The sequence below is a fragment of the Diadema antillarum genome, unplaced genomic scaffold, assembly GCF_040938485.1.
Source record: "Diadema antillarum isolate AM-2024a unplaced genomic scaffold, OU_Dant_1.0 seq00000271_RagTag, whole genome shotgun sequence".
In the NCBI taxonomy this organism is placed as follows: domain Eukaryota; kingdom Metazoa; phylum Echinodermata; class Echinoidea; order Diadematoida; family Diadematidae; genus Diadema; species Diadema antillarum.
Window position 1 is genome coordinate 675,253 of NW_027271306.1, and position 119,748 is coordinate 795,000.

General features: G+C 37.7%; 2 protein-coding genes across 2 annotated transcripts in view; one reads left to right on the forward strand and one right to left on the reverse strand.

The window, feature by feature from the left end:
• The first annotated feature begins 2,778 nt into the window (after positions 1-2,778).
• On the forward strand, positions 2,779-63,343 carry LOC139729943 (zinc transporter ZIP12-like). The gene is made up of 13 exons (XM_071640864.1): positions 2,779-3,075; positions 23,054-23,389; positions 34,358-34,565; positions 37,485-37,792; positions 41,715-41,892; positions 45,147-45,316; positions 46,464-46,694; positions 51,841-51,954; positions 52,682-52,781; positions 53,441-53,593; positions 55,248-55,435; positions 56,926-57,039; positions 63,197-63,343. The coding sequence occupies exons 1-13, from the start codon at positions 2,779-2,781 to the stop codon at positions 63,341-63,343; spliced, it is 2,544 nt and encodes an 847-aa protein (XP_071496965.1).
• A 27,901-nt stretch (positions 63,344-91,244) lies between these two features.
• LOC139729944 (uncharacterized) overlaps positions 91,245-119,748 on the reverse strand; it is a 55,209-nt gene continuing 26,705 nt past the window's right edge. The window contains exons 11-12 of the mRNA XM_071640865.1: positions 114,432-114,638; positions 91,245-91,384 (exon numbers count right to left, since the gene is read on the reverse strand). Coding sequence (XP_071496966.1) covers positions 91,245-91,384; positions 114,432-114,638 — 347 coding nt within the window. The remainder of the gene's footprint in view (positions 91,385-114,431; positions 114,639-119,748) is intronic.

Below are 119,748 nucleotides of genomic sequence, written 5' to 3' on the forward strand. Positions count from 1 at the left end.
CGCTGGCCGGTGGGTGGGGTAGTCGCATCAATGGACATACCCCATTCGTGAAAACCTACCCGGAGAAAGTTTTCTCTGTGTGTCTGTTAAAACGGTTCCTCTCACTCCCTCTTGCCTTTTTATTGCTCGAGACGAGAAATGTGTTCTCCGGACGTTGTCCCGACCTTGTCGCGGTAAGGTCTGTCATTAACAGGGCTTTGGTGTTACGCACCCGATATAAATGTGAGTGACTTACTCGGGAGAAGACATGGAAGAGGAGAGAAGAAAATGTGTTGCTTTCGTTGAGAAAAAAGATAGGATGGACAGAAGAATTGACGGTTATGATTAGAAAATATCAGAAAAGAAACAATGCGATAATGGAGGGATAAGAAAGGGGATCTGACTAGAGATGAAAAGCGAGAACTTCAGGATAAAGTGACGAGCCGTGTTAACCTCTCATAATCGTGGCAGATGAAAGGTGCGCAGAGTTAACAGCTCTCTTAGACTGCGAATGGACCTTTCGATAGGAACACACCAGTTAGCCTTTAAGACACCAAGACACACGTAGTCGGATTAAGAAGACGAATCAAGTCTATATTACGTGTCTTTTTTGTGTTTGGGGAGTACATACCAGAGAGATGGCTACTCTTTGACGTACAACGTACGCAGAAATATGAACAGTCGTTATATAGTTCCATTGAACACGTCGTCTGGCTGGCAGCAATATGCTCATGTGAAACAATGTATTTGCCTTCTAGGGCATTTTTATTGTAATGCGCAGGATAAACTGAGCTTTTTTCAGGGACATATAGTGTGCGTGGCGTAGCAGGTGCCTTATTTGACTCATCCTCAGTGCTTTATCGACATAGCTAAAAACGGCATATCTGTCAAAACAGACTCCTCAAATTCTGAAAAATAATAGACCAATCCATTGTTTGAAGGATTTGGAGCTGAAGTCGTATACTCTTTCCTTTCCTGTAATATTCCCATTTTGATATTGAAGCACCCAAAACGACACGCACACAAACATGAACAAAACATAGGCATCGACCATCCAAATGAAAATAGTAGCATATAAAACCACCCGGATAATTACCCTCCAGGACAATTTTCCCCATGGGCAATTACCGCCCGGACCACTACCTTTCTAGGACAATTAACTTCCAGGGCAAAACTATCCTCCGGACAACTACCCTCCTAGGGCAATCACAAACTGGAAAATTCCCCTCTAGGACAACTGCCTCCCCCCCCCCCCCCCGTAACTACCACCCATCAGATAACTTTCACCGAGGGGTAGTTGTCCTAGGGGGTAATTACCTTCGAGGGTAATTGCCCTACCAGGATATTTATCTGCGAGGTAGTTGCCCCAGGGGGAATAACCCTATAATTCGGGTGGTAGTTATCCGGAGGGTAGTTGTCCAGGCGGTAACTGCCCGGATACTAGTACTGTCCACGACACATCCATCTAATGTCCAAACACAAGACTGAAGGCAATCGAAGATTGCTTGTTTCTCCGTCTGTCAGTAATATGCCTATTTCTGACTGCTACTGAAAATCACAGACCTGTGTAGCTGGATATCAGGGAGCACATTTGCGAAAGAATGGCAAATAGCCTGTTCATTTGATATGACGCTTCCAAAATTAACTTCACGGATGAAGTATGTCTTGGAAATGAAACTGAACTTGGATCACAAAAGTGTCAGGCCGCAGGCGGATCACCAAAGTGTCTAGGCGGACTTGACCCTGCTTTAAGATTTCCACAAATACTTAGAAAGTATGCCACTCTCCCGCTCATATTGTCATATCAATAGGAAAAACAACAACAATCGAACTCGACGTGAATACGCAAAACATTCAGTGTTTAATAGTCACTAGATCCTATACGGTTTTTCGACGCTGTCCAGGGTTTCATAATCATTATGTTGATTGTGCAGCTCCAAGGGTTGATTGCACAATTGGAGAACCATGAATAGTATGCACTAATCAGACACAATCGAGCTCTGCTGTGGCTAGGAGTGATCAGGCTAAGTATCTAAAAATAGGTCCATCTTGATCCAGGTAATTACTGTGCAATGAGGGAACAGCACCGACTTTGCGTGTCATCGGGAGAACGCTTTCGGCGCAAGAGTACCCGCGCGGCTGTGGAAGAGCATGCCGCATTCAAATACAGCTAGCCCAGTGCGCTCGCGCCTGTAACTAGACGTCATCTTAGAGAAGAGAGGAGGAGCACATCCGTCCCTTGGGTTATGCAAATATGAATTAATCATCATGATGCTAAGCTTCCGGAAAGCCTCTCCGGCTAACCCCTTGCCCCTCCGACTGCCCTGGCCCTGCCGTTCCTGATTACCTGCTGCCGGTAGCGTAATTACACTTCCTAAGCAGGGGGCACACCACAGCGGAGCTTACTGTCAGTGCGCCTTGCTTGCAAATGACGCGCGATGATTGGCTAAACCTTGCCGCCAAGAAAACTTCAACCAAGGTCTTGTATACTTACAACAGTTATAGGTGATTGCGCGTAAAGTGGTTGATTCTTAATTGTTGCGGGAAGAGAGTGTCTTTTAACTTCGAGAATTCACTCGAAAAGTTTGATTCACCAGTATTTAAAAGTGATATGTTTGAGTTTAATTATCTCGAAGTCCTGCCGTCATAAGTTTCGTTCGCCGAGCGACAGAGAGCAAGTTTAACTGCTCGGACTAAGAGAGCGAGCTTTCTTCCCCAAATGGAATTCGGCAGCGGCAAAGCATCTCTTGATTAATCTCGTAGGTTTGGATATTATCGAGGACTAATCAGTCATACGTCATGGGGCGAGGAATGCAGTTGATATGCTTCGTGTCCCCCATGGTCAGGGTCCGAGTTTTCTCATGTCTGCGAACTTTGAGTTACTTCGTCTTCGTCTGGTCTGCCCTCTTCCAATCTGCGGCTGGGCAGATTCACGGCCGCAACGGACCGTTCGAAAGGGTGGCCAGACTGCTGCAGCAGAAGCAGGAGACCAAGCTCGGGGCCCGGTTGGACCTCGCTCAAACGCAGCTCCTGATAGACACACTCTTGCAGCGGGTTGACTGTTACCGCTCCAACAAGCCGGAGGTCTGTGACTGGGTAAGATTTTGTTGTTGTTGTTGTTGTTGTTGTGTTAAAAGCTATTTTCTTTCGAGAGGATAGAGTATCTACTTTTTTATAGGGCTTAATAAAAAGACTCTGACCACTGAATTTACGGAAGTTCATGCATTTACATTCTGTCATACAGTCTTACATCACTTACTGTAATATCGTTTTGGCTTGTGAAAAGACTGAACTCAAATCATTGCTTCTCCTTCAAAAAAAAAATAAAAGAATAAAAAAGCTGTCCATATTTGCACGTACTCGGACTACATGTCAGTGTGCAAACCCATTGTTCTCTTTCGATTGCACACGCTCTATAGATGAAGAGCACTGCCAAAGAAGAACAAAAGCACTTTCAATGGGTTATGCAATTAGCCACTTGCGTTGCTATGTCAGTGGATAAATCATTTGTTGTTTTTTTTTTGGCATACTTGAGGTTTTTACAAGCAGAGAAAAGAGTGAGTTGCACATGAAGAGCAATAACTAATGGCTACGGCCTAATGAACCTCAGGAACATTCTAGTCCTACAATATTTGTTTATTTTTTTTTTTCAATTCAAACATCTTTACACAGGCCAACTCGATCCGATGTGTACCTTTGTATCGAGTCCCCAAGCTACCAGTGAGAGTAAAATATCTATTATGGTTTGATATAGATCTAATATAATATTCAGCTGAATTATTCCCAAGGAAACAAATAGGTAACAATTACATTTTTTTTCATTCATGCTATTACAGAATTGAACTTTCAAAAGGTTAGAAGGTTCAGCAGGTGGGACAAAAGTGGGAAATTTACCATTTCTCCAATAAATAATTTATTCATATAGCAAAACAAAAAGCTACAAGTATGTAATTAGTTTTCTAAGGTTTGCCTCCGCTACCCCTATATATTGGTGGAAACTTAAAGATTAAAACCAGTTCATCGAGGGATATGAGACCAGTTTTAATGGTAGTATTGTACATCTTTGTTAATACATCTCAAATGCAGGCAGCAAATGGCTCTAATTTAGAATCAATTGAAATTAAGGATATCAAGTTAGCTATATCATCAAGTTATTTAGTTGTTTACATTATTATTTTCATTAAATTCAAGTGGACACACAAGGACACGGGCCACAAGTTTATAGGCCTACATGATACATAGACAATATAGGTATACATTTAAACGTGTATATATATATATATATATATATATATATATATATATATAAAGACGCATATGAAGGGTTGTTAACAGCAGTGTAGATATATATAAACAAATATTTGAAGCAAACTCTGTTGCGTCTGCATTACTTCTCTGCAACTCAGAACATGAAGTGCAGATCCCATGACGCCAAATCTGAGGCGGGAACTCATTTTCTCCATGTTCTCATGCTGCTTAACATGACCACAAATGTAACGTTTAAGAACACAAATTACCGCCACCTTACGGATACAAATAACAGGAGACAAACACTACTTGCATAAACAAATGAAATCTTTATCTATGTATGATAATCATAAACGGAAGAATAGACGATGAAGAGATAGTAGAGCTACGGCGTCTATACTAAAGTTTAAAGAGGATAGCTATTCCTCCTATCTATCACATTTACAGGGTTTTAGGAATGAGAGATGCAGTACATTCAGTTATGTGGCTAGAGAGATCCATGTAATAAGTCCTGTTACCAGTCACCGCCTTGCCATAAGAAAACTTTAGCTGGAAAATGCCTTTGGAATTTGTTCATTTCTTCAGAACTCGACGCTTCCGTATTCTAACGTCACCCTCACAGTCACAAGGTAAAGGAACCTGAGATACAAAGACAGTTATTCGTTTGTACGAAGCATACTTACAGTGTATTTCTAATTTTCATTCATCTCCTATAATCTTCAAAGCGGAACTGCAACTTTTGGGCCCGTTTTCTAGACAAATTCGTCTTTCTGTTGGCAAAGTCGACTCCTTATATTTCTTGTGGCAGGTTTCGAATAGAGCGAACCAAAACATTTATCACTTGGATGAGTCAGAAAATGAATATTTGTTTGACTTTCGTTACGATGGAACGCATTTGTAAATTAGAGGTTCTGTGAAAGTGATTTTTGTGTACTGGTGAACACATTCGGTGATGTGATGCTTATTTAATTTCATTACTATTTGTGTATATATAACGGGTCATAGTCACTACACTCCCTCCTCACCGAATCCCTCTGTCCCCACGTCGAATTAACTTCCAGCTTGCAACAAGTGAATCATCGGCTATGCGGGTCCAGAGGAGCACATTTTCGTCCATATTAGAGAGTATTTATAGTAGCATCTCCGTATCCGCCATGTGAACTTTTAAACTCCAAGATATTAACGATGGATCGTCAGCGGGACAGCAGCTTAAAGGGATGATATAGTATTGGTTGAGGTGAGGATTCAGCTTTTAAATTTTTGCAAGATACTTAGAAATCATTTTATTAAAGATTAAAAAGCATACACTTCTAAGAGAAATTCAAAGTTTATTTCATGAAAATCTGTTTTAAAATGGCTGAAGTATCCAAAACACAAAGTAAAGCAGAGCGCTTATGATAACAGGTGGGTCCCACCTCTTATTAGGATCGCATTGTTTTGGATATCTCAGCCATTTCAAAACCAATTCATCAAAAGAACTTTTAATTCCTCTTAAAAAAATTATGTTCTTTCATATTCCATAAGAAATTTCTCATCTAAAAAAAAAATCATCATCAAAAAACTTTGGAAACCGCAATATCCATTTCAAACGAAACTGCACTATCCCTTTAAATGCTCACAATTGTCTATACAAGTATAGGTGTGTATGTGTGCTAGGGTATTACGAGTATGGAGGGGGGTAGGTGTGTTTATGTGTATGTGTGTGTGTGTTTATGTTGTGCGTCTATATAACTGTATGATTACTGAGTGTACTAACCAGGCTGTTTTCTATGACAATCATAAACGGACTGTGCAGCTGACTATACAGTTGGACCGTGAAGACCATATCGCTCTGTAGGATTCATGAGTGTGAAGTAACAATACATGACAAAGACAAAAGAGAATTTCTGTACAGATCTGCTAATCGACCGCTATTGCCAAAGAATGAACAAAAACCACGTGAGTTGAGGCGAATTATTGTAGTTGAATGCTGATGAGAAATCAAAATGTCATACCGTATAAGATTGCATTGTTCCGTACTGGGGGGAGAAGTTAGACGTTTAGGCCTACCAATCAGACTACAAATCACACTAGACACTTTTATGAAAGTTCAACCACGTCTACTGCACATCCATCATAATATTCATCTATAGACAAGACACACTCTACAGAATATTGTACATAAAACAACTGCTTCAAATGCCTCGTCATATATATTCAATTTCAATTCAATTTCAATTTATTTCATATTTCTCGATGAAAAATTACATCAAATATAACAAAATTAAATGAAATACTTGACATACATAGAATATTGCAAATATGTAAAACATAATAGTGGTCGATCTGTTCAGTTTGGAATCTGTGAATGAATGCTAAAGAAATATGAAGGAACCTACTTAAAAAGCGAGCTTGTTGAGCGTAGGTCCCGGTTAAAAACGAGTTTAAGATTGAGAAGGGGAGCACGGGTACAACAATGACCGGAACATAAGAGAAAAACAAAAAAAAAAATAAAAAAGTACAAATATACAGTTATATAACAAAATTCTTCTCTAGTGCAGGTTAGGGATCGGAAAAGCCACATGCTGTATATAGGCGGATGAACCATTGTCGTTCTGGCAATACAATATGACTTCATATAGTTATAATAACAATGATACCGTTCAGACAGTATTAGAAATGTGTACATTGCGTGTATTAAGAAGGGAACACATGCACCTGCAAATCCATTAAAAAAGACATCGAACAACCAGTTGCAGTGCAGTGAGAATGTGAAATACCAGCTGTTTTCTCGTCCCAGCTATCTTTAAAGAAGGAAAAATATACATAAACACAGTGATAGAATTTAAGGGCGCAAACAGCTGGGCTCTTAAAGTCTGCATGGTTTTACATGACAACAACCCTGGAGTACAGTATAACGGGATAGTCCTGGACAGCACAAAACAGAATTTCGATGAGCTGATGTAGCGTAATTATTCAATAAATACTGTCTTAATTTGCATTTGAAGGATGATAGTGATAAACAACCTTTGAGTTCAGGGGGGAGGTCATTCCAGTATTTCGGTCCCGCATACATAATTGTTTTCATCGCGAAAATTGTGCGAGTACGTGGAAGGTGATAAGCGTCCCGTTGGCGGGTGGGATAATTGTGAACTGAGTAGTTTCTTTTGAACATGTGAAGAAAAACATCAGGAAGATCATTCGTTGAGTACTTATACATGAAAATACCTAGATTGTAATCAAACAAATCAATCAATTTCAGAATTTTATTCTTGTGAAAAAATTCATTTGTATGAGATAAATATCCGGCGTTATTGATAATTCTGATGATATAGGTCAAGCCAACCGAAATACGGCATGCAGATATAGGAGACTGATCCTGACCAAACTGCTACAGGATGGACAATCAACCTCTATGACCGCTGACCTGCCCTAGCTATCAACAAGTGGTCACCACAGGATACTTGTCTGTCCCTTGTTAGTGGTCAGCAAGTCTTATATGATTGTATTAGTACCACCGCGTCGAGGTGACAGGGGCTGTGTGAATCTAATTGAGACGTCGGAAAGGATCAAGAAAGCCAGGATGTGAATATCGCTTGAATATCACTCTTCGGACCTGGGTTGTACAATGTATAGATCAAGTTGATTGATGTCAAAGGTGAACTGCATCTGTTAATAATCAGAAGTCACTTCAGGCCAACAGAAACGGAAACAGAGTCTACAATCTAACGGCGCATCACACTGTCAATACCGTGTGTGTCATTGATTGTAAAATAACTTTACCTTTCATTATCATCAGCATTTCAGCTTACGTCTGGGGTGGGGGAGGGAATATAAATTATAATGCAATAACCGCAGTGCTCGCTAAAATATTGTATAGGTATCAATTTACGTGGATGTTAAGGTGAGCAATCAGATGCATCAGTCAAGTCAGAGGTTTCCTCACAAATAAAGCTCCACTCACTCTGGTTCATGCATTTGTCACCAGCCGGATAGACTTCTGCAACAGCTTGTTGTATGGCCTTTCTTCTACCGACATCCACCGCATTCAGATGCTGCAGAACATCGCAGCCAGGCTTTTCACACGAACTCCTCGTCAACAAAGTATAACCCATACCCTCAAAGAATTACACTGGCTACCTGCTGACAAACGCATAATGTTCAAACTCATATTGCTGACCTACAAGGCACAACATAGTTCTTCCCCAACATATCTGGCAGATTTGCTCAAGCAGTACCACCCTCCTCGCAACATTCGCTCAAGCACCCAAGCGCTTCTTCACACACCCAGAACCAACACGTCATATTACAGGGGCAGATCTTTTGCAGTTGCTGGACCTAATCTTTGGAACAATCTCCCACAAAACATTCGACGTGCACTCAATTTTGCAAATTTCAAATCCAGTCTTAAAACTCACCTTTTCCGTCTCCCTTGATTAAGATAAACATTCATTACCCCTTTTGTTAATTATTGTATTTATTATGCTGATTGTTACATTTGTTAGTCATTTGTTTGTATGTTGTATCTGAATTGTACAGCGCATAGAGAAGCATGTGCTTATTATGCGCTTTATAAATGTATTATTATTATTATTATTATTATTATTATTATTATTATTATTATTAGTATTATTATTATCATTAGAGGTCCACTGAAGGTTAGAGTTTAGAACAGTTAGTTACTTTTAATCATGCAGGGACAGGTTCAACACAACATTTTTCCTGAGAGGTATAACGCAGCGAAACACTTTCATTATCTGTTAAAATTGTGTGGAGTTCCAGAGGGACGACTAAGAATACCGTCGAGGCGCGTATCTCTGTGTCGATATGTCACCTACGACGGACGTGCAGACGCAAATATCTCGGGAAGTAGGCCTGGACTTGGACTGAAATTATACGGCACCGGTGAAACAGAAAAAAAGGCAAAAACAAAAACAACAACAAAACAAAATAAAACAAAAACCGCGGAAAAAATGAGACGAAAAAGATAAGATAAAGCGCGAATGAAACTCGATCTTGGCTTTTTCCTAACATGTGATGATATACTATTATCAACTCTTTGCCATTTTGTGTGGTAGTTTGTACATGTTTTCATGTATCAAGGTATGTTTCAGCTCTTTCACACCCACTTCAAAGGAAAAGAGAAGCAGAGAGAATGGGAAAAGGGTATGATTATGAAATTTGATGAGCTGATGTGCTTTAGACAACTAAAGGTTGTTCCTGACGTGTCCCCTCAGTGTTAATTATCAGACATTCAAATATTGATGCTTTTTATTACAAAAGCAGAGTCATATGTATTATAATCTCGACCTCGACATGGTCAATGACGTACTTGAATTCGTCTCTCAGAGGGCGACAGGCTGTTTTCCAGCGATAAAAAAATAGAATCCTTGATCTGCCTAAAACATTGTAGAAAGCGAGTTGAGCCCCAAGTGATATTTACTTGAAATCTCCAGTCATAGCCTTTTCTCTAGGATCTTTTGGAATGGTATGGACAACCTTCTGCACAGTAGTTTGATCCACAGAAAGAGGGTGCAAAAATAAAGGATCACTTCTGGATCAAGTCGACACCCTGACTTTCTTGATGTGAAACATCATCTCCCGCGAGGAGGGGTTAAAAAGGAGTTGATACCTTCTAAAAATACTCCTCTCTTCGATCTCTTGCGATAGGGTAAAAGATCGGTGTGGCCCCTTGTGTCAGCTCTGGACGCGCCTGTGCCAGATCCTCACTACCCCAGCATCTGACGTTTATTTTCCTCCTCAGGATTTCCTTTAGAAAAAAACGAAGGAAAAAAAGAAACCGAAAAGGGTCCAGGTCATCAACCAGTCTATAATCATCTATCATTATATCAAATAAGAATATGAAGGAATTCATATATCATTCCTTATAGAGCTACTGCCTTTCTCAAATAACTTTTCTGATACGGAGACCATACTCGTCGAAATGTCTTTTTTATATTCTTTATTTCAATTGAATATTTTTTCGTAGTGTGTAATCTCTTGTCAAAGTGGTAGTATTTTTTTCTGTATTTTCCTATGTTCTATGTATACTTCTTTTATTCTTCGTAATCATTTTTATCAGATGTAGAAATGAGATGAAATGAAATGAAATTTTGTTTAACAATACAAAGACCACATTAAAAAAAATCACGCAAAAAGGCAAACAATAGTAGCAGATGCTGCTGATTGCATAAATTCGTACATGCGAAGAAAGAGTCATACCTTCAACCATGTGTACATAAACTCTTACAATAGATAATTCACCTTCACTAAGCTGGGTTGAGTGAATGCAGTGATTTAAGAATACATTAATGATTTTTGAGGATGTTGGACAATTCATTCAAAAGTTATGAGAGTTTAAAGCTTCTGTGCTATATTCATTGGTAGATGAGAATTAAGACTACAACATTTCGTCATGTCACGCATGGACAAGGATATGAAGAAAATATAAAGAGAATTCCACATATTTTGAAAAATGAATAATCATTTTCTTTCAGAGAACAGGAGGAAGTCAATTACCCTTTACCCTCTTCCTGTCACGTTCATTTCCAGTTCATAGGTACGTGCGTGACATTTGTGTACATTTGACTAATTGGCACAGAAAGGATTAATGTGTACTTTTCATATAAAATGAAACTTCACTGATGTGTTCTTCTATTGCTGCATTCACTCAATCCATCATATTTGGGTTTCACCCGCCTTTTAATGATTTAATAATTGTATATTTTATGTTTCATTACCAAAATATTTCATTTGACGGTATAGTTGTAAATTGATAATATCTCCCACAAATTACGGAATTCCCAATACGTCCAATGCCTTTCCATTATCAATGTTTTGTTTGTGTTGAGGTGAGGTGACAATGGTACAATGTCTTCCTGGTCCTAGCAATTCTATCCTTACAATCAAAATTATAATGATTATCTAAATAACCATCATCGATTGAATGGTAACGATGTTACAAAATTTCTCACAAGATAAAAAAAGTTGCGCTCTGTCACGTGAGATGCAATATCTCTTCTTTCAGCGAATGAAAATTCAAGAGTCTATCGTATAGATAATAGTGGTTGAATGCTGATGCGATCGCCATCAATCGGTTGGGCAAAGTCTGTTTAGGTGTTGCATAATCTTTACAATCAGTATTATCATAAGAATCATTGTTTTCAGAAACATTAGGTGTTGCATAATTTTTACAGTCAGTATCATCATAAGAATCATTGTTATCATAAACATGATCCCCATTATTTTGTGCTGTCATAAGGTGTTTTACTGAAAGTTAAAATAATCTTCCTTAAGGTATTATGGTGTCATTACATGAGCACTGGAAGGATGTTGTATTTGACTATGAATAATTTCACTTTAGGTTCATGATCTTCAGCAGCTTACACCCCTCCCTGCCATCCTACATGTACACTGTAAAAAATTTGTTTAGTTTCTAAACACCTAACTAAACACTTTTCTGTGACAGTTTAAAAACACTGCGACGCGTTTATATATTAAACATGTTTAGGAACTAAACACATGCTGTGTTTATTTTCAGCACACCCTAGGTGTTTATCACACACACATGTTTATGCTTTAAACGGTTGTGATGTTTAAAAACTAAACACCTGCTCTGTTTATAGCCTAAACACCAAACGTTTACACCATAATCACTCACAGTGTTTAAATACTAAACACCACACAGTCACATAATCACCCACAGTGTTTAAGATCTAAACACTGAACCAAAAAATAAACATGACGCACTGTTTACGATGTAAACACTGCGACATGTTTATTCGCTGTGACAGATTAAAAACACTGCGACATGTTTATTTGCCATTGAAGTGTTTATTCTCAGAACACATGTCTGATTTTTAGATCGATCACAACATTGCATACACTAAACATGTGACATGTTTACATATTAAACATCGCAATTCCTCAGTGTTTATATGATACATGTTTACACCTTATACATGCTGAGTGTTTATATGAGACATGTTTACACATCATACATGGTAATTTCCACGTGTTTATATGTGACATGTTAACACATACATTCATACATGGTAATTTCTACGTGTTTAAATGATCATGCATGTTAATTCCCATGTATTTATTAATGTAAAGTGGATTGTTTCCACCTTTTTTTTTTTTGATGGAATGAGATAAACGCATAACATTATATAGAATTTACCCAGTATGTACCAAATCATCAGCACACTTACATCGCATAATACCAGGGAAGACCTGGGTTAGCTTTCACAAACATTTTGGCTACAAGAGTCAAAGGCAATTCTCTGAATGCAAGTTATCAAAACATAAATCAAATCTTGGGCAATATCTGATGAATAATAAGTTAAAATCCTTTAAAGGGGAAATCGAGTCCAATAAATAAGATAGTCTGATAAAAAAGAGTAAAATCTTACAAGTTAAACAGTAAAAATTTGAATGAAATCGGATGATAAAAAAGGAATTTATAAAATTTTGAAGTTTTGCTAATTTCTGCAAAGCAGTTAAAAGTGGAATATGCAAATGAGTGAGTTGACCATGCCATAACCTCACAATTTTCCATTGATCGTGTAAAAAAAAAAAATGATGAAATTCAATGTTTATGTTAATGAAATGTGAAACATTATGGTATTGCTGGTTGAATACCTTCAGAAAAGTGATCAGTTAGATATATTAGGACTTGAGCCTCGGGAATAATTGCGTTTGAATGAAAAATTTGACATTAAGTAAGTTGTGAGGGAACGACATGCCCATGTTGCCATTTGCATATTCATATCAACCATTCAAGAACTGTTTCCTCAAAAATTAGCGAAACTTCAAAATGTCATAACTTCCTTATTTTACATCCGATTTCGATCAAAATTTTACCAATGAACTCTTGATATTTTACTCTTTCTTATCAGACTAAATTGTATTTGGACTGCATTTCCCCTTTAAATATTGCCATATTTTGCTATACGACACAATACTGAGTTAAATGCAAGATACCTGGGAGTCACTGGCATGTACACGAAGACGTAAATGAAATTCTTTCCTATACACACAATAAAGTCTGTATATGCAGGAAATGGCACAAATGTGTTCTCATTTTGGAGAACAAAAAAATATTGCATTAAACAATTACTTTTCAGCCACATGTAATTCTTGGCCTACTTTCAAGAATTACCGTCTTTCTACTGTATTCAGAACTAATTCTTAGAATTGTAAAACAAACTAATAAACTTGTTGATTGTGACTTGCAACTCAACGCTTCGGAAGCTTGACATGTATGTAACACCTCCAGGAACATAACTACAGTCTGTGAAGAAATCCATGCCGACCTTGAAGATTGCATCAATTATTGGCAAAGTACTTTGGGGTGTACCTGAACCAGATTAGGCTCACGGCAAGTTATACCATGCACAACACTATGGTCGTATTGGTACTGGTCAGGGAGTGTAGATGATGCACTCCATCATAAAGAGACCAAAGAAAAAAAAAATGTTTTCTCTGTATTTAGCCTGTGGTGAACATCTGCACTCCCTGATCAGTACCAATAATGGAACTTAAATACATACATGAGTTCTTTTCATTGCGACGATCACTGAAAGTACATGTAGGCTAACAGTACTGTATGGATTTTTCACTTTTGCTATTTTGAGAGAAATATTAGAATGTTAGTGGATTTCAAGGGGTGAGTGAGAAAAAACTTCTACCTTGCTAGAACCTTGAAGAAAGAAGTCAAACTCAATGGGTATACATGCATAGTCTATTAGAGTCTAATCAGTCTCATCATACTCCACATAATCAAGGTATGGAGGGCTACTTTCAATCTCGACACAGCAGAATTTTTGGTAAAGACAAGAGGATATGAAAAAAAAAATAATGCATTGCAACTGGAGGCGGGAGGGTATGCAAGGCTGTCATGAGCACGCGATGTGATCAGCAAGACTCCTCCCTTGTCAATTTGTCAGTCAGTTGCAAGACCCCTCCCTGTTCTCCACACATGTTGTACTACATTTCTAATACCTCTCTCCATGTGACCGATTTCAAGAATATCCCAAAAAGAAAATATTAACTACCGAATACTGCATTTCCTATCAGGTCTACAAGAAGATTGCAAAGAATTCCAAACAAATGCAACTACTGGCCTCTTATTTGCGTCCAATATCTGCTGATTGTATTGGAAGCACCTGAGGGGAAAAAATGATATGGCTGATACTTTGATTTGATTTGTTTTGATTTCTATATTCCTTTTTGCACAAGAATATAACAGAAAGCCACTCGAACAAAGTTCTTGAGAAATATCTTAACAGGGAATTACAATTAGTACATTGGTTGATGAATAAAATGAAGTGAATAAAACTGTTTTTCTTAAGAGTGCGAAACGATTTCGAGCAAGTGTCTTTACATACTAGTATTAGATAAAATTACAATTTTACGTACCAGCTGTTAAAAAAAGACAATTACACATATCTATGAGCAATAAGAATGCAGGTGACCATTATCGTAAGCACAGAGGACAATAGAATTGCTTTGTTTTGGATATCTCTGCCATTTCAAAACCAATTTTCATCAAATAAGCATTGAATTCCTCTTCGAATTATATAGGCCCCCTACCTTCATTTTCTTTAGAGGTTCGTCATTATGTAATACACACACGCATACACACACACGGAGAACTGAAGCCCCATCGCATACAAAACCCTATCATCCCCATATGATTTACTTTATTCTAGTGTATACAGGTTTAGATGCACACTGTCAGTGAAGAAAAAAAAAATAGAAAGGTTGCTCTAACAGGTGGGATGCCTCCTAATTGGTCTGTAGTGCATCATGACGATGTGAGACATCACATGGCCAGCGGGAAAAAGATTATTAACATTCAAAATTATTATCCATGGTTCATTTCCTTCATATGGCATGTAGGCCTATAGATATACTGTATACAAGTGTATCAGTATATCTTGCGATGTCCTTGTAATCCTCAGATGTTTGCACTTTTAGACGGGTTGTATAGAAGTAAGCGCATGCATCTTTCATTCTAATCCAGACAGGTTTGGCGTGATCCCTGATCAATTCTTCCATGATGTACTGGTGCTAGTAAAAAGAAATGATTACACAAGGAAAACAAATCAGTTGGCTTTTCAATACAATGGACTTAACTGCTCCCATAGATTCTGAAAATGAATGGATAGCAAAAAAGTTGTCTGAATCCATAAGCAAGTTCAAATTAAAAGGAATATCAGAGTCCCTTCATCACATTAGCCCTTGGTGTCTTGCGTCAGTTTGTACTTACTTTGCTGAATTTTCTGGAAATAATTCAAGTCTTTTTTGTTGTTGTTGTTGCTTCTTTCTTATTCATCATCATTATCAAGCAGAGTTACGACCATTACTGTATCCTTTGTCTCTTGGGTGAAGATTTTCACATCTGCAATTTACACTTTCAACAATATTTGCAATACATCAATTTTCCATATTTATTTTACCTAATGGATTAGATTCGGGAGTCGGGAGTAGGTAATCCCCCCCCCCCCCAAAAAAAAAAAAAAAAACCAACCAAACAAACAAACAAACAAACAGAAGAACTTAAAGCATCTAAAATCTGCATTTTATAGAAACTCATTTACATGCCCTTTCATTGATTTAGCTCTGCAATTTTGAGTACTTACTTGATTTCCACTTTCCACATGGGTAGTATACAGTGATGTACTATCCCCAGTTGATGTAATACTCCGCTGACTGCACCATGCCTCGTTCTCTGCCAGCAGAGGTAATGATGTCTTGCAGAATTTATACAGTCGTCAGGACATCACGTCACCCACTTTGGTGCCATCGGCATCCCTTTCCAACTCAAGACATCCTAGTGGGCTTTACATTCAATTTTCACCACCTGTTGAGTTATGAAGAATTTACAGGGAATAAAACTGAATTTCACTCAAAATATAGATCTAGTCACTAACCCATCGTCATTCACATGAAAGATACTTCATAACCTCGTTAATACAGTGAGTTTACCCGCTAGGCCGAGTTTACCCATAACTACGGTACCGGTAATCTGTAGAGTGTAGGCCTATTGTATTAACGTTAACAACACTAACACGTTACAGTTACAGCGTTCCCCGTTCAAACGTTAGATTTAGAAACAGAAAACTAAAACAAACGAGCAAAATCTTCAGGGCGTAGCCTATTTCTACGCCTACTACAGTTTTACATTAAACGAGGGCAATTTTGCAATAAATCTTGTTATTCACCGACTTAGCAGACTTACCGCTTTCAAAGTTTCATGCAGGCCGACCAGGCTAGAACTTCTTTATCGCTTCGACGCCATCTTAGCTAGATCCGTTCGTTTAGCTTTACATGCAGTACAACAGTACAGTCAGTGCATGCAGTCGATCGAGTCGTAAGTACAATGGTGGACGATACCAAGCCTAGAACGAATGCGCACGTACTGTAGGCCTACGCACATCACGCTGCTAGGGCTAAGGCAGCACCAGCCAGCCAATCAGACAGATCCATCCGTACAGGTACCTACGCATAGCACGAGTGTGCGCTAGAAGCGCACGCACCACAGGGCACCACTGCGTGCGTTGTGGCCGCGGCCGTCATGTCACATGCGCTGCTGACTGGTAGAGTACTCTTATCACAGTGTTTATGTTAAACATGTGCGGTGTTTAGAACGTGTTTACGAGGCGTTCTAAATGTAAACGCGTCTGTTTACCCTGACAGTAGAAGTGTTTAGGCCTAACCAACAAACATTTGGGTAATGCCCTAAACCATTTATGAACGAAATCATTAAAGGTAGTTCTCCCATTTTTTTTCTAGCAGTTAAAATATAGGACTGTACATGCGAAACCAAAATACAAATTTATTACAGTTGTATTACATATTTTTAGGTTATCCTTTTTCCTTATTGGTTAGGCATTTCAATGAAAGGCCTAAAACATGAATTATTTCATAGTGACTCTTGATGTCGTAACACTTTCCACTTTCTCGTGATAAAAGGAAACTAGAAATTGCAATTTACACACCATTTCCAACACTTCTCCATATATACATGGACATATTGAGATTAACATAGCGTGACCAGAATAACACTCCAACTAAACACTCCAAGCTAAACACTCTAACTCTCAATACTTTACACGTGCTATACACACCGGGTGTTTTAATGTTAAACAAAGTGTTTAGATTTTTAACACTGTGTTTAGTTCATAAACATGTCGCATGTCGCATTTTTTACAGTGTATAATGTGTTTCGTAATTTTAGGATAATGTCACTTTTCGATGTAACTTCCTTGGAAGGAGAGCAGCAGAATATAGCTTAATTAACCCTGATGGATGAACAACTAGGCCCTGTCCTACACCATCATTCTGGAAAACTAAAAGAAGAGTAAGTAAGTAAATGTATGAGCTAAGTTCATTTTACACCTTTCTTTGTAACCATGATCAACAAACGCGGGTCGACTTTTCCCATTACATTGTATCATTACATCCTCAAACTTCCTCAAAACAAAGGAAACTAAAAGCGTTTTATCTACATTTGATTGTAAGTGTCAGCAGGATTAAGGAATCACCCGCAAGTTCCCTTAAAACTGTATATATGTTACCATATCGATAATTAGATGATAACTTTTTAGAATGATACGCAAGAGATGATTTTATCTTTGACTTCTTTGAGTTCGATGATTCCCTTATTTACAGTAAAACACTTGTAGATTAATTTTGTGTTCGAATATTTCATTATTGTTTTATGAGGCATGAAATCAATCTGAAAGCAAGGCGTTACTCCAAGTCGAAAGGTGACACACACACACAGACACACACACAGACACGCACAATCGTTAACAAACGTTTCCTTGTGAGGTGTTCATTGAAAGTTTAAGAAATATTGTGACTTTCAAAGTTTGAGAGCTTGCAGACATAGATGTTTACGAATTATACCATTAAACTACAACAACACCTAAAGAAACGCAATTTCTATTTTCGGCTTTCAAGGCAGTTTTCGGAATAGAAAACAGAACACTGACACGTCTTCTACCTAAATGGAGTAGTCCTGCTTCTCCACAAATGTTTCGACAGAGTTGATATGCAAGCAAACGCATGAAATGTGGTTCAGGAAATGATTTATTTGCAGGGAAAGCAGGAAAAAAGTATTGAAATGAGAATGTCAGACATAGGCAGAGAAAAGGAGACATGAGGAGCAAAAGACGCGTTTACAATTATCCACTTTGAATTGTAAAGCAAATACACAACTGACATCAAACACGGAGATTATTCCACTCATTACTCTAAAACAGACAACAACAAAAAAGCGAGTGAAAATGTTCACTCTTGAAGGAGTGAAAAACAGAAAAGAGTGAGCTTAGAGTGAAATTGGAGTAAATTTTGAATGAAAATATTTATTTTCACTAATATTGGACTGACCTCGGGATCACTCCAAGATTTTGCGTGATCCCTGAGGTCACTCCAAAATTAACGAAAAAAAAAACATATTTTCACTCCAAATTCACTACGATTTCACTCTAAATTCACTCTTTCCTGAAATTCACTCCTCCATGAGTGAACGTTTTCACTCTTTTTTTTGAAAGTAAGGTATTATGAAAGAAATATTTGCATTCAATCTTTTATATCATAAAGTACTTTACGACTGCTATACTGCTACTTCTACTACTACTGCAACTATTACTACTACTACTACTACTACTACTACTACTACTACTATAACCACTATTAGTATCACACATATGAATGACAGTATACAATGTCTGTTAACTTGTATGCAGGCTATAATTCTAAGTATGCAAGGCCCCATCTTAAACAAGGTAGGATATATATATATATATATATATATATATATATATCATATTACCTTTATTCACCTTGCTATACAGGGCGGTGTGGATAAAGTTGGGCGAACAAGAATGAGGATAAGGCCTGTTTTGGTAGCGATAATGCACTTCACAAAAAAAAAAAATATATATATATATATATCGACGTTTAAAACAAGTTAACGTATTCAAATTCGTGAAATTCTTCCGTCGAGATGTTTCCATTGCAGCTGATTGACAAATTGCCCTACATCGACGTAGTTATATGCAGGTTCGACTCCTGCTCGAGTATGTACGCCTATGATTTTTATCATGCCTACTGCTAAAACACTGATCAATTCAGTGCTTATTTACGTCGATGTAGGGCAATTTGTCAATCAGTTGCAAAGTTAACGTATATTCATGTTGATATGTTACATCATGGTTTTGAACTATTTATATTTGAGTTTAATTTTTGAGATAATTATGTACAACCTAACGACTTTTGACAGTGACATAAAATTACAATTTTTCGGAAACTTTTCGGGCGCCAAAATGGAGCTACTAGATATTATCAATTGGTTACTGGGGGTTTACAGCTCAACCGATGAATGCAACTAAAAGCAGTTTTTAAACAGGGCAGGTGAAAGTGAGACCTAACGTTCCACTATGGGGACTCTCATGATTCTTATTTGGGACCAGCTTCTCCTGGGCAGAGTACGTTCCTCGGAAGTCGTCAGCGTCTTGAGGGGATGAGTGTGCGATGAATAAGAGACGAAATTACTCCTGGAGTATTAAAGCCACATGTGCATGCATCTTACTCTGCTGGCAGTGAGTCTGGACGCATACTCTAGGATGAACCACATGACTCGATAGGGGCTTATCCTTCAGAATCCGAGCTATACATCGTGCGGACCGCTCAAACCACGAAATCCCAGTGTGTCACAGTTGATGCTAGACCCATGTTGGTCAAACTATGCAGAATGATGCTGTAGATAATGAGACTCCCGAGCATATGAAAAAAAGACACACGAAAGAAACAAAGAACATCACCCCATACATTTTCATCGACCTGTTCAGGTAGTAGTTAACTGCTATTACACGCAATTTGGGGATTTTTATCAGTATAACACTTCAGAATTTCATTTAGTTCAGAAACATAAGAAAGTTGTGGATTTTAAAGCTTATACGGCTTTGTGAAATTGATATTGGTCACACATATACATGCATGTATAGGGGATATGTGCTTATCGGATGAAGTGTATAGTCAACATTTCACAAATCTAACCTTGCTGTGTTCATGCAAATGTCGATGGAATTAATATTTGGGGGAAACGCTTAGCCCCGTTTGAGAATGTTCAATCGTCTTGCATTTGTATTTCAGCAGTAAAAACGGTTTGACGAATAGGACACAAATAAATTTGTATAATATGATCTAAAGAAGTCATGAACGGGCGAAGATAACATCTCATCTCATTTGTTTGTGTGGTTTTGACCAATGTTACTGTTAAAAAAAAACAAAGAACAAAGGAACTCTAAATACCCTTGATTTTCTTATACATTAGATTTTAAACAATATTCCACTGGTTTATGAGATGTTTTTTAGCATGAATAGAATGTAGTTTGAAGTTCCTTTTCAACTGCAAGTACTTCAGATCTGTCGAAAGCATATAATCCTCCTCGGTAGGTTTGAAGAGAATGCCCTGTTCAGATTCAGTGATTGACACTTCCTGTACTTTAAAGGCTACCGCAAACTAAATGAGTCAAGGACAGACACGGAAACCAGCCTGTGTCTTGCAGGAGGAAGGTGCGGTGGCATTAATTGCAACCAAAAAAGAAGTTAAAAAGGTATTGCACCTGTTCATTGTCTATTTCAGCATCGAATATTAAGATACCAAGAACTTGTCAAACTCAACATTAGATTAAAAAAAAAACAAGTTCCACCCATGTTATTATAATAACAAGCCCTTACTGTCATTATTCCCCATCTCCTCCCCCGCCCATCCCTTCCCTCGAAAAGGAAATGTCAGATAATATAACAGTATCTAAAACGTGCAGTCCTGAAATTGTCTTGTGGGCGCAACGTGCAAAGCATGATTATCACTAAAAGGCGAATAATAGAATCACGTCTCTCGTTCATATCAAAGGCCAAAATTTTCTCGCTTGAAAGATTACATCTTGTCAGTTTAGGATTTTCAACGACACAAAGCTAAATTGAGATTGCATGAAAATATGCACTGAACGGATAAACTTTTAAAAGTGTTGTGTGGAAAAGCAGTCACCAGCTGTTACTGATAGGACTATTGTACCCCCTCCTCCCCAAAATAACAACCATATTGATATCACTAATTCTATAAAGTTCTGCTGCTGCTACTACTACTAGTACAACTGCTATACTACTACTTTACTACTATACTATTACTTCTTCAGTTATTATTAACGCTGATAGATATATACTACTACCAACAACAATAAACAATTACCTGACAAGACTAGCTGTCATGTCTAGGACTGACACCCCCCCCCCCCCCCCCGCGCGTAAAGATCCGCCACTGTAGTTTCAAAGTATAGAATCGAACCTCCAGAAAAATTCGTTGCAATTCTCCAAGTACTTAAGTGGGGCTAAGTCTCCAGCAAAGTATCATCATTTGACAGAATCTGGTTTACCAATATAGTATACGGAGAAGGAGATCCGAAGTATATCAAGAATACCATGAATAGACTTATGTTCAGTACCTTTTTGCTTGACTACCCCCTATACTGGTCACACGGCTCCCTCTCCACAATATTTCATGAAAATTCGCGTTTGCACTCGGCAAACAAACAAAAAAAAAAGGAAGAAGAAGAAAAAGACAAAACGAAAGGTTGTTACCGTTAACCAGCCCCTTTCGCAGCCTCATGTCTTCGGGGATATCTCCTAGAGTGAGTCAGCGAAAAGGCGGATATTCAGAAGTAGACGCTGTTTTCTCGTCTCTCGGCAACAGCAGGTAGTCGGCTATAGATTTACGAGCCTTGGAAGAAATTGCACAAATTTTGTTCACTTTTCATTAAAGATAGTATCTCAGCTTTCGACGCCGCTGTAATATCCAGCAAAATTCTTCCATAAGATTCTTGACAAAGAAAAACAGTCCCTGCTGACAATCACGATTTGAAATCAGTTACTGTATATGGTAGTAGATGTTTATGTCAATCATCCAGGTTAACACTGCGTTACTCCTGTGAAGTTACAGTAGCACATGAGTTGTGCTTATTTTTTTTTATAAGGATCACAGTACTCATGTGTTTGAAAGCACCGTTCGCACATCATCCTAAGATGGCATGAAAATGGTGTTACTTTTAAAGCATTATTTTTAACATTTAAAAGTAACGTCATCCATCACGTGTTCTAAAAGTTACTTCCTTGTCGACCTGCATGAACCCCGCGTTGAAGAATGAGAACACGGTATGACTGCGCAGTTGTCGCACTACCTTCCTCTAAGATTTCTGTGTGTGGCGATCGATGAGTTACTGCTGTACTGATGTAAAGTTCCGACAACATTTTGCATTTTAGTAATGTTGAGACACTGTCTCTGTTATAAAGTCTCGACAGAATCTTTCTTTTTCTACAATCGATCATAACGAAGGATAGAAATACCAGTGAATACTGTCTTTCAAGAAGAGGAAAAAAGTTACACCTTATTATGTAATTTGTTTATGCTTTCTGATGTTGCGATTCCTATTTCGCCAGCCTTTCTGATTGAAAAAAAATGGAGTTACAAAGCGATTCAGTTTGCTTTATCAGTTATCTTCATCATCGAATTCAGACCTTATTAATAATCCATGTGTATGTACATGCATGTACATGCATGTACATTTTCTTGAAAATGCACATGTAACTTCAGTCGACGAAATTTTAGTAAACGGAATACTCTCATACGGGAGAAGACCTATAGGCATTGAATACACTATATTTGAGTGCATCGTTTGATTTAGAGAGAAGAGAACTTGGATACTCCCTATACCAATGATTATTTACCCTGTTTCTGACGTTTCTTATGGCTCTCTTGGTGGTTTCTCGACAGTGTCTTCCCGCAGAGACGCTCTTTAGAATAATTGGGATTGATGTCGCGGATGGCTCGCTGGACGATGCCGCATTCGGGAAGGCAAGCGTCGTGCTCATCTACTACCTCCACGCTCCGCAGGACGCCTGCACCATGGGCCCGTCAACGGCAGGCACCAACGACTCGTTCACGTACCGAGATTACCTGGTGGCGCTCAGCGGGCTCAACTCGTCGACGGAAGTACCGCCGCTCGGGGAACAGGTGACGTACGGCGAGGATACCATCTTCTCGGAGGAAAAGCTTGATCTACTCATTGAGAGCGTCAACAGATCGTACATTCCAACCTCCAGATTCCAGGTAATTAGACTATAGCTGCGGTTTCGAGAATAAAGAACAATAACAACTTATAAGTCCATTCATAAATGATGTCAGTTTGTAAACTTGAGGTCAAGTCTTCAAGGACATTATAAGCCTGAAGTGAATCTCTGAATCCGTTGCTATAAGCAATATCATAAGTAATACTTTTTTTTAAAAACTAGTTTCTACGTCCTGCTTCATCCCGAGTTGAGAAGAAGAAATAAATCCATGAGAAGTTGTATTATTTCTATAGGCTATACTGGTGATTATAATGGAAATTATGAAAGAAAAATATCCAAGGATGATTAGGACGATGACAGTGACACCAGAGACGACGTTACCACAGACATTGATAGATACATGTAGACATGTAGGTATGGCATAGATTAACAGTCTGTTGATGAAAATGCTCGGTTCAAATATTCCATTTTATAATTATTTTGTAACCATGATTGAGATGATATCCGTTTCTGGCCTTCTATGTCTTCTTATGACGGGGTCCTACAAAAGCTTATACTCCTTGAGAAAAACATCGGACTACACTTAAATAATTATGATACGGACAATCTGTTGTAATTTGATGTCCTCGGCACAATGTTCGATTTGGCTAGACAATCGGTAGGCCGCAACTCTATACGAGTAGGTGTAGCTCTTTATCGACATCGTCTTTGCCTCGTGAATAGTCATTTTCACCTTCGTTTGTATGCCCTCATCCGCACTGAAGAGGCCTCCAAATCCTCTATCATCCACATACTATTATAGAATACCACACCACCCGTTCTAATGTCAGGGCCCAAGTGTCAACGTGGCACATCTGTATTTCGAAAGTCAGTTGTAGTCCGTCGAAGTTAATTTTGTAGCTAATTGAGGGGCACTGTTTGCTTGTGATAGAGCAAAGTAGCGGGCCCGACACTTAGGCCTATTATATATCCACATTTCAGTAGCACTGAAGTCCTTTTCCTTCTTAAAGGACAAGTTCACCTTCATAGACATGTGGGTTGAGTGAATGCAGCAATATTAATAGAACACATCACTGAAAGTTTGAGGAAAATGGGACAATCCGTTCAAAAGTTATGAATTTTTGAAGTTTCTACACAATCTAGACTGGATGAAAAGACTACTATAGCTTGTGATGTCACGTGTGTACAACGATATAAAGAAAGAATAAAGCAAATTCAAAATATTTTCACTTTTCTGGCATAAATCGGAACACTTGACTTCTCTCTTTCAGAAGGCAGGGGGAATCATCTTACCCTTAGCATATGCCAGTAACAAGTCGAAGAAATGTACACTTTATTCAAAAAGTGAAGTTTGGGGAAATTCTCTTTTTATTTTCTTTATATAGTTGTACGCATATGACATCATTCACTGTAGAAGTCTTCTCATCCAGCAGTGACTGCCCAGATACTTTGAAAATTCATAACTTTTGAACGGATTGTCCGATTTCCCCCAAACTTTCACTGATGTGTTCTACTGATATTACTGCATTCGCTCAATCCACATGTACATGAAGGTGGACTTGTCCTTTAACGTCGTGTTTCTCACTTCCTTCAGAATGTCTTACATGGGGGGGGGGGGGGGGTGGATACGAATACGAACAAAACTGTTGCTACTAGGAGTGATGACTCGTGCAATAAACACAGACAGGTGTACTCCCGTGTCGCACTATGTATTAATGTACAACGATAACGCAGTACTTGAAAACGATACATGCATTTCCGCAACTATACCCAAACTACTTGTATCTTGGTCAATATCTATATAATTTTGGTACAATTATAAACTGGGTTTTAACCTACCATCGACCCATTCTTGAAAAAAAAACAACCCAAGAACTTTAGCTTCTTGCATTTTGTCACTTACTGCCTGATAAGGTAAAGGTAATAGTATTATAGCGGCGTAGTAAATTTGCAACGAAGTAGGGTATTTTCCAAAGAAATTGTCCTGCGTGCTAAACTATCATTAGGGCATCCATAAAGAAACTGTAGTACATGAATATTTTTTCGTCGATCCGACTCGTCGGACAATATAAAGCATGTGCTGTATGCTTAGACCAAGCTGGGCATATAAAAGCGCCCTTTTTCGAATGAGCAAATTTCCCTTTGATGATTTCTTTGCTTCTTTTGATATTACGCTTTGATGCACTTCTCTGTCATTTTCTTATTACCATTTTAATTATTATCTAAATGAATAGAAAGGAATTAGGACAGAAAGTATGAACTATATGAAAGCAAAATTTCGTAGCGTTTGTACAAGGATATCAGTCCAAATACTAGCACTGTTTTCCTTGTTGCATTTCTATCTCTGATATTTTACATTTGGTATGCTTATACCATGGTATTTAGGGTGGTTATAATTCAAGTGCGCATACGAGTTTTGATAGTGAATCATTCCACAGCGGTGCACTTCTCACGTAACCTGACATTCTTTCTGATTTTCCTGATTTTCCCCGTAGGAGACATGCGCATGCGCATTGCTTACCGGGAATGCCGGTACCAAGTGAATTACCGCGGTACATATTACCGTGTTATTTCACCAAGGTGAACGGTGCCAACAAATTACGGGGGTATTTATTAATACCTCGGAAATTAAGATTTCAACGCACCTGTTATTAACATTTTAATACCGAATCTAGCAGAAGTTGCAGTATATGTAATAGAATAACGCACGAGATGTAATGTGTGTAACAAGGATGATACAACTTCCTGAATGGAATTCGGAGGGTTACCCTACGGAGGTTATAACGTGACAGTGCTCTTTAATAAGCAGGGCGCTGAGAATGTCAGCCGTAACTCACAGGAAGCGTGATCCATCTCTCCTCGGCTTGTAATACTTGTTCTCCGACTTGGGGCGTGTGTCTGCAAAGCGGCCTTTCGTTGGGTGATAACCATCAGACGTTCAGCGTGAATATCGTAGACGTCCCACGGCCAACAAAGGGAGGTCCTTAACCAAGATTCGTGAAGGGGGAAAATCTCTCGTTTACTTATACAGAAAAAAAAGGCGCTCCTTGAGCCATTTCATTTTGTGTGCTTGTCTATGTTTAACCATCTGTTAGGTCTGTACAACAACTACGAGAACGTTAAAACTTTGTTCATAACTTTCACTAAATTAGCACATTGACTTTGGATTACATATTTATGTATTTAAAAAACGCAGAAATAAAATCAATCAATCAATCAATCAATCATTCAATCAATCAAAACCTATCAGACACGGTTAAACGTTGATGTTGTGTTGCGGTATTTTCATCAAACCAGATGGTTCCCCTTCCTGTATTTTCACCATTGTTTGCTCCGTTTTACAGTCTTCCCATAGTACAGGATTGCCTCACAATTAACTGAGTGTACAAACCTCAAAAAGGACAAAAATAAAAATGTAATGTGTGTCGATTATCAGAGAGTATGTCAAATGCGTCTAACGTATAGCGTTTTCAGGAGGTTAACAATGAAGATGTTCTTGTCACCTTCCATCACAATGTTGACTTTGCAGTGATAGAAAGGCTGAAAAGAAAAGAGAATGTTTGGGCTGACTCCAATAGATGGGGCCCTGGGTGTTTTCTACCTTTCACGAAGGCATAGAATTAAGTGTCATCAGTTTTCGAAAGACTTGTACATGTATAAACTTTTGTCTCAACCCGTAAGTTTATGAAAAAGTGCATGGAAACCCCATCGAAAAAAAGTCAGTAGTAGCTTTGATTCTTTTACGTAATAACTGATATTTTTAATGAGTATTAAATGTTCTGGAATCTAAAAAAGTCCTACCCTGTTTTGGAGGTTTGAAATACCCCCAGTCCCCTTTTGCACACTGAACTTGTGGTCAGTCGATGGGTTCGAAAAATCCTGAACCGCATGATGAACTAAGATGAATACGAAATGGAGTGCGGTCTGAATTCCCCTGTAAGTTATGTAATAGGGTCAACAAGACAAGTGCATAATCATATTATTGCCTTTGTACTATTAAATCAAAAGCTGAGGACGAACGTGGCAAATTAAAAATTGTCTTTTTCCTTATGCGCCAGGAGATTTTCAATCATTAGTGTTGTTAAATAGGCGCATGATAATAGTGTATATCTGTAATTTTGTAATGTGTAATGCGCTAAATCATAAAGTTATAACATGTATAATCCATGCACCGTGTTTCACATTCACGCCAGTGCACACACGAAAAAGAATCACAATGTGCCAAGTTCTGCACCTGCTAACAAGTTAACAATTGTCTAATTGTCGCAGTTGTAATGACCTCACATCCTTAGGCAGACATTGTCGACGAATCAAAGAACACTGCAACACTGAACTGAAAGCCGGAGCCATACAATGGCCCATGTCCTCCCTTTAAAGAACCTTGCAGTATCAGTCCCGTCTAGACGAAAGCAATGACAATGTGGCTGGGCTTACGCCAAGTACGTTGTCACGAATAGAATTGGAGAAAAGAGAATTCAGATACTGACACAATGTTTTGCGTCACACTGAGATATTATCGAAGCTCCAACAGTCAAACAATTCTCCAACAGCCAAGGAGTAATTGACTATAGTTGCTGCAAAATTGAAGGAAATTAGGAAAGAGGGCAAAGATTAAGCGGTTTAAAATGATCAGCTGTCACTAGGAGAGACAATTAAACCATATTTCATCCTAAATCTTTAATTCTCTCGTTCTCTTTGCTGCGGTCAGTGGTCAGTGATTGACAAGTAAATACGGAAGAACCAATGACGTCATGTGAGTAATTTGTAGCTGTAGGCTTCCGACAGCTTTCGTTCCATCGTAAAAGAGTCTCCCTTCATATTGACACATAATACGGTTTATAGTTATCAGTGAAAACGTCTGACTATTGCATTGAATTACATCAGGTACATGTTTTTATTTGACTTTTCTCATATAGGCCATACACATTATTAGACAATGGAGAAAAGTTGCATTAGAAAATTCATACTAGAAAAACTATCATTGTTTACTTTGACTTCACTTTAGTATATATAATAGCCACGTCATTATTTCGCTCAATTACCCAGTGGCTTTGGCTGAAAGATTAATTCTAGTGTAGTTGATAAGTGACTTTAAAGTATGTAAATTGCCAGCGAAAACAAATGACGAGTAAACAACAAAACATATTCCTTTTGACCTTGATTCTGCCGGAGAGGTATGCTGCACGATACGAACTTGCTTGCTAGATCGAACTTCATGTAAAAAAAAAAAAAAAAAAAAAATGATGAGATGACATCACCTCCCCCCCCCCCTTGTCGACATTATTGTGCCATTGTTATATACATAGGCATGTCAAAGTTGAATTTAGTTAACACTGAATAAAAAATACTTAGTCATAGAGAAGATACCGAACGAACATAGCATAGAGAAGATGCCGAACGAACATTGTTCTTCGGCACATTGGAAATTACTGTATGGGTACAAGATATTAACAAATAGGATTGTAAAAAATGTTAATGTCTAATAAGTCCTAGCAGGCTCCAAGCAAATATGTCTAAATCCAGCAACATTGACATCAGTACATATGGCAGTCAAATTAGAACGCACACACACACAAAAACTATTCAAGTCGATGATTTTAAGTCCATAGTTGTTTTTCTTGCAACTAAATGACAAATTGCTCTTCATCGACCTAATAGACACGGATTATTCTGTGTCTGAGTAATATCCAAGACAAAGATCATGGGCTTACATATTTTCGGGTAGGAGCCGACCCAAGTATGTATGCCCATGATTTTTATCATAGCTTTTCTTTTTTATTTGGTGACAATCTTAATCAAGCATATACCATTTGTATTTCTTTCTAATCTCTTAAAAGCAACTTCGGGAGGTTGTTTTTTTTTACTAGAATGTTTAAGAGTTTTTCAGCCATGACATTGTCGACATAAAATAGGAGCGTTACATTATCAGACGAAAGGCCGTATGTTATTAGCCAAGAATTTCAAGATATTGTTTGTATTAGACTAGTTCAGACGCCATGTACTGCGTGGTATATCATAAAATAAACAAAAAACCTTTCTTTCAGACATTTCTTCTCAATTTTCTAGGAGTATTATGCCTATATATCTACAGAGTTGCATTTTACTTTGTAAGTATCTCTGACAAAAATTTTAACTGGGTTTTTGTTTTATTTTGTTTTGTTTTGTTTCTGGCCATGTGTCATTTTGGACTTTTTTTTTCTAAAGGCAAGGGAATATCAATATCTTTTACATGAAGGAGTATTTTTAATTGTTTTCTTTCATTTGCTTCTGCATTGATTAGTCCATTTTCTTTGTCCAATTCATATAATTTTGACCGTCTGTTTGAGAGTACACTGTAATCTTCTTTAAAAGGTAAGATAAATGACGTATATTCGTCATCTTCTCATTGGAATAGCATTCAGTGACTTTTTTTTTCTGTAGGTGAATTTCCAGCGTAAGAAGAGGAGAGACTATGGGAACTCCCATAGCTTATAACGAATTGAAAAAAAAACCCCTCAACTTTTGTTGTTTTATTAATTTTCTTTGAAGAAGAAGGCTTGCAACGGTTGGCAAAAGGGTATCGGCATGTCTGGGGACCGCTGTCTTCCGTCTGCGATGGTTCTCGTGATTGGTCTATAAACAGGACCAAATGGGTATGAAAATAACTTTTTCGCACTCGTTGCTAAGTTTAGAAGTTGTGCTAGGTTTTGATTTTGTTTGGCAGCGTTTTGGATAAAAGGTCACATACACGGCCTCATGGGAAGAGATTTAAAAGCAACATTTGGACAGTTCATACCGTCCTAAATGCCGTGGAAAAATTATATTTCCATGTATTTGTTTACAAAATTTACGACGCAATTTTATTTCGACAGCATTTTGAGCATCTATGACAAGCAGATTTGTAAAATCTTTTTTTTTTCTATTTTCTTACAGCAAAAGGCACTACGTCTTCCATTAAAAAAGAAAATCAAAGGACTTCACTGCAATTTAAAAGCATGCTACATGAACACAAGAAAATAAACGTGAACGTAAGAATACGTTCATATCCTGCCTATCCTGCCTCAATTGCATTTTCCAATAAGCCATTTTCCTCCATCGTAAGTGCTTTTTACACGACAAAAATGTAACTTTCAAAATCAATATATTCATGATCCCCTATATCTGACGTTTAGTTTTTTGTTACGAGAAAATGTGTTCTACTTATATAGTCTTTTTTTTTATTTTTGACCGTGTGAGAAATGGTTGAAAACCCCAAGGAACATCAAGGCACCCATACATTCATGATGTTTCTGCAATGAAAGATGCAGTTGAAAAGAGAACATGGGAATAGCAAATAAATAAAGAAATGCAATTATCGATTGCGAAACTGTCCATAGACATCAAGCACTAATAGCTTGCACAATTAAAAAACTAATCTAGCTAGGAGGTATACGTGTGCGTTTTTGTGATCTAAATTCTTCCAATGAATTACTTCATTAGAGCCCAATTTTGTAATTAATCGTGAGTTAGAATTCACATACATGTAATATCATCTGATGACGTTTCGGAATTGCAAAGTAATTACGTGACTACGAAAACAGTGACATTTTACAGGTCATGTTGTGTGGGGCGAATCAGTCGGCACAGCACGTACGCATGAAATGATGGTGAACTCCTTGCCATCACCCGCTGCCATACTGTCCAGAGCATATCGGGCGAACCTGGTTCTTAAGCAAGGTACCTTTCCATCTACTTCCGGTACTCCGAGTCAGAAATAACTGGAAAGGAAAGCCTGTAACTCAAGAGGAAACATGGACCGGCCCCAAGGATTTAGGCTGCAAGTGATCCAACTCTAACGGGAGGGGGGGAAAGGGAAAAGGAGGGGGGATGTTTAACGGGCTGAGTTGAGTGAATGAAGTCAGGATAGCTAGAGGAACTGGTTGAGGCATATTAATAGGTTCTCTTCCTTAATTAGTGAATCCAAGTTTACTTTACAACATCATTACACTGTTCTTTTGTATTCTTTCTTACTGATTTGTATTTCACTTTATGATTTTTAGTTTCGTAATTCTGAGGGTTCGTTAGTATTCTTTTTTTTTCCAGTTTTGTATCATCGAACCTCGGAATAGCCAACTTTATCTAATTTTCAGAATTACGATCCTTCGGAATCAACGAACAGTAAAAAAAAAAGCCACAAATGATCGGATTAGCAAACATGTAGGCGTACGGAAGTTGTGTGATTTGGAATAACGAACCTGATTTCATTTTCGGATTAACGAACTTTAGGAATAATGAAGATCACCCTGTTCCATGACTCATGAGTCAATCATTCAAACAAAGGGTTGTTCATATGACGAGCTATTTCTTCTTGTTCGCTTTGTCTTCGTCCTAATCTAAGGGTAGGGTTCTCTCGTAAGTGTAGGGGAACAGTAAATGAATCTGCTACAATTGAAAATGATGTGATATGCCTTCAAGGTCATTTTAATGTTTAAATCAACACTTATCAACGTCATGCCAAAATCCCCCAAAAACATGGAGCCGTTTGATTGTCGATTAGAAGAAAGAATATTAAGAACCTTAACATCTTACTGAAATTGTAAAACTCTATCACAATTTGATAACGGTTAAATTGATTTGACGTGAGTTCTGCAGTTTCCTCAGTGAACAAAGTTAAGCAATGCGTAGAAGAGTCCTTCACTCCTAGTATTCTGCCTCGCACAAGGTAATGATAACACAACATTATATAATAATATATAATGTTATGTATATTATGATATGATATAATATAATATACAATATAATATAGAATAATATAATATGATATGATATTATATAATAAAATAAAATATATAATATAACATAAAATAATATAATATAATATCACATATATGACAAAATGAACATCACAGTAATGGAAAAGTGCAAGTAGTTAAAACAAAATAGATCGTTTTTATAGAATGTTTCGCAACGCAGAACGTGGTTTTAGCCTCATACTACAGATGGGACAAATACCAGTAGTAAGGACCGGCTCCCACTTCTTATTCTCACCAAATTTACGTTAGGTTTGCTTATCAACTTGCGCCATCTTCACTTACGAAGCAGTATACAGATCCTCAGCAGCTTAAATCCCCTGCTGGCCGAGTTTACTACGAGACAGCGCTTGGCTCTCTCCCGGGAGCATCCTAGCTGAGGTAGAACCTGCCAGACCTGATGTACACCTGCGCCTTGGCAATCCTCCAAGGCACAGCATATACAGGGTTAACTTCTTGCCCTCGTCACGTTTTCTGTTTGCACCCCAGTTAATTTAAGATGTTCGCGCCTGTCTGCACAGCGATCCTGGCAACATTTCCGCACACGTATCAGACCTTCTAGACTCGCAGTTGGAAAAAAAAGACACCTTTACACGCAAGAGATACCCTGAGTTTTTCAAATTTTGATTCACCGCATTCCATACGTAAGTTTAGTATCATTATCATATAGTGTATAGGCCTTAGTTCACTTCAACAATGTCAGGCACCCACACATTCTGAAACTACTCTATAGGTCTCGAAGCCAGCGGCCTCGTAGAATATCATACCTGAAGGCAAAATTTAAATTTGTTGCTTTATATTGAAAGATGGAACCATTTGAAAATAATGTCTTCTGCAGTGGTTGGAGACTAGACCGTTCTAGATTTTGGTCCAATCCAAGGCATGATCTACCTCACACTTAGAGCATCTAGAGGACTTGGGGTGAAACGCATTTTCATACCCAATCTAGGCCTTTAAGAGTACATAGACCTCCTAATCTTGATAGAAACCGAATGTAGTGTACATGTTTAATGATACTACTACTAACTCTGATAAGAATGATTATAACATTTGACAATTAGAACAATGATAACAATAACACCATGAGAACATCATGACATGTCATAACATACCAAGGGTACCCTCGTCTGGGTTTTCGCTGTTCTTCCAGAGGGCTCTGTCGTTATGGTTACCCCAGCCTTGCCAGGTAGGCCTCACCTTCGTCCAAGGATGAACTCACCGAACAGGATTCGAACCCACGCCCCGTTCTGTTCACAAATTAAAACTCTTATCCATTAATTTTTAAAGTCAGTTGAAGTGCCTCAGCAAATTAAAGGGATGGTACAGTATTGGTGGAGATGAGAATTGGGCTTTTAACTTTTTGCGAGATACCAAGAAAACACTTATGATATAGTACAGAGCACACCATTTTAAGAGGAATTCAAAGTTTGTTTGATGAAAATCGGGTTTGGAATGACTGAAACATTAAAAAAAAAGTAAAACAAAGCGATCGTAATAAAGTGTGGGTCCCACACTTTATGAGAATCGCTATTTTTTGGATATCTCATCCATTTCAAAACCAATTTTCATTAAATAAACGTTGAATTCCTCATAGAATTACATGCTCTTTCATATTTCGTAAGAGGTTTCTCATTATCTCACCAAAAAATGTTAGAAACCTGAAATTAGGTCTCAACCAAAAATATACGATCCCTTTAATCTTCTATTTGCTTAGTTTTCTTTCCCTCAGCTGCGGATCATGTAAATCCTTTTAATCCTGATTCCGCCAAATGAATTTAATTATATACAGCAGAGATATATCTCTATAGTTACACGACATGGCTCCACTTCAACGAAAGTCTGTGGCTATTCTTCCAGCACTGTCGTCATTACTACTACTACTACTACTACTACTACTACTACTACTACTACTACTAGGGTTATACCTACCAATACTACTACTACTCCTACTACCATTGCTATTGCTATACTACTATTACTATTACAGCTATCACTCTAATATTTCTTTTCTGATGCTGCTTGTACTCATATCACTTTACTGTGAAAGATATTATCGCTGTATTCTTATATAAATGACAGTGTATTGGTGTATCATTGTTGTGAATATGTTTGCATGTCTATAATCTGTTTTATTCGTTTATTCTTTTCTTAACATATATCAAGTGCTCGTCCTTCTAATCTTTGATGTTCAAAGTTTGAAAAAGGTTCATGTTGGATGTTTCGTCCCCACTCTCATGCAGTGTTTTGATGCTCATACGTTAATCGCAGCAGCCGATGTACGTAACGCAGACGACATCTCTCAGTCCGAACTCGAAACGCTGGGGGCGCATTTTATCAGTTCCGTCCTTCATGGCCATTGCATTGGCGAGGGTGTGCTGGTCCCACCCTCTTACTTTGCACAGTACATCTTCAGCGAGTTTGGAAGTGATCACATCATCAGCGAAGCAGGTAATTGCTGAGTGTTTCCAATATTGAAGTGTTTATGGCAGTGATGTCATGATAATAATAACAATGGTGATAATATTAAGATGAATTTATAAAGCGCAAAACCTATGTACATATTTCCGTGCTGCAAAAGGTTCTGATAGAGTGTGCTTGACAACAATGCACAGTTAAATGAATACATGTTTTGAGTCCTAATTTAAAACCTATTACAGTTCGGGATTTCCTGACTTCTAAAAATCTTTTCACAACTAAGAGCTGCGCAGGCAAATTCTGGGTCTCCTAATGTTGGTTTTTTTTTTTCCAATTATTATTTGGGATTTGTTAAAGAACAGTGTTTGTAGAGCGCAGATCATGAGTGTGTTTATGATATCTACGCACTACAGTAGTTCAGTAATGTAGCTGGAGTTTGGTCAATGAGTAACTTGTATATAATAAGGATAATCTTAAAGGACATTCGTTGGCGAATTAAAAGCCAGTGCAGCTGTCTTAGAAAAGGATTGATCCTCGAGAACCAAGGTTTATCGTAAATCAGTCGAGAACAGGCGTTTTGGATTCGCTGCAGTCGCCCAGCTTGAGAAGCAGGGACCCCATATTATATAACCATTACAATAGTCCACGTTACCTGTGGTACATTCATTAATTTTCATGCTACTAGTATTCTCATCAAAATATTTCCTGATACGTCTAAGGTTATAATATCAAGTGGTATAATGATTCGCACGCCTGTGGTGTGTGCTTCCATGTTTAGATGTGTGTCCAAAAAAAAAAAAAAAAACCCAAAACACTCCCAAGACTCCAAACGTTGGGAGACAATTATTTTATGACAGTGATTTCAACTGATATACCATCAAAATCATTTCGCACATTCTCGAGCAATATCATGTCAACGAATGAATTTTTGCTCCCTTTGTCATTTTTTTGTGTCTAACACAATAGCACAATGCACAATGTATACAGCTCATGAAAAAGTTGGGCATTATACTCTTTTGGAGTGTGTTACAGTGAGTCAATCATGTAAAATATCATTTCGGAACAGTAAAGACAAACACGCCCATACACACTGACATGCGCGACGCCCTCTTGTTGCTTCTCAGTCACATTTTGTTTTTTAATCTCCCTTCGTGAGGTGATATGTTTCAATACCAAAGCAAATTTGTGTTCATTATAAATGTTTCATTCGCTGCAGGAGCTGATGTGCATGTACACAACTACTAGATAACTCTTTAGATAACAATTTTTTTTATTTCTATTTTGTCTTGCCGCAAAAAAAAAAAATCGCTATCAACAAAAGGTGGTGTCTATCAAATCTTGTCGGCGCAGAAAATCACATTTCTTGTTTTTGCTTCAGATCAAGATCGATCAGAATGTGACAGAAAGTGCTGCAGTGGCAGTCGCAGGGGCACAAACTTTGCCTTGTATACTTTCCGCCATTCCAAAGCATGTTCTATAGTATTCCTTGCTGCATTTTCTCAATGTAATTGGAGAGGGACCGCGATTTGAAGGCAAAAATCAAGACGCCCGACTTTCCCCTCGTTGATCGATGGCTCAATCAGTTTAATGCTTATTAAATTAGCTTGTTCTTGATGGAGCTCTCCATGACGCATGAAATTCATTGCAAATCCACCCACCTAGCACGTATAGTTTGCGTTTTTTAAAAAGTGCAATGCATTAATCAAAGTCAGTCGTAGAGTAGGTACTTATCGTTCTTTGAATACGGTCAATGCAGTCAACAGCCCTAATATTATGTATTCTGTTTCTTTCTTCATCATCTTCTTTTTTTTCCCCTCCCCAATGAGGGGGAGGGGGGGGGGGGGGCGGGGAGGGGGCGGGAGAGGTGTCTGCCAGCACAGAAGTTCGGTAAATTTATTTTGAAATTGTTGCCATATATGAATTGCATCGCAACAGAATGTGAAAGAGTTGCTACCTGCGTCTTTGTATATGTCTCCAACCTCTCAATATGTGTTCGCATATAATTATACTCATCTTTCTCTCCTTCTCTCCCTATCAATGAAGTATCTATGAATCCACATCAATCTATTTATTTATTCATTTATCTATCTATCCTCTATCTACCCATCTATCTATAGTGTATCTATATTTGTGTTCAGTTTGCCGTAATATATATATATATGTATATATATATATATATATATATATGTATATGTCTGTGTTCGTGTATATATACATGTATGTATATATATATATATATATATATATATACACACATATATATATATATACATATATATATATATATATATATATATATATATATACATATATATATATATACACATATATATATACATATATATATATATATACATATATATATATATATATATATATATATATGTAAAGAGTTGAAATCTAACACTTGACATTCCCGTATAGTAGTTACATTTTCCCCAAGAGATGGCATTACATCATTATCTTTCGATGGAAAATATAAATCGCAAGGGACTCTCATGTGTAATATTACAACAATAGATCAGGCAATATTTGGTCTATACATCATTTCATTCTAGCCTAGGCCGCAGCCAGTCATATCGTGGTATAATACTACCTGACGTGAAGCACATTGCTCGCACTGTACTTTTTCTATTCACGCCGCATTAGTCATTGGTAACATTATATGATACAATATGACCAATCATCGACCTATATCTATGTAGGCCGTTCTAAAGTATTGTATGTAATTGTTTCTTTTTTCCGGTTGTATTTCTTCGTCATAATTCCCTTAAGAGCGAAGTGATCAAGAGTTGCACTTCGGTGTAACTTTGTTCTAAATACACTGCCAACCCCGCAAGGGCCACATTCAATGATCAATTGCGTCATTTCTATTGACGCTTCAGAGCGTATTCATGTTTGTTCTTTTTTAAATATCTTTTTCCCGTAAATATTGGTATTTGGATTGTGCAGGCTTCCAGCGCTTGCTGGGAAGCATCAACCTCGGTACGGTCCAGACGGAACAGACCAGTGACACCACGGTCATCGTCCACGACCACGGAACGCATGGCCACGATCACGAGACAGGGAAGGAACACGCAGCCACTCCTTCTTCACCCGGGCACGATGCGGGCAAAGACCATCATGGTCACGACCACCACGGCCACGACCACCACGGTCACGACCACCACGGACACGATCACAGCGGCCACGCCCATCGCCGAAAACGGGCACCGGCTGTTGAGGCTCATCATGGCCACGAGAACGAATCACTCCAACAGGTAGGGCCTAGTAATGGAGTGGTCCATTCGCATTATCATCATCTGAAATAATGTAATGATAGCAACCCTACATCAATAGAAATACATATTCCTCCATGTAAGTGTTACAGTAGGTCTTATCACCATCTGCGTGAAGAACACCTGAAATTCCCCGCCCTAGTATTATAGTGTTATTTGAACAACACTTCCGCTTGATAAGTTTGAATTTGTTCTTTTGTTTGGATAAAATTTCAATAAATATACCACCTATTTTCTAGTGATTCTGCAATTATTAAGATCAAAGTTGTTATTCCAGCTAGTTTTCAACACTTCTGCCTTTTTTTACACATAAGGTCTAGGTAAAAACCAAGGCCATTATTCGTGCAAACCAAAGTAAGCTACTGCAGAAACGCAGCAAAAAGATATGCATACTGATCTTCCAGTACAGTAGAAATCAGTGCCAAATGATTAACACAACAACTTTTATTCCTTGTCCGTAGGCTCTTCTTTTACTTACTTTCCCGTAAAAGATGGCCGTTGGGGAAAAGTTGTACAGACGGAGCAATATTTAAGCGTTAATTCCTACCCTCTCTACTTCCTATCAGCCTATTGATCGTCCATGTATCAACCTTTTGTCCCGTCAATTTGCTTCTCAAATCAAATCAAATCAAATCAATTCAAAAATAATGACATCAATGTGACAAATTTAAACAAAATATAACCAAATGACAAAGGAACAGCACAAACGTGCAGTTTATACCACATGCATAACAAAAATCTTTGTAACACATTTATAGTTACATATAATACAAATAAGGCAGTACATTTGATTCAATAAGAAAGCAGGAGACCTTCAGCATAAGCATAGCTTGACTGGGCTGATGGCCTCATTGGGAAATATAACTCAGGTTTGCCTCTCACAAAAAGTACAGGTTTTTGTTTTGTTTTTTGTTCTACATTACAATAGTATGCGTTAGAGGGAAAAAGAAAATGTGAGTGAGTGCTGTGCGAGTGCAATAGGTGAGTTGAATGTTTGTGAAAACAGAGATGTTTTTACGAAACAAAGTCCATGATAAGACCAATAGCATTTAGTCTATAGGGCTTTTTACACTTGTAAATTTTTGCTTAGTCCCGTACCAACGGTGGGGCTAAGGGGGGGGGGGGGGGGGCCTTAGCCCCACCGTTGGTACGGGACTATCCTTAGCCCACTTTCTGTTTACACTCGTTTTTACCAAAGTGGGCTAGCCCCACCGATAGTCCGGTACTATCTGGCCCTGCAAAATAGCAGAGTTAGCACCGCAATTGCGGTGCCAAGCAAGTGAGTGTAAACAGAACGAAAAAATAATCCTGGGCTAAGCGATGGAGACGAAGTCCGACCCTCACTGACCAATCAGAAACGAGGTAATCAAGTGCTGCCGGTGCGTGCGTGTACGTGTTCAGTACACAGCGTAATCATGAATATTCATGTGGTTTAGAAAGTCCGGGGCTAAGAAATACGAGTGTAAAAAGGTCAGTTTTCTCCTTAGCCCCGGACAAGAGACAGTACGGGACTAATTGGCGAGTGTAAAAAGCTGAAAAAATTGGCACGGGACTAACGATAGTCCTGGGTCAGAAAAAGTCCGAGGTTAAGAAACACAAGTGTAAAAAGGGCTTATAACTCTCTCAACATTTCCGCGTCAAAACTTCAGACATTAGATTTTAGACATCAGAATTTCAGGTACCAGTAATGACAGAATAAACTGTATAGAGACTGTTCCAACTCTGGTATAGATATTGTCTGACAAGCCTGTCCTGGTAGCCTCTTCGGTTTAAACACACTAATCTCTTTGAAAGCAGAGGACCATAATACTTGTGATTACCTCATCCATTTAGGTGGCACCTCCCCACCTCCCCAGCATAACTTTGGACCCATTCTATTGTCTATACACCGTCATGGTCTGGACAGACATACTATTCCAAACACTTTGAATGTACTCGCCGGGCAAGCTTCAAATCTATAATGGCATCCTGCATGGAAGTCTGCTTGAGTCCTATCCACTAAATCACAGTGCTCTCAAAATATCTTCGGCATCATCTCGATTTTTTGTAATTTGTAACCATTGCTTTGTAACAGTCACTTGGGGCATGGCGAAGGGTAACCTCTCCGAAGGGACAATACTGTCACCCACGAAACACACATGACGGTTCCAACAGACTATAATGATATCAACAACAAACCCTCCCTCGTCTTTGACACCTGTTTTACCCAATGAGGGCTTTTGATGCACCACATGATCTTTACAAACGTTAGCAATTTAACCCAAAACAACAATAACGACCTATTAGCTGTCAGCACCTGGGAGATGTCTCATGTTGGGAGAACATGAGTCAGTGTGTTGATGAGAGAGGTATTTAATCGAGACAATTCGGTAGTGAAATTCATTGTAGTAGTAGTTAATCAGTGACCACACTCTGAGTTGTATTAAGAGGGGGGGGGGTAGAAATGATAATTTTGAAGAAAGTAGGGAACGAGAGGCGGAAAGTGATGGTGGCTTCACCCCACATAATCCATGGTTAAGGCAGGTGGTTCTGCCTCGTCATGAAGACGAATGCAGGCGATATTGTCAACGAGGATTTCTGAAGTACATGGGTTTCATGTTTTCATCACATTTCTCTCTCCCCTGGGCAAGCCTTATCAGTAGCTATGATTCAAAGAATTACACACGAACTTGAAGTTCCCGACTCGAAACTGTTGTCAGCAGGGGTGTAGCGTTGTTGGGCACCGCCACTATTTCGTCATTGTCTGGTTCTTTGGTGGCACATAAAGAGCTGTTGGTGCCGCGGTTGCTCTCTTAAAGAAAGCAACCATGTTTGTAGATAGATTTAGTAGCCTGCTCAGATCAACTCAAAGAAACTCAAAGCTTAGCTCAAAATCGTTCTAAACTCGGCCTCCCCTCACATGTGGCTTGCTGCGATATTTCTCAGTTCCTCTTTCAGATGACTGAATGTTATACAGATGAGGCAATCATTGTTTAGACTGCAATTTTAGGCCATGCTTAATTAATGAACCGAAGCAGACTATTCTAACTTTGCTCTGAGAAGTGATAACATTATGACGCAGGCCGCATGGCAGGAAGTTCCTCTCTTTTGCTTAGTCAAAAGAATTTTAGATGACAGATAGGCAAGGAGAATAAAAGACAATGAATTACTCTTTTCTTTGACAGTTGTATCACTTTGTAAATACGAAAATACGAATACAATACACCTTCTCCCAGTAAGTGCGCATCACACTCCCCTTGACTATAAACGAGTGAATCGTATATTACGATCATAATGATATCTCTCACAAGAAACACCGAAATCTACGATCTGGCAAACATGTAAACAGTAAATTTTACGGATTCATTCGTATAGGACCTATGTACATGCTCTAACGTTCTATTAGTGTTAAAGGGATGGTATAGTATTGGTTGAGGTGAGAATTCAGCTTCAAACTCTTTGCAAGATACTCAAAGAAACTACTTTATGAAACGTTGAAAAGCATACAATTTTACGATGAATCAAAACTTTATTTGATGAAAATCGGTTTGAATTGGATGACATATCAAAAACAAAGTAGAACAAAGCGATCCTAATAAAAGGTTGGTACCACGGATTTCATTAGGATTGCTCTGTTTTGGATATCTCAGCCATTTCAAAACCAATTTTCATCATATAAACTTTGAATTCCTCTCAGAATTACATGCTCTTTCGTATTTCAAAAGAGTTTCTCATTATCAAAAAAAAAAATCATCATAAAAAAATGGAAACCTCAGGTCCCATCTCAACCGAAACTGTACCATCCTTTTAAGGCACAGCGAAAAAGAAAAACCCGTCTCTTCAAACATGAGTAAGCTCTCAGAGTACGTATTGAGTACGATGGATTTTTCCCCCTCCTTCTTTCGTCTGATGGATGCAATCCCAGTGTTACTCAGCAGAGCAGCTGATGGACATCTTTGGCGTCAACCACGCGCTGGGCATCTCGGAGTCCCAGTTTCAAGAACTCTGCCCAGCCATCTTGCAGCAGGTGATAACGGACGCGTGTAACCCGCACGCGCATGGAGACGAGATCGGGCCGACATCCCCCCTGACCAAACTCGAAGGTGGGTTGTATGTCAATGTTAGCTTCCTTAAAGGCATCATTTACCGTTTGCACATGAAACAAAAACCCAGTATTAGTGCTTTAAATTACTTCTAAAATGTGAGTTTGTGATAGAAACAACTACTCTAAAAATTGAATCGGTAAAAATCGATGTTAAGTATCGTTAAAAATACAAAATGTGAAAAATAGTTGAATAAAAAATAATGTTTCCAGACTAAACCGTATACAGTTACGGTTTAATGAAAAAATATTGATATCTCCTCATATTTTAGGCTTTATTGCAAAAGTTTTATATGGTAAGATGTTTTGTGATACAACAGACCTATACACATATGCATCAAATGTGATATCTTGAACATTTTTTTAATCACTGCTCCCAAAGGTAAACTGGACCTTTAAAGGGATTGCATGGTTTTGGTTGGGACCTAACTTCAGGTTTCTAACATTTGTTGGTGAGATAATGTGAAACATCTTATGAAATGTAAAAGAGCCTGTAATTTCAAGAGGAATTCAACCTTTAGTTGATAACAATTGGTTTTGAAATGGCTGAGATATCCAAAGCAGAGCGATGCTAATAAAAGGTGGGACACTCCTTTTATTAGTAACGCGTTGTTTTACTTTGTGTTTTGGATATCTCGCAGCCATTACCGATTTATATCAAATAAACTTTGAATTCCTTTGGAATTATTTCTTCTTTGACATTCATAAAAAAGATTTCTAAGTGTCTCCCAAAAAGTTAAAAGCTGAATCCTCCTCTGAACCATTACTATGCCATCCTTTTGAGCAATGGGAGGATGGTAAGGGATGCAATAATCCATCATTTATAGAGTAACGAGCAGGACAATGAAAGGGTCATTGAAAAAAAAAGAGAAGATAATATGTTTTTTTTTTTATTGTAAACGTGATATGTAACAGGTAACAGGCAACATTGCGGATTAAGAAAGACTCCTCAGGACTATCAGTTCGTTAGGATAATAAACATAAGTTTACTCCCTTGGCCAATGGCATATCCCCCTCCCATGACATTCAAAACATGCACTCTTGCAAAGTCGGCGCAGATCCGGGATATTTTGACACGAAGAATATTGCTTTCTCTTTCATCCATTTCACGAAAAAAAGTCAGTGATGCAACATCTCTCTATTTTTGCTACAGTACTGACGAAAAAATCTACTTTGGATCCAATTATGTGCCAAGAGACCTTTCAATGACTAAATAAAGAAAAAAGAAAACTAATTTCTTGAAAGTCGCTGATCAATCATATGAATAAGACCGGTGTAGTTTTAATGATATAATTATTGGTTTACTGACAGTTGATGACATCCAATGGTTGGATCTTCTGAGTTTGCTGAATCAAGTCAAAGTTTTCCTCTTTTATTTCGCTCAGCAGTAAGAACATTATACCTAGCGTCGGAAAGATAGGCAACACATAGAGCGAAGGAAACTGTGGCGAGCATTAATTAACAGGCAGATATGAAGCTACATAGAAAGAAAGATCAGTACACACGTGAAAAGAAAGGGAACGGTGAAATGAGTATGGAAACTATTAATATAGAAGGATCTAGGTTAAAAAAAAGATGGACTGCGAGATAGCAATAGACAGAGAAGATAGATATAGAGGAGGATGGATTGATAGATAAAGCATGTACGTGTTTGGGATCGCCTAGTTGGCGAGTTCATATCATGATAGTAGCCTATAGTTGGGAAGATTTATTTCTATTTTGTAGAAAATACCACATATATCTCTTTGTTAGAGTTCAATCTTTGGAAGTTTTAGCCAGTAATTCCGGTTAAAAAAAAAAAAAGGAAAGAGAAGCTATTCAAATGATTCATTTCCATTTGTCACAGTCCAGCTAAAACTGGTATTAACTGCGCTTTCGACGACAGGTTTTGCCTTCTATGATATGCCCTAAATAACAATCTCTTGACTATCATCAAATGGCCACTGCGCCGGCTGGCTGCCCAATTCTAATGCTTGTCAAAACTCCAGGATTATCAGATTATAAATCATTACATAATGTCACTATCGCACATTAGCTAAATATAAAAGCTATATGTACAATCTAGAGCATACTCGCGATTACTGTATACCTCCCTGTATGACGTCATTGACATTCATTTTTATTTTATGGGGGTGGGTGGGTTAAGGGATATGAGGACTTTTTTTGCGACATCATTATACATGTGTGTCATCCGCTTATACGTGGTCCTTATGAATTGTTAGCGATTTTTTTTTTTTCATTTACCTAAAACACATCAACACACAACTAGCATAACAACTTACGCTTATGGGCACACTAAGTCTGTGATATGACGCACGACTTTAGGGTGAGACAGAATTAAGTGAATCAAAATATGAGCACATGAAGCAGCTGTTTCAGGTCCTAGAAAACATGACCAGCATCATTGGCATCATTGTTCTTGTTTTGTTTTGTTTTTCTCATGGCCAACTTGGCTGATTTTCTTTTACTTCTTTTGATATCACTTATTGATTTGCCTATTTTTTGCATCATGTTATGCTTCGAGAAAATGTTGGCTAAGTCATTTTATTTGAAAAAAAAAAACCATCATTGGCCGGATAGAAAAAAAAAATAGTACATTGAAGTCGCAGCTCCAAGTTTAGTATACAGCATTAACCCTTCCTGTGCTAGTGAGTCAAATGTGTTACAAATTTCACACACAAACCTATGGACAGGAAAGTTAATGTGACATGCTAAGGGTTAGCGGATCCGCGTGATAAGTATACGGCGGTTCTGATGGGTCACTCACGGCACTCTGTTTCAAGGGGCATTCCACGTAATCTTACATCATGTAGTATATAAATCGGCAGCTCCATGTATAGATTTGTGGAATCTAGTGTGATCCTTGAGCAGAGAAACCAATATTCTGAAAAATCTTAAACAAATCACAATGGACGGTGTTGATGACATGGGAGTAGCCTCACATATTTCAGAAATGTGTAAATGTGTAAATGTGTAATTTCATTACAATACATGCTTGCTTTAACAAGTTCACCTGTGTAGATTCTATCCTTGCCTTCTTCTTTTGTTCTGCTTCCTTGAGCCCTCAACTCATACGTTCTTATGGTGAGGCTGCCATGTTATCATTCTTGTTCATTGCAATTTGTTATAAATTTTGAAAACATTCGTATTCCTCATCCCAATCACTATAAATTCTGAAAAACTGTGTACTCAGTATCACTAATTTATAGTTGTTTTAAAGTCTGAAAATCATCCGGAGGTCTCCTTTCATTGCAGTGTACGGATGGGGCACGCTGTCGGTGTTCATCGTTACCTTGACCTCGATCTTCGCCATCTTGCTCTTTCCTTTCATGGGGCCCCAGCTGAAGGAGTACGTTATGCAGACGTTCATCGCTCTCTCTGTCAGCACGATGTCGGGCGACGCGCTTCTGCACCTTGTTCCCGAAGTAAAGACTGATTTGTTCATTCTTCGTCTTATTTCTTCGTCCTTTGTTCGTTTTTTACTGCCCTCATCTCAACCTTTTTCATTTGTATTATATTATTATATCAGGTGCTGTCCGTTATTCCGAAGGTTCGTTATTCCGAAGGATCGTTATTCCGAAGGTTCGTTAATCCGAAACACACAAATTCCCTATGCCTAGAGGTTCATTAATCCCAAAAGGAACAAGGGTTCGTTAATCCGAACACTTGTGGCGTTATTCCGAAGGTTCGTTTTTCCGAAGGTTCGCTAATCCGAAAATGATATAGGGTTCGCTATTCCGAAGGCTCGTTGATCCGAAAATGAAATAGGGTTCGTTATTCCGAAGGTTCGTTAATCCTTCGGAATAACAAGCCTTATTTCATTTTCGGATTAACAATCTTCGGAATAACGAACCTTATTTCATTTTCGGATTAATGGACCTTCGGAATAACAAACCTTATTTCATTTTTGGATTAACGAAGCTATGGAATAACGAACCTTCGGAATAAAGATCCTTCGGAATAACGAACCTTCGAAATAAAGAACTGTAACCATTATATCAAAGGCCATGATTACATATATTGCCTTCATCTCGATTATTATCATTATTGGTATTCTCGTAATTATCATTACATCAATGATATAGAGAAACCTAGTACTGAGTGATGGATGGAATGATAATCTAATTGATGTGTAAATACAGACATGATGATATTATGGCAGCAACGTCCTCTCCCCTCTCTGTACACATTCTTTGTTATGTAGGGCCCTATGGGTACATGGGTGGTATGACGTGTTTGGTCGGTGCTTAACCATAATGATCTCAAACAGGAGACTGAAAGAGATAGGGTTGATTTTTTGTTTGTTTGTGTGGAAGCCGCCTTCCTCTATTCTCATTTTGGTCTTTTTGTGAGTTTCATAGATTAATGTTTTATTTTCTCCATGATTTTTTTTTTTTGATATGTCATTTACTTTCTCACAGAGAATATTGTCATACCTCTACGGCGCGCGTGTCATGACTGCGTGTGAAGTGTAGGCCTAATGAATTGCATTACGAACCAGACCACGAACTGGAGCAAGTACCTCAAAATGTTCCCAAATCCCACTGCGTTACATCATTTTTCCCTCTCCAGGCTTTGGGTCTTCACAACCACGCCGAAGAACTGGCGCACGCGCACGACCACGGCGGCCACGAGAGCGCTGAGGAGCTTGAGAACCAGAATATGGACACGCTGTACAAAATGTCGACGGTCGTCGGCGCCATTTATTTCCTTTTTCTCTTCGAGACGGCGATGAACGCCCTCTTCCGCCGGAAGGCGAGTACGGCGGGCGAAGAGAGAAAAAGGTGCTCTCGTTTGGTGGAGGTAAATTGACGTCGCTTTTTCTCTTTTATCGTTTGTTTGTTTTTTTAATCGGAGAAAGGCATTCTTTCCATTTACCAGTAACAAGAACAGTCTTTGACGAGAATCAAGCATTTATAATAGTCCTAACATCTGAAATGACCTCACTGGTGGCTTCACTGTTAGGCTTTTCTTCCAAAGTTTTAACAGCAAACGAAAGTTTTATTGTTAAAAGTTACTACAACAGAACCAACATCTGCTTATATTGATTGACAACAATTGTCTCCTTGGCGTCCAGGCAGATTTGAATTTAGGTTGACATGTCTATATCTTTCCTTTTTAACCCTTAACTGAAGAGGTGCTTGAATACTAATGCAAAGTAGACATGTTATTGTCATGTTTTATCTCTTATACCATGTTATGTGGTTTATTTGTTATGATAAAAATGCAAAAATGTAAAATATTCATGATTTGCGAATAGTTCATGTTTCAAGAATTTTATTCTCCTCTGAGAAGTAAAGGACCGCCTGACAGCTTGTGGTACTTACAAGCCGTTGTTTTAGTAACTTCTGATAGGACGATAAATGGAGGTCCAGAACGTAGAAGAACCATGACATATTTACGTAAGAGGTCGGCTATCTTTCACAAAAGCGCCTGAAACCAGGCAAAAGTGGTCAACATATCACGCACCGGAAACGGCTCATAGACATAGGAATTGACCTTTAGTGGTTAAAATCCAACAGACTAGCTCTAAAATGGCAACGCTTTCTCTGTTCCCCCGTGTGGCAGGATGCACCTGCTTGGGAACGCTTGTTTGCTATCAGAAGTCACCTGGGGGCGAGTCACGAGACATCGGTGTCGTTCTCAGATAGGAACGAAACAACGTTCACTCCGTTTTCACTCTGCTTCTCATAACTTTATCAAAGAGCATTTTTACTCTATGTTCAAGAGGAGATTGATTGATAAATTCAACCTGCACCAGAAAATGCAAGAATTTTCATCATAATCATTTTGATATACCATGTTGCGACACGGATTGTCGCCCCTACACGGATTGTCGCCTCCTGCTCGGGGCGACAATCCGTGACGGGCGCTGGCGGCACGGATTGTCGCCCCCGTCACGGATTGTCGCCTGGCGACAATCCGTGACGCTTGTGCAGTTCCCAGTTTTTGACCTCGAAGGCGACAATCCGTGTTGGCAAAAAATTTGTTGCGACACGGATTGTCGCCCCGGGCTCGGGGTGGTTCCTCCGGTGTTAAGCTTTGGTGGGATGGGTATGACTGGTAAGTTATGCGTAGGTGTGTGTGTGTGTGTGTGTGTGTGTGTGTGTGTGTGTGTGTGTGTGTGTGTGTATTGTGAGCTGCATGATATGTGATGTGTATGATTTGTTGTGTGTGTGTGTGTGTATGTGTGTGTGTTTGGAGTATAATAATACAATATATAGAAACTGTGCATGTGTGGTGGTTGTATAGTGGTAGTGGTTTGTTTGTCTGTGTGTATACGTGTGCCTGTATGCTTACGTGTGTATGGGGAATATAGTGGCGCTACTGTGGCAATACAAACGCCTTCAGAGTGTATGAGCACGTGTTTAAAGAATTCACACCAGCGTTGATCTAAAAATAGTATGGGTGTGTCAACCAATATCAGCGGTGAGGCGGGCTAGGCGAGAGAGAGACCGAGAGAAAATACATATGAGGGAGGTACCCTCCCCAAATGTTATTTGTCTTTGTTCATTTTTCACTGCAGTCGTTTTCTTCCATCAGTCTTATAAACTAGAACGTCCATACCAACCACTATTCTTTGTCCCAGAATAGGTTTGGCATGCTTTATGCATGAGCGAATAATTTCCACACGCCGTAAAAAATTTGTCAATCGTTAGTTGATTTTAGCACGAACGAACTGCCATTGCACACCGCTAATACATACGTAATACAAACAAACACGAACAAACACTCAAACAAATCCTCATAATGCAAATAAACCAACTCAACACTTTTTTCCTTGATATCTATTGATTTCATTCAAATCATTCATAAATCGACCCATTCTGGGTGTAACATGAACAAAAAAAGTTACAAATGGCGATTCGAAACACAAACAAATCCATTTGTCAATATATACCACAAATAATCTCACTTCAACATAGATAACTCGATTGTAGACCAATCCTACTAATAATTTCTTCACGAGAAAGTTTTGACATGTAGGGCCCTACCAAACCTATATTCCTTGAATATATTGGTTTGGATCATGTAACACCTTCTTACTTACAAGGGCATATACATAAAAAAACACAAATACATTACACAAATCTAGAATGAAATCAGTCATAAAAAAACCCCCGACCACCCCCTCCCCTCCCCAACCGAATCAAATCTAGGGCCTACATCTATCCTAAATGTTAAATCCTACAAACATCTGTCATACCATTAAGTTTATAACTATCCTTCTTCAAATCCAATCCCCAACCCAACAACCCCTGATTAAACAAAACCTAAATCATCCCACACCCACATTCACCAACCCAAATACATACATACACACACACACACACACACACACACACACACACACACGAAGGTTCGTTAATCCGAAGTTTCGTTTTTTTCCGAGGCTTCATTTATCCGAAACACACAATTCCCTATACCTAGAGGTTCGTTGATCCAAAAATGAAATTTGGAATAACGAATCTTCGGAATAATGAGCCTTTGGACGAATGAGCCTTCGGACGAATAAGCCTTCAGAATAACAAACTTTTGCAATAACGAAATGTAACCCCCTTCCCACATACCGACGCACACCGGAACCGATACCACATTCCTTCCTGATGAAACGATTTCTCAACGTTGATAAATAAGACATAATGGACCGTATGCAGAAAAGCAGCATCCGCCCGCACGCAAGCTCCACTCCGAATTCATATACAAATCTGCCAAACAAACTCATCAATTTCAAAGCTGCTGATAAAATCAATATCAACGTTTATGCCAGCAACAGCTTACTAGGCATCCCTCCCCATGCGCAGCTAAAAAACACATACGCAAAAAACTGACATAATAAACACATTCTTCCATCACACACACACACACACATGTTTGCATGGATGTAGCCATGTAAGTTATGTGTAAGTATTTCAATGATTATGTCCAGAACGATATTACCCAGCAAAATGTGCTTCGAGGGCGGGCGACAATCCGTGCCGCCAACGCCCGTCACGGATTGTCGCCCCGAGCAGGAGGCGACAATCCGTGTCGCAACATACCACCATTACGTTTCAAAAAATTCGCAGTGTCATGCGATTTCTCGAAACGCTAAAAAGGTAACTACTACTACATAGATTAATATGGATGAGATGATAATGCCATCACCTCAGAATTCTCCCATTGGTGTGGATAAAGAAATCAGAGTTCATTCTGAGGGCTAGTAGGGGTTCTTTTTTATCTTCCTTTTTTTCTTTGCTACCGTCACTTTTTTTCAGAATTCATCATTGGTCCTCGGAACAACACAAAAAAGTTGTGTGAGGCAGAATTCGTTTTTTATGCTTCTCAATTTAAAATCCCAAAAGGAAAAATGAGAGGGTTTGTGAGTAGATTTATATGTCCATTAAATCATACATTTGGTTGTGTCGTTGTGACTAAAATCACCAATTTGAGATAACATGTAAAACTTGAAAATCTTATTACTTTCATGTTTTCTTTTTTTTATTCAGATGAAACATATGTCATTCTATTTATGGGTACTCTGCCTATTGAAGGGATCGTGTAGTTTTGGTTGAGACCTAACTTCAGGTTTCTAACATTTTAGGTGAGATAATGAGAAACCTATTTTGAAATGTGAAAGAGCATGTCATTTTAAAAGAAATTCAACGTTTCTTCGAGGATTTTTTTTTTTTTGAAATGGCTGAGACATCCAAAACAGAGAAATCCTAATAAAAGGTTGGTCGATCACCCTTTTACTACAATCGCTCTGTTTTAATTTGTTTTGGATGTCTCAGCTATTCCAAAACCAATTTTCTTCAAAATAAACTTTGAATTTCTCTTAGAATGGTATGCACTGAACTATTAATATTTCATATGTGATTTCTTGGTATCTCACAAAAAGTAAGAAGCCCAATCCTCATCTCCACCAATACTACACCATCCCTTGAAAACACACTTGAGCTGGAGTGGTATAGAGCTTTAAAGTGGAATCGTTTTGCATATAAAGGCTGTAGTGACTCCCTTGCCCCCCCCCCCCCCCCCCCCCCCGGGACCCCCTCTCTGATACAATCTTGGGTGACGTAGTTTGTCTCCCTGTAGCAGACCAGACAACGAAATAACACAACACACAGCGAGATATACAACACCGGCTCAGCTGCCTGGCTCAGCTGTTCCCACCAGGGGTTCGAACCGGGGAGACAAACCTATATTAAACCAGACAATGCAAGAAGCAAACATACATCGCATTTAAAGCATTATTTACCATTTTCAGATTAAACAAAAACCTATCTTTAGTGCTTTGAAATAATTCTAAAATGTAAGCTATTGATAAAAAAAAATCCAATGTTAAAATGTAAAGCAGTAAAATCAATGTGAAAATGGTTGTGATAGAATTGTTTTTAGAATAAACCGTTTACAGTTATGGTTTATTGGGGAAAATAATGATATCTCCGTGTATTTTAGGCTTTATGGCGAAATTTTTAAATGGTAGAATGTTTTGTTATACAACATCAAATGTGATAACTCGAACATTTTTAAAATCACTACTCCCGGTGGTAAACAGCACCTTTACACGTTGCCGAACTGAAGTAAAGAGAAATCCACGTCATGTTGACCTTTACTAAAGTTGTAAGAATTAGTAATTTTTTTAGAATGTAAAATATTTGTGTGAAAGTCATTGTTATTGTTTGTATTCATTAGGTAATCAAAATGAGGTTTCTAATCAAAATAGATATGTAACCCCGTATCCGGGCAATTACCCCCAGAGGGCAATCCTCCCCCCCCCCCCCCCGGGGTAAATACTGGTTAGTGGTAAGGTTAGAGTAAAGATCAGGGTTATAGTAAGGTTTAGGAGTTTGAGTTAGGGTTAGGATTAGGTGATGGATTAGGATTATTGCCCAGGGGGTAATTGCCCTAGACTCGCCTGGAATCTCCGCCGATAAATATCTATGTGATCATTTGCCTTTTTCAGAACGACGACAAGACATCGATGTTCAACATGCAAGCCGACCAGGCGTGGTTGACGGAAACTGCTACAGTGGAAAACAATTTGCCCAACCTACCGGACCTCAGTTCGCTGACTCATGTAAGTGAAAAGAAGAAAGGCATCGAGGCTTCTTTTATCTTGTATGAACGTCTGAATGAAACTCAAGTTTAGGACTTTTAATGTTTCCACCACAAAATGGATTTTATTTGAAAGGCTTGAAATGCTGTTCCATTTTCCTCTCCATCGCTTTTTGGCTTTTGTTGCTTCCGAAGTAAACCTCTAACGTTTCTGAAGTTCAACAATTACATTTTGTATATGGATATCAGACCTCCAAACCTTTCTGACTGAAAAATAAAGATGATTTAGCTCAAAAGCAGGAAAGAAAAAGCAGTTTCCAGAGGAGCGTGTAGTCAAATTATCAAGTAAAATAGGAAAATCCTATTGAAACAATAGCTAGGAATGGTTAAAATTCAGATTCTTTCCTCCAAAATTCAGAATTGTTGGGAGGTCTGTATTATACTAGGGCACGAATCAACATTAAAAAGTTTATTGGTGCAATGTTTTGAGTATTGGATTAACGATATAAAATACTCCATGGAGCATTGCTGGATGGATTATTATAGACAGCAGGGATATAGTGCGTAAAAATATTGTTGTAGAATGTAAACACCGGGCAAGTTTTGAACCAATGATCTCCTCTTCAAGTGTACAAGGCACCCTGCCCATCTCACCACAGGAATTGCTCCCATGCAAGCGTCCTCTACATTAGTAGAAAAAAAGAAGAGGTTTGAATGATTATCTCCGTGATGAATTCTGCATTTTGCAGCCAAATGTGAATGGAAACAACGATACGGAGGACAGGGGTGTCGAGCAGCTGGTCACCATGGAATATGATGAGGGCAACTCGTCGTCTTGCTTAGTAAGAGGTAACCAATTGACAACGGTATTTCTTATTTCTCAGAGGTTACCCGTCATCCTTACCGCCTTAAATGCTGCTACCATTTTTGTTTTCACCTGCCACAATTTTTATCTTATTTTCTATCCAGTTCAACAATTTTATTGCGCTATGTCTATCATATTTCATTTAAGAGTTTTTTTTAAAGAAGATATTGATTTGGTTTCATTATGTTTCTGTTTGCTGCAATGTGATTATCAAATGAATATTTCCGCCCGCGAAGAACATCTGATGCCAAGCCACTCTTTACAGTGGTATACGTGTGTGTGTGTGTGTGTGTGTGTGTGTGTGTGCGTGCGTGCGTGCGTGTGTGTGTGTGTTTTCGGAGGTGTTCGAAATTGTTGTTTAAAACAAATCTTGTGATTGTGCCGTGTTGAGTTTACTGTCCGTTAGAAATAAAAAAAAGGTCATCTCAAACAAAGATGTTGTTGTTATATTTTTATGGGGGGGGGGGAGGGGGTCAAGGGGGTAGGGCGTGTTTCTCGGCGAAGATAAGAGACTCCGTAGATAATGTGTATACTCGTAATTCCAATTAATATGAAGTACTTTTAACGCCACCTTTTGCCGGTGTTATGGAGACGGAGACCTTGACACCAAAATTTCCTTTCATCCTTTTTTTTTTAAATCAAGGTTTAACACCAATATCCATCATGATTTTACTCGGGGATGCCCTCCACAATGTCTTGGATGGGGTTGTCATAGGAGCGGCTTTCACCTCGGACATCTTCTTTGGTGTGTCTACGAGCATCGCCGTACTGTGCCACGAAATCCCGCACGAACTAGGTGAGTGCAATCCATGTCTTGATCTTAAAGAGAGGATCCAATTGAAATCAGTTGAATGTTGTTTTTTCTAAGCAGTTTTGGAGTTTGAAAAATTTGAAAAGTTGTTTAATCAAGCCAGAGAATTGATAATCACATTATGCCTATCATATACAGTATATCATGATGCGATGGAATCACATTTTATGTATTTGGTTTTTTTTATCAGTATCTGTTTTATTTTTAATCTGTTTTAATTTTAATGAATGCATATAAACAGAGCTACCTCAGACTGATCAAATGCTCAAGTTTTGTCGATTAAGGAATAATGGCATGTTTTGTTTCTGGGGAAGGTTATGATTGCTAATCATTACATTAAATTTCAAACTTATATAAGATTTAATGACATGTAATTTATATATCAGTATCGGTATTACTGTTTTATTAAAACTTATGAGACTCTAGCAGTTCATTACTGTCTGTGTCATAAACGATTTGAAAGGAACGGTACTACTCGTTTCGTGCGGCGTGAATCTGCTAATCAAAGTCAACGCTGAACAGAAAGTAGAAAAAAGAAAAAAGACCAAAAAAAAAAATGACATGGCCGCCAAATGTATACCTGAGTTCGAAGCATGCGACGAATTTTCAGTAAAGATAGCGAGTTTATCTGTCTCATGCCGAAGTTATAGCATCATAAAAATTTGTTTGTAAAAAAAAACACAAAAAACACACACACACACACATCCACGTTCAACAATAACAATGACAATGGAAAGGGAGTGACTTCATCATTTAATTTTCAGACGAATTCATGTCATCATGGCACATCCAAATAATTATTTCGTTTTCATCTTTAAGTTTTGTCAATTCTGCTATACGATCAGTATTGTCCCAACAATTTTTTTTTTTTTTTTGGAGAGAGAACACTGCCAAAAATTATTTCGATTGGAGAAAGTGGCACGTTACACACTAAGGCTTCCGTACTATCGTATTACGATGGAAGGTTGGAGGCTGCACAACCCTTTTCTGTCAAAAAGACATTGTCATCCATTTGCTTTCTTGTTCTTGCATTTGTTCTGCCCATTGTAATTAGCATATTAAGAATTGAAGCTACAAGGAATTAGGAGGTTTAGTTGCTTCACGAGTGATGAAGATTCATCAGACAAAACAAAACATCTAATTTTTGACCTTCTCTGCGGACCAAGACAATGTCTTTTAGTTTTGTTTTTTCATTGAATAATTTCCTTTTCAACGAACTCTGAAACTGGCAAGAAATGTGATCAGGTCTTAATTAGGCGCCAGCATCATTAGCTTCACTTCCGCCGATAAAACGGACCGTGTGATTCCGCTTGATGCTGTACCACAGTACAGTGATTTCATCGTCACAAAATCTACAGCGAAAGTGACTACCCAATGCTCCTGATGCAAGAGGGAAACACACGAGGAATTATTTGTCGAAACAGCTTCTATGTAATGAAGCTCTACAGTGTTTTTTTTTTTTTTTTGTGTGTGTGTGTGTTGACATTACCCCGAATTCTGGACCTTAAAATCCACAATTGGAAAACGTCTCAACAAAATGTGCTTGACACACTGACAGCTGCAGTACTTTTATTACAATTTCTAGATGTGTGACTACCCAGGTTAAATGAAAATAACCATTTACTACTGTTTCTTGAAGGTGATTTCGGAGTACTCATCGGCAATGGCATGTGCTACGGAGCGGCCGTGTTCTGGAACTTTGCCAGCGGATGCTCGGCTTTCATTGGGCTCTACGTGGGTATCCTCATTGGGACGCAGGAGGGCGCACAGAAATGGTTGTTTGCCGTGACGGCGGGATTCTTCCTCTACGTATCAATGGTGGACTTGGTATGTTAGAGAAAGAGGAAGCAAAAACAATAAAGCAAATTATAATCAAATTTCATTGTTACTTGTCTTTCTCTTTTCTCTTAAATTCTACTGACCTCAATATTTTTCAAGTCTTTTGTTGTGCTGAAATACACTGCACAATTTCCATGTTGTGTTGAACAGTGCTGACTTTTATTTTGAAAATATTTGTGCTTTGTGCAGTACTGTGCGAACTGTTTGATATTATTAAAGCAATATTTAATTTTCTTTTACGACTAGATTGCACACGAGGATAATTCATTTTTTCCTCAAAGTTATAATGCCAATAACTGGCAGTATAGTACCTCACGATGGAAAGTGGGAACAAATTATTGCGAGATATTGTAACTGTATACAAGGCTGTTATCCGTTTGAGAAACATACCCTCCTATAGCATCAAGCAAACGTGTTAGAGCAGTAGAAAGAGACACAAAAAAAATGAAATAAACGTGGGTGATTACGAACATATCGAAGACTAAGTGCACAGGTAATTTCGACTCTAAATCTTCGTATCCATAAAAGTGGACTTAAAGGGGACCTCCGGATGATTTTCAGACTTTTACATTTGAACAACTTTAAATCAGTTAAACTGAGTACAGAGTTTCAGAATTTATAGTGATTGGGATGAGAAATGAGAATGTTTTCAAAATTTATAGCAAATTACAATGAACAAGGATGGTGACATGGCAGCCTCACCACAAGAATGCATGAGTTGGGGTTCAAGGAAGCAGAACAAAGGAAGAAAGCATGCATAGATTCTTCACAGGTGAACTTGTTGAGCGAGTGGTATTGTAATGGAATTGCACTGCTACATTTCTGAAATATATGAGGCTCTGGTGTCATCAACACTGTTCAGTGTAATTTGTTTAAGATTTTCAATTTATCGGTTTCTCTGCTCAAAGACCACAAGAAATTCCACGAATTTATACATGGAGCTGTTGATTTATGAACTACATGATGTGAAATTATGAAGATCGTCCGGAATGTCCCTTTAAGATAAACGGAGAGGCATTGACATGGCCTGGTGATTTGCATTATACGGCATGGCCTAATGATTTGTATTATTATAATGCATATGTAATTCAAATTGCTAAATAAAAAAGAAAGCCAATCAAAACCACAGAATGAAACAAATTGATAACAATCACTATGGAGATAGGGATCATGGTAATGCCTAGACGACAGAGGATCCATTTTTACAGAGGTAAACGAAACCCCTGTTTAATTTTGAGATTTCCAATGTCTTTAATTAGGGGATGCTGTCTTTAAATTGATTGGCTTCTTACAAGCAAACAAAAATATCCGTCCAAATAGAATTAGGATAATGGTTGGAAACATGTTCATGAACATTTTGTTCTGCTAGGGGACGATATTTTGCTTTCGGTTTTGTGTGTGAAGTGCGTTTAAATATGTGATTTTTATGAAACTTGATAAGGGCATTTCATATTTTCTCTTCCCGTCATGATAACCAGTTTGGTGGGATGCTGAAAAAGGATGTCGTAGGGCACCCCCATTCCCATGGGCCGTCGTCACCCGCAATGAAACGGTCGCCCGCCATGAGCAACAGGCACAGCTGGCTACAGGAGGTAAGGAGATATGCGCTAGTATTCACTCAGAATAAGGATGTATCACAGTAGATGGTTAAAGCTAAAGCATAGTTCTCGGAAGGGCTCAAAATTCATCTTCCATCACGTGGAATTTACTTCCAATACTTCGAAAGGTTCTACCAAGAAACTTTCCTGGCTGGCGCGATGTTTGCAATGATGATGAGTTGTTTTGGAGTGTTCTGAGATCAAAAGTGTAGAAAAATTTCGATCGTAGTACACGACTTTTATTCTAGAAGAGACCTTCCCCTTAATCCCGCGTTCCCCATTTTGTGGGAAGGTAGAACATAATGTGATGATCGATCGTGTCCTTGCAATCGTAAATTAAGTTGTATGTGATTCACTGTAGTGTGGGAAGATCGATGGATATCGTGTGGCACGACTTTTTCCCCATAACCTTGTATTGATTCCATATTTAAAACAAATTCATGATAAATATATTACATAAATTATATTCCCAAATCAACACAATTCTAGCATAGCACAAATACAACGAAATCAAACCAAGCTGTACTTTCAGCAAACAATACATTTAGAAAGAATGTAGAATGCACCTAGAAATATGCACTGCACACATAATCGTTGACTACTTGATTTGTTAATTACGATACTCGATTATTAAAAGTTATGGCGTAAGCTCTGAGATTGTGGACTTTCGTCTTTACACAACTTAAATTGTGTTGTTACAGCGTTATTTCACACATTTCTTAAGCATATGTGTACATTTTAGAAGAAAAAAATAGACAGTTCTGCTTGCATACGAGAGCTATAATTTGGCTTTAAATACTGTAGAAAGTAAAATGACTCATGGAATACAGTCGGAAAAACACATCTACTTGCGGTGTATACCGAGGAATATGAATGTCTATTTCCATGTACAGAGCATGTCAAAACGCGGAAAGAAGGGCTTTTACTATTTGAAAGTGATGACTAAAGAATTCCATTTTTCAGAAACTACTTCCTTCCAGAAGCTGTATGATCTCATTTAAGAAATATTCTGAGGAGTACAGTGTAACTGTCTGATTTATCTACATGTCTGTAGGAAGAAAAAAAAAAACCCAACACATTATAATGTCCCTGCTCACTAAATGCCTTGTCCTGCTTTTTTGTTTTTGATTGTTCTTGTTTTTATTAACTCAAATACAATTTCTAGGACATGCGAAAGCGTGGCATTATCGATAAACTTTAGACAGAAACACGTACGCAGCAGATGATTTTTGGGAATCACGATTAAGAGGAATCTGTCAAATAAATTTCGGTTACCCTCGAATATATCAGAGGGTCACTTGAAATGAATGATATCCTTGTGATTATAATTATCTTGTTTTATATCCCTTGTGTTCTTTGCAATAACGATTGATTCAGTGGAAACCTGTCGCATTTATTTATTGCTATCTTAATTTGTCGGCATGACTCTTTTCCTGATGCACTTAGCACTTTTACATCGCATCTGTAAAACGGCACTTAAGATTGTTAAACGATTCTTTTCCTGCCATTAATAAGAGGGTGTTATCAGTTTTAAAAGTCATTGCAACCGTGTTCTAGGAAATTAGCTGTAACTGCCATATCTTGTAACAAGATCGGTGAAGATTTGTTGTATATCGGAGAGGCGGGTGAATTTGCGGACACTCAACAAACCGTAAATGTCTCTCCCTCTCTCCCTCCCTCTCTCTCTCTCTCTCTCTCTCTCTCTTGCTCGTTGAGCTCGGTTACTTTGTAGTAGGTTTTAATGACCTACTTACGATCATTAGAAATCAAGAACAACTCTCTGTTAGTGTAAAATGGTGATTAGCATTAATTTGGTGTCCGCGGTAGCAACTATTTAATGCTTTCGGAAACCTGTTTGATACAATGCAGTACTTCCAATTCTATGCATTCTCCCAATTCTTACTCTTCATCGCTCAGTTCTGGTCAATTCTGAACGAATCTGTGTAGTTAAACCCGTTACCGTTACTGTTTCAAGAAAGGGGAGTATGGCAGTATGACGGAAATAAACATCATTCAAAGTGAAAACGATATCAGGGGAAAATCATTGAAATCCAACCAGCTCTCTGCTTTTTTGTTGTTTTTACTTACATTTTTAAAATACTGTAGCATTTTCTTTATTCCCAGCTACTTATAGTCAATATTTGCTTGTATTTTCTAGACATCTATAACCATATCTCTTATGCCTTGTTATGACATCCGAGTGCATCCTTACTGTATACTCATGCACGCACTAGCACCACATGCACTTTCAGTTTATACTGTAGAACATAAAGCAGCATGTATTCATACAGCCCTCTTTTACATCTCTGTATATCAAAAAAAGACTGGCCATAATGTTCAAGCTATGCTTGATATGGCGACTATCTGCACTTTGTAGCTGTCATACCGATATCTATTTCCTCTCATAACATTCATGCTCAACCTTAGTCTATTTATACATTTTTTTTCAAATTATTGTTTGCCATTTCTGCACTTTATTGCATTTTGTCTCCTCCTGCTGTTAACGGTTAATGAACGTAATGTCAATATTTGCTGTAAAACATCAAATTTTATTGATATTTTCCATAAAGAAGGAAGCAAAACCAAACCAACCGATCAATCTTGAAATCTCACTTGTAGTGTTCAGTGGAAGTCATGATTCTTTGTATCTTCTTATCTCATGGGACAATGGAAGCTTTTTTTTCTTACTTTCCTGACAACATATTTCGCAGCATATCTTAATGCTCTAGTACTTCTTTATGACCAAAAATAAAATGTCATGTGCATTATCACTCTAGAGATGAACCTCATTCTTATTATTCAAATGGAACGAATTGTAAACAGACGATCTCAAATATTATTTTCCAAAATTGATTAGGTTTATTTTCCAAATTTTCATAAATAGTGAATATCTTGAAATATGGTGTATAAAGGGTTTGACGAAGATTTTCACACCTAGCCTTAATAATAATAATCATGATAATGGTAATGAGCGTTGTTAAGTTGAGATATTTGGATTGGATTTGGATTGGATTTATTTATTCAATACTCCATGAAAACCATACAAAACAAACAGAGAAAATACACTACACTACACTACATATAAGTACAAATACATTACATTCAAATTCATGTCGTCAAATTTGAATAAAGTAACTGATATGACTTCAACGGATACAAAATATAAACGTCAACATAAGAAATCATGAAGCATTAGGAACTCGACAGGAAGGCGGTGTCTTATATGAAGCCAAGTCCTTTAACATGTACCAAACGAATATCATATAGATTCCAAAGTTACAAACAGCAGCACACACACAAAAAAAGAACCATAGACACACAAACACATTAAAGAAAAAGTATATATATATATATATAGTCTTATCAAAATATTTTCTATGATACATTAATTTTATTCCAAAGATTGTCTGTCACTCAAGTATTGCTTAAGATGGGTTAAGATGGGACACATTACATATATCATTAATGTACAGAATAAATAATAAAGGGCCTAATATAGACCCCTGTGGCACACCACACTTGATTGTCTTTTGATTAGAGGTATAACCCTTAATTGATACATATTGTTTATGATTATCCAAATAACTTTGAAACCATTTGTATACAACACCTCTCATACCATAACAGTGAAGTTTATCTAAAAGAATATGATGATCAAGGGAATCAAAAGCCTTACTAAGATCTAAAAATCAATTGTTATTTGGGTTTTTTTCTAGTGCATTCAATATTTTGTAAAGAAAGTCAACTAATGCATAAGATACACAATACTTATGCCCAAACCCAAATTGATTGTCAGTTATAATATTACACTTTTCTAAAAAACAAACAAACTATTACTCGATTAAAGACACATCTTTCAAGAACTTTTGAAAATAAAGGAAGAATAGATATAGGGCGATAATTTGATATGTCCTCCTTAGAATCATTTTTATGTATGGGTTTAACTTTTGCAATTTTTAAATTATTAGGAACTTCGCCAGTTGACATAGATAAATTACAAATTTCACCTAAAGGAATACAAAGAATATGAATAACTTTTTTAATAGGCAGAACACCAATTTCATCACGCCCAGGACTTTTACCATTTTGAATATTACTAACAATCCGGATTATTTCATCAGGAGAACACGGCTCAAAGAAAATACTACTTGCATTTCTTTTGACATTACTCATATAATTACCAACTTGTTTACAAGATGAGGCAAGTTTGGGCCCAATATCAATAAAGAACTGATTAAAAGCAGAACATATATCATCTTGCCCAGTAACAGTTTTACTATTGCACTTTAATACATTAGGGAGGGCATTTGACTTCTTTCTTGTACCAAGCATACCATTAACTATATTCCACACTTTTTTTCATACTACCTGTAGCTGATTCAAATTTGTTTCAAAAATACAAAATCTTAACCTTCTTTATATCTTTTGATACCATATTTCTATATTGCTTATACCTAAAACATCTGTACTCAGTTGGATTTTTAACATACTTCCTGTACAATATACATTTTTTATTACAAAGTTTACGTAGTGCTGTGTTAAACCACGGCTTATGCATATACCTTTTCTTATTTGTAACACGCTTGACAGGAAAGCAATCATAATATATTTTGGTCAACTTTACGATAAAATCATTATAAGCATCATTTGAGTTATCATGTGTAATATTCCAACACGTCTTGCTATTGCTGTGATCAAGGTTGCTAAAAAAAACAAAGAAAATGATACGAAAATATGGGATTTTTTAATCATAACTTCTAGGATATTCCTTGTTATGTTACAAATGAGATATAACCGGAAAAGTTTTGTTTTGCTCTATCTGATGATGGAGGTATTTTCAAATGTTTAAAAATGGCGCTTAGCTCATTTTGCAACGAAACTCTTCATTTACAGTTATATAGGGCATGATAATCAAGAACAATGCTCTATTTGCTAGACATAATTTCCGTCTTATACATTAGTATACGAATAATTTATGAGTTGTGAGTGCATAGGGCACGAATATCGCACGAGGCGCGAGATAAGCCACTGGTCTATTCAACAAGGCGCGTAGCGCCGCGTTGAATAGACCAGTGGCGAATCTCGCGCCGAGTGCGGTATTACGTGCCCCAATGCACGAACAAAATCATAAATTATTCGTTTTATGCAACACCTTGTCCACAATCACAGTACTAAATTAGTGACCGCTAACTCAGGAAGGCCCCAAAATAAATGTAACAATTAGGCCGAGAATTGTAAACCACCCTGCTTTCAAACACTCGTCATGATTCGACCACACAGTCACAGGAATCACAAACTCCGCAGGGTCTATACCCATTCTACGCTAACGTTAGATCGAGTTAGGCCTGACTGTTAATCCTACCTGAGATGTCGGTAGATCTAGTAGTAGGTCTAGACTTTCTCTATTTCCGAAAATGATTTTGTATAAAAACACAGAAAAATAATCAAATTACGGTTTCTCAACTTGAAATGAAGTCTTGATTTTGGGAGCACTGTGGTCCACGTAGCAGATCAGAGTCAAAACTAAAAACACAGCAGTAGGTAGGCCGCAATACATGCAACTAGCTAGGTAAAGTAGCTGCGCGTACACGTTAACGTTGTGCAGTACTCCGCCGCGACTGGTCTGTTTACCGGCAGCGCATCGCAGCGCAGCCGGCCAGCACGTACAATGTAGTTTGCTGGCGCTTTGCTGCTGTGAGCCACATAACTCTGTGAGCGGCCATGCATTAGTAGCCCCCCACGAAGCCGTGCTACAGTACCTTCGAGCCGTGCAATAGGCCCATGCCAGGGGCCTATTGTATGGCTGTCACTCTCAATGAGTTTGGTAGGTATTTTCTATTGAATGTCATGTGACATGTTCTTGGCCAATCACAATTCGACATCATTCTGAGGTGTTGTATAAAAAGAACTAAGAATTTACATATTGCTTATAGTGTCTGTCTCCGGCCCTGACTCTGTCTGGCAACATGTTCCACAATGACAATGATAATGATAATGATGATGATGGTGATGATGATGATGAAGATGATGGTGATGATAATGATGATGATGATGATGATGATAGTGATAATGATAATGATAATAACAGTGATAGTGGTAATGACAATGATAACGATAATTACTCAAAACCTTCTATTCTATATCTTCACAGATGGCGATAAACGAAAAATCCGAGAAGCGGGAGAAAATCATCACTTTCTTCTGTCAGAACATTGGATTGCTCGTCGGATGGGCAATCATGTTTCTCTTGGCCTTCTACGAGGAGGAATTGCTTTATCTGAAATTTGTACGCCACTGACGTTTACAAAGATGCCTGAAAATTAAAGCTTGCAATACATGACGTTTCTAGTCAAAGGGCCTTCGCAGTGCAAATGCGTGTCGACTTGTGCTGTCTTATAAAAATGCACCCTTACCATCAATCATGTGGCTAAATGAATATTTGAATACGCAAAATATATCTTATAATAAGTTTTCTACTATTTTTACTGCCAGATTCCTTCGATTCGCCTTTGAACAAAAAATCCAAAATTCTCGATCGAAAAAAAAAATCGATCACTGCTCAACTATAATCAACAGAAGACAATGGAATACATCTTCCCTAGACTGAGTATTACTTAAATATTCCCATATGATGTGTTTTATTAATCATATCAGTCTAGATATGGAATCACTTAAGTTATATGCTCATCGTTTAGGGGAAGGCGCATACCTATGCCTTTTTTTGAAGATCATAGTACTTAAATTAGTGATTGTAAGATGATGTCATAGACAGAATATTGGTTGGTTTTGGAAGGTTTGTTTGTTAGGTGATACGCTATCAGCGTGATTGTGATTAAAGGCAAGGTATCAAAACCAGCCGATTATAGGTTTTATGTTTACGGCACGTATTTTTCCCAAGTTGCCAAAAATGGCATAGCGACATCAGTAGTTACAAGGCCGCATTTCCGTCTAGCAATGCAATACATGTTCACGCGGCCACGTTGGTTGAGTGGGCATTGACTTTTCTCCCTGTAATATCTATACATTTCTTTTTTGCCTTACCATTTCCGTGGATGTCCCGTGGCCGAGAGGTTAGAGAAACGGTTTTGCATGCAAACTCAGTATAACTTCAAGGTGCCTATATCACATTCTTTTCTTTGTCGATCACAGATGACCGACATCTGATGACCCCAAGCGTATCACCTAACTCGTCAGTCTGACGAGTTTCATATCTCGTTTGTTGTTGTTGTTGTTTGGCTTTTTTGATTAAGGGTATCCAAATAATTTGAAATAGGCCTATGTATACATACATATGTACACATGTATATTATACATATAATGCATGTGTTAAGATATTCATTTGACCACATGAGTAATGATTAAAGTGTTATGAATCAAAGCAAGTCAACATGCGTTTGCATTGCATACGTCTTTTAAGTGTTTCGTTCATCATTATTTTTTTCGTTTTGAGAGGGTATGCAAACAGCGATGCCTTTTAAGTGTTGAATTGTAAATACCGTTTTTATCAAAAGATGTAATAATCTGAAACGATGTTGTCAGCTTTGCAGAAAACGTGTTTTTAACGTCTAATCCAAATGGGTAATCTGAAAAGATTGAAGCAAAGGCACTGTTGCGAAAGCCCTTTTGGTATCTTGCCAGATCGAATATACCCGTTCTGTGTGTGCAAAATGGGGAAATGAACGTACATCATTAAGGAGTATACCCCCGTATAGTATTCTCTATGCGAAGAGGAGGGACACCTTATACATAATATTCATAACCTTTTGAGCTGAGTTCAAGGAACAGGCAAGTGAGATGAGGTTATTCAGTATAGAGTTAAACAAGGAAAGAACAAAAGAACGCTATCAATCACCTCCGTAATCTCAAAGAAAGAATCTTCGATCCTACCCCCATTCTCTCCCTGCCCGTTCTTTCCTCTTCACTAAAAATAAGTTCAGAGAAAGAAAAGGCATATTCGATTGGGATTACCATTTTCAAATCAGGGGGATTTAGAAGGAGACCCAGCCCATCGAAATGAGATTACCCTGAACAACTCCTTGGATGCATGTGCAGCAGAAAATGCTGAAGCTGTTACTTGCGTGGTGATCGTGACTCTCAAACCGCCTGCCAATAAAGTGCAGTTGACATGTTTGATTTACTTTAGTAATGAAATATCATGAACGTCATTTCTCGTCGAGAAATCTTGTCAGCGGGCGCATCACTAGGAGTCCTCGGTGGCTGAGAGTGGAGAGCTGGTTGCCACTTGCGGAGGGGTGTAAAATTTGACCCGCTTTTTAGCCGGATTACCCATAATGTATTCGTTGCAGGCACAGAATTCCACACGTCATCCAGTCAAGAGTTAAACCGTTTGAAGCCATATTCATTCGTCACCTTCACTCTTAAGGAAAAACGCTTTTTCCGAGATACCATGGGATAACAGCTAAGGGTGTGAAGTATTTTTTTACAGTTTCAGGTATAAACCTGCAGAATTCAGATTCTACGAACGTGATTTTACGAATTCGGTGGAAAAAAAAAGATTGGAGGAAAAACAAAACAAGGTAAAGGGGAAACAATGAAATTATCGAAATAAATAATATTTAGTGGAGTTGGAATATCACTTGTATACTTATGGTTGTATAGCTGATATTTCGATCATTTGCGATTGATGTACATGAATGTCTTTTGTTGGGTAAAGTATACTTCTCTTCATGATACTACCGGTATTGTAATACTCCCGCCTATGTCACAGATGGCTATACCTTGATCAAAAACCATGATCAAAAACTTTCAAGAGAAAAGCTCATGTTCTATTCATAAAATTCAATAACGTTAACATAATGGCATTTAATATCCTACAGACATTGCCAGAGTTCCTATCCGTGCTATGTAAATAAAATGAATGTAACATACCACTTTTTTTCAATGTCTTGTAGGGGATTATAATGTGTACTGCATGTTTTAAACTGTGAATGTCCTCCTGAGTACCAGATAATTGCTATGGGGCGTGCAGTTAAGTAGTCCATTATTATATGAATGGTTTCAACTGTAGTGGAAGACGAAAGATTCTGCGGAAAAGACGGAGGGACAATAAAAATTTATCACTTTTCTCATCACAATTTAGTGCTATCATGCACAACAACTTGATGGACGCCAATTTCGGATTACGTCAAATGTAGTGTGAGAGCATTTATATCACATCCAAGTCATCTTGAGTAATGCTCCAACTGAATTCAGAATTAAAAAAAAAAACCGGAATTTTTGATTGGCCAGTTATGTCTCGGAATACTAGTAGTGAGAATTGGGCACATTTGTTATGAAGAAAAAAAATAATCATATCGTAAAAGTAAACTTGCTACCGAAATGTATTCGTACCTCACGTCAATTTTAAAGTGCTAATGTAGACTGACTGTGTGGATAAGTAAATAAACGTGAGGTAGAACGAAATGCAATGCAAAATATGTATCTAATGATTGCATCACTCGCCTTTGCTGTGTGTCCGAAAATGAAAGGGATGTCACCCCACGAGTTTGACACCCACGAGTAATGCGGCCCACGAGCTAGACACTTAAAGTAAAACACTCCCATGAGCTAGACTCTAAAATCAAATACGCGTAAGACAAATTAGTTCGACACTAGGTTATTAAGGCCCAAGAACTCGACACCATGCAAAAAAGGTCCAATATAGCTCGACACTACGCACACTAATCCCCGTGATGTAATGTCCAGCTCTTGGGGCCCCCCTTTTTTTTTGCCTTGTGTCGAGTTCGTGAATTGTATGATTCGTGAGCTGTATAACTCATGAACTGTATATGGTTCGTGGGCAGTTTGACTCATGGGCCGTGCAACTCGTGAGCATTATGACATGTGGGTTGCAGGACTCGTGAGTGTCGATCTCGTGACGTGCACCCAATCAGAGGTGTAACTGTTACACTAATACAACTAATCATATAAAATGAATTGTTTCTTCTTTACCTGTTATGCTTTTTTTTTTTGCATTTGTTTACTCTTTCAAGTCTGTGCATATCTATATCAAAAAGTATCCGTGATGAATGTGTATTTAAGATAAAGTACACTTTGATATTTCCAAGATGTTTTCAATAAGTGTATTGAAGTGTAGGTGATATGTGCGATTTAGATAGTAAATGCGATATAAAGTGCGTATCGCAAATAATTGTGACAATTAGAGCTCGTCATCAAAGTGCAATGTCATATAGTTATTCCTCAACTTGTTGAAACTTTCTGCTGTAAAAATAAAATGATATTTTGTTAATAAGTATTATAGCGGTCTAGACCAGCGTCCTTTCATTTGATGTGTGATGCTGTCGATATGTGTGGTGTAATTAAAGGGAACATATCTACTACTTTACATATCGGAGGCTGTTCCCGTCGCGAAATATTGACAAACGAATACGTCACGTTATGTACAGCGCGACTGAAGAAGAAAGAGGTCAAAAATGAATACATAATAATTATGGTCCTTTGCGGTTCATTCGTTACCCCAGATATTGTACTCAAGCGATATACTCGACTTTGATTTGAAAGGATTTAGTCTATCTTGTCACGTTCACAAACTGCAGATGGGCAGGAGTAATCGTCATTTTCCTTCCAATTTTATCGGAAAGACGCTTGTCTCATCTCATCATGGAAGAAAAAAAATCAGACCGGCATTCAGAACGACGCAGAGGTCAATTACGCTTTTTGATGCGCATGAAACGCTTGTCTTTCTCTCTCTCTCTCATTTTCTTTAGCCTTCCCCCACCCCCAAAATAACAACAACAAAAACCCTACCAACACTTCCTTTGGCCAGAAAAAAAAAGGAGACAACTCTCCGTATTTATCTTTCATGCTGAAGTGTCACTGTGTTTGAAACCTGCGGAGCTCGTATAATTCCGCCTGAGAAAAGGTGCTCGCAACTACTGTCCAGTTACCTGTGGGACTACTTGGCGCAAATCGGACATTAAGGCGTGATCAGGATAATGCCCGTTTACAAATCAAGTGCGATCATTTTGGCGAAATATTATGCACATTTTTACTTCTACCTCCCCATTGGAGCTTACCATTGCAATTATTATTGTTATCATTATCTAACTGTCATTGTTATTAATATTATTCCTATAATTGTTGCTGTTGTTGTATTTACTATCATCATTACTTATCATCGGTCTGTCGAAGGCATGACAGCTTTAAAAAGGAAATCCAGTACAAATATAAGTTACTCTGATAAAAAAAGAGTAAAATCTTACGAGTTCAACAGTAAAAATTAGACTGAAATCGGATGAAAATAAGGAAGTTATGAAATTTTGAAGTTTTGATAATTTCTCCAAAACAGTTCTTGTACAGTAGGTATGAATATGCAAATGAGTGAGCTAACCATGTCATACCCTCACAATTTTCCATTGATCGTGTAAAAAAATGACAAGAATTCGATGTTTCTGTCATTGAAGTCTGAAACATGACGTTATTCCGGGTTGAATAGCTTCAGAATAGTGACTAGTGAGATATATGAGGATTTGAGCCTTGGGCATAACTGCGTTAGAATGAAAAACTGGAAATTTCAAAATTTTATGTACAAACTATATGGTAAGTTGTGAGGGCGTGACATGCTCACTTTGCCATTTGCATATTCATATTGACTGTTCAAGAACTGTTTCCCCCCAAAATAGCAAAACTTCAAAATGTCATAACTTCTTTATGATTTCGATCAAATTTATACGGTTGAACTCGTAATATTTTACTCTTTCTTATCAGACTAACTTATATTTCGACTGGATTTCTCCTTTAAGTGTCATGAAGAACAAAATAAAAAGTATGATTACAGATAACGAGCCTGTGCGACGTGACTTCAAGCAGGAATTGTGTAGTTGTTGGAATAGTTTCTTCATCATCCAGCCATTGTGACAATGAGATTAAACTCTAATACATTTTTTTTTTTGGCCTAATGACGTCAGCACTCCAAATTTACATCCCCGGCATTTGGCCTTCTCGCAAATCTTACAATTTGAGCACTCGCATCTTCATTTACCATGGCTGTCATGAAACAACGTTAAGGTTTATTAAGAGCCTGGAACAATATAAGTGACGTTGTAAAAAGGGTGCAGCGCAGGTGGGCGTATGGACTTGTTCCCGTCTCGTTATTCCATGTTTCCTAATAACTAGACACGTAGTTCTTGATGTATCCCAGCCAATGATTGGCCGAAATGTTGAGAAAGAAGAGAGTAATAAGTACTGATTTCCTATCACCCAGTCCACCCAGCGAGCTGCGAAAGACGTGATATGATTGTAGAAGTGATGGAGCTTCATGAGGCCGTCACGTACAGCTACCTATTTAATTCCATTAGCAAAACCTTTCATGGCGGATGATCAAGGGATTTTTCATTTTGAAAAATAGTTCGGGCATGACGGTTTCGAAGAAAAGGCTTATTGCTGCAGTCTGTTTTCTTGTTTCTGTTATTACTTCTTTCTCATTTTTTTTTTTTTGTGCCTGAGATAGTAAGTATAAGTCTGCCTTGATCAAACCTGTAATGACCTAACCTCATCAAATACTCTGATGTAAAACATGTTTGGCCTTTCAAGAGTATTTTGAGGGAACTGTGCAGTAACTACATGATTTCAGAAGACTCGCGGTGTAAATTTACATGAATTGTGGGGTTTTGTTTTTCTGAGGAAGGGATATGGCAAACTTAATGATCATTAAGATAAGCTTTGCATGATAATGTTCAAAGAGGAATACAACGCAGCTATTGGTATGTTGTGGAGCACGTTGTCACTGTAGGTTATAGGTATCATTCTCTGTCATCAGTGCAGCAGTAATACTTTGTCGCATATGTACGTCATAAAATAAGCGAAAAAAAGAACACGACATGCGGTTGCAGCTAGGTATACACAAGCGATATTTGTCTGTTTATTTCTTTGGAAGTGTGCATGCAAGTGTCTCTTAGCAATGTCTGTCAAGGAAGAACAATCTTGATTGTAGACAATATTCGATGCAACATGGAAAATAATCCTTTGACAGATTGTTATATGTTGTCTTCTTAACGAGTTCTCGAAAATAAGCGGGAGGGATGCTCTTATAGTAGAATTCTAGAAAGATGCGTGTGTTTTTAAGGGAATAACTATTCGTGCCCGTGCTTTTGCAGAGATTGCGTTCTCTGCTGTATCAAAGTACAGCAGGCTTGGTAGACAATCATAGCGAATATTCGCATTCATCGACTGCTGCGTTCGCTTGATATACGGATTGCAGTATACCGCGCCATCTGCCACACCGATGCGATGGTTGAACATGAAAAGTGCCCCATGCATCCCGTCAACACCAGTGATTGCACAATGATGTGTGCTAATGGCACCAAAGTCCTAAACATTAGGCTCGGGGATATCTCAAAGCTAAACATCTTCGATCTACCCATTCAATAATGTACAAATTCGTTGAAGCCCGTTGTTCTTGATTTACGGGCAATGAATAAAATATGGAGACTGAATTGTTGCCAACACCGTGTCGTTGACACCGCATTAGCGGATAGAGTTGTCCTTTTGTATGTACCTCAACGTGACGATGATTCTTGACAATGCTTAATAAGGCAAATGTTAACATTTAACAGGATTCAAAATGAAAGAAAGAAAATAATGTGAAAGCTAAAAACATCGATCGCAGGAGGCTGTAATTTCTTTCTTATTTGTGTCTGTTAAAAAGGGGCAAAAACTGACAAACTTAGTCTTAATCATGGCAAAATGTAAGCAACAGCTTCTGCACCACCCGTTGCGAAAAAACGCCCTCTTACATTTGCATTTTCTGGGGCTGTTAGACTAATGGAAATATCGGAAGATAATGGACCAAAACATCAACGACAATTTAACTCAGGTGACGGTTGGATTTATTTGCGGTAATATTTCTACTAAATCACCTCTTCTGCCGCGCAATACTCGGCGAAGATACGGCTATCGAGAAAGTAATTTTCATTAGCAAAGGCGTCTGTTCCGATTTCAGGTATCTTTTACACTGATTGCGTTAGATGTAGAGTGAAAACAACAATTTAGATCTAAGTTAAACGCTCACAAACCATTACCATTATATATTGGCTCTTATATTTGAAATTGAAATTGTGAGGGAGATATATCCTCCGTGTCATGTAGTAATGATAAAAAGGGGAAAAAGTAGTATACTAACTATGAACCAAGTACATTATTTGGGGGTTTTGAATCGAGTAAAAATCTTTCTCGTTCTCCATGAAGGCTGTAATAAATACTTTCACTGTAATCAAAGACAATAATATGCTTCGATTTCACTTATATTCAAAGTTTCTCTCATCTGCACTTTACGGTTCAGCTGATTCATCTCATATTCAGGTCGAGCGCTGCAATTGCATCGCGCAATCCTGATGAAGTGCATTTAAGAATATAATCGCTGTCATCGACTTGGCAGAGGAGTACTAAAGAAAGCAAGTCCAAGCACGTGTTTCAATGACGCTAGGCCAATAGCATCTCAATAAATAACTCACTATTTTGGTGACACGGCTAAATTCGCCTACGTGCAGACTGGAAGAGTGTTTTTTAGGAGAGAGACGAGTTAGAGAGTGAAGGGGAAGAATAGAGGGAGAAAAAAGAGAGAACAGATGCGAAATTAGGCAAACATCCATACGAAGGGAGCCAAGGATAGTAGATAGTAGCAAGTAAACTATATAAAAAAAATGTCGCTGGGGTGTCTTGACATAAGAATAGTCGGGATCCACCGTTTGGCTTTATGAAATACATCAACCGCTGTATTATATTTTCGTCCTTCACCTTTTCGCCGCTCTCCAACAAAAGAACGAACTCCCTGTGAAAGGGTAGTATGAAGAATACTAAACATGCTTCCCGATAAAGAGATGGTTTGGTTCTATTTGTTTTTAAGTCAGTAATTATCCAATATGCAATGTTTTTTGCTTTCTGGCTTCCGCGTATACGACCACTTAAGCTTCATGACATTGTAATCGACACGAAAACGGAATCATTAAACAATTGTATGGACTAACCCTCTCCTTCACTGGACCGTAACAGGTGAGATTGGAAAAGGTAATTTAGTCACTTCACATTGTCTATAATCCGTTTCAAAGTATCTTGATACTGAATATAATTGTCATTTTGAAATGGGGACTACTGTGATAGATTTCCAGCATTATGTCTTTTCTAAAAATATACGCTAACAGCACTTTTGACCGTTGTTTTACCGATTAACGTTGGCAGATTTGAAAACAATTTGCCGTAATGTGGCTACTCACTCTGCATAATGAATGTAAAGGTATTATGATAGAAATTTAATATTCTTTTTTTCTAACCTTTTTCTTTGAAAGCATAATATTATATCATCTGAAAGAGATTGGGAGTTGTATACCCTGCGGAACTATGGCATTATCGTGAGCCAGATTTGATGAATATGGCGGGAAGAGATATTTTTTCATAATGTACTTTGGAAGGAAAAAAAAGAGAGAATAGAAAGGACAGAGGGGGAGGAAGAAAAAAAAAACAAGAGAGAGGAGAATATAGATATAGATGAAAGGAAACGATTATATCGTTTGATAAATTTTCTGGAACACTGGAGTTGCTTTGTGATTAACCTCGACAGTTGTGCCAGTGGAAAGAAAAATTGATTTCCCAGGCACAAATGCATTGTGAAGCCGGATTTTCTGGTCCATTCAGCTCGCTTAAGGCATAGATGGATGATAATGTACAGGATGAGGACGGCTGATTTTGTATAGTCGTTGTTCTGACGAGAAAGTGCACAATCCCCTCCCTCCCACCCCCTTTACATGTGACATGAATTTGTGCCATTATTTCTCTTTGAGGGAAATCCGTTTCAGCTTGGCGAAAATTCGTGAAAATGTCACATCAGACTCCTTTGATTGCGAGAATTTTAGCTTTCTTCCTTTGTTACAGAATTTAACAGTGTAGAGTTCGTTTTATTTTATTGTAAAAGTGTAGCATACGCCGTGACATGTTCAGTTTTACTCGCCAGGCATGCCAGGTATTACAGGACTGTTGCTTCCCCCCCCCCCCCCCATGATTATGTTGCTGTGCAAATGTGTCTATAGCTATTATAGGACAGAAAGAAAAAAGTGGAAAAAAAACCGAATGAGATAAAAACTATTGAAAAATTCCCTGTGAAGAGAAAGATTCATCTCTTGATGAATTCGTGTGAGCATACATAACGTCATATATTTTCTTTCAGTTATCGATTGCTCTTTATCTTTTCATTTCAAGAAGACGAAATCAATAATTGATATATTAGTCACGTGTTAGTTATTCAATGAGCACATTATGCTACATTTTGATATTTGACGCTTGAACGAAATCAGCAATATTTCTTGTGATCACATGTATCTGAAGTACATTCGAACGAAAAAGTTACGTGGAGGGGACAAGGCGAACGGATGCCTTTTAGTAGAATGATGTTTGGCGCAGGCACATGTCTCGAAACTAACGTGGTAATTATTCCTCTATTCCAAAACATGTTTGCAAATAACCTGGCGAGCAGCAACTGACCGACCGGACTGCGACCAAGTGAATATTACTGTCTATCAATTATGAATAAACGAGAAGGTGAAATTTTGATTTGTGAAAGTATAAGGACTGATCAGGTACTGTAACATGACAGTTTTTTGCAGCAGGATAGGAAAATCGTGATTTACTATTGTTTTAAGATTGTATCTTGACTTAGGATGTGAAACATCTTTATTTGCGTATGCTGGTAATGAGATAAGATGGTTGCCGAATAGTAATATGGTAGACCAAACTTAAGATATTTCAAATACAGTAACATGGGCTACCTCATAATTAATGATACTATGGATCTATTCGGTCCATATTGTCAAGACTTCTGACTGTTTAATCAAGTTTGTGTTTTTTCCCCGAAAATTTGAGAGAACACTATCATATCAGTGTCAGGAGAGGAGCGAATTATATTTCTCTTCTCTCAGACTTCTGCAGTGTTGCTCACGTTTGTACTCATGGTGGGTCCTACATTATTACGGAAACTCTGTCAGAATCTCACATCTTTTACATTCATGTACATCACTGATTTTTATCAGGAATACAGTCGCCTTGCCCATAAGTCGATCTCGCAAATGGCGAAAATTTAGTTGAGTAGAAGAAAGATTATGTTCGGATGGATATAAACATTTTACTATATTCTATTGTGTAAGTCGAAATGAACGCTAAAGTCGAAGGATTTTCTGCTGTCCCTTTGCAGATGGCTACGACTGTTGCTTGTTGTTATTGATTTTATCTTTGATATCTGATGATCTCACTATATAAGGAAACAAAGAGATGGAAACTGTGTACGAAGCTTTGACATGAAAACTGCATTTATCTGATCACACACACACACACACACACACACACACTTGTGAATTTCGTGAAAAAAGAATATATATGTATGTGTGTGTGTGTGTATGTGTGTATTCTTAACGGTGCACATCCTAATTCCATCTTTATTCATATATAAATCAAGAATTTACAATCAATATTGGCAATTGACAAAACCATTGCCTTGCACATGCGCACGCTCGTACACATACAAGCAGAAGCACGCTCACATTTGAAGGCATAAGCGATTTCCCAAGAGTTCCAATAGATATTGAGAATTGAGAATAGAGTTTTGAAAACATACAACCTTTGCAAGTATCGTAACCATGATTCTCCTTTCATATCTGGCTTTTGACTCTTTAGATGTTGCATAGACAAAAAGGAATGATATATTTGCATACAAAATTGTTGGGAGAATGTGAAAAGAAAGTAACAAAACGATTATTGGTCTCTTTTAATTTTAAAAAGAAATATCCAAAACGAGTCTTATTTCTTACATTGTTAATGAAAAAATGTACAAAAAGAACCTACATGTTACTTTTCACATTTGTTTTGATTATCAACATTCCGTCGACATAATCTCGATAATTGGATTCTTTTAAAACATGTTGCTTTTGAGCTTGCCTGAAGTTAAAATGAATAAAATCTAATAACTGAAAGTAGCTGATAGATGTATGAAAATCCAAATCCATCATCATTCCAAAACCTATCTAAAAGACAAAGAATACGATGAAAAATGAGAAAAGAGAAATATATCAATAGATGTAAAAAAAAATGACCTTCATCTTTTAAAAAGAGAAATTCACACGTATGAAGCAAGATTTTGGCCACACCTTATACTACGAAACGCAATTTAAATGTCTACGTCGATTTTCTCAAAACTACACTTGTCCGATAGCCACCTTTCTACTAATTTCCGAAACCTTCGCTGTATCTCGCAGATAATGTAATGCAAATCATATGTCATTGAAAACGTATACAAGGAAAATAGAATTCCAAACTGGCGCCATTCCGTCGTGACCATAAGTCACATGCGCCAAGCAAATGGACGTAATTACTGTGAGTGAAATATTCAACTTCAAATTACCAGACATGCAGCATGGCGTACAAAGGACAAATAAGAGCGCATCGGTTTTATAAATGTGACGTTTATTCTTGCGATGTCGTCACCTTTTTACTTCATAAGGATTCCATTGTAGCTTGTTGAGAAACAAAGGCGCTGAATGCAATAGCTTCAAGGAAACCACTTCACACTCTCCTGTTCTTATCATCACGATATATTGTTTAATAGTTACTGATAGAGTATTGGATTAAAATTTAAGCAACATCTTCACAATCCTCATACAAAATAGGTAATGGTTGATTTCTCTCATGGGCATTGTCCATTCCACGTCCATTGGCGGTCTACTGATACGAAAAACAAGAATGACCCTAAAACTGCATGATAAGATATGTTTTATAGAGTGCGTTGTGAAAGGCATATGCACGTCCTACGTTTTTCCAATGTGGTCATGTATGTTAAGGAACATATTGATCTATTTGTATCTATTCATTCATGCAAAAGCTGTTTCAATAATGGAAAACATTCGTGAAATTGAATATATAAGCTGAGTTTTTCAGATCCCACAAGAAAAAAAAATATCCTTACGTCGCACGCGTTATCTTATTAAAAAACATTACAGGTTAATAGATAAATATTCTTGTTTTTTGTGCGTGTGTGTGCAAGAGTATGATCACAAAATATTGATGGTGACAATTATAAGATAACCAGGTAAACCATCAGAAATGACATTCACGCGGTTGTAATCAATTACAGCTGAATTACTTTAAGGACAAACAAGAAAAAAAAAGGTGGAAAATGGTTTCTGGCAATGGATTCACCGATTACCTTTAAGCATTCAGAATTTGAAACAGCTTACGAGTAAGAATACAACTAATTATTAGTTCTTAAGGAAATCATTTTGAGGTAGCAATTAAGAATGTCTTTTGTCAGTTTAATTATAAATGCAAATAAGTAGACAAATGAACTACTTTTCCTCATAGCATAGTATATGACACATCCTTTTTATAGTATACAATGACAACACACTTTGATTGAATTGAAGTTGACAAATGGAGAATCATGCAATCAGTGATTATCCAGTCGTGTCTTCGAGTAATTGGTTTATTCCCTATTTTCCCTCAATGCACAATCTTTTTCCCTCAACAGACAATCTTCGTGTACAGTCGTTAGGATAGAACAACAATTGTCTACATTAACTTGATTATTGATGTCCCTGTGACATCATTGGTCATGCGCTCCATAAAAAGTTTTTAAGGGCTTTTTCTTGTGCGATTGAAAACATGATAACATTTGAAAGTGACGATCCCCAAAACTCCATGCAGGTATCCACAGAACCATAACCAAGAAGGTCGAAGAGCTGCAGTTTCAACTGGCTGTAATTATTCAAACAGCTGTTAGTTTTCTATTGATGCACATAGGACTCCACAGATGCCTTTGTGCCATTGATGATCGGGGTTCGATGCCGCCGTCTTTCTGAACAATCTGAAGATTCATTTGAAACGCTAACATTATGCCGGCTATATTTTGCTTGTTTATCTATAAAATAAAATGAAATTTCACTTATGATAGAACATGTTATAAAACTAAAATATATCCAGTCTAGAAATATGTGCAAAATCGTAAATCTGAGCTGTATGTCGTGAAAGTATTTGAAACTGTACTCTCACTGAACACAAAACAAAACGACTATATCATCTTTTTTAGATCACTTTCGACAGATGAACCTACTAATGACACAATTTTTATGTATGATTCTTCATTCATCTGTATGTAGGGTTAGTGTGAAGACATGTAAAGTCGAGTAATTTTTATTTTCATTTCATCAATCTTTGCGCAATTTTATACTCACGCATCCCCAAGTCTGTACCAGTATGTACAACTCATCTTTTATAAGAAGGGAGGGCGAAATGCAATTAACATCATAAAGACATTATTGTCCTTAGACCAGTGTAGACAGTGTCTGGTCACTCTGCAATGACACATGAATCAATTGTCTGTGGGGCAGCTCCAGTTTAGCTCATACTTCAAATATTTTTGAGTGGCAGCATCGAACATGGGATCAAAAGGAATAAAGACTGAATGCTGTGATTCCATCTCTTGAACCTCCTTACCATAAATAGTCACCGAGTTTTTAAACACAAGCTTAGTAATATACACTTTATTGACTCTACATGAATAAAAAGTGAACGTTGTGCAGTGCAAGCTCTATAAAGTACAGATGTAAAAGGATCAAATTAAGATTTTCAACAGTCTCTTACAATGGCAACGGCATAGTTAAGCATTATTGAGTAAAAAATAAAGTTATAGAATATACAAACACAATATCAACACAAAATAAAGACAACAAGATTATAACTTGTTAATTCGTTACTGTCATTTTGCTCTAACAATTCATCAGAACGCTTGCATTATCTCTCGTTTTTTTAACCATGAAGCTACTGCAACAGCTTGTAGCTCCATAGTGTAACACAACTTGTCTGTTCACTGTAGTGACTAAGATTTTTTCTTTTGCCACAGGAAAAGCGTAAATATACTACTGATATATGTACTGTAATTCAAGGTCTAAATGACAGAAGAATTGATTTTAACCAACAAAACATGGTAAAGTTGCACTATAACAATATCATTAGTGGGCAAACCAAAGATCAAACTTGCCCTACGGTGGCTCAGTGCATGAATCTTTTATTAGGACATTGTTATGATGATTTCATTTACAATGTACGGCACCTGTTAGTATCGCAATATGTATGAACCTTTTCCTGCAATTTGACCTATGGATTGATGAGATAAAGGAGAGAAAACTTCAATGTAGCCTCGATTTCAATGCATTCTTTCAAATCTTTCCAATCATATCATGGGATTGAATTACACAGCCCCGCCCAATAACAATTGAATTGAATTGAATTGAAACTCAGAGTTGCAATAAACACGGATGAAGCTGCAAAACAACTCCTTCTTGTCGAAATGGAAGTGTAATGTCAAGTGTTTTCTTTCTTTGACCTGACAATAGAAAAGAGAGTAATAGAGACTCACTGGATTTCAGTCTATGCTGAATGGGTCTTCCGGTTTATACATAAATAAATGAAGTAAAAAGAAATGAAAAATAGATTTGCTTGAATACCTGAGCTTGTTCCGTTAAAAAGGGGCATGATTTATTTCTTTTTCTTTTGTCCATCACAATAAACAGACAATATGCAAAATGAAAGTGATTTAGTAAATGACATTTAATTTTCTGATACAATTTACGCCGGCCATGTCAAGCAAAGTTTTCTACTTTTATTTCCTATAAGGATTTTTTTTTTCACTTTGTGCACGGAATGATAAGAATGTTGATTTGGTTGTTGCTGGTTTTATTTTGTCCTTCTTGTTGTGGTTGTTGTTGTTGTTGTTCAAATCTTATACAGGCATTTTGTGCACGGAATGATAAGAATGTTGATTTGGTTGTTGCTGGTTTTATTTTGTCCTTCTTGTTGTGGTTGTTGTTGTTGTTGTTGTTGTTCAAATCTCATACAGGCATTTTTGGAATCCAAGAACAAAGTCCATTTAATAGCCACACGCTGACTTCTTCTAGACACAATTATGGAGGCACAATTAGATCGAGACCGGCGACCGCAGGGTTCAGTTCCTTTCTTGGTTCTAGCTCAATTTATGTATAAGAGTGTCCTCTTTTTCGCTTTTCACCACGCTAGTACCACACGTTGTCACTTTTCAGAGCACTCCGCAAAACCTATTGGAATAAAAAAAGATTAAATTATGGTACATGTATCATCTATGACTTATTCTATGACTTGTTAAAACTCATTGACATAATTGAGTTGAATTAATTCAGTAATTAAGTTACTCGAGTTTCCATTAGCACCGGGTGTTTAGAAACTTTGTATTTATCCGAACAGGGATGAGAACAGCATGAACTGCAAGGTACATTATCTATCATTATTAAACCATGGGAATTTTTGAAGCATGAGACAACTTGCAAAAATAAGTAATGAGTGCAAAAAGAGATGAACAAGGTTATGTTGCATTGGCAATGGATATTGACATTATGAAATCGGTTATTGGTAAAAACATCACTTCGTATTTAGATTTTACAAATTTCTATATCCACATGGAAAAGATGATGCGGCTCAGAAAGTTAGCAACTGCCAAAAAGAAAAACTTAGTAACTGTCTTTATGACATCAAGATCCTTAGTACTTCGATAGCCGTGACTCTGTCCCAATGGTTGTAAGTCTGAAATTATTCATATCATTTTGGTAATTACTTTTAGACGCACAATTCCTTGCCCCGACCTGGATACTGGAGATGGCCCATTGCAATCCAGCAACTAACCAAATCTTGAAAAGTGATAATCGATGAAAATCTTACACTTCAACAACAGCTCATAACAACTTTTTACAAGGCAGCATATTTTGGGATTCACAAAACTATAGGGAAATGCATGAGGAGACTGCTTGACCGACCGACAACTGCAAAGCTATTAAACCCAGGTAGATGTAAACTCCCGTCTTTGTTATCTCTTTCGCCTATACAGGCATTATATCCACAATATAATGTTTCCGAATCTACAAATCAAGTGTTTCATTTTTTAACATATTGTCTACACATAATTAGGCAATGAGAGTACCATACATTTCTTTTTGAAATTACATTACTTTTGATTTCTCGTAATTTCTTTTTGAAATTACATTACTTTTTATTTCTCGTAATAACGCATCATAGGTATTTGTTCCTTTTGTCCGTCCAGTATCGTTCCTCATAGTCAACAATTTATAGATACTCCAGATTGTCAAATTTACCAAATCATCCATTTTCCTACTTTTCCCAGCTTTAGTGGTAATAAAACATATACATCTGAATCAACATTATGAACACGAATTACTATTAATTCACCTTTGGAATCTTAAAAAAAAAAAAATCTCTGTACGTCTTTAAGTACAAAAAAGTATGGTGGATGTCATCCGTACAATCACAGCATAAATCTATGCACCATATTGCCCAAGAAACAATGTTTGTTTTATTGGTTGAATAATTTTTTTAAACATCTCTAAAAAAATCAGTTGCTTCAATCGGCTCTCTTTCAGTTGTCTTTTGCCTGTGTAAGATTTCTTGGAGATTCTTCCTCCAAATTAACATTCAATTTTACGAACATAACGAACTTTACATTAAAAAAAAAATTAAAGTTGGTATCAACACAATATCTAATTCTCTTAAGTGATTAGACCACCCATTTGTTATCGCTGATTTCAGTCTAACATAATCAAATAAAACAAACCATTTTTGTATTCATTCTAATCAAATCTTCCCTTAACACCAAATTGCCCAACCCAGATCATTCAGACATGTACTACCACTCCAGTACTAATGTATTTAACACTTCGAGCAATGAAATTAGCACTGTAAGAACTACTTTTGTTTTATCTCATAATCATTGTTATCATAATCATTGGTCTTATCAATTGTTTATGCCTTTAAGCTCTCTATCATACACAAGCCTTTCTATTATGTTTTTTTTTGTTTACATGTGCATAGATACATGTATCTATCTTGATGAAATCGCATTGCAGCCTTCCTGATCGTTTTAAAGAAACTCAAAATGACAACAAAGCGACGAAAATGGCCATTTTCTTCGACAGAAGGATCTCGTAACTCATTTTCTCTTTGAAGCTGTAACTACATAAAATTTGCCTGAAAATACATATCATTTAAATTTGTAATTTTCAAAAATTAATTCTTAAAATATGAGTAAAAACAAAGATATATCATTGCTAGTATGAGTTATTTCGAATTTGAACACTCAGTTGCAAATTACATTTCCTAGCATTCCGACTAATTTGAATGCTCTCGACGTGCATTTTGATTTGATTGATGTAAATGTTAAATTCTTAAAGTGAAGTGCAAAGTTAAATGATCGAAAATCGTGGCCCTTTTTTCGCGACTTCGAATGAAGGAATGATCGATATGAATGACAAACGTACTAGAATGACTGAAAAAAAAAAATCTCTACATAATTGACATAATGTTCAGGCGCGGTTGTCGGTCGGTCACTGGAGGCACACACTATGTTACTGGCTTATTGTTGTTCACAGATGTGTGTAATCATTTTCCTAGCCTTTCTTTCTCAATGTATTGAACTTCCGGATTATTTTTTGATTAAAAAATTGGTGGGCCTCGAAACACAGGTATAACGCGCCAGAAAGCGTTATTTTCGTCATTGTAATTGCCGTATCCCTTATACAAAGAAATTTCTTTCCATTATTAATTATGGTCCCCCTCCCATAAAGGCATTGCATGTGTTCAAAATGTTAATTCATATACATAACATGTATATTAATCAGCATAATGAGCTGTTCTTTCTAACCTGTAACGGTTTTGGCAGAAAAATAAAGATAATAACCACTCACAGAATACAGTGAACAGTAAAGGTAGAATACAAAGTTTTAACGTTTAAGGAAAGGAATCATCACTTACGCTAAATATCCTGTCTTGCCAGACAGGGGATAATTCAGCCAGAATCACGTCAAACAGGCAAGCAGACGTATCATACGTCCTTCCTTTTTGCCACCCACTTTCTCTCTGGGTTGCCGTGGAAATAAGATAAAAAAATAACAAATAAAAATGAATGCCAATGTTCACCGAATATCTACTTACATAGCAGCAGTGTAATCGCATGAACACGCAGGGGCTGATCCAGGAATTCCAAAAAGGGGAGGCGCCTTCACAAAATTAAAGGGGGGAGCGCGCGCCCCCATTTTTTCTTTTTTTCTTTTGTTTTAACACAAAATAAAGAGGGGCCCGCCCCCCTCTGGATCCGCCACTGACATGTTAACTATGCGTCAAAATTCTTTGACACTTTGAGCATTGATTGCAATTCCTATACACTTCACTACACATTTAAAATCTTGTTTTGTTTAAACACAATGAGGTTGTTTAAAAAAAAGGAACATGTTAAAAAAGTCACTTAAAGCGGATTGATATCCATCAAAAACACAATTTCATTTTTCATCAAAGATATCTTTGTGAGGAGGAACTATATGAAAATTAAGAATCAGTCATAAGATATTCAAAGACAAACATACGAAGAATCTACTTGACATGGATGGAGCAGATATCAGTATAATGTTGAAAAAAAGAAATAATGTGGATAGAAATAAGTGAAAGTTTAGTGTTATTATCATTTTAAATTCTTGGACATCGATGTGACAAGATTGTTTGTTCCTTCGCACGAATCAGGTGATTTTCCCCCCAAATCTCCAATGGAGCTTAAAGATAACTGTGATGTCAACCACTCACAATTTATCAGAGTAATCTCATCAGTCTCTTTGGAAGTCATTCCAGGGTACCTCTCTGTAATCGTTATGAATGAAGTATTGGTATACAAACATTACAGTTGAAGCGTATAAACTAAGGTTGTATTCGAAAGCACGAACCTCCTCGGACCCGTTGTCTGTCCCAGATCGTTTTCTCCCCGTTGCTGGTGGTGAAAGGAGTGCATGAAAGACAGACAGAGAGAGATAGAGAGAAATGTCACCAAATTCAAATAACGAGAGTAAGATAACAATACTATTCATCACTACAGCTGACATCAGCAGTGACAGTTCTTCCTCGCATATTCGATTTCATCCATTGCGCAATCTTTATTACATGTTCGTTCCGATGAAATTGTGATCATCGTGAGCATGCATACTGAACGTGCTGACACAATTTCTGACTCTCAATCACACACACACACACACACACACACACACACACACACACACACACACATACACACACACAAATGCACGCAATTAATCTAACCAAAACTAAGATTCATTACTATTTTTTAGCAGGAAGGATATGGGTTGTCGCTCTTTCCCGAAATTAAAGTGTTCACTTAGTTTGCAGATCTGCACACATACGTGGAAAAAAAACCCAAAACAATGTGTCACACTTTCTCAAGTGAAATATATTTTCTTTATCTTATATACTGAACAGGAAACTGAATTACAGCAATGTCAGCTTTACTTTGTAAAATTGCAGTCCACACTGATGGGCTTAGTATGGCGCATGTGCAGACTGCTAAACAGGGGGGGGGGGGGGGGCACGCGTGAAGTACCGTACAGAATAATAAAACACTTTTGCAGTGATATTCACTAGATGAAAGAGGGCAATTCGTGTACACATTATACCCAACACTATAGTCGTTGCTGAAAACGTTTATTTGTTCATATGAATTTATGAATATTCTATGTAAAGTTATTTTTTCTCTTTTTTTTTTGGGGGGGGGGGTGGCTGGAATCATGTTTCATGAGATTGAACAATAGAATTGCCTGGCTATGCATTGAATACAGCGCTAGATCACGTAGAATCTTTTCTTGTGCATGTTGAAGAAAAACGAAATATGTGACTAACTACTGACACTTGTTTTCATTCCAATGTCGAATAATTGAATGATTGATATTAATGTATGCTATCATTTACACGAATCAGAGAAATACATTACACAGTCACAGAGTTTGATAATATATTGATAAGGTGAAGAGTGTAAGAAATAATAGATACAAACTATAATGGTATTATATACAAATGCTGTTTGTGAGTGTCTAACGGTGAATGTATATTACGCATAAGGAAAAAAACAACAAAAAAAAAAGATTAATAAAACACATAGTCACTGGGAGATGATGGGGCATGCATAATTTTGTTTGTTCTTATAAGTTTTCCGTTAAGAATTAAGGGGAAAAGTGAGTTGATTAAATAATGATGGCAAAGAATAAAGATAGATGAATGCACCACAATGAAATAAAAAATGAATGAATGAATGTGAAAGCTTAATGCAGGTACACACATCCTCAACTTATACTCTGATAGTTGTTCTTACAATTGCCTTTGAAACATTTGTGGAGCGCTAAATGCGCTGAATCTGCTCTGTGGGAGTTTCACAGTTCTCCTTTTTTCGCTTTTTTCATAGCTATGAATAAAAGGATTGCTTAAAGCGTATTTTTATTGTATGCGAAGAAAAAGATCGGCAATTATCCTACGAAGAGCGCATTGTGGTATCAAACAATATCATGATTCAAACACTATTAAGTAGGTAAATCGTTTAGTTAGTCCATGATAGTCGATACAGTATTGATTCAATTCCGACCGTTTCCGGAATTCGGTTGCCTGTGCAGGAGAAGAATAAAAAATCTATACAAACTGACAAAAGCCCCATTCATTGCATAAAACCTGTGGCTGACAGAGTCGGGAACTAATTAGTGCTGGGCAAGTATCTATGTATGTATGATTATGACGTGCATCTTTACGTTAATGAAGAAATACTGCTGAGGTACATTGTATAATGAATTGACAATAATCGATGTTTTTTTTTTTAATTTGAATTTGTTTTTATTATCTTTTATTCAGAAAGAAATACCATTATAACTGTCTATATAGAATAATAGATGGTTTGATGCATAAATGGTTCCATATAATCATCTTTCCCCATTCCCAAACGATAAAGAAAAACCATTCTGCTTTTAAGCCTACTTTAACGCCACATTTGATATGTCATATTTGTCTTTATCACAGAGAAGAGCAATACACGTACACCTTCATAACTGTAATGTTGAATAGTGGATGTTTCTGCTTCATCGACTATCAAAGACATAGATTTGTTCAGCGTGTCAATTATAAATCATTATTTAATGATAGTTACATTCGTCACAATCAAAGAATTTATAACGCCGTTGAAAATCAAGATCCAATATGTGTGAAATTGGATTGGCTGATGGTGCAGGCATTTCAATCCAACATCCATCTTGTCCGTCAAGGTTTGTTTTGAGAAAACCTCAAGTCCCTTATGTTGCAAAATACTGAATGGTTGTGTCATCCGAGAAGACCAGTTGTGTCGCCTTTATTGTTCTGCAGACAAGATGCAGACAAGCTGGTCCCCTTCTCTACTTCTATAAGTGCACCATACTTCTGCAGAAACATCTTCTTTATGCAGATGGTCGATTAGGTACGATTATTTTCCCACTGTACTTCTGTAAATCAACCCACAAGAGTTCCGTATCTATATATATTTTATCATCATTATTATTGTGTTTTAGAAACCGAAGAATCATTGAGTATTCTTCACACATGCAGTCAGGCCCTCGGAAGAGGAATCATGGTAAACTGAACTATATCCGGATTGATGCCAATGGGATAAGACTAATGTGGATTATGCAAAATGTCGCCTTGTGAAATGAATACGAAATACTGGTCCTAATCACAGCGATGTACTTAAGTGCCCGTGAATGGTACAGCAAGTCCCTTCTCGTGGGACACCTTGCGCGAGGGCGTTTCGTTTCTTCGCCAAGTTGCCGACATAATTATCATTTTGCGCATATCAAAATAGTGCATTGGTCAGACCAGCACTCGTGATTAATGCGGAACATAAATCTGCTGTCCCGACGAGTTGGGAAGACTTCAGTGAAGAATCTTATGTGTGTGCGAGTTCTCGCAGAAGGGTATATTAGTCACGTTGTCCTGTGCAAAGCATGCACAGTACAGGTGTTTTATTGTTTTTATAGTTTGTGCTGTCACACAACGCAATCTTTTCCATATACTGATTCTTTCTGCCACTTTAGTACGATTTTAGTTTGGTTTTTTTTTAAGAAAAAGGGGGCCCAATCAACATGATCAATATGTTAATCATGATTGTAGTGTTACTTTGACATAAGTTGATTTGATTTGATTTATTGTCCATTATAGACTTCGCAGTCCAAGAAAGCACATAGAGTTAACGAGATGTCATGCAGACAGTTGATTATTTCGCTCAATCAAAGGGTTTATTTCTGAAGTACTCAGACACAATCACTAGCATGTATTCATGGTGCTTCATCATATAACCTATGTGTCTCACATCACAAAACATAGTCCAATATTAATTTCTAGCGCAGAAAAAAAAATCTGCAGTGTATAATATCGATATGATGTGCTCATATGAAAAGAATGTTCTTGAATCATGATAACTTTTCTTTTGATATGAAATGAATAATATCGTCTTCAGCTATGTATTTCTTTTTTCAGAAAGCAGAAAGATATGCAATACCGGCAAGGCCATATCCAGTCACTTAAGGTTGAAAACAATTGCTGATATTGGTGAGACTTAAAAACCTGTGGACTATGTTACCACTACGAATACCTCCAAATGATCTGGACGTCATATCCATCTTTTTCTTCAGAGTTATCTGATCACAATGATCAAGTGTCATGTTCCCATCACTTCTTTGCCTATAAAACTAGGGTTTCAGTGTTATTAGCGTGTAGAGTAGTAGACTGGGCACACGTACTTGCAATGCCTTCGTGCATCACTATTTCGTTTTTATAAAGATTCGATGCCTTGTACGGACCTAATTGATATCGTAAAGAGAAGCATCCCCGTGTGAATACCTTGAAGTGGCTTGGCTTTGCAGGAGGGCGCACTAACCGAGATTACCTTCCGGACACCTACGTTTGATGTTTGCTATACCCTACCGTCTGTGATGATCTTTTGCCGATTTACATCCTTAAAATTATAATCATGCCAAGAGAGGGATTTAGTTATCAGCTTCAAGGCACGTGCAAGTATGAATATGCTTGCTTGACTATGTGCTCATGAGTCTGTGTGTGTGTGCGCGCGCGCCTGTGTGTGTGTGTGTGTGTGTGTGTGTGTGCATTCCATGTACATGTATAGGCCGAATTCAATGTATGTTTATCTATAGGCCCATCATTCGTCCACAGTCTACTGACTACAACAGTCATCTTTCAAAATGGGAACTAAGAAATCATTTTGTTTGTCTAAATATATGTTGTGAGATAGAAGGAACCCATATAATGAAATACTCATTCAGAGATTTGGAAACACACAAGTACCAATAAAAACACTTACTCTGTTCCCAAATAATCCAAAATGGCCTCCAGAATGGCCGCCATTTCCTTTTTCTCTCATAACATTGCAATTGGGCAACCCCGATACGCACATTAAATGTCTATTGTTTTGAGACACAAGGAACCCAAGATTTTGATTCACACAAGTATAAGTAAAATCGCTTGAGTTCTTCCCAAAATCAAAATGGTTTCCAAAATGGCTATTTGTACTATCAACACAATTCTATTTACAAACAAAATAGTAATGCGAAGCAAATTTTAGACCTGTTTCAATGTACAAGGGAATTCAAAATATAGCAAAGTTTGATACTTAAACACTCCGAAGTTCCAGCTAAATCTTTACCTTAAACGTGCTCAAATTTTACTCAGGTATATTATGGATACCAAAAAAGGGTATTTGTATTTCCTATGCAATAATTGAAAGTTGAAATATATAAACTCACCTTATAGTAGATATCAACTGCATCTTGTTGGTAAAAATGAAACCAAAGTAGACTAGCACTGAATTACCATTTCATGTTCTTGGGGTGAAGAAAATAGACCATAATGTATGGTACAAAATCTTTTGTTTAGCCCCACAACTGATGATGGAATGTTTTCCTGATAGTGTAATAAGTGCCCATTTTAGGCGCCATTTTGGATTTTGTGAAGAGCTCAATATTGTTTTACTGGTACTTGTGTGTTTCAAAATCCCTTAATACTTACTTTAATTGGATTTCTTGTCTCTCAAAAGATATATTATTTAGACATTCAACGTGTGTATTGGGTTTAACTGGTTGAAAAGTTATGAGAAAATCGGAAATGGTGGCTATTTCGAAACCATTTTGGATTTATGAAAGAGTTCCAATGGGATTTTATCAGTACTTGTGTGTTTCAAAATTGTTTATTTTTTTCCTTAGTTCTATATGCTTCAAAACTTATAGCTACATTTATAAATATTGTATTACCTACATGAAAAGTTATGAGAAAAAACATTAAATGACGACTATTTCGGATTTCAGGAAGAGCCCGAGTGTTTTTTATTGGTGTTATTGTGTTTCAAAATCTCTGAATAAGTATTTTTGGGTGTTCCTTGTCTCTCAAAATATATTGATAGACATTAAAAATGTGCATTTGTGATACCTATTTGCAAAGTTATGAATAAAACATTAAATGGGAGGCAAGTTTTGGATTGCAGAAATGTCCAACGCCGGAGGAGGTGTTATGAGGACTTTCAATATGTTATTCTAGACGCATTTCTCAACACATTTCTAGACATATTCTTTAAAAGTCAGCTTCTTACCAAAATATTTAGGTTCAAGCCTATTTTGACATAAAGCTCTTGGCCCATTAGGCCATGGGGATAACTATAAAACCAGGAGAATTAAGCCCTGATGCCCGTCCACTATTATGATTGTGAACTTGGGTCGCAATATACAGAACGATCGTGCAATAAGTTTATGTCAACATATCATATAGGCACGTTTAGATCCACGTAGGTGTTTTAATCGTTCCCAGTACCACGATAAAAAGGTAACTAAATATATAAGAATATAATATGAATGCATAATTGAACATTAGGTGAACAAATTTCCGTTATATTTCCTGCACTTCCTTTCCGAGCTGGAATAGACTGTTTTGGTAACGTATTCAAATTCTATGCCTGCCTTGTTAACAAAAAGTTGCCCAACCACAAAGCTTGCCTGAGGATTGTCGGGGCTTGTCAGAGGCTTGCCGTACGTAGTAACATCTAAGTGAATTCCTATCAAAGGAATTTAATTGGAGGGAGCAGGTGATTGAAATTGTTAGAAGGATGTAGAGAAAGTAACATTCATTCTTTGGGATACGTTGAAAATGTTCATTGCCTTTTCATATCTTTAATACTTCTTTCTACGTACGGCTGATTTAAGTCGAGCTTTTGCAAACTCAAACAAGCTAGTCCGAGTTCAATAAGCCACTTCAAAATTAGCACTAGTCTGCACTGACCACTAGTTGTCTAGAACCTCAGACTTTACAAAGGATGGAAAATCTTTTAGAAGAGCAGTTGAAAACAGCCAAGCAGAAAACGGTAATTTTCGTATAAATGCCGCATGAATGTCTTTCGTTAACTCGATTGAAAAGAATACACCTGCACCTATGCATTCCAATAAGCACCTGGTTCTGGACTTCATACATGAATGTTTATAAATATTTTTCATGAAGACCATGTATTTAGTTTTTAAATATCTTGGTTATAAGTCAATTTCCAGAAAAGGTCTGTAATGACCTCTATAGGGCTTTTTACACTTGTAAATTTTTGCTTAGCCCCGGACCAACGGTGGGGCTAAGGGGGGGGGGGGGGGGGGGGGCCTTAGCCCCACCGTTGGTACGGGACTATCCTTAGCCCACTTTCTGTTTACACTCGTTTTTGCCAAAGTGGGCTAGCCCCACCGATAGTACGGGACTATCTGGCCCTGCAAAATAGCAGGGGTTAGCGCCGCAATTGCGGTGCCAAGCAAGTGAGTGTAAACAGAACGAAAAAATAATCCTGGGCTAAGCGACGGAGACGAAGTCCGACCCTCACTGACCAATCAGAAACGAGGTAATCAAGTGCTGCCGGTGCGTGCGTGTACGTGTACAGTACACAGCGTAATTATGAATATTCATGTGGTTTGGAAAGTCCGGGGCTAAGAAATACGAGTGTAAAAAGGTCAGTTTTCTCCTTAGCCCCGGACAAGAGATAGTACGGGACTAATTGGCGAGTGTAAAAAGCTGAAAAAATTGGTACGGGACTAACGATAGTCCTGGGTCAGAGAAAGTCCGGGGTTAAGAAACACAAGTGTAAAAAGCCCTTATGTGTTCATGCTCAGATTGTAAATGTGAACTTATGAACGTAATGTGACTTATTAACTTATTTATCCGTACTCATAAACACAAATTGATATATATATATATATAAATATATATATATATATATATATATATATATATATATATGTTTATATATATCTTCATATAATTTAGCCCTCATTCGTTGATGTTTTACACGGACGCCATGGTTCAGATTCACGACTGTTATTTCGGAGCAAGTTTTTTTCCAACTGTTACAATCTAGATCTACAATCTACAATTTATACTAAAGTAACAGACCTTATCACTCAGATTTATGAATTTCGAAACTGCATGTTCAAATCAAATTGGTTTTTACATGAGATTCTGACACCCCCCAAAAACAACAGCCCAAACAAACAAACAAACCAAACAAGCAAACAAACAACAAACAACAGGCCGGGAGTTGATTGAGGGGAACATGTGCATTTTCTCCGTTACCTCCTCTTCCTTCATAGTAATTCGACGCTGCTAGCTGATTATCATCTGGGTATGGTGGGAGCTAGGGGATTACTGACTGATATTTTCAAAATTTATACGCAATAAAAATTTCAATATTATTTCATTCTGTGCGAATGCCTTACGCGACATGTCTTCAAATCAGCGTAAAACGAAGAAATAGCGACCTTTGCCTTTTTTCACATTCCTTGCCTCAAGGGAGTCAGTTTCTCTTCATCTTACCATTAGTATAACAGATGTATTCTATAATTTTTGTACATGTTAGCATACCTAAAAATGGATTTGAAAGAATGAATGCTGTTCGTTTTTTTGTTGTATGACACTGTCTTTACTACGTTTGCCACATACCAAAGTAGAAAACACGGTTTACTATGCCGAGTATTTGTATGCTGGTTTTTTTTTTTTTATACAATTTGATACAACGAAAGTTGTTGGTTGTAGGCCCATATTGATGCGTCCGTTACTATACTTGAATCGAATACTTGAATCAAATACTTGAATCAAGGTTGTAGAACCAAAACAGTTTTCAATTATTTCTGCTTATAATTGATAAAATGCCCAAGATTTAGATTTTTGAAATTTGTTGCAAACATGCAACTCTCCTCTTAATCTCTAGACTTGCAATTTCATATTTTTGGCCTCTAGGTCTTTCCTGTATCGGCGTGGATCGGACAACGAAACATTGTGGTCATATAAAGGTTTTGGAACTCACGAGGTCTACTGCAGTAGAAGCAGAGTCTGCCAGTCTTTCCGCCTGAGCAATTCGTTTCACAGAAGGTATCTGAGGATGGAGATATAGAGAAGAAAAACATGTCAAGTGTGAAAATTTTGACTGTCACAGAAAAAAAGAAAGAAATAAAGCAGCGGTGAAATTCAAGTATCCCCAGACTGTCGAGTGTCAACTGCCTTGACGGTTTCATGCCTGTCGTCTGCTCAACTTTCAATTTCGACACCTTCGTCCCCGGTACGATTTCTGTGCCCGTCCTCGCACGAAGTGGTGAAAAGGGCACAATCACTGTCATGCCTATAATTCTATTTGATTATGAAATTACCTAAACGTTACTGATCGCAAAAACCCTCAACCCACCCCCCCCCCCCAAAAAAAAAGAAAAAAAACCCCAAAACAAAACAAAACAAAACGGAGTGCTAAGTGTAGTCTGTAGCTGCAAGAGAAAAGAAAACATGAAAAATAAGGAATTGGAGACGAGACCATATAGACGTATTCAGTAACAATGCTGAGCAGTATAAATCAATGTTACCAATTTTGAATCATCTATTGATTTATGCTGTCACCAGAGTGCTGTAGAAGTTCGCATTAAAGCTTACACTTAAATGCAAACAATCTTACAGTTCGTTGTATTTCAATACTTAATCATTCAATATGTGATTATTCATATTTCTATATATGCCCTACAAAGTTTGCTAAAAGCAGCCGTAATTCGACCTCTCAATCAATGTTTAATCTCATGAATAAAGGAGATAAACTATCAGAGTTAGATAAAGAATATGGTTATTAACGCTTTATCAAACACAGATATCAAAATATTTTTAATGAGCTTTACTATACTAGTATTATGTCACACTATAGTACCCAAAAGGTGATGATCAATAACCTAGAAACAACCCCTATCAGCCTAAGCGAAGGTTAGCATAATGAAATAAATGAAATGAAATGAAAATGAAATGAAATAGTAAACTGCTTGGGCACAACGTGAGACGTTGGGCAGTGATATGCAATGTCATCAAATGTATTGAATTATTACACGCATTTATTACATTTTTGGAGTAGAAATAATTTAGAAGCTTCGAGCAAATAAAAGCAGATTATAAAACACTGCGCACATAATACACGGAAAGCTCCTTGAAATATAAAAACTGTGTTTCAAAGTGTTTCACCTCATATTCAAGTTATTGATGGCAGATAATGTTATTAAGCCGTCGACATTTAATCTTTATCAAAAATATCTAAATATGAATATTTCTTATCCTTGATGTGACTTACTTAAAACCAGAAATTCTACACATTGAGTTTTGGTGTAATCACAATTTTCCAGTTTGTCGCTATTGCGAACGCGACCATGATAAGGAATTGAATCAATTGGAAACGTGTCAGGTTTCCATGAGAAATGCAACCCCCCAACAAACAAACAAACAAACAAACAAACAAACAAACAAACAAACCCAAGGCTCTCGATACGGGTCTCACACACTTTTCTCTCTTGCAACTTCATTTATTGGACCGAAAAATCAACCTGTCATGGTTATCACAGACGGGTGTGATAAAAGTCTAACAAATAACATGAAAACAAAAATAACGCATAAATACACGATCATGTCTTGAAGGATAACAAAATTGATATTCCATTTCATTCTGTGAGAACAGCAGAAATCACCAGTGGGGGAAACAAATAATTTTCAGCTTGATATCGACGATGTAAATAAAACCCGGTTAATCTTATTCTTGAGAAGATACCGGGAAAAGCTGTTTTCGTATAGTATTTGCATTTGCAAAAGCAATGGGGAGAGCGTGCGATCAAAATAAATGCACGAGGGATGACACAGTTGATTGTCAACAACAAAGAACAACTAACTTCCTATGATAACTAATCAAAAAAAAAAAAAACAACCTAATCTCGACAGAGGATTACCATGTGCTGAGCACATTATCATTATCATTATCATTAAATGAAATGAAACGAAATTTTGATATCCCAGGGTGAGTTATCGACTCGAGTCCGGTCATCTGAAAATGTTTGCGATTTCCCCTGCTGTAAAGGGGGGGGGGGGAATGGATGCAGATTGTATTGTGTGCAGAAAATAGAAAGGGAAAGCTCTTTTAAATGTCAAGGAGATCATATCAGCTAGCGGTGTATTTTCAGCGATGATCATGTTTAACCTGCGTCAAAATTGTCTCTGGCATTTGTCGATATTAGAGATGCGTAGACACACCCTTTGCTTTTCAGATAATAATTATTTTTGACGAAATGGCCGTTACAAAGGATGTTGGACGTGGCTTGAAAATTGAGTTGGTAAAACATTGCAAGCGCATGATAATGAAACACCTAAAACGCAATTATTGCGAAAGCGAAGGCAAGCAGACAACAGCTAGGGTGAAAATTTAGGAAATACAGTGTACCGGTAATCCCAGGTTAATAAAACTCGGTAACTCGAATTACCCGGACATCATCTGCAGAGACATAGCAATGTACGGACATAGAATTCACCTATCACAGCGCATTGGTGGATAGGAAGCACTAAATTATTGCCATTTTTGGAAATGTTGTTACAGTGACAAGATTCCATTCATCCTACGAAAAAAAAAATCACCTTCTGCCGCTGTCTGTTATGGGTTCTTGAGGACACATGTACATAGAAATTGTATTAGTCATCATCTGTATAATCCTGTTGTCATACCTTCCTTTAACATGAGAAAGTTTTGAATAGCGGAATTCTCTCGTCTATATACGCTAGGTATGCCATCGGGATCATGACAGACGAATCTAAACACAAACATTGCTAGCATGAGAAATATAGGAGAAATAGAAAGAGATGATATTTCCAGGAGCTCACATTATCCCATCGAGAGTCAAATACAGTTGAATTCTTGATAGAGCAAATCAATCCACGGACATTTCCCTGGCACTTTTACCCCGGGCGGAGACAATCATCCCAAATTGCCGAGCTACTAGTATTCATGATAGTTTTGCATTACTCATGTCAGCGACTTATTGTAGCGTGTCACCAGGGGAGGCCGATTCAATGACAGTAAGAGAGGGGTAGGGGAGGAATACATGATAAAGATGTGTGCAACGTATACACCGAGGTCCATGTTTATTCTCCACTGGCTATACGATACAATTCGACTATGATCCCCGAGTGCCAAAATAAATCAGTCATTTCAATCACGTCGTTTATGACTGAAATCATCTGTCTGACCGTGAGCTGGAAGATCCCTGAATAAACGCGATTATCTCCTCTTTCTTGTATACGTCTATCAACGTGATGGATAAATCCCATTCCCGCACTCCTTCTTAATTTGTATATATTCTCGACAGGAAGATATTCATATTTACCTGCTATGGCTTTAGCCTTTCTCGTGTACAAACTCGGGTCTTTATATTCGGTTGGTGTTATGTGAAGCTATATCATGATAATTTATACTTTTTAGTGTCAGTAGCAATTCGACACCTTGAGAGCTGTTTAATTACTCCACATATTGAATACTTAACTTTGTAGTGCAAAATGTATTTAGGGATTAAAAAAAACCGATAACATTGAACCTCAAACAAGTCTCACATCAACATTTACACGAAAAACCTTAAAAACCGACTGAGCGACTTCTGAAATAGAGCACATCTTATTTTGTCTATGCCACAGCCGTTTCATTATGTATCGCGTTCATTGCCAGAATAAAGAAGAATGGGTAGATCGAATAATGTCAGCATCGGTCACGGATCATGTACCTCCGTTACACTTGAACTTTCAAATATTGGTACGAATTATACAAGGATATAGGATTCTTTGTAAAGAAACTGTTGTGAGATTATAACAAATTGCATATCGTCAGTGAAGGGACAAAACCTTGTATCTCAAATTTTAGAGAAAATCACGTTTGTTTGTTTTTTATCAAATGTCAGATAATAAGTTAAGTTAAGTGATGTCCTGTCCAAATCTCAGATATCATTTCCTAAAATCAAGCCACCAAGATTATGTCAAAAGAAAGGAGACCCAATTTTTCTAGTGGGCTTTGTTGGCTGCCATGTCATTCGCTCTAATGAACATTTGACATATTTGAGATACGAGGTTTTGTCACCCTAACAGCGATTAGAAGTTCTTTGAGACGAAAGATCCTGAATAACAAGCGTTCTTTCTTTTTTTATCTTTGAACATGCACCGTAATCACGTGTTCGAACGTGTCTAGGTTGACCAATTGACATCTCAAGAAACAAAGGGGAATTGAAATAACAAAGAAGAAAGGGTCTGTGGTACCACTCTGAGGTCATCAATAAGATACGCAGCCAGAAAGCCAAACACGCCTGCTCTCATCTTTTATCATTCCACGATCAGACTATATATCCTCTCGGGACTTTCTTACACGATTAAATGTGGCACCAAACGAAAAAAAAAAGGTGTAGCGTTCAACGAATGTCAAAAAATCATATCAAGCTGAAGAAACTACAGAATAGGGAAGTTTCTCTCTTAAAAAAAAGTTTGATAAATAAAGACATTATATAGTGTTTTGGTCATATTTATCTTGTTACATAAAAACAATTTCAGACCGGTGTTCCCATCATTTGATTTGAGGAATTAAATTCTAGACTCATTCTCTTCTTGTTATATATGTCCGACCCCGCTTTAATTCGTCCTCAAGGTTTACATGTATTACGAGACACTTGAAGATAAATCTCCAAGATATTCCAAGCATAAGCTATAGTTAGTCATTACTGACGAGATGGGCAGGAGTGTGTGTGTGTGTGGGGGGGGGGGGGGGGAAGGGGGCAGGTGAGGCGGGTAGCCAGTAATCTTTGATGTGCAGTTGGACAAATAATTACAAATCAACGCTGCCTCACCAAGGAAGTGCTAGGTTCGTTTAGCTAAGACTTCATTGATCTCACTACCAGGCCGATACGACTGGCGATGCAGTACTGTGCTACAGGTGCTTCCGTGATCTGCTCAAATCACTGCCAATTGGCGCCTCGCGAGTTTGTTATATATCTGAAAGCCTAAAGCTGCCACCTCGGCAAAGTGAGTCGGAGAATATATACCCCACGATCGGTCACGAAGGAGGTGCGATCGTTCCCGCCATTCGGTCAATTGTTTATGCATATCCGAGGGTCTGCGGTATAAAGATTGGCACGACTGGTGGCCAATCATTGATAGAAACACCGCAATCGTGCGGTGTATACGGGGGTGAAAATGAAATGTAGAAAGGATATTTTCAAATAATACTTGAGAATGAAGACTCACAAGAAACTCTTGACAGAGAGGGCAAGGAGTCAGAAAACGATACGGGAGGCGGTGACCATCTTTGAGTGGCGTAAATAGGTCCTGTTGACGCCAATCGGTGCACTGGCAGGATGGAAAAGATAATCAGTGACACAGTAAAAGATTTCTTTGAATTGGAAGGTGCAATTGACAGCGGTGAGGGAGAAAGGTTAACCTCTTTTTGGTGTTATATTGACAAGTCAACATTCTCACGGCAGGTGGTGGTGTGCTTGCGTTAGCGAGAGAGGGAGAGAAAAAAAACCCCAAGAATTAAAGAAAGAAGGAAAAAGGAGTGAGAAAGGTCAGAAAATGTATGCGAATTTCAGTACTTAACACACAGACCAAGAGGCCTATATTAAAAGGAAATTTCGGTCTCAGTTAATCACTTTTAGAAGAAAACATAATCTAGGCATTATAACACTCGTGTTTTGTTTTGTTTTGTTTTGTTTTTGTGGTCATTCGATGATGCTTCGTCATCGATTTCGCCATCACATATGAATTCTTCAGAGTTAAAAATCAATGCGTGTGATCAGCTGAGAGATGACAACGGAAAGGGTAAAGAATACAAGAAAACAGGATTTTTTTCCACGTATGATTACGTATTAACCGTTTTAAACGAGTTCAATTTCAATGTTTGTGTTTATAGAGTTAACCATGGCGCATCTAATTGCTATCAGGCGGTCAGCTGCAGTTCTGACCGCCAATATTGTGATAACGACCGCTCCCTTACGAACTCGCTCCGTTCAGCGACGGTAATTTGCTCATCTCGTGGGGGAGATGGACCTGATAGTGTAAAGTGTTTGCCTACGGCATTGAATCCGCCAAGTTCAAATCTTCCAAATGCTCCCTGTGTTGAGCATTTAGAGGGCTTTTATGGTCGCAGTGTGTTATACACAACGATGTAAACAGCAATTTCCGCGGTGCATGTATGATAATCATGTACATGATGTATGTACATGTATATATACGTTTCTAGATTAGAAGAGGCAGGAATCTAAATGTTTGCAAAAGAAGTGTACAAAAGCGGAATGATCTTTAGTATTCGAACAGCACACAGAGAATACGTAACAGGTAATTTCGCTCCATCTCTCTCCCTTCTTTCACTGATCTAATAGGGCCTACGGGCGAAAGTTAATGGCCCGCATCACAGAGACAAATCACAAATTCAAGTTATAATTCCCTTTTCCCATTCCGGCTTTTAGACGACGCATTAAAGAGCAACATCCAGTGTGCACCGCGAATGTCCAAAAGGAAAGAAAAAACCACCCCCCCCCCTCCAAAAAAAAAAAAGAAAAGAAGAGAAAGGTAAGCAAGAACATCTACAAGCACACATCATTCAATTTCCACGTGAATAGGTTGTTCGCGTGTAAAAACAAATAACGCACTTCTAAACCTGTAACAGTTAGGAAGAAAGTACCTGAAATAAAATAAGACCATACTATTAACAGAATCATAGTCTTTTTCGATTGAAATATACTATACAATGAATACTGTATACTATGATAAAAAGTACACGGTATTTCAATACAGCTTTTCAGTAGGTTCAAATATTGATTTACAAACGATTTTCAACTATGTTATCATTTCTTTTAATTTTCTTTTAGGAGGTTTAAATAAGTGCCCTAGATGGTTTGGGAACATTCCTACATAATGTCCACAGTGTCGTATTTTGTGAGCCAAACGGATTCTTGAGTTATCTAATGAATGTTATTAAAGGTACGTCTTGTATATAAAATGAATAATTTTTGATAAAGGGGAAAAAATAGTTGAGAGCTGGAGGTAGCGAGTTTCTCGTGTATTTACAGATAAATGTTGGTGTTAAATAATCCAAACATTGTTATTGTCTAACCTTACCAACAACAAAAAGAGATAACAACTGGCGAAATAAAGGAACAGTATTTGTTATAAAGGAGGGATTTGTACAAAATATTTCAGCATTATTTCGTAAAACAAAACCAAAATGAAAATCTATTTAATTTGGACTTACCATAACATCCTCGTATGAGATTGCAGTATGGTGTATGGAGTTACAATAGAGTGTAATAAAGCATTAAGAAAGATTTTTTTTTTTTTTTTGGCAAAAGATGTTTTTGATATTCCTATTCCTTTGGCCAATTGTAAATATATATATTATATTAGTCATAACTATGATAATTCCAGGATAGATGATTATCAATTATCACTCATTAAGATTTTGTATGGTTCTTTTTGCCCAATATAAACCAACAATATGTACATCATAATCGATCTGCTGACGAACATTGAAATTCATAGTTTAAAGATGCATGGAATTTGTGTTAGCAATATTCAGAGATAATTGTTGCATTTAACCTAGAGGATATTTTCTGCAATTTTGCATTTGATATCTGAATATTAGGTCAGAAATGGTTCTTATTAGAAGTTAAAACAGTAATGTTGTCAGCAAACGATGAAATCTAGAAGTGATCTATGAGTTTATTGTGTTATCCATGTATACCAAAAAACAGTAGGGGACTAAGTATTAAACCTTAGTTAGGGGACTCCACTTTGGATATTTTGACATAGATAAATCTTGACCTTGTATTCATACAAATTGTACAGTTGCCTATCAGATAAGTAACTTTTATATCAAGAATAGGCTGGGCCTCGATCGTATACCATAATTATCTAATTTGTAAAGGAGAGTTTTGTGATCAATGATATCAAAGGCCTCACCTAAATCCATACATATGCCAAAATAATGCTCTCTTATTGAGAGAGTTTTTATATCATTTTATGTATTACAATAGTATAGTAAATAACATGCAATATCATTTTGTAAACATAAATTCACTGTGGTTGACGCAGTTGTTTTGCAAAGACAATCAGTCAGCTGTGGAATGGCGCATTTTTTTTCAGTAAACACATTGAAGCGCATTAATCTTCTGACTTCGAAATTGGAATATTTGACACACTTTGGTTTGGCACAGTTGCTGTTTCCTATATAAGCCGACCGTTAACGTAAAATGATGTGCATCAATCTACAAGATGAGAGACAACGAGTAAAGTCTTTTCTACGAGGCGCCATATCCATTTCCTTATTACTATTCAGATATAAACCTCTGCACTACTGAATGAATGGCCGACATAGAGTTGGAAATTGGCTCAATCTGTTTTCAATGTCTGTAAAGTTTATTTATTCATCTATTTATTAATTTTATTTATTTATCTTTCTTTCAATCTATCTATCTATATATACATACGTTTATATGCGTATATATATGTTTATAAATATATGTATATATATATATATGTATATTATGTATATATCATATACACACATATATATGTTTATATATACATTGTATATAATACGATGAGAAGAGACTGATACTGAGTCAGGCATAGATGTCCTATAAATCTTTTATTGGGTAGGTAAAATTTTTTAACTCAGTTGCCCTTTCCTAAGACGATATTTCATTATTTAAGATCTATATCAATACAAGCATTATCAAGGAATTCAGCGCACTTCAAGGCTGAAACAGAATTCATTCATTTTCACCCACTCTGTTTCCCTCCCCTACATCACGAGTTTCTCATTTTTCTTTACATATATATATATATATATATATATATATATACATATATATGTATATATATATATGCATATATATATATATATATATATATATATATAAACAAACAAACATACATATAATTTGTTTATGATATGTAGGTTATGGGTATATCATCAGTAAGCGGTAGTTTAAAGGGATGGTACAGTATTGGTGGAGATGAGAAATGGGCTTTTAACTTTTTGCGAGATACCAAGAAACACTTATGATATAGTACAGAGCATATACCATTTTAAGAGGAATCCAAAGTTTATTTGATAAAAATCGGGTTTGGAATGACTGAAACATCCAAGTAAAACAAAGCGATCGTAATAAAGTGTGGGTTCCACACTTTATAGAATCGCTCTTTTTGGGATATCTCAGCCATTTCAAAACCAATTTTCATCGAATAAACGTTGAATTCCTCATAGAATTACATTCTCTTGCATATTTCATGAGAGGTTTCTCATTATCTCACAAAAAAAAAGTGTTAGAAACCTGAAATTAGGTCTCAACCAATACTATACGATCCCTTTAACATAATTATCCTCTTCCCTTCTATTCTATGATGGTCATTCAAAGAAACGATTTTGGTAGAAAGGAAAAGCACTGATTGATTTTAATGATTCCCTGTCCACTGCATTTTGAATGCTTACACAATTTAACTATTTGATCGAAATCTATATTAATGGCATTTTTTATACCTCTCTCTCTCTCTCTCTCTATTATGTGTGTGTGTATGAATATATATGTACACAATTATACATATATATACATGTGTATATGGTAAAGGTATGAAACGCAGATTCAAATATTGCAGCATCTACTAACTGCGCAATCCTATCAGTGGCTTTAGCAGTACAATTATTGTTCCCCTTGCCTAGTGTTTCACTCGTAGTTTCTTTATGACAAAATCGAATTTCTACATAACTTCATCCTCGTCTGCTGATCTTAGTACCGCTCCACTCTAATCGTCGCAATAAAAACACGGACAACTTTTTGTAGTTCTGCTATAGTCACTACTTCTACTACTACTACTACTACTACTACTACTATTACTACTATTTATACTACTACTTATACTAATGGTAATAATTACAATTACGACGATATTGTTGTAAGAACGATACGATTGCAACAGACACTGTTGCTACAACTTCTTAACTTTTCTGTTCCCTTCCATATTCCCTGGCTTGTTATCTTGACTAGATATCGATCAACACTATATGGATGAATTTCAACGTTTGAGAAAATTGTTAATAGCTTCTTGTGAAGCAACTGCCCGAGACATACCTCCAGCGACCGTGGACGAAAATAGTACCAAGGTGATAACCATAGGAACCAAGAGAACGCAGATGGTACTTGTGTGTCTGATCCTTGTTGCCATTTTTTGTCTTATCGCCGAGCAGCCGAGGATTCTGCTGGTGGATTCGTCAAGTTCGAACGTCTTTTTCGTTTAAAGAGTCCACAGTTGCCGCATGTGAAGTTGCTTTATCTGGACCGTTATCCGTTCTAAAGTGAAATCACTAATTCGGTAAATAAGTATATATGTGCACGAAATTTTTGGCCTCCCAAAGACTTGTTGCGAAGTTGTTTGTGCGTTGGACTTAGTGTGCGATTGCGAAGTCCTTAGTTCTGATGGCTCCTTAACGAAGTGCTGCGTTTCTTTCTATCTATTTCCAATTGGCGGCGAAACGTGAAAAAAAATAGAGCTCTTTGGCATCAGAGCTGCGAGTGACAACAAGAACAACAACAACTTTTCTTTTACGAAACCCTGTTACAGCGGATACGTCAGTAGTGAAATAGCATAAACTCTGGGATGGGCGGTCGTTTTTGACGCTACAATCGAAGACTCTTATGATCGCACCGCTCGCTTAGCGCGCAGATAAGTAGGCAAACTGAGAATGATTCCGTGGCGCACGTGTCCTTTCTCTCTCTCGCAGAGCGGTCCATTAAAGTCGAAGATGAGACGCATGATGACACACCTTCTTAGTACATAAATCTATGACGTTTCACTTCCTGCTCGCGGTACAGGGAGAGAGATCGAGATGGTGGGGGGGGGGGGGGGGAGGGGGGATCGAGAGCCAGACCAGCCAGATTCGAGGAAAAAAATCCTTTCCGGGGGCACTATATTCAGGAAAGACTGCCGAAAAGTTTCTGACCACTCCAACAAGCTACATATAAAACTCACAAGACTGCCATTGAGCGATTTGCGGTGTTCAAGTCAATAAGACGTACGCATGAATGTTTAGGTCTATAAGATATTCTGTATGTATTTGATTATTTATGTTAATATATATTTATCCAGATTACACGGATAACATAATCATGTGACTGTATTGAGCCCATAAACATCTGATGTTCACTATACCCATAAAATATCACATAAACACGAACACAGACACACACAGTTTGCTCAAGAATGTGACAGCGCTCTTCGAAGCCTACCAAAAGGCATTCCAGGAGAGAAAAAAATGTAGGCCTATAAACTGTCTTTTGAACACAATCTTTATTGAATTCCTTCTCAGTGCGACTATGACTACTTTTATCAGCTCAAGATAGCGCCAAGAATATAATAATTCTGTAAATGTAATTTTCTCAGTTTTGGAAAACTGTGTGTGTGTGTGTGTGTGTGTGTGTGTGTGTGTGTGTGTGTGTGTTTGTGTAGTAATTCGTATCTCTTGACAAAGGGCATATAGGATGCCCGAAAATATGCCCGTTGTACGTAAACTGTTGGTGTTGACAGAATGATAAATTCTGGAGTCCTATTGATGATATATCTGTACGCATGTATGTATGTATGTATGTATGTATATATGTACAATATATATACATATTTCTCCACTTCGTACACTTCGGTATGTATATATATATATATATATATATATATATATATATACATATAGATGTATATCATGTACACATAAGAACTGAATTGAAATTGAATTTAATTAAATTGAAGAACTGTGATTAAAGCTCTAATAAGCTAATTGGTAGTTAAGACCCCTAGGTTACCATCCCTTTAAGAACACTCGTACCCTCTTTGCTCGTAGTGTGTTATGTAGGGTCATGTAGCCGATAATGGAAGTGCTTTTCACAAATCTAAAAAAAAAGGGGTGGGGTCTTCGACTAATTTCCTTCTATTTTTCTTTATCTACATAATATGTAGACGCTCAAATTATTGCGGTTCGGATCATCGTCATCATGAAAAATAATACTTGATGGTTCATTGCATATTCAGTTTGCCCAGTCAAAACTCGTTTATACATCTTCTGTATGATACCCTCCAGTGTTCTGAACGGTTTCTGGATCACTGATTATCTGCTGCACGTCATGAAAGCACGTGACTGAGTGGAGAGATATTTCCCTTTGGATAAGGACAGTTGCCGATGCCAGCATCAAGTCGTTCTATCCGTTTTAAATAGTTGCTCGCCGAACAAAGGTCGACATAGCACACGATTGCGTGTTGTTGGTTTAATGACAATGATGATATACTCTTGTCAGCATACAGATGAGCTTATGCGGCGGGGGTGGGGTGGGGTAGCCTCTTTACCTGCTATATTTGGTGTTTCCATGAAATTGACAATAGACGTAACTCCAAAGCAAAGCTAAACCAAGCCATGAAAGAATCATGCTTCGATTCATTCAGACACAAAGGCTAGACTTACACCTTTATCAGTGACGTGTTGCCATGTGTCCGTCTGTCGGAACACTGTTGCACTGTACCACCTACGAATTTCCCGCTCTTCCGGTGTCCCGAATGTATCAAATCACTCGTGGGCTGATTGAGCCGGCGGAACACGGGAACTTCGCCGTGTCCGTTATCATTGGGTATGGAATACTACTATGAGCTCATCAAGTGGTTGGTAGCAGACTTAGCAAAGCATCTAGCACTATCCAGGATCATAGACGATCAGAACGAAGCCTTTTACGGTCTTAGCGGTGTTCTCTCACACGATCTTTCCGTAATGGAGGCGCAGAAGCGCGATGATAATTGAGAAGGCTCAATATTCTAACCGAATTTTTAAAAGATAGCAATCTTTGGGCTTTTAATCGGTTTCATTAGGGACCTCTTAAAGCGGTCATCCCCTAAGTGCAAAGAGGTCGAGTAGTTCTACATAATATAATGGACGATCAAGTTTCCTTAAAAACAAAGAAGAGGCAAACAGCCTCTCCCATTAAAACGCGCACTGATGTTTGCGTGATATGAGTGCGAGTTCAAAGGTGCAACCGTCTTTCATGCATGACAAAACGAGCAGAAATCGAAAGATCGTTGATGAATAATGCTTCCCGGGACGCAATTTGAAGGATCGTAAGTGTGTGAAAACGAGCATAACATCACTTTGCTAGAAAAGCATAAATGCGTTCGTGTATCAAAATATTTAATCCATCTCTCACATGATGAATAACCGACGAACTCCTCTGTCATGACATTGTTTGCAGTGGCATTTGCAATGTTTCATTGCGCATCGTTAAGACGGTAATGATTGCAAATCAGTTCGTAGAAATCATCCTCATGATGTTTAAAAGGGAAGATTCCCCAAATTGTGGATTGAGTGAACGCAGCAATTTTATATCGTACAGAATGCATCAGTGAATTTTACGGAAAATCTGACAATCCGTTCAAAACTTATGAATTGTTTTAAGTTCCGGCGCCGCCATCACTCTGGATGAGAAGACTATAATTTGGGACATTACTGCAGAACAACAATGTAATGAAAATATAATGATAATGTGGGGTTTGTTTTTTAGTTTTCTAACATAATGAAAGAATAATGGCTTCATTTTTTTTTCAGAAAGCAGGGGAAGCGATGTTACCATAAACATAAGTTACGTCAGTAACAAGTTAAAGGAATGCCTCCTTTTCATTAAAAAAATGAAATTGGATGGAATTCCCTTTCCTTTCTTTATTTAAAAAACAAAATCATTGTCCGATTGTCCGACTGATGTTTTCTACTGATATTGATGCATTCACAGAATCCACGTGAATTGGGGAAAATTCCCCTTAAATAACTCTGTCATTACCATTGACAACCACGTTGTAAGGGATTTCCACATTTAAAGAAAAAAAGAAAGAAAGAAACAGAACAATCAATACTTAATCCGCGATAAACATGCCCACACGAGATCTTAATGTTTTCTACTCAGCTTTTAAACAATTCTCCCCTTGAGATGTGTAGATTACTGACATCTATTCATGTATCTAAATGGTATTTTGATGCATCTGTACGAGTGTTTCCATATAGGCATTTCACTTTACATTTCGTTTAACATGCTTGATTCTGTTTTATAACTATGCTTGTATCTCTCTCGTTGCTCGTTGCTGACAAAGTACGAAACACGCAACGAACCAGTTTGTTTGTTTGTTTGTTTGTTTGTTTGTTTGCTTGTTTTTTGACTTGATATGGGTAGAGTGGATTACGACTCGGTCGAATCCCAAGATACAGAAAGTCTTCGTATATCAATAGCTCTGAAATTTGAAATATCGTCGCTGTCATTTCCCGAAGGTTGCGATACGGTATGACAAATGAATGCTCGACTTACGCCTTCAGTGCTCGTTGTACAAGATTTGAGGTAGGGAATGAGGATAATAAGGTCATTTTGCCATTTTTGCAATCTGAATTGTCCCTCTCTGATATGTGACATTCTGCTGAGAAGAGCAATAAAAATAATGCTGAAGGCTGACGTCATCCCGAGATGACTGTGCGGGATTTCACGCAGATAATCATGCCTAATTCTCATCTGTTGAATTAATCTCCACCACAGAATTTCGAATCATTCTTCTTCTTCTTCTTCTTCTTCTTTTCAGTGGAATAATTACAAACTCTGCATATTGCAGTGTTACAGCACGTGATATGCTTCATGCTTCAATGTCTATATGTTTGAAAAATAAGAACGTTAATAATAATGATAATAATAATAATGATTAAAAAATAATGATTATTATTATTATTGTTATATCTGAGCATTTATCAATTAAGCCCGCTGGACTGTCTAAAGTAACTGAAGTCGTTCGTCGCTTCAACGAGCTACAAAGTCACAAAAATAGGAAAAGACGCAAGCACTGGGCAGCAGTGTAACAAGAAGACACAATCTTATCAGGAATCCCCTCCGAGTTGTAGTTGCGACACAGACTTGGAATACTTGATAGTAGGTGACATGCTCCATGTCGATATGTTCCGAAATGAGCAGTCAAATCAAAGGTAACCTTTGTTTCACGGATAAACGCACCGAATCATTACACTCCCTTGGTGAGAGTATAGGAGACTCCCCGCTCTCATTGATCACGTTTGATCGTCTTTGAGAACATCTGAGCGAGCGCGTCATCTCGTGTCCATGGAAACAGACAAAAGGGAGGTCCCTTCAACGGGGATGAGATTACGTTTTTACAATGCGCATGGCAAAAATATTCATCAAGCTCCTAATGCCGATGATAAACCTACCCAAGATAATGATGATGATGATAAAAATGGAGCTGATACCAATCATGTTAGTCATCAAGATCACACTCTCTGGATATTAGGGAGCTTTTTAGATTTTCGCGACGGAGACGTTCAAAGGAAAAAAAAACTGTTGTCAGCATGCGCAGAAGCGCGCGTCAAGTCGATCTATCTTTATCTTGCGTCGCCTGAGTTTTTCACTACGCGTACTGGGCTACTTTCACGTCCGCACAGTTTGCAACGTAGAGAGCTACTTCATGCACCGATCATAGCAATGGGGGCGCGATTTTATTTTTTATACGTTGCGTCTCAGCGTAATCTACTTTTTAGCACGACGCAAGGGAGAGGAGAACGTCCAGAGCAAGCGTCGGCTCAAACGTCCGCGCGTCAAAATCTAAAGCCCCCTACTATCAAGCTGTGTCAAGAGCAGTTAGACTCTTCCCATGATCCTTCCACATAAACACAGCAATGTCTTCATGATTTTCCCATCCCATATCAGTATTCATTGGAGGGGGTGCATTAAGGGGCTGTAGCCATGCACTTTGCCAACCTCTTCCGGCAATTGCTGTTGAGATCAATTACAAGATATATGCATCGTGAATAAGTCAATGGTTTGGAGAGAATGGAAGGGACAAAGCATATTATAATTTTTTTTAGGATGGGGCATACATTTTATGGGCAGTTTTTAGGGCAGTTTTCTCTGAGCTTTTGTGCGAAAACGAGGCTCAAATCCCTATAATTCGTTGAAGTATAGTATAACGGGACCGATATCTACTGACATCGATGAGCAGTATGATGTGTCCGCCAAAGATGAGACAGTTGAAATAAGGATATTGGCTTATTACAATCTTCGAAAACTACATTAATGACATAAAACATTGTAAAAAGGCGACTACTATGACAACTAGTACTCGGCTTCAACATCTAAGCAGCTATCAATGAAACAAACGATATGAATTTCATCTTGACAATTACAACGTGCAAACAAATATTACAAACACACAATGAACTTGATTAGGATAAAGGATAAGATTTTGGTGAGCATTGCAACGAAGAACTGATGGTTTCGATGAAAATCAGTTCTGCTGTCACCCACCTTATGTGCAATACTTCTAAAGTCCATTAATTCTATAGCTCATAATCTTTAGCGAGAATACAATACAGATGACACTGTGAAGGGGAATTTTCCTCTCCGTTTAGCCCTTTTATGCGAGATAATAAATTAGGCAGTTTCGGCAATAATCAAAGAAATTTGATTTGTACAGCCTTTGTACATAGTGGATATTTCTGAGCTTGATGATTCCCTCATTATCTTATGGTAGCCTGCCTTTTAACTCAAATTATGCTCGGTCGGCTAGAGTGGATTTGAAGATGTCCGCTTAAGTATTATGCCCACTCTCTGACTTGGAGCGAAAGAAAAAAAATAGCTGAGCATCAAGTAATGAATAGATTTGTTTCGATCACATTAAGTGACTGATTGATGAGGACTCAATTTGGGGCAAACCTGTAATGCCCGTTGATAGTCCTTTCACCGACGCTCTTCTGTTGACCTTACAATCAATCGGTGCATCTTTTTCCTGTTTTCATTGTTTTTATGTCAGAGAAAACCAAACAAACATCGCTGATGCCACTAGGAATGGGTCATAGTCAGAAGAAGCAGATTGACATTATGTTGTGAAGCTCAAAGGTTTGGAAAAATGTGTAGATTAAAAGAAACGTTTCTTTTATGCCACAGAGATGGCATATGAAGGAATGGAAAATATTCTGTTTAGTTCCTTTTTTGCATGTGTAAAGTAAAAATAAAAAAGGGTTACGTAATACTTGAATCTTTTCGAAGACGTTGTAATTAGTGAAATTACACCGAAATTTGCCCTCAATTGCTCAAGTTAAACCTCACGATGTAATCAATTAAGGCTTATGGGCTGACAGGCAGCAAGCCTTGTTGCCACTGTATAGTCGTATGGCCCTACTATCCCGTGGTGACGAAATATTTCGACCCGTCATTCATTCCAGACCACAAACACGTTCATAATTTCACGGTTGATGCAATTCATGACATGGTGATATAGGCCTTTCCGAAATTCAGAGCATTAAAAAGAAAACCGCTGCGCGCTCCGCGACTCAAAGTCAGTGTAAAATTCGGCACCACAGTCTTTTGAATTTGGACGAGAACGATTTCAGATTTCACGGTGGTGTTCAGTTTTGCTGTAAACACGTCGTGATGTGCAAAGGTTTTTGTTTAGCTTCAGACCCTCAAAACCAAAACTTCTCAGTAAATTAACCTCCCCCCTCCCCGCAAAACAAAGAAAGCAAAATAAAGCATTACATATAACACAACAACTAAGTAGACTAGACTTTCGAAGAATAAACTAGATAAATAAAAATGCATCAGCAGAAAATTTCTAGTTCAAGCAAACCCATTTCGTCCGATTCTCTGTCAAATTTCATCAGCTTCTCTCACTTATAAACTGTGGCAAATTGGGAAAGAGATAATGTGTATGCATTCTCGTCAGGTAGCCAGAGCTTTTATAGAAAAGAAATGAGGGAAAGCACAAGAAGGAGAAACGTCCCATAATCAGAATTACTTGTAACGCAACAAGCACCAATTGCTTACCTGTTGTTTGTATGTTTTTGTGTGCTTTTCTCTTAGTTTGGTTCAGAATCTTGTGGGTAGTAGTCTTACCGCTTAATGCAAAGAGTTTTTTTTTTTGAAACAAGAATGAGATGATCTATTTTGATGTTCAAATAAAGTTCTAGCTCCGAAAAATAACAAAATTTGCATTCTCTGCAGGAGAGAAAACAAAAAGCCTGCTCTAGGGAATGAACAGTGGTATCAAGTTTATTATCCTGATTTTGTCGAAGGAACCTATCAATTGATTTTAGTAAGTGGCATAAAGTTGTCGTAGAATCTCCTAAAGGATGACATCAATGATACGAAATTAACTCCCTATAGGACGATTCTCAGAAATACTAAGAAAAAAAAACGGGTTTACGTCGCTCTCAATGTCTGTTTATCTAAACTTGCGCCTGCACAATGAAGTATAAGAAAAGCAGTTGTGATGAGAGTGCTTCGGCTTCCTTGCTGACAGAAATTCGGTCTGATGACGTCATCAGCGGAAACTGTCAAGAATCACTCCCCCGTTGTGGATACCCGACCAATGACGTAAAGGGCAATTCCAGAGTTGCGGACATTATACATTTATAGATTTTTTTGTGACTTTGTGGGCTTATTTCAACAACAACATTCCGAGTTTCGATTAGTTTGGTAGATAAGGGGGGGGGGGGGGGGCGGGGGCTACTACACAAAATGCTTGCCGTGACGGACATTACATTTTTTTACACGATTATTTACCTCCATGTGGATATGTTGAAAAATTTATAAATCAGAGCATATTATATGTAAACGAAATTTTCTTTTGAAATAGGCGCTCAGGTCCTGTTTAAGTTGTAGATTTGTATTAAAACACATTCAGCATTTTATGCTCCAGGCAGACAGGTTCACAATGTAGCGTTACGGACATTACATTTTTAGCGTTGTCCACTTTTTAAAGTATTCATATCAAAATATTCATACTTCAACACAGTTCTTACCTCAGACAAGGCCTATGCACTGTATGAGTGTTTTTGGTCCATTCTTAACCATAAACTACTTGGAAATGAATGCTGAAGCGTTGACAAATATGGAATAATGAGAGTCAAAGATTGTGTTTTTACAAAAATTGTCAAAAACTTTGCCCCTAATTTTTTTTCAAGAAAAGAATGCCTAAATGCACTTCAGTTATATCACTCAATACCAAATACCACTCAAAATGAAAGAACTTGACAAATTCTAGAATTTGATACATGAACTAAATTTGTCCCTGTAGCTTATATATTTTAGAAATTATTGCAGATTTATGATTTTTATTAAAAGTATTATAAATTTTTTTCGCAGAATTGCCAGAAAAAAAAAACACGCTCTTTTCTTTTGTTGGTGCTCGCATGAATACAGCTGGAAGGTATTGCATTTTAGCAGTCTACTAGAAAGTGTGTGGGAAATTACCGAGACCTGACAGTGACGTCAGTCGTACTGCAGGTGAGTTCTGCTCATGTACTACACAAACGCAGAAATTATGAGAGACCGTGTTGAATCCACAAACGTTGAAACGCCCACTAATGTTGAAAACATCAACCACTAATGTAGAAAATTTCAACTAAAAATATAAAAACGAACAGCGCCTATTAATGTCAAAACGCCCACTAGTGTAGTGACGCAGCAGTGTACACCAACCACATGTGTGGAAAGATATACATGTACATGTATGATAGACTCCACTGTATGTGGTTTGTTGCGGCTTGGTCTAATTCCTACTTTGTCTAGCACAAAGAGTCTGAAATTCCTACTTAACTTTAATTGAATGAATTCAGATTAATTTAATCCTTAACCTTAACTGAAATCCTAATCTATCACAATAATTATATACACGTATAATGTGTATTAGTCCTAATCGCAGGGAAGGTAAGTTCGACATGCAAAAAAAGTTAACTAAAAATGGGAGAGCATTAAATCAAACAAACCCGAAGTCGCTTTTATGTCTACATGAGTGGGTGTTACGCATATGATGTATGATCTACACAAATTTAAAAACACCACCAAAATAAAAACATATCAAAGAAAACAGAAAGCACGATCGTTTTAATTTCTGTATTAGTGAGTGTGACGCGTGTACTTCTACATCATTGGTTGATACCAGCGTTCACAAACGGACAAACGCCAATAGAATGATCAAAAAAGGATATCAAAGAAAAAAAAAAGAAAGCACAAAGTCTTTTTCATAACTACTTAATATCTACCGGCGTCCATGAATGTAAAAATGGCCCACAAAATAATCAATCAGAATTAATACATTTCAAAGAGAGAGAGAGAGAGAGAGAAAAAAAAAGAAAGCAGGCAGTCTTTTTCATTTCTACCTTATTGGTGCACTAGTGGGCATTTCTGCGTTTATACTAGGCGTCTCAACATTTGTGGGTTTAACTAGGGACCTGCATTGGGTGCATGTTATAACACAGGTATGCACTTGTGACTGTGTGTTCGTTATATCATTTAGGTACTGTTGTTCGCTGTTAGTGTTCGACGGAACCCAAATCCATTTGAAGTTTCTACCCACGCTGATGTGTGCCACGATTATTCCTTTGTTAATGAAGGATTAATAGAAGAGATGTACCGTTACCAATCTTCTTCAGGGGAAGTATACCGAGAAAAATGATTTTGTCAGTAACTGTGAGTAGCACTTCAAAAAGAAAGATCAGTATACATAGAAATGGAGGCATCATTATCTACTCCTCATGGACATCGTCCATGCCCCCCCCCCCTTTGAAGTCTACGGGTATGTTAAACGAACGATAGCGTACCGAACCCAAGCGAACAGCAGCGATCTGTGCCAGATCTGGTGCCAGATTTGGAGCTTTGGAGCGCTCTGTGGAGAAAACGCACCTTATGAGTTATATTCGAGGGGGTCACACATTTTGTAGCAATGGGTTCATTCACTCGCTGACAGATTCAACTACAATTTGTTCTCACTGATGTCCCGAACAAAGAGAGCGCACTCTTTGCATTATGACATGATATTTTCCTGTTACGCGCATTCTCCACACACGAACATTTTGGTACGCTTTTGGACCACTTTTGCCGCACATCAGGATGTAGTCCAATTTTGGTTCGGTTCGATTCCTTAATTAAGGTACACTTCAGCAGCGTTTGAACTTCTCTGGAGCTATTACAGTGCGTTTCTGTTCGCTTTCGGAGAGCGCTTGGACGCACCCTTATACATTTCCAGTCAAAAACAGTCCAAATATCACATTCCGAGGACAAGGTCCCACATAGGCACTGTTCTTTCCGAGAACAGTTAGGAGCTGGAATTCCCTGTCGTCGGAAATTGTTTCAGTGCCATCTGTGGGATCATTCCGTAACCGACTAACGGTTGATAATCACAGTGGCTAGTCTCGTTTTGTTTTTTTATATTTTTTATGTGCTTGTAAATATCTGTAAATAAGCTGTATTATAATGTAAATAACACAGTCTGTAAGAATCTTCAGATAATTGAAGGAGGCAGACCAAACCAGAAGAAGAAGAAGAAGAAGAAGAAGAAGAAGAAGAAGAAAAAGAAGAAGAAGAAGAAGAAGAAGAAGAAGAAAAAGAAGAAGAAGAAGAAGAAGAAGAAATCAAAATGTTGGAAATGCCTTACCGTGTTTAAGCTCTATCTCTTAAAGTCCAATCTCTTAAAGTCCACTCAAACAAGATATGAGACCAACACTAAAATGCTTTTTAATCTTTGATTTATTAATGAAGAAAAGTGGAATCAATGTACGAATAAGTTTCCTAAGAATCGTAGAAAAAAAAAGCTATCCACCCAAATAACGGCATGTACGAAAATGCGACAAATTCTTTTCTCAAAATGGCAAACTATGCATGTAACGAACAGTACAATAACATACGTGTTCAATTCCCACTCTAACCCAGTGGCGTAGTGTATAAGCTCTTATTTTCTTGTACATATATTTTCGCGATTGAGGAAATTACTGACGTTTTCGCGAGATGTTGTTTTCGCGAATTGACATCCATGATATCGCAAGTGCACAATTACTCAATGGCATGACAACATTTTCGTACGTTGTTAAAATCGTGGTTCAACAGTGATTGGCGAAATTCGAGAAAATTAAAGCCTCACGAAAATAAAAGCTTATATACAGTATCCAGAAGTCATCATTTCAAAGTTTTTATTGGGCACAGGTGGACTGCGAGTTGGCTGTTTGTTTACAACTGTTGTTGTCTGAAACTCCCAGATATTTTCATTCTTTCTTGACATCACCATAAATTCTTGATTACTCAATGCCATTTTTGTTTCGTTAGTATATTCCTGTATAGTAATCGAGCAAGCTACACGTTCATATTGATTAATGATTTATTCATTCTAATCGGGTTTTACGGAAGAGACTGCCTATATGGTGCTACTAAAAAGATATTGAAACGCTCGTGCATGTAATGACTTGTAAAAGAACTTCCTGGTTTGTTTGATATGATGATGATGATAATTCTACTACTACTATTACTACTAATACTACTACTACTACTACTACTACTACTACTAATAATAATAATAATGATAACGATAAAATACTAATCAATGATTTCAATAATCAAAAAGTTTAATGCTCTTATACTCTGTGCTATAAAATTCACAGGAAGGAAATGAGTAATAAAGAAATGATAAATCAAGCTGAGAAAGGCATGTGATTTTGATAAGAGAAATCAAGTTTACAGAAACTAGTTTAAGTTGGGTTAAAAAGTGACCTTGCTCAAGGGCCAGTGTTTTTGAGGCTTTTTTTCCGAGTCTTACAGCAAATCTGCAATTTAGAGCTAAATCGTTGATCAATTGTAAGTCATATGAATTACTACAGTTTTAAAATAAATTCATTTCTTTTTCTACTTACATGAAGACTACACATAACAATTTTCACCTATACTCAGGGAACGAGAATTTGTCCAAACAGAAATCTGACATGGATCACAAAAAAGTCAAGATGGAAAAGGAGGCGAGTACAAAATTTTGCAGTCAACTTCTGGACCACGAAATGACCCCATATCGATGAAAACGACAGGAAGAGAATGTGAAGGGGTAGTCACTATTATTCATAACATGGTAAGAAATAATAATACCCTTTTGATCTTAAGGCAAACGTAAGAACAATTAACCAATGAAATCAAAAGGTAGATGTCTGGTACGTTTCTTTTCGTAAAGAGTGGAGGAGGACTTCGATCTTTCAGAGCATTCCAAAGGTTGGTCAATCAAACGTTCCGGGATTGGAAGAGGACCGTTACCGCACTGCTCGCGAGGAACACACCGATCTCCGCTCCGGTCTTTCACCAGGCCTCCGAGACAGAAGCAGCCACGCACGCACACTGCCGGGCAGATTCTAGCACTGTCAGGCGGGTCGTCACAGGAGGCGGGTCCGCATCCAGACCCACATTCGAGAAACTCCATTCCGTTTGGGCAGAGATCTTAGAAAGAGAGGAACATAGCATTGCTCTGATGAAGTATGAAGACGTCAGGTACCATATCGCAATCAAACATCGATGGGGGGCATTGCATGAAGCGTTTTGTCAGATAAGCTACTGAAATCCTTGCATTTGATTGGCTGAGCGCAAATCAAAAAGAAATATTCTACAAAACGCTTCATGAAATACACCCCACCAAAATGGGTTGTTTGGTTCAGATTCTTCCAAAAGCACCAAATTTTGCTCATAGGTCCCTTGTACCATACTCTTTCTATTTTTGATGGCCGCCAAGACTAAAACCCCTTGGGGCCGCCATATTGGTGAAATCCAATATGGCCGCCATCCGGGTTAAAGGTCAACGGCAGTTATAAATTGATATGGGTGATTAATGTTATGAATCCAATGTGGAAGAATTTACGGGGTTAGAGAATGTGATTCTAAATATTATCATTTCTGCAATTCAAGGTCACTATCACCTCTCAAGGTCACTTTCAAGGTCAAATCAGGCATTTTGTGCTCTGTGAGCATTCAACTGCAATTCACTGGTACCCCTATTTTGTCCCATTTGTCATCTCTTCCATACTCCTTCAATGGTCAATTAGGGCCAAGACCGGTTCCATTCCCCTACATATCAATAATGATTATGACAAATAAATGAAAAAAAATTGTATGTAAGATATATAAATGTATATATATATATATATATATATATATATATACAGTATATATATTGAAATCTTTGAACAGAGAAAACGGGCTTCCATCGGTTTCGTTTTCTTTTCTCATTTTCTTTGCTCAAAGTTTTCTCACTATTTATCAATTGTTTCTGGTCAGTTTTTCCTTTCTTCGTTTCAATGTATATGTATATATATATATATATATATATATATATATATAGGTGATACATATATACATGCTTAAATACGGCCGCCGTCATATTCCAAGGTGCCGAATCAGGGTGCAATGGCAAAGAGGGTAATAAACACGCCTAATCTTATTTTGTCTTCGTTTTTCTTTCTGACGAGATAGCTGGATAGCACGTATTACTATGCATCTAGCTGGTGAGTTGAATGTACTTGGGGTGGACTATACTTTACCGGTTTATGGACCCTGAGTTTTCCGATAATGGAATGCCGATTCGGGATCTTTTCATGTGTCTGGGTTTGTGATTCTTTCACACAAGGGACATCCACTTTTTATATCCAAGTGATGAGGTACAAAGTGTTGTGCCTCTACTAGAGGGGACGGTATGACAACACACACCATTGCTCAGCTAGACTTGAGATAAGGCCACCCCCCCAAAAAAAAGGTTGTATTGGCGTAACATGAGATTTTCAAATAGGGTCGGTCGGGCGGATTTTTTTTTTTTTTTTTTTGCTACCTGCATTTTACGTGTATAACTCGTGCTCAGTAAACAGTTACAACTGCCGCACCGTATGTTCATCTATTCTACAACGAGGCCGATATTACTCGAATTATACTCCTTCACAGAATTTAAAGATGTTGAAATCCCTATCCTGAATGTTTTCACTTCATATTTTACGATTTTGACTTAGATCAAGGAGGTACTAGGCAAGCTTGCCTAGTACCTCCTTGCTTAGATAAGACAGATGCAAATTGACCCATATGTACGATTTTTTCATCGCACACGGCGATCTCTATACAGTCCCACATATACAGATTCGTGTAAGTTCTCCACACAAGAAACCTATGGCAAAACTGTGCACAATACACTGCAGTCTGAATGCTAAGTATACACTGTATAAATCTTGATAGAGTACGCGTCCGTGTTGGAAACAGATGACGTACTGATCAAGCGAGGCTATGCGAGGCACTAGCGAGATCTCTCCCTCGTACATCCGATATCCCCAGAGCCGTTTCCACTTCCGGGTTTTTTGCGATCGCGATCGCAGTCAAGAAGATACTTGATATCGATAGCAAAAAAAAATAATAAAAAAACATAGGGTCGGCGGAATTTTTAGGGTCGGGCGGGTTACGCCAATACAACAACTTTTTTTTTTTTGCCTAAGTGGGATTCGAACCCGCGTCGGAACACAAGTCTTTAGACCGCAAGCCATACGCTACCGACTGAGCCACCTCGTCACCTTTCATGGTCAATTATATAACTTTCCAGCTCGCAAGCGATATGATTCTCCTCCTGCTGAAATTGGTGTAGGCCTGCTCTCCCTTGACAAGACAGCGTCTGCTTCTTCAGTGAAGGAAGCAATGGCCGAGCTTCCAGGGAATCGAGCTCCTCAATCAAGGTCAGACCAGTATTCTAGGGGCAGTTAACTAAATTCGATCATTAAAGTCCTTTAATGGCAGTATCTTATCAGAGTATATAGGTGAAGACAATTCAGCTGAAGGTTTTTTCTTATCTTTTTTTTTATTCTCTTTTTATTAAACGAAACCGTTTCTTTACTGAAAGCGCAAATGGCTAGGGAAACTGACACCTATTGATGTTGTATGGGATACTGGTCCTGGAGAAAATAATCTTAACTTTCTTTGCGCAGGAACACTGTGCAGTCCTCTCACAAGAGATGGTGATGGCACCACTCAAATCTCAAATTATGATTGGAAGAGCGCAGCGGCTTCCTGAAAATTAAGGTTGAAAAATAAAGAACTGCCCTCATTTATCAGCGCAGAGATACCCAAGAATAAATGGGACGGACAACTCATCCTGAGCACCTGATTCGAGACGGAAATATCCAATAGGAATTGTGATCTCACAACCCTTCAGCTTTCCAACAACTTAGATGCGATCTACGCAAATATATCCTTACAAAGGATGACATGTTTTCTGAAAGCATTTCTGAAAACAGTACAATCGCACGGATGAGCATAACATCACATTTTCGGTAGTGTGTGGTTTTTTTTATCCCTTTGATTGGAGGGAGTTACGGGTGGGTCGTGGTATTGAAAAGATAAAGGCCTTTTCAACTCTTTCCTGTACAGCATACCTCTCTTCCAGAGCCCAACATCAGGTACTGACAGGGTGCGACATTACTTCAGACTTGCTTTGATGTGGCATGCAAAATGTCTAAGTAGTATGGGTCAGCAAACCAGAGCTCACTGACACTTTAACTATTTTAACAATCGTGCTCATGTCCAGCAAGGACTGATGAGCAACAAGGTTTATGGGGCAGTCAGCGTCAACGAGGGTAGGCGTCATCTCGTCATAACGTGGGAGCAGATCATCAGAAACTTCATCTGCTCAAGCGGCGCTGTATCAACATTTCGAAGATGAGTGCTGCTGCAAGTGATTTTCTACTGGAATCATGACAGCATGGGTCATGATGTGATCCCTGACTCCAGGGAGTGGAGTTGAAGGAATGATGGCACAGGTACATGTCAATTACTAGTACTATCAGCCACTCTCCGCAATGCTTCAGTACCAAATTTCATTCTTCTGCACCACAGCTGTTTCAAGGCATGCATTGGGAGGTGGAAAACATGGAAATGGAAAAAAAAATAATGAAATGAATGAATGAATGAATGAATGAATGAATGAATGAAGGTGAAAATGCACAATGTAGAGCAGGTGTCAGACGAGCCATGGTCAGTAGTTTGATGTTACTGCAAACTTAAAGTGGGAGGGGGTGATTGAGGGCCTATCTGACGGGAGGAGACATTTTCGCAATGCCAGCGTCTCGAAGAAATTATTTTCGCTGTCACAACTAACGCGATTTCCAGGGCGACGTCCAAGACGTCTTCAAACAAAGGGACAACTTATTTGCTTGAAAGTCACGGGGATGTTGGCGCGGCTTTTGCAGTCGCAGGGACTTATCAGAGACGTCTTTTCTCAGCGACTTCTCCCTTTCATCGCCATTATGTTATAACGGTCTCCATATATATATATATATATTATATTCCATAGCTTTGGACAGAACCTCACTTAAAAGCTTGTGTAGCCATATTATAACAGGCCATAATTGAAATGATGCAGAAAAAAAAATAACCGTAAGTAATCATTAAAAATGAAATTGAAGGGTTACCAAGTCTTCAAAATCAATTGTGAAATAAGGATCTGAGTAAGATGCCTTAAACCTAATTACTCTCAGAAAGGGGTTCCTATTATGATTCATGAGTGTATACCTAGTGTTTGAAATCTTAACACGAAAGCAGATATACTGATGTTACTCGTGAGAAAGCCCATCTCTCCCTCTCCCTCTCCCACAGCCCTCAACAGCTGCAATTCTATAAGCAGGGCTGGCATTCCTCCTATATTGACTATAGGCAAGCCATTTTCTAAAGTACCTATTGTGAATATAATGGTTTGACCCCAAATGACCTTTAGGGAGACCTTATATGAAAAAGTTGATATCAGACCATAAAAACGTCACAATCGAATTCCTTGACCCATAAAACCTCTAAAGGTGACTTTTCAAATTATTGTCAACACTTTAAAGGTTTTTAATTGTTATACCGGCCTTTAAACGTAGGTGGCAGCCATATTTGATTTTGCAAATATGCCGCCCCGGAGGGCGCCCTTCACAAGAAATACGCCTTCTTTTTTTCAGGCGTCGACAACTGCAATTATATTACTAAGGCTGGCATTCCTGGAATATTGACCATGGGCAAGCCATTTTTTTTCAATAAACTGTTATGAATACAATGGCTTGACCCCTAAATGACCTTAAGGTGACCTTATAAGGAAAAATTGACTTCAGACCATAAAAACAACTTTAGGTTCGAATTCCTTGACCCAGAAAACCTCTTAACCCGACTTTTTAAATGATTGTAACCCTTTTATGTTTTCAAATGCAAGTGTCCTTTAAACCAATATGGCGGCCATATTGGATTTTGCCAATATGGCCGCCCCAGAGGGTGCCCTTTTTGGCGCCTATCAGAAATCGAAATAGTATGGTTTGGGCTACATGTGTGCCAATTTTTGGTGCTTTTGGAAAAATTTGAACCAAAAATCCCTTGCGCCCCCCATTACAATACTTTTCTTCTGTTGTAACAATTAAGAGACTAAAAAAAAAGAAAGAAAGCAAATCATGCACATAGCAAAGGAATAGTTGTGAGGCTGGGATATAATCTCATCTACATCATGCCACATGTCTCATCCCATTTACAGCACCACTCTTTCTCGAATTCCATAATTTATGTT

Bases quoted from the DNA above. Each gene is read 5' to 3' on its own strand.
- LOC139729943 (XM_071640864.1), top strand. From the start codon at position 2,779: ATGGGGCGAGGAATGCAGTTGATATGCTTCGTGTCCCCCATGGTCAGG. The intron at 45,317-46,463 runs GTAAAGACTGAT...TTCCCTCTCCAG, and splicing joins TTCTGCACCTTGTTCCCGAA to GCTTTGGGTCTTCACAACCA. The intron at 46,695-51,840 runs GTAAATTGACGT...TGCCTTTTTCAG, and splicing joins GGTGCTCTCGTTTGGTGGAG to AACGACGACAAGACATCGAT.